This window comes from Phascolarctos cinereus, unplaced genomic scaffold (assembly GCF_003287225.1).
Source record: "Phascolarctos cinereus isolate Bilbo 61053 unplaced genomic scaffold, phaCin_HiC Scaffold_5;HRSCAF=322, whole genome shotgun sequence".
Lineage (NCBI taxonomy): Eukaryota > Metazoa > Chordata > Mammalia > Diprotodontia > Phascolarctidae > Phascolarctos > Phascolarctos cinereus.
Genome location: NW_027555958.1, coordinates 277,532,549 through 277,676,727, shown reverse-complemented (window position 1 = coordinate 277,676,727; position 144,179 = coordinate 277,532,549). Strand labels below are relative to the sequence as shown.

Below are 144,179 nucleotides of genomic sequence, written 5' to 3'. Positions count from 1 at the left end.
TCTCCACGCCTGGAATAAACTTCTTCCTTATTTCAATCTCTTTGAATCCTTAACTTTCTTCGAAGCTCAGCTCAAGCACCGGCTCCAACCACATTTGAAGCCTTTCCTGAATCCCTAGCTGTTAGTGCCTCCCACAACAAAAAGAGACCTTGTATATTTTGTATATATTTATTTGAATTTGTATATGTACATATTTTCTCCCCAATAAGATTCTAGAGGGCAGGGAATATTTCATTTTTGTCGAGCATATAGTAGGCATTTGAAAATGATTGCTGATTGAAATCATTGGGCAAAGAATCTTGAGACACAGAGTTACCGAAAAGCTATGACATTTTGGGCATTTCAATTCATTTATTTAAATATAAATATTTGCAAATCAAGTCTAAGGAATTATATAGATGTTTGATGGTAATAATAATAACTAACATTTATATTTGTTATTGTTCAGTTGTGTCTGACTCTTTGTCACCCCATTTGGGGTTTTCTTTTTTTTGGTGAGGCAATTGGGGTTAAGTGACTTGCCCAGGGTCACTCAGCTAGTAAATGTCAACTGTCTGAGGTCAAATTTGAACTCAGGGCCTCCTGACTCCAAGGCCAGAGCTCTATCCACTACACCACCTAGCTGCCCCTATTTGGGGCAAAAATACTAGAGTGTTTGCTGTTGTGTACAACTAGTTCACTTGGCTATAGAACCTACCTAGGGCCTAGGATTTCTCAATCACCTGATGAATCAAGACCAGCTTGATTTTCTATCTCGAATGCGCATTGATGAGGCGGGAGACAAGATGGAAGCAACTCCGTTTATTTTTAGCAAAGCACTTACTTATATAGTAAAATAACAAGAACTCTTTCTCAAGTTACAATGACCATAGCCCATGCTGTGCTCAAGGACAGTGCATGCATGTCCTGTGCACTTATCTGACTCCAATCCCAGAATAGACTGCTAATGACCACACAATAACTAGGGGAGTTAAAGATTGTTAAAGATCCATACGATGGAGCACCGAACCAGGCGACCTTTGCTCAAAGATCAGCACCCGAGAGGGGCCTTCACCCATCAGTGAGACCTCTTGAACAGCCTGTGGCCCTCTACATCCTTATAGATCCCTAACAGTTTGCTATTTCCTTCTCCAGCTTATTTTACAGATGAGGAAACTGAGGCAAAGAGGGTTAAGTGACTTGGCAAGGGTCATACAGATAATCCATGTCTGAAGCCAGATTTGAACTCAGGGAGATGAGTCTTCCTGACTCCAGGCCCAGCACTCTATCCACTGCACCACCTAGCTGCCCAACATTTATATAGCACTTACGTCACATCAGACATTACGCTAACTATTTTACAATTTTTATCTATTTTGATCCTTATAACAACCCTGGAAGGTAGGTACTATTATTATCCCCATTTTACAGATGAGGAAACAGAGGCAAACAAAAATTTAGTGACTCGCCCAGGGTCACATAGATAGTGTCTGAGGCTGTATTTGAACTCAGGTCTTTCTGACTCCAGACTTAGCATTCTATCCACTGTGCTACTTAGTTGCCCCTGATATTAAGTTTAAGTTTAAAATAAAGAGGAATTATTAATTTTTTTCATTTCCATGAAGTATATGTAAATTAATTTTTAAGTTTCTTCCACTGATGAAGTTCAGAACCCACCATACCTGCCTAGGTGACTCACATATGTACTCCCTCAAGTTCACCATGAGGTGCCAGCATTCTCCTGCCCAAGGATACCAGGGAAATACTGGTTGTCCACCTGCTATCCCTCATTCTTGCCAAATGACCCACCCATTTTTTCTTCCTATCATACTGTAACTAGGGAGTAGTTCTCCCCCCCTCCCCAGATTGCTGGGGTAGGGGGTTAATAACTGCAAGAATGTGAGAAAAGAGAGCCTAACTCTTCTCTTACTAGAAGCCAGGTTCCCACAGGATTGAACTCACTCCAGACTACATGCCTAATTCTAGATGAGAGGAATTTCTTAGGGAAAAGGACTGTATACAATGCATTAGTACCTTGTACCTAGAAGCTCCTTATTGTTTGAATACAATTCTTTTTTTAACATATAAATTCCTTTTTATTATTATTTTTAAAAATTTATAGTTTTCAACATTCACCTCCACAAGATTTTGAGTTCCAAATTTTCTCCCCATCTTCCCCCTCCCCCATCTGCCCTCCCTTCTATCTCTACCCCCTTCTCTTATCCCCTTCCCCTTCTATTTTCCCGTAGGGTATGATAGATTTTTATACCCCATTTCCTGTATTTCTTATTTCCCAGTTACATGTGAAAACAATTTTTTTTAATATATGTTTTAAAAACTTTGGGTCCCAAATTTTCTCCCTTCCTCCCTCCCCATCCACCCTCATTGAAAAAGCAAGCAACTCAATACAGGTTATACATGTGTAGTCATGCAAAACACTTCCATAGTAGTCATGTTGTGAAAAACTAACTATATTTCTTTTAATCCTGTCCCACCCCCCATTTATTCTATTCTCTCCTTTGACCCTGTCCCTCCTCAAAAGTGTTTGCTTCTGATTACCCCCTCTTCCAATCTGCTCTCTCGTCTATCATTCCCCCTCTCTCTTATCCCCTTTCCCCCTATTTTCTGTAGGGTAAGATAGATTTCCATACTCAGTTGAGTGTGTATGTTATTCCCTCCTTAAGCCAAATTCCATGAGAATAAGATTCACTCATTCTCTCTCACCTTCCCCCACTTCCCTTCCACTGTAGAAGTCTTTTCTTGTCTATTTTATGTGAGATAATTTACCCCATTCTACCTCTCCCTTTCTTCTCACAGTATAATTCTCTCTCACCCCTTAATTTTGTTCTCCAGATATCACCCCTTCATCTTCAACTCACCCTGTGCCATCTATCTATCTATCTATATATGCATACATACATACAATTTTTTCCCTCCAACTACCTGAATACTGACAAAGGTCTCATGAATTATAAATATTATCTTTCCATGCAGGAATGTAAATAGTTCAACCTTAATAAGTCTCTTATGATTTCTCTTTCCTGTTTACCTCTTCATGTTTCACTTGAGTCTTGTATTTGAAAGTCAAATTTCCTATTCAGCTCTGGTCTTTTCATCAAGAATGCTTGAAAGTCCTCTATTTCACTGAATGACCATTTTTTTACCCTGAAGGATTATACTCAGTTTTGCTGGGTAGGTGATTCTTGGTTGTAATCCTATCTCCTTTGCCCTCCAGAATACTATATTCCATGCCCTGTGGTCCTTTAATGTAGAAGCTGCTAAATCTTGTGTTATCCTGATTGTGTTTCCACAGTACTTGAACTGTTTCCTTCTGGCAACTTGTCATATTTTCTCCTTGACCTGGGAACTCTGGAATTTGGCTACAACATTCCTAGGAGTTTTCCTTTGGGGATCTCTTTCAGGAGGAGATCGGTAGATTCTTTCAATTTCTATTTTGCCCTCTGGTTCTAAAATATCAGAGCAGTTTTCCTTGATAATTTCTTGAAAGATGATGTCTAGGCTCTTTTTTTGATCATGGCTTTCAGACAGTCCCATAATTTTTAAGTTCTCTCTCCTGGATCTATTTTCCAGGTCAGTTGTTTTTCCAATGAGATATTTTGCATTGTTTTCTATTTTTTCATTCTTTTGGATTTCTTTTGCAGTGTCTTGATTTCTCATAAAGTCACTGTCTTCCAATTGCTCTATTCTAATTTTTAAGGAAGCATTTTCTTCAGTTAGCTTTTGCACTTCCTTTTCCATTTGGCCAATTTTGTTTTCTAAGGCATACTTCTCCTCACTGGCTTTTTGGACCTCTTTTGCCATTTGGGTTAGGCTATTTTTAAGGTGTTATTTTCTTCAGTGTTTTTTTGATTCTCCTTTAGCAAGCTGTTGACTTGTTTTTCATGATTTTCTTGCATCACTCTCATTTCTCTTCCCAGTTTTTCCTTTACTTCTCTTACTTGTTTCTTAAAATCCTTTTTGAGCTCTTCCATGGCCTGGGACTGATTCATATTCTTCTTGGAGGCTTTGGATGTAGGAGCTTTGACTTCGTTGTCTTCTTTTGGTTGTATGTTTTGATCTTCTTTGTTACCAAAGAAAGATTCTATGGTCTGAATTTTTTTGTACCTTTGTTTGCTCATGATCCCAGCCAATTACTTGAGTTTTAAATTCTTTGTTAAGGTAGGGGTTTGCTTCCAGTGTGGAGAATGTACTGTCCCAAGCTTTGGGGGTTTTGTGCAGCTGTTTTCAGAGATTCTTCTAGGGACTTGTAAATTTTCAGTTCTTCCAAGGTGGTATGATCAAGGGCAAGGTGTTTACTCCTTTCCTGGCCTGTGCTCTCGTCTATGAGTGACCTCAAGCACTCTTTTCTGCCTTGAAACTGTGAGGAGGATTTTATCTGCACAACCACTACAAGCTCGACCACGCCAGCACTCCTCCTCCCCCCAGGACTGCCACCCATAACTGTGACCCAGGTCCAAGCATGGGCAAAGCAAGAGATTCCTGCCTCAGCACTGCCAAAGAGATCCCTGCAATCCCCTCTGATCAGCCACTTGATTCCCCCTCAGTCCAGGGGCTGGAAGTTCCAGACGCAGCCACCGCCCCCGCACTTGGGATTAGGGCTGGGACTGAGCTTCTCTCTATCACCGCAGTCACAGACTTTTCCTACTGACCTTCTAAGTTGCCTTTGGCATTCTTGGGTTGAGAAGTCTGGAAACTGCCACAGCTGCCCGTGATTCAGTCCTCTGAGGCCTGCTCCAGGTTCACTGAGGCCTGTTATGCCTGCATGCCCACACCAAACTACACTCCTCTCCCTGCCCGGCATGATAGACCTTTCTGATCAACCATCCAGGATGTCTTGGGCTGGAAATTTGTTTCACTCTGTCTTTTTGTGGATTCTGCTGCTTTAGAGTCATTTTGTTTAGAGTCATTTTTTACAGGTATTTGGAGGGGTTTGGGGAGAGCTCAAGCAAGTCACTGCTTTTATTCTGCTATCTTAGCTCCTTGAATAAAATTCTTGATGATGTCTTTTACTCCCATTCTTTGGAGTTTTTTCTTGGTTGTATGTTACAGTCTACTCACACTCTTCATTACCTTGTATACGGTATTTATTTAAATTCTTTGGAGGCAGATGCATTCTGTTTTAACTCCATATAGCAACACAGGAAAAATGTTAGTATTGAAAAGATGGGCCTTTTGCTTCTTGGGAAGTTTGTGGTCAGTAAAGGAACTTTTGTAATTTCCTTAAATCAGCTTTCTTCCTTGCGTTCAACTTTGTGCCCAATTTGCTGTTCATCATACTATTCCAGACTTGTACATGTGTATATACACATACATACATATATGTATGTGTATATATATGTATGTATTCATATATGTGCTTCTATGTGTATTTGAAATTAAGGTATTCTTCATCCACTTGTTCCTTCCTGTGTAGATGGTCAGGGCAAACTCCTTTTGCTGATTACAGATCTTTACAAGAGGTTCTATAACAGACCTGCACAACTTGGCAGTGGGTAGGAACCAGGATTAAAATAGGCTGAACTTTTACAAGCCACAGATAGGTTAGACTAGAGACAGAATGACGATGGTTGGTTGCTGAGGGTCATATGACAAACAGGAGAGTGCGCAGTAGCAACCCTACATTTTTTGCCACAGCCTGAAATCCTTTGGTGGGCCAAATGTTGTGCACACCTGTTCTACAATAAATACAATGTCATTTGTAAATAGGAGCATCTGGAGAGCCTCATCATCCATAGGGAATTCCTCTCTGACCTGGGCTATGGGCTAAATCTCCTCCATCACAGTGGTAAATATCTTTTTCGTGAATGACTCTGCATTTCCTGATATTCATTACCAGTGTCAATGAATAGAGTAATTTCTGTCATTATATCTTCCATTTTTTTCCATTATTTCTTTCTTCACAAAAAACCTAATTTTTTTCTTAGCTCTGACAAATCAATGGTCTCACTATATAGAGACAATTGACTCAAATGACTCCCATACCAATAGCAAGTATTTTCCTGTCTGTTCAAATATAACCTATTTCGTTCTTTATGATGATTTTTGGGGCATGCCACATTCATCACACATTAATTTTCTTCTCAAAGAAAGTAGAGAAATACAGAAAGGCATGGGTTTCTATTTAGCTACATGACTTTGTTCTTATGCCTCCTTCATGAACATGCTTTCTCATATATTTCTCCCCATCCTCCTCTTTTCCCACATTTGCACTGAATCAAACGGAATCATTGTACAAGTATCAAAGTGTACGCTGATTTAATTTGAAGGTTCTTTGTAGAATTCCTCTAGCACTTCATCCTCAGCAAGTGACATTAATACATAAGCCATAATTATTTTCATGCTACAATATACTTACCATTAATACTATAATATTTGATAACTAAATATTTCATGAAATAATATTTCCTATTGCTTTTAGGTATACAATATGCCTATAATTAATAGACAAATTGCATGGAAACAGCATGATTCTCAGGGGAAGGCAGTATGCTATTTTGAAATACAGGTTGGAAAAAAGCTTCAAGACCAAAAAAACCCCCAAAAACCTAGCTCATTCTGTAAAATTAGGAAGATAGCCATAACTCAAGTCTCCTTGACAAAAACTCAAATGATTTCCCTTGCATTCAAGAGTTTATCTTCGTGAAATTTGTAGTAGAGTACGTAGTATTGGGAACTGACAGAATGTTTAATTGCTGCCTGATATAGCTTGCCTTACCTGGGCCTTCCCTTTTGCTCCAGGCCTCCTCTCCAGCCATCTAGAGCTTCACAAGGCTTGTCTTGCCCCTAGACACCCTCCATATCCTCCCAAAACCTTCCAAGCTTTCCAGTCACACAGCTACTGGATATCTTGAGACAATCCCACCTGGGAATAAACCTCTATGTTAACCAACTTAAATTCATTCCTCAATGATTAATATGCTTCTACCCATCATATTCGCCCCATCCCAGTGATTCTGAATCAGTTGTTGCCATTGTTAATTTAATTGTCTGCTTTTTGTCACCTTTATTTCTTTTAAAAAATTGTTTTAATGTAACACACACATGCACACACACACACACACACACACACACACACACAACAAAGAAAAAGGATTTATGATGAAAAATGCTATCCATCCCTAGAGAAAGAGCTGATGGTGTCTCAATACAGATTGCAGCATACTTTTTTTTTAACTTTATTTTTCTTGAGTTTTTTTTGTCTATGTTTTCTTGTACAACAAGACTATTATGGATATGTTTTACACGACTACACATGTATAACCTATATCGAATTGCTTGCCTTCTCAATAAGGGGGGTGGGGAGGGAGGAAGGGAAAGAATTTGGAACTCAAAGTTTTAAAAACAAATATAAAAAATTGTTTTTATATGTAACTATTTAATATACATGTTTTTACATGTATATTAAATAAAAGCTAAATAAAAGAAAAGTAGATCATTTCCTTGTACAAATTAGAATGAAAAAAAGATTACATAGGAAACCATAAATCTCTATTATAGACAGTTTGTTTTTTAAAAAAAAACAAAACAAAGCATATAATAAATTCAACATGCTATTTTCAACGTTTTCATGATTTTCTGTGCTTCCCTCTAAACTTTCTTCCTTCCAGGTGTTTTTGCGGTCTTTGTGATTATACCATCTTTTTTCCCTCTGAGATTCTATTTGTAGCTTTTGTGTAGTGGCTCTCTTCTTCTGGAGTTGGTCTGTGGATTCATAACATTTGTTTAAAACGCTTAAAGTCTTCTTCAAATCTCCAAACCTCGGTTTTTCATTTGAGACTTTGTGTTAGAACTGGGCTTGACCACAGTTACCTGGGCTCCTGTCACTAACTTCTATTTCCCATGCTGTGTCTGTGCTCAGTTTTGGATTAAGAGTGTTTCAGTCTTCCAGGAGCTCTGGAGCCTTTCAGTTCAAAATGCTGCAAATCTCCAAAGCTCCTGAGACATCAGAGTATTACTGGTTCTCAGAGTATTATTGGTTCATGCTGGTAGGCTCCTGCAGGATTTTTTTGTGTGCCTTTTCCCTGTAGCTTATGACTTTTTTTTTTAAACACAGTTCTCAGCTAGATGAAGAAACTTCTTATATTTTCTCTTTGTATTTCTTGGTCACTAATTATTCTGGAGAATTTTCTTAAATCTTTGTTGGAGCACATATGCAAGAAATAGGTTTCTCTGTAATTATTTTTGCAGACATTTTTACTGGAAACTGTTAAGCACCAAATGACAATGACTTAATCCTTTCTCAGCTGGCTTGCCACCTAAATAGCTGCCCTTTCAAAGTGAGATAGTAGAGTCTTGTTTATCAGTCAACTTGCTTTTATCTACTAAGTCCTCACAGTGTGCTAGGCCCTGGCCTAACTAGGGAGCTCACAGTCTAAAGGGAGACACATCATGCAAATAACCATGTTCAAACAAGATATAATTAGGAGTAGTCTCAGAGGGAAATCACTAAGGGGGACTACAAAAGGCTTCTTGCAGAAGATGGGTTTTCTGAGACTCGAAGAAAGTCAGAGAAGCTAGGAGGTGGAGATGAGGAACAAGAGAATTCCAGGTATGGGGAACAGCCAGTGAAAACAGAGTTGGGAGATGGAGTGTTATATGTGAGGAAAAGCAAAGAAGCCAATGTCACTGGATGGCAGAGTGCGTGGAAGGGATAAGGCGTAAAAAGAATGGAAAGGTAGGAAGAGGACAAGATATGAAAGGCTTTGAATGCCAGAGGATGCTATATTTGATCCTGAAGGTAATAGGGAATCCCTAGAGTTGACTGAATAGGAAGCCAATATGGTCAGACCTATGTTTTAGGAAAATCAATTTGACAGCTGAGCAGAGGATGGATTGGAGTAAGGAGGGATTTGAGGAGACCAAAGATCAGGCTATTGCAATAGTCCAGGCATGAGGTGATGAAGGCCTCTCCCTTCATCCCCAAAAGCACATGGAAGAAAAAGAAGATATAAAATTTTATATATATATATATATATATATATATACACATACACACACACATATATATACATATATATGTGTGTATATATACATATATATGAATTAGTTTCTAAGTGAAATAAGAAAGAAATAGAAAGAGAATAAATAGTTAAAAACAGAAGGTGGTAAACCTTACCCAAGTAACAGATTCCTTAAAATGTAGAATGGACCAAAACAACATCAATGACTCTATGAAACAATAAGAAATAGGGGGATAAAACAAAATGTTGAAAAAAATAGAAGAAAACATAAAGTATTTACTATCAATAATAATTTACTTGGAAAACAGATCAAAGAGAGAATTTAAGAATGGGATATATTTCAATAAATCATAAATCAAAACTTTCTAGATCTAGATGGAAACTCTCATATTTCAATAAATCATAAATCAAAACTCTCTAGATCTAGATGGAAACTCTCATATTTCAATAAATCATAAATCAAAACTTTCTAGATCTAGATGGAAACTCTCATATTTCAATAAATCATAAATCAAAACTCTCTAGATCTCTAGATGGAAAAAGTTGAAATAGAAAGAATCTGCCAGTTACATTTTTGAAAAAATAATAAAATAGATCATTAGTTGGTCTGATTCTTTAAAAGTCAACTCAAATAACTATAAAAAATAATTCACTTCAAATAGAGAAGAAATAAAGTAACTTATTAGAAACTCTTTTGTATAATTATATGCCAAGAGAACTGATAAATGAAATGGATGAATATTTACAAAAAAATAAAGTAGCCAAATTAACAGAAAAAGAAATATGGAATGTAAGCAAGCCAATATTAGAAAAATAAATCGAACAAGCAATAAATGAGCTACCAAAGGGGCAGAGGAAGAGGGTGGGGGATGATCAGTTGGATTTATGAGTCAATTCTATGAAACAATTATTTCCAATATTAAATAAATTGTCTTCAAAAATAAGAAAATAAGGGCTTATATTAAATTCCTTCTATAATGCCAATATGGTATTGATACCTAAACTAGAGAGAGACAGCAGAGAAATAAAACTATAGACCAATATCCCTAATACATATCAGTTGCAAAAAAGCAATAAAATTAGCAAAGATGTTACAGCAAAATATTTATTTTTAAAAAGATTATTCATTCTGGCCAGGTTGGTTGGCTTTATACCAGGAATTCAGAGTTGGTTCAATGTTAAGAAAACCATAAACATAATGGCATTTTAATTAAAAAAAAAAGATAATAAAAATCACATCAATATATGATGATAAAGCTTTTAACAAAATTCACTCCCCTTTTTCTGCTTAAAACACAAAGAAAAAAAAACCTTTCCTTTAATATGGTAAGTAGTATCTACCTAAAATCAAGAACAGTATGTACATGCGACATTATATACATATAATAAAAAAATGCTTATAGTTTTTCCAACAACATGAGGGGTAACACCAAGATGTTCATTGTTACCACTAATGCTACCTACTAAAATTTTTTAAAAATAAATAAATAAATCGAGGGAATAAGCATAGGAAAAGAGGAAACAAAACCTTGTTTTTCAAATGATATAATGAATGGTCTTCTTAGAGAATCCTAGAATTCAACTAAAAATTACATGAGACAATGCTTTCAGCCAATCAGTGAGATATAAAATAAATCTAAGTAAATCATCATCCTTTGTCTATATTACCAATAAAACCCAGCAGGACGAGATAGAAACAAAATTCCATTCAAAATAACTACAGGATGTATAAAATATTTGGGAGTCTACCTACCAAAACATATACAGGAACTATATGAATACAACCATAAAACACAAATTCCAGAGACCAACACAGACCTAAATAAATGGGGAGAGATTAGTCACTCACAGTTGGGCCATTCCAGTATAGTTTATTTCTACAGTGCCATATCAAAATATCAAAGGATTACTTTATAGAGGTAGAACAAATAATAAAATTCATTTGTAAGAACAAAAGACCAAGAATGTGAAGGGAACTAATGAAAATTTAAAAAATGGAAAAGAAAGGGATTTCACAATTTGCAAACTATACTACAAAACAGTAATCATCAAAACTATTTAGTATGGGTTAAAAATAGAAAAGTTGATCAGTTGAATATTAGGTGCACAAGATAAAAATTCAAATGAATATAGTGCCATAATGTTCAATCAACAAAGACCCCTATTACTGGGGTAAGTCCTTGCTATGTATATAAATATATATATATATATATATATATATATATATATATATATATATATATATATATATATATATTTATGTGTGTGTGTGTGTGTGTGTGTATAAATATAAAAGTTAGGCTTCCACAGCAGAACAAGGGAATTCTGAGGACTTCCAAGATCTTGTGGATAGCCCCTGAACCAATCAGAAAGTGCCCCAGACATTGTGCAAAACTAGTCCCTTAAGAAAGAGCCTTGGAGAATAAACCGGTTGCAACCTGCCGGGGTCAAGGACAGGGCAAAGGCTCCACTAAGCTTGCTTAATAAGCTTATTAAATATTAACTGACACACCCTGAGGGCAGAGATAGCCGACGTTTTTTAACATGAGACACATGAACTGGGAGGAGTTAACATGACATGGGATAGGCGGTTCAGGAAGAGTGTAACTCAGACGAGCTGGACAAATTCTAGCTCTGATAGGAGAAGCAGGATCATACTAACAGTATAAAGGCTGGCTCTCGCTTCTATACAGTGTTTCTCTCCCACCAGGTGGCACACCCGATTCTTGCAAGAACCATAATAAGGATTCTTCTTTCACTCTGGACTTAGTGTTGTTACTAAGAGCGAGACTGCACCCGGCATTGTAACTGGGAAAGCAATGGGCCGCAGCTTCTTGCTGGGGCTAACTTCCCAACCCTGCTGAGGGCGTCCAAACATATATACATACACATACACACACTGCTGGAAAAGTTTAAAAGCAGTCTTGCAGAAATTAGGTTTAGTGGGGCAGCTAGGTGGCACAGCAGATAGAGTACTGACCCTGGAGTCAGGAGGACCTGAATTCAAATTTGGCCTCGGAGGCATACATGATACTCACTAGCTGTGTGACCCCGAGACAAGCCACTTAACTCCCGATTGCCAACCCCCCCCCAAAAAAAAAGAAAGAAAAAGAAATTAGGTTTAGACAAACAACTCATACCATATACCACAAAAAAGACCTAAATGGATACATGACCTAGATATAAAAGATCTTATAAAAAAATTAGAGGAGCAAGAAAGGAGATAACCTTTCCCAACTATGTGTAGAGGAAGGATTCTTGACTAAACACTGCAGAGAAAGAATAACAGATGATAAACTGACAGTTTTGATTTAGACATAAAATTGAAACGCTTCTGCAAAAACAAAATCAGTGGAGTTAATAGAAAGGAAACACTTAAGTAGGAAAAAATCTTTGCAGCAAGGTTTTGCTTTTTTTCTAAATTTCTGATATCCAAGATCTAAGGAACGGATTTAAATACATTAGAACATGAGCCATTCCCCAATACTCTCTTGACTTTGTCACATTTCTCATCTGTCTCCTCACTTTGCTCCAATGGTCCCCTTCTCCCACTGTGGAGTTCTTCCAGGAACCCCAGTTTTAGGGAGGAGCCAGACCGGCCATCTCTCATTCTTCAGACTTAGCTAACTTGCCCTGAAATGAGTAGTATTGTGCCCCTCCCCCAACTTTCCTTTATGAGTGGTCTTTTTCCATTACAATGTAAGATCCTTGAGGGCAGGAGCTGTCTTTCTGCTTGTAGTTATACCACCAGTGCTTCATAAATGCTTACTGACTAACTCAGTAATAAATGGTGAAAGGATGTGAATAGGCAGTTCTCCAGGGAAGAAATCTAACCTATCAACAGCCATATGAAAATATGTTTCAAATCACTATTAATAAGAGAAATGCAAACTAACAGAAGTCTGAGCTTCCACCTGATTCATGTGACTGGCAAAGACAAAAAAAAAAGCAAAATGACAGGGCTGAAGGAAAACAGGCATACCAACACATGACTGGTGGAGCTGTGAACTGGTCCTCCAATATTGTAAACCATTTTAGAGCCGTACCCCAAATTTCTCTTTTGATCTAGGAATAGCGCTTTTAGGCCTTTATCTGAAAGAGATCAAGGAATAGGGAAAAGATCCACAAGGTACAAAAATACTTACAGAAGTTCTTTTTGCTGTAGCTAAAAAGTGGAAACTAAGGAGGTGTCCATAAATTAGAGAATGGTTGGACAAATTATGGCTAATAATCATAATAAACATTTATATGATACTATGTGCTAGACACTGTGCAAAATGCTTTACAATTAATATCTCATTTGAGTCTTATAACAACTCTGGGAGGCTGTTGTTGTTTAATTGTTTTTAGTCGTGTCTGACCCCTCATAACCCCTTCTGGGGTTTTCTTAGCAAAGATACTGGAATAGTTTGCCATTTCTTTCTCGAGCTTATTTTGAGATGAGCAAACTGAGGCAAACAGAGTTAAGTGACTTGCCCAGGGGCACACTGCTAGTAAGTGTCTGAGAGGATTCAAACTGAGTTCTCCCTCATTTGAGGCCTGGTATTCTATCCACAATGCCACTAGTGCAATGGTAACTAGTACAATATTATTGCATTATTATGAGGTAGAAAAGCATGTGTGGATAGAACGCAAAGAACTGAGTTCAAATCCACCTCAGACACTAGCTATGTGACCTTAGTTAGGTCAACCTTTCTTATCATCTGTGGAAACACGAAAATAATAGCACTTACCTCTCAAGGTTACAGTGACAATAAAATGAGATATTTGTAAATCTCTTTGTGAATCTTAAATTGTTACATAAATGCTAGAGCTGTTTTTAGTTGTTATGCAGATGACAAAAGAGATGGATTTAGAGAAACCCAAGAATACCTATGAAGTGAGCAGAACTAGGGGAATAATTTATGGAATGAGTAAAAAACAACCAAAAAAACCTTTAGAATTCTAATCAATGCAATGATCAATCATGACTCCAGAGAACCAATAATGAAGCATGCTACCTACCTCCTCACAGAGAGCTGATTGATTAGAGATGCCTAATGTGACATATTTTCAGATATGGCCAATATGCAGATTTATTTTGGTTTTTTGTGCTCATTTCCTACAAGAGAGGATTAAATTGGGGGCCCCAATTTTAGGGGAGAGAGGACTAGTAATGATGATTCCCCCAAAGGAAGAAAAGGGGATTGCTGAAGCGTTTTTAAAAGTATAAAAGAGAACAGTAGGAAGTTCACAAGGAAACACAAACAGAACAGCTCTTACACTAACACGCTATTTACAAAAGCAATAGAGATGTGCAGTTTCAGACTTTTCTTTCTGTTCTTTACATGTGGAAAATGGTCATGTTGGTGTTTATCAAATTCAGAATAACAAAAAGTAAAAATTATTATTATTTTTAACAAATGGCATAATATGTATACTTAAAATCAACCCATAAAATATTCATTCTCCTTTCCCTTTCTATATACTCCTTTCACGCTACCCTTAATTAGCTTTTTTTTCCCTGTCCAGGCTGCCTTGATATTCATTTGAGCTTCATTTTGCCCATATAAGAATATTTGTGGAGGATAGGAGGAACTAGAAAGGCATATAGTATGACATTAGAGATCTTAAACTGTTAGATATGGTCATAAAGTCACGCTTACCTCAATTTCCATAGGGGCCCATATTTATAAAAGACTTCTTTTTTCCTGTTACTCAAAAAATTGTTATAATCAATGAAGAAAGACTTGTAGTACACTTTATATACATACATACACATACACATATATATTTAACCATTTACCAAAGGTTTGGTCCAAAGAAACAAACAGAAACAGTTTCCCCAACACACACACACACACACACACACACACAGACAAACATACATATATACATATACATAGTCAACCATTTACCAAAGGTTTGGTCCAAAGAAACAAACAGAATGGGGTTCACCTTATCAAGGGTTTGACAATGGAACAAATACAATCAGGTTGCACATGTGCTGTAACGTGCTTATTTATTCTCATTAAGCCAGAGAATCACGCATGATGGAGCCAGAAAATGATTCTGAACTCAGAGATAAACAAGTTGAAGGAGACCCTTTATATACTTAGAGCAATCCCAACTCAGAATGCTTGTGTCGACCAAAATTATAGTCTCCAAATATGTTAACCATAATATGAGGAAGGAATTTCTTAATAGATCGTAAATTCAATAAGATAAGTATCAAAGTGTCAATTGAAATTATAGATCCAGGATGTCTGTGTTTCTTTTATCATTAACATGACAATATATATAGCATAACATAGCAAACATGTGTCCATAAAATACCAAGAAAAGAAAAGTCCTATAATTCAAGGCAGTGTCTGGTTCAAGGCATCTTGCCCCGAACAGTCATAAACAGAAGAATGCTCCTGATCAGTTTCATCCGGCCTTGCAATTGTTGACACAGGAAGGGGTATTTTGGGTTCACTCAGGGAGCAAAGCAAAGCATGTCTGTTATGCCAGAGCACGCAAGGCATTAAAGAAGGGTAACCTCAGAGTAGGTCAAAAATGTCTTTCTCCTGATTGGCCAATCTAGGTTTTAAGGCTTTCTTAGGTAATAAGGGCCTCAAAATGGCTCATAATATATATACACACACATGTATGTTGGTGTTGTTGTTTAGATTTTTCAGTCCTGTTTGACTCTTCATGATTCCTTTTGGAGTTTTCTTGGCAAAGATATTGCAGTGGTTTGTCATTTCCTTCTCCAGCTCATTTGACAGATAAGGAAACTGAGGCAAACAGGGTTAAGTGTCTTGTCCAGGGAAATGCAGCAAAACTGTCTGAGGCTGGATTTAAACTCAGGAAGATGAGTCTTCTCGATTCCAAGCCTAGTGCTCTACCCACTATACCATCTAGTGCTCACTCTCTCTCTCGCTCTCTCTCCCCCATATATGAATATGTGTATGCATATATATGTATACACATATATGTGTATGCACACACATACACACATAAAACTCATACCTACAAAGAAAAGTCATAAGAAGCAGAAAGAGGTTATTGATACATACATGTCAACATGCTATTTTAACTTTGGGAGTTTAGAAATAATATATAATATTTCACTTAAATTACCATCAGGTACACACACATCATTACTATTATCACTGAATATTTTTCAAATTGATAAAGTTTGAAGAGGTTTATTCTATTTTTCTAAGGTTTATAAATACTCTCAGCATACTTATACAATTGAGAAAGGCTCCCCTAAAACGTGGCACAGATTATATCTTCAGACAAAGGTCATCCAAAAAAAATCCAAGATTCCTTTGAGTAAAGATCTATCATTGTTATAGTCACTCTACAGGAGACATCTTTGGTCTTGTTTCCTCCTTATTAAGTACTTTCAGGAGGTCCCTTTTTGGAAACAAGGATTGTATAGAGGTTACATATAATATAAATAATCTTTTAGGCAGCTAGATGGCTCAGTGGATAAAGTGTGGGGCCTGAAGTCAGGAAGACTCATCTTCCTGAGTTCTAATCTGGCCTCAGGCCAGATTGATCCTGGGCAAGCCACTTAACCCTGTTTGCCTCAGTTTCCTTATCTGTAAAATGAGCCAGAGAAGGAAATGGCAAACCACTCTAGTATCTTTGTCAAGAAAACTGTACAAGGGGGGCAGCTAGGTGGCACAGTGGATAAAGCTCCAGACTTGGAGGCAGGAGGACCTGAGTTCAAATCCGACCTCAGACACATGACACTTACTAGCTGTGTGACCCTAAGCACATCACTTAATCCCGATTGCCTCACCAAAAAAAAAAAAAAGAATGTACAAGGGGTCATGAAGAGTTGGACATGACTGAACAACAATGTAATCTTACATATACCTTATGTGTGTGTATATATATATATATATATATATATATATATATGTATATATATAATGTGTAATATATAATCATTATACCTGACATAGATATAATTATACATATATGCATGCATATGGGCAGTATAATACAGCAGAAAGTGTTAGATTTGAAGTCAGAGGATCTTAGTTCAGATCCTGGTGCTGTCACTTATTATTGTGACTGTAAATCCATTTATCTTTCTGGGCCTCTAGTTTCTCATCTATAAAATGAGGGAGTTGGAATGGCTGGATTTCTTCACTTTTTGCCCCGAATTTTTCTTCCATTTGGACATTGCACTAAACACCCTCCACGACAATAGCAAATACTTTTGACAAGCCTATGTCTCTCTGTTTCATGACTCATTTACTATTAATAGTCAAAGACCCAGAAGAGCCAATTGTAGAACTTTCCCTGAAACAACCTCTAGGTGGAGACATAACATGAGAAAGAGCTATGAGTTTTTGGAGTAGTAGACGGGTCTCTCAAATCACAGAAATTCAGAGATTGAGGATCTCTGGCCACAGGTTAAATCACCACAACTGAGAACTAGCTTTCTTCAAACCTGACTATAATTTTCCCAAAGTTACTAGCTATATGACCATAGGGAAGTGACTTAACCCGTCCATCTCTTGCCTCTGTGTGACTGTCTCTTAATGTATAGAGGGAATGTCACCTACATTGGTCTAGGCAGCATTTACACTAATTAAATAATGAGCTATTTGAAATAATAGTATTATGCACGTACTTATTTACTCATGTATTTTGCTCAGTTCAAAAATAAATAATAAAAAGAGAGTACACTTGCAAGGAAAAAAATTTCAACAACTTCAGGTTAGACATAAAAGTGAATCCAAAGACTGTACTATATGATTTATATCATAAATACTATTGGACTGAACAAAGAAGGTTTTCCTGAATGTATCATGCTTAATTTAAATGCAGTTATGATAATATCTAGTCCCATCTTGAAATATTTTCCTACATTTAAAATCACAAATTTAAATATTTTCAAAAGCTTATTAATCCAAAATGTAAAATGTATTTCACCTTCTCCATTTTATAAACTGTGTCTCACAAAACAGCAAAGTTATAGCAAGGTACTCCCCAAAGGTTTTCCTTCAATATCTGTATAAACCTAGCTGTAGATTGTGTATACTGTCATTGATTTGAATCCTCAGGATATTTATTTTTAGATCATAACAAAATGTCTCACAGTAGCCCTCTAGCCCTTTAACATTTTTCAGGGTTAACCTTAGAATCATGCAAAGAACATACAGTATCAGAAAAAAAAATTACTAGATTTGAAGATTGTTAAAATCAACATTATACCACATTCTATGAAATACTATTATTAAAAACTGGAAACAATACTAATTATGAATTTTCAGAGTACTCTTACTAATGGTTGTTGCTTAGGAATTATACTTATGAATTTTAAAATAAAGATTAAAATATTCATTTTCAAAAGTGGATATGAAAAGACTATCATTATAATAATTCTATAAGCATGACTATATAAACCTAATTTCAATCACACAGTGAGAGTCATATCCAAACAACATTAAAAGATTTAGAAAAAAATCCCCAGAATATCAAGAGGTCTCCCTTATGATGAGTTTATGGTAGGACATGAAGAAGAGTTGCAAAAGCTGGGTATGTATGATTTGTATCACTGGAAGGAATATTCACATAATGAAATAACAAGTACATTAAAATATCAAGTACTTACTATATGAGAGCAAAAGATATGCTATGCTGAGCTACACCAAATTGAATTTCCTGCCAGTGGTGCCAAAGGATATTTATGGGAAGGTAAATTAGCTGCCATTCATGGCTTCCCTCCCACTTCACATCCCTCTTAGAGCAGCTCTGCTCCTACAGAGCTAACTTCTTTCCCTCCCTCCCCCCACCCTTGTTGTCATTTTTGTGGAACAAATTAACAATCTTAAACAAAATATGCTTATGTTAAAATAGCATTGAACTATTTCCCCAAACTGTTTCCACTTCTTCAGCAACAGGTTTCATTCGTTTCAAATAGTAGTTTTTCCCTCGGTCCCCTCTGACACAACACACATTAACTGTACCCGCTCAGCAGTGTTCAGTTAGACGCATGTGACTGCAAAACCTTTGATGCTGTCTGTGTCTGTCACAGAGAGATGTGACTGAATTCAACAGGCATCTTTACAAGGTAAAATGCATCAAAGAGAGGACCAATAAATTAATTACTCAAGAGCAAAATGCAGAAACAAGCACACACAAATGCTACTAATGGTCGTTATATAAATAATACAACTTTGTGGAGGAGCAATCTTTCTATGGGGATCATGATAAAACTGCTCCAAGTCTTGCAAGGATTCTGGAGGAAAGGATATTCAACATGAATCTGACTGCAAAACAAACAAACAAACAAAAAACCTAAAGAGAATTCTGACTGGCAGGAAGGCTTCTTGCATTAAACTCTCCCCACCCCCCACCAGGTTTTCCCTCCCCTGAGGGGAGGTACTCATAGTGATTTATAAGCTCTGGAGTCCTTGAGATGAGGGTTGTCTCTAGGCCTCTGTCAGTGCACAGTATGTTGTTTTCATCTGCCAGAAAAACACACATGGTCAAACATATAAAACATACATATGCTGGATATTTTAATCAGCCCTCCCATCCCATTCATAGTTAATTTCTTCCTCATTCAAATGGAAAGCAGAAAAAATATTTCCAGATGCCATTAGATGGTTAGATATTATGGCTATTGGTTCCTTCACTTCTAGTTAATTTCCCTGTCAGTCCACAGGCTTATAGGTTGAAGCCTTAAAGGTAGATAGCATTAAAAACTGAACTTTATTCCATAGCTCAATAATACTGTGCAACATTCTTCAACTACATTATTTCCTAGAGAAAAATTTCCATTTTAAAATCCACCTTGTCCTAGCAAAATATGACATCTAATTTTCTTCTATAATTTAGATAATGTTAATGATGCCAAGAAGTTCTTAATTTGTGCTGCAAGAAAAATCTTATTACTTCAAATTGACTCAATAGTGATCAATAACAAGTATAGTATAGACAGTTGGGGGTGTGGGCAAACTGTGGGTATTCTCCTGTAAATCCTCACCATCAGGTAATTTGGAGGATATGTTAGAAAAAAAGAAGAATCTCATGTAAGAACCAGCAAAGAATTCCAAAAGGGGAGCCACTTGGTAATGTACCACCCCCTTTACCAGGCCCTAGCTCCAGGGCTTTGGCTTCACTAGTCTAGTGGCTTTTGATTCATTTTAGGTTACTAATCTTTCTATTTATAATCCCTCCTGGAGCTGAGACTATAATCCCAAAGTTCCTACAGTATGCTGTGATTCCCTGGATTTCAGTGTCACTCTCAATTCCTGACTCTTGCCCACTACCCATATACAATTTGTTGCCAAGTACTGTCAATTCCACCTTCAAAATGTCTCTGTTATTTAGACAATGCCACCATTCCGGTGCAGGTCCCTGTCACCTAGAGTATCCCAATAGCCTACAAGTTGGTCTCCGTGCCTCAAGTCTCTTCCCACAAAAACTATCCTAGAATCCACTGCTACATTAATCCTCCTAAAGTGCAAGTGTGACCATACCACACCCCTACTCAGTAAATTCCAGTGACTCCCTATCACCTCCAGGATCAAATACAAAATCTTGTTTAGCATTCAAAGCCCTTCTGGCCCCCTTCTAGCCTTTCAGTGCTCTTATACCTTTAATTGTTGTGGTTCAGTCTTTTCAGTAGGGTCTGACTCTTTGTGACCCCATTTGGGATTTTCTTGGCAAATATACTAGAGTAGTTTGCCATTTCCTTCTCTAGCTCATTTTTACAGATGAGGAAATGGAGGCAAACAGGGTTAATCTACTTGCCAGCATCACACAACTAGTAAGTATCTGAGGCCAGATTTGGACTCTAGGCCCAGCACTCTATCCACTGTACAACCTGCCCTCTCTTATACCTTATTCCCATACCTTTTGACATTAGTTATGGCACAATAATGTTCCATTGGGCAGCTAGGTGGTACAGTGGATAGAGTGCTGGACCTGGAGTCAGGAAGACTCATCTTCATGAGTTCAAATCTGGCCTCAGACACATACTAGCTGTGTAATCCTGGGTAAGTCACTTAACCTAACCCTCTTTGCCTCCGTTTTTTCATCTTTAAAATGAGCTGGAGAAGGAAATGGCAAACTACTTCAATATCTTTGCCAAGAAAACCAAAAATGGGTCAGGAGTTGGATGCAACTGAACAACAAACAATAATAATAGATCAATAGAGATAGACAACTAAATAGATATATTAAGTAATATTAAAAATAAATAATGTTAAATTAAATAATAGCAAGCCTTTATGTAATACCTGTTGCAGTTTCATGATGTGTTGTGACAGCACCATCTCAAAGAATTCAGAGTCGGACCACCCCTAATCCAAGTATAGGCATTTATTGAGATTGACGCCTCTTATGAAGTGGGCTAAATTCCAAGAGGAACCAGCAACTTCACAGAAAGCAAGATGGATTTTTATAGGGTAAAGATGCAATTACATAACAGAAATTATGAATATTAAAAAGGCAGGAGGGGTTTGTTAAATGATTGGGTAATAGGGGAGAGGGCCCAGCCTTAGTGGAACAGCACATTCAATTACCTACAATGCATACAGAAAAACCCATTGGGGGGGTGGGTATGTATGTATGTATGTATGTATGTATGATAGTGATATTAAAATAAGCCTCTCTATATCATAAGTTCTCCTAAAGGACAGCTTTTGCTATTACTGCACAGGTACCTACTTAGGGAAAGTCCCTTCTATTGTTTTGGGGTCTACATCCTGCTCCAGCATCCTGGTGGTGCTGCTTTCTGATTGGCTGACTACTGCCGTCCTGTCTGAAACTAGATAGATGTGGTTATGGTTGAGTGCATGGACACACCTGCTGTTTCTGTGAGAAATATAAGGAACGGGTCTGGGGGCAGTGGCTAGCTAAAGGCAGTAGCTGGGATCCCATCACATGGACACACCAGCTGTTCTGTGAGAAATGTGAGTTTATGGATACACCTGTTGTTCTAGTGAGCAGTAAGGCATATATGATGAAGTTAGGACATTGAGTAGGGGGGACAGTGGCTAGGTAGAAGCAGTGGGCATGCTGTAGGGCCTATGATTGAGCCTGGGGGCCTCTGATTTGGTTAAAGCTAGATTGTGTGATTAAATCAGGACATGCCTACTGTTCAGTGGGGCCCAAAAGGAAGTTAGAATACTGGGGCTAGGGGCAGCTTTATTTGTACTCCATAAGTAAATACTATGTACCAGCCACTGTGCTAAGCATTTTAGAAATATTAGCTCATTTGATCCTTATAACACATCATAGTATTATGGGTGCTATTATTATCCTCATTTTACGGTTGAGGAAACTGAGGCAAACAGAAATTAAGTGGCTTGCCTTAAGTCACATTGCTAGTAATTGTCTGAGGTGGAATTTGAACTCAGGCCTTACTGACTCCAAGCCCACTGCTCTATTCATTCCACCACCTGGATGCCAAAAACAATGTTAGCAACGAAGTAACAGAGCAAAAGTGGATGGGTGAAGTTCATTGGATATAACAGCAGCAGTGCCAGTCTACTCTGCTAGTTGCAGCAAGAATAGGTTTTTCTTCTTTAAACTTCTTTTCCTTAGGAGGACAGTGAGGCATAAAGTCTATTAACCGACTCAGTTAATGGGAATTGCTTCCTCTCTGACTGAGAGTCTTGGGACAACGAAACTGCCTGTGAGAGGACACTTGATTAGTTCATGCACCAGCATAGCAACATATTAAATAGCTGCAGAGTAGAAATAGTATCAGCCACTGTTCTCAGTTTCTCTCTTGAGATGAAAGTTGGGAAGCAAAAGGTCAGGACACTCCACTGTGTGTCCATATGGTCTTAAGATGGAGTATGACTTTCCCATACCTAGTGACAGCACTCTTTATTTCTCTACCCCAGCATCTTTCCACAAGAAATTTTCACAAAGCCATCTCAGACATCACTAGCTAGTGGGCTCTGGGACTGCATCAATCCTCTCCATGGCAACACAGGTTATACAAGCAAAACTGAAATGATGTCACTTTGGGCTATTTATATTCTACTAGTGAACAGGGTATGTCTCAGCTACTAAAATTCACCTTCCTCCCAAATCTTGTAACAAGAGAACAACAAATCACATTAGATGACTAATCAAAAACTAGATTCATTCTGATGGAACTGCTGCAGTTTCTGATTTGGGATTTTGCTTGGGTAAAAAAGCTGCCCCCACCACCGGCCAAAAGGAGATCAAACTGAATATATTCACACTAGTTAGTCCCTTTGGCATAACTGCTAATTATCTAATTATCTAAACTTGTTATTTTATTTATACACATAATGCAGAAAAACAGACAATTATTATTCCAACTGTACCCTAAGAACTTAGCACAGTGCTTGACACTTAGTAGGCACTTAAACACTTCTTGACTGCAGGAAGCAGCAATTACTTCAGGAATATTAAGCTTTATTAGCAATGAATTTCTAAGTAGTTATAGAATTTTTTACAACCAACCTAATTCCTATATTACTAGGCATAAATACAATTCTTGCCGGAGAATAAAAAGAAGAGTAAATTGTGAGATGTTCTGCCTACCTTGAGGGAGGAATGATCCCACTGAGGTTTTTATTTTACAAGGAGTTTGGCTCTGCAGGTAGAAGCAGGCCCTGGCATTAACAGTAGTGCCTTCTGTGTAATAATATACTAGGGGGTGTGACGGTCAGGCGGTTTCATTCAATCGGCACAGCTTGATATAGGTCAAGAACTGGGAGAAACCAGTTCAGGAAACTCAAGAAGACACAGAAAGCAGGCTGGATGCTATCACCTAAAAGGGTAAAGCAATCTGCACCTTTTGTACTTTTTTAAGAGTGAGAAACTCTGCTTATCACCCTGGTGCCCATGAGGCTTTATTTGACCTGTAAGGCTCACTCTTTTGAAGAGGTTCATTCGATTTTTATTGATTTGGAGGGGAGAAGGAATGTTCTGAGAAAAGAGAGATAAGGTTCTGGATTTGTATGGGGTGGGGTAGTGTGCTGAGAAAAACAGCTTGTAATAAGGTTTTGGATTTATAAGGAGGTGTGTGCCAAGAGGACAGCAATCAGGCACTGGGTTTACGTGGAGTGGGCTGCAGTGAGATAATAGCAATGAGGCGAGTTTGTAACGGGGAGGGCCTGTTCTGAAAGTGCATGGATGGGGCTCTAGTTATACTTTTTCTTTTCTTTTTTAAAAAATTTACTTTATTTTTAATTTATGGAATAAAACAAGCATTTCCATAACATAGTACAATAAAAAATGATTTTGCGCATGAAACTGCAAATCTGTTACCCACAACTTGCTATTCCTTTTAAATATATAATAAATGTTATCACGTACATTTCCTTTTCCTCTCCTTTCCTCCCCCCCTTCCCCACGGCTACCATTAGACACAAATAAGTACTGTGCTAAAAGAAATAATGAGCTCAGTGATCTTAGAAAAACGTGTAAAGACTCGCTGTGCTTTTTTTCAGGGACGCAAGTATATTGCATGGCGGTGGGGCCAGGGACAGGGCCAGGCGGGCCCGGCCTGCACGGCCTCCCATCCCACCTCTGGTCCCCAAACTTAGCCTCGCTTCCCTGTTGCACGAGTCCTTAAAATGCCCTGTCCTTACTCTCAGCCTCTCCCCAAAATCTCACCTTCCACCCCGCCTGGTAAGCCTCCCCTCCCCACCATTCCCTCATCAGCCGCCCCTCTCTCCCTTCCTCCGCCCCCTCGCCCCTCCCGGACTGGTCCCTCCCCCACGCCCACTTCGGGCCTGCGGGAGACACGAGGCGCCCGCTAGTCACGGACGAAGCCGCAGACCGTCTGCAGACACCCTGGCTCTTCCAGAGGCCGACTTCGCACTCCCGGGCCCACAAACTGTAGACAGTCTTCCTTTTCTGTTCTGCTTTATCAGCTGCAGCAGAGCCGAAGTGGGGCGAGGAAAACCGAAAGCACAGAAGAGGAAACCCATAGCCAGATCCCGGTTTTGTTCCCTCACCCCTTTTCTTTTCTTTTCTTTTCTTTTTTTGGTGACAAAAGGGGAGGAGTTTCCAATGAAGGCTGTTCCGCTTAGTGGCTTTGTTTCGAATTCAAATCCTCCCGCCCACTCAGCTTTTTTTAGGGTCACTTGGGCTGCATTTTTTGACGCCTCATTTGCAAAGCAAAATAGACGTTCCCAAGGGGAGATTCCCCACCACTGACTGTTTTCAGTTGTAGATAATGAGCATTGCATAATAAGTAGAGGTGAATGCTTTCTCTTCGCCTACATCTACCCCTCCCCCATCACAATTTGCATCTTTGTTAAGTTTGATTTTAAGCTGGTATGTGCAGCGCTGAGTATGAGCGATCTATTAACTACCAATGTTAAAAAAAAATTCTAGTTTCACCTAATACCTTCTTTATGTATATTGGGGACAATCAGCATAACCTGGCTGTACTTTCCCTCCTTTATTTGGTTAAAACGGACAGGGGGAGGGGGAGGTTGTGGAGAAAGAGCAAGTTCAGTTGAGAACTGTAAGAGGGAGAATTTGGGCCTCAAAATCGGAACACCAATGGTAATCAAAAAGGGAGTGATCACTTTTTTCCCTCACATTCTACAAGAAGCCTTTCCCATCCCCCTTATTGCTAGTACCTTTCCTCTGTTGATTATCTCCAATTTGTCACATGTATTTATATGTGTGTATATATTATGGATATGTTTATATATGTACTTATCCTGTTTATACATAGCTGTTTGCATGTTGTTTCCCCCGAGTGCTGCTTAAGACCAAGTACCATTTTTGCCTTTCTTTGCATCCCCAGGACTGTGTGGATTGGCACATAATAAATGCTTGTTGATTGACACATTATGCTTTTCAATGGACTGATTTTTTTATTCTGAACAGGAATACTTTCTTCAGTTTCTCTTGGATGCTATGCTTAAAAAAAGCTCATAATTTGGAAAATAAAGACAACATAAGGAGTTTAATGGGAAATGCCTCTGGGAATATCCCCTCTCCCTATAGATTTTACCTTTAGAACATCTCTCATATACTCCCCCTTGTCTCCTTTAACACTGCCACCATCTCGGTGCAGTTCCTCATCACCCCCTTCCTGGACTTTTCCTAGCCTGCTGATTGGTCTCCTGGCCTCAAGTCTCTCACCACTAAAGTCCATCCTCTCTACTCATCTGTCAACTTAACTTCCTAAATCCCATATTTGACCATATCACTCCGCTATTCAATAAACTCTAACGGCTATCTATCACCTCCAGGATCAAATGTAAAATCCTCTGTTTGGCAACCTGCCCTCAATACCTACGCTTACTCTGCAATCCAGTGTCCTTGTGTTAGTCACACAAGACTCCCTCTCCCAACTCCTCCAGGCACTTTCTTTTCTTCATGATAACTTCATTATATGTAAAAGGAATAGCAAGTTGTACATAATAGATTTGCAGTTTCATGTGCAATCATTTTTTAAAATTATACTATGTGATGGAAATGCTTGTTTTATTCCATAAATTAAAATAAGCAAACAAAAAATTTTTTCTTTAAAAAGAAGGCTTCAGACATGAAGAAAAAGTTGGGTGTGGGCTGATTGCAGTAGGAATAGGGATATTCTGGAGCCAGCCCTAAAGGGAGAGTGATGGTTGAATTTTTTTTTTTTAACTCCAGGCATTTTCACTGGCTGCTGCCCATGCTTGGAGTACCCTTCTTCATCATCTCCACTTCTTGACTTCCTTCAGGTTTCAGCTAAAATTCCATCTCCTATGAAAAGCCTTTCTTGATCCTCAGTTCCAGTGCCTCACCTCTGTTTTCTCCAATTCATCCTGTATATGTTTTATTTGTAATACATAGTTGTTTGCATGTGGCCCCTTGAGAGCTGGGACTGTCTTTCTGATAAACTATCACTTAGCAAAGTGTCTAGCATATAGTAGGTGCTTAATAAAACTTGTTAACTGACTAATGCTAGCTATGAAAATTAAAGTTACTGTATAAATAGTGGCAAAGAGATGAAACTACCCCACATTTGCAAACCCTATTATGTTATTTAGAAAACTCCTGAGAATCAGCCAAGAAGCTAATTAAAATGATTAATAGCTGTATTTCTATACAGTATTAAGAAAAACCAAGACTAAGAAAAAACAGAATTAGAATAAGAATAATTGCATTAAAAATAACTACAAAATGCATAAATCTGTCATATACTGGGCCCTTCTTTCATATCATGCTCACAAAAGGTGAGTATCAACTAAGGCTCTAAGCCGGGCATTTTTCTCCTTCTATATTATCTTGTTTGGGGATCTCATCAGGTCTCATGATTTCAATTATAATCTCTAGACAGATGATTCCCAAGTCTATATATCCAGTCCAAATGTCTCTCCTGCCTTTTGGGCATCTCAAATTGGATTCATCTCAAACTCAACATGTCTATGACAAAATTATCTTTTCTCAGAAATAACCTCCCTTTTTATATCAAGGAGAAAGGAGCAAGTTCAGAAACCAACATCAGCTGTGTGGATCAGAATAAGGTCTCACTTCCAACTCCTAGCCCATTTGAAAGCCCAACCAGGGCAGCAATCCCAGACCAAAGGGAAGCCTACAGTTATTTCACTTTGAACCTGTAGAACTTTGCAGCTGGCTGATAGTGAATTAGTCCAGCCCCAGTCCACTGCTGCAGAGACCCAAACCCAGGTCAGTAACTTGCAGAGCTCAGACCGGAGGGCAGTGATCAGACTGCTCTGGATGGAGCACTGAAAGATTACAGGCCCACATGGCAGCTAGGTAGCACAGTGGATAGAGAGCTGCGGCCTTGGAGTCAGGAGGACCTGAGTTCAAATCTGGCCTCAGACACTTTATACTTACTAGCTGTGTGACCTCGGGCAAGTCACTTAGCCCCAGTTGCCTCACCAAAAAGAAAAAGAAAAAAGACTACAGGTCCTCAGCCTAAACTTTCCCTGAGATATTAGAATAACACAATACTCAGTGTCTTAAAAAAGCATCAATGTGACCTGCTCAGACCTTCCCTCCAGAAGAACAGAGTCCAGGCTAACTAACATCAAGTCTAAAGGCAGGAAGTAGACTCTCTTTCTTTTGAATAAGCAAACAAACAAAAAATGAATCCTACCATGAAAAGCTATGAGGGTGACAGGGATGGATGCTCAAGACACAACCCAGAAGAAGAGAATGGCTGCAAATTCTCAAAGAAAAACACAAATTGAAAAAAAAAAGTGTTAAGAGGTAGAATTTGAACCTACATCTATCTTCTGACTACAGAGTGAGTGTTCTTTCCACTATATCCTCCTGTAATTATTTTTTTTTACTACAACCACATTGTTTTGTTTGTTTGTTTTTGTTCTTTCCAGACGCAAAATGTAGTTTCTCAAGGCTTTCGAACAAAAATGTCTTGTCATAGTTGTGGGGTATAAGGCCAAGTCTTGAATGGAGCTAGAAGCAGTCAAATTTCTGCAAAGCCAAGGAGATGAAGGGATATTGTGAAAAACTGGTCTAGGATGGTATTTCTATTTGCTATTTCCTTTTTTGTCATCATTATTTATTATCATTACTGGCATGGCATGTGCTTGTGAACACTTGGTTCCCCAATACAGATTTTCCCAAATTCAAATTTCCCAAGTTCTGGTAAATGAAGTATGATACTCTCCCATAGCTAATACAGGCTTTCTTCCATTCTGCCTTTCAAACAAAGGAGTTAGATAAGATCCCCTTAAGTTCCACAACAAGCAAAACTGAACTGAAAGTCATTGATACAGAATAAAGAAAATGGAGATGTCCTTTCATAGTCATTTTTATGACCAGCCCCAAACTTTAAGTGCAAGCCAAGAGTTCATTCTAATGATTAATTCAAAAACCAAACTCTGCTAGTGTATTTTACCTTAAAAAAAAAAAGAAAAAAACACAAATTCAACTAGAACACCTGGAAGTGATTAAGCAAGAATTAAAAAAGAATGTTTAAAAATGTTGGGTTTTTTTTTAATAAATGAAATGAAAGCACTAGACGAAGAAGTGAGAAATGAGAAAACCGGAAGAAAGAATTAGAAAGTGTTTCAACAGCTTAGCACAAAAGGTATACAAAACCTTGTTCAAGCAACAAATCCTGGGAAAATTAGAATGAACTAAATAGAAGCCAGTGACTCTATGAGAAAATAATAAATATTAAAACAAAGTCAAAAGACTAAAAAAAAAATAGAAGAAAATGTAAGATAGCACATAGCAAAAACAACTGACCTCGAAGACAGATTGAGGGGAGGGAGATTAAGAATCTTTGTACTCTCTGAAAGCCATGACACCCCACACACACAAAAAACAATCTAGACATCACGTCTTGAGAAATAGTAAAAGAAAACAGTCCAGATTTCTTACAACCAGAGTACAAAATGGAAGTAGAATATACTGGTCATTTTCTGAAAGAAACTCCAAAATGAAAACTCTCAAATCCAGAGCTTCTAGGTTAAAGAAAATATATTGTTAAGTAGCCAGAAAAAAAAGAATTCAAGTACCAAGGAGTCACAATCAGGATCACACAATTTAGCAGCCACTACTGTAAAGGAGTGGAGAACTTGAAATATGATATTCTAGAAGGCAAAGAATATAAGCTTTCAACCAAGAATACCTTACCCAGCAATAATAATATTAACAACAAAAGCTAGAATTTACATAGCACCTCTTATGTCAGTTGCTATGCTAAGTGCTTTACAAATATGATTTCATTTGACACTCAGCAAAACAGTGTAATTATACGAGTGGGGAAAAAATGACATTTTAATAACACAGAGTACTTGTAAGCATTCCTGATAAAAACACTAGAGCTGTGTAGAAACTTTGAAGTGCAAAAACAGGAGTCAAGAAAAACATAAAAAGGTAAACATGAATGAAAATTCTAAGGGACTAACCAAGGATAAATGGCTTACATTTTAATAGCAGGAAATGATACATGTTTCCCCTCCAAACTGTATCATCATCAGGGATTCTAGAAGCAGTTGAATTAGACATAAAGGGAGTCTAATTAGAGGACCAGGAATGGTTCTATTATACTTTGATGGTCTTAAAATAAGAATGGAATGGGAAGGAAAGAGGAATACACTAAGAGGGGAAAGGAAAGAAAGGTTAGGGAAAATCATTGCACATAATCAATGTGTGCAAGTAGAAATCCACACAAATAAGAAGAAAGGGGTAGGGGAAGCAGGCAACACTTGAAACTCACTCTCATTTGAACTGGTCAAAAGAGGGAAGAATTCACATGTACAACTGGGTACAGAAACAGATTCACTCAACAAGGAAATAATAGGGAAAGGGGAGAAATAAGAATGGGGAAGTACAGGAAGGGTAGATTAAATGAGGGGCTAGTCCTAAGAGGGGAAAAAAACTCTAATTAATGTCTTACAAAAATATCTCTAGCTCTTTTTTATGTAATGAACAATTAGAAACTAAGAGACTATATCTATCATTGGGGGAACAAACTGTGGTATAGAAATGTGATGGAATATTATTGTGATGTAAGAAATGATGGAGGTGATGGTTTCAAAGAAACCTGGGAAGATTTGTATGAACTGATGCAGAGTAAAGTTAACAGAACTAGTAGTCATACAACAACATTGTAAATATACACAACTTTGAAGTCTTAGGAAATCTGATCAGTGTAATGACCAACCATAATTCCAGAGGATCAATGATGGACATACTACTCACTTCCATTTTGAATTGGGATGGGGGGATGGATTTGGAGTGGGACAGTAGAGTGGGACAATGGGACAAGTGCATTTTGCTAATTGAAAAAAAATTCTAAGTGAGTTCTTCCTCTAGTAATATAGAAGAAATAAAACACAAAAATAAGGACTATAATATCCAATATTACATGGTAAGTGTATTAGAAACTTACAGAACATGAAGTCTTCATGAGGTCTGAGGGTTAAGGTTGTTACCAACCAGAGAGGTCAGAGAAGGCTTCTAGTAGGAGGTGACATTTGAGTATGGGTTCAATAGGGGAAGATAGGGAAAGAGGGCATTAGAAATCAAAAGCATTAAAGTATGAGAGCATAGTACATATTAAGAGGTACAGAGCTGTCCAAGTTGGCTAGATCATAGAGTGAATGGAGGGATTTATTATCATATAATAGAAAGGTGGGCTTGTGTTAGGTTGTGGAAGGCAATGAATGCCAGGACCATAGTAATTAAGTATTTGATCTCTAAAACCTTGTCCTTTTAGAGGGAAAAATTGTTAGGATACTTCTCTCACTTGAAATGGGAAAACAGAGTGGATGAAGAGAAGAACGGCATAATGAAGAGAATATGATCTCTAAAACCTTGTCCTTTTAGAGGGAAAAGTTGTTAGGATATTTCTCTCACTTGAAATGGGAGAATAGTAGAGTGATATGAAGAAAAGAATGGCATAATCAAGAGAATTGGAAGGAATCTCTGTAGGGATGACATAGCCCCTAATAATTTTTTTTCATGTTACTAACAATTTTTGCACCTAGGGCAATCAAATATAAAATGCACTCTCAAGGCTGTTGGAAAGGCTGGAACTGCTAAGGCCTAGGGTTCACCTTGGGTAGCTTCTTTTCCTAACTAATTATTCTTGCTAGTTAGGTGCTAAATTCAATTATTTTTAAGTTGCTGCTTCAGTCCAATCCTCTCTTGTTCCATGATTGTTCCCTCTTCTATAATCTAAATTCTCAGAATTTTTTCCCCAGCTTCTGAGACAGTTTCTTCCTTTTATACAAAATGCCTAGAGCAGACCCAGTCCCATACAAATATAAAGGCCTTCTTCACACCCAATTCTGGTTATATGATTCAATCAGAAAAGGTATAATAATAATAACAATAATAATAATAATAGCAGCTTTTATATATCATTTTAAGGTTTGCAAAAGCACTTCACATATATTATCTTCACTGCCTAGGAGGTAGATGCTGTTATTATCCCCATTTAACAGATGAGGAAACTGAGGCTGAGAGAGCTTACGTGTCTTGCCCAGGGTCACACAGCTAGTAAATGACTGCATATCATGATTTAAACTCAAGTTTTCCTGACTCCAAGTCCAGCACTCTATCAACTATGTCTCTAATGTATTTTCTGGCTAGCTGATCAAAGGAAACACTTTAAAGGATGTTCCTGATCAATGATTTTGACCCATCTTTAACTTGGAATAATATTTTAGGGGCTCTAAGGTGACACAGAACCTTTAAATCCTGCCTCAGACGCTTACTGGCTATGTGACATTGGGCAAGTCGCTTAACTTCTCTTGGCCATGGTATTTTGTATACCTTAAAGTTTCCTCATCTGTAAAATGGAGATAAAAATAAAACCTGCCTCACAGGGTTATTGTGAGGATCAAATAGGAGAATATATAAGTTGGCTGGCAAACCATAAAGTACTATATAAGTGCTAGAAATTAGTATATAAGCAATAGTATACAATCTATTGGTATATCATTAATATATAAATAGTAAATATATAAATAGTAAATACAGTTTAAGAAGTGTTGAAGAGTTGTAAGTAGAAAAAGTTTAAGAAGCCCTGCTCTAAGGAAAAAATATTATATAGGCAGTCCCATATACACACACACACAGATACATACATACATATGTGTATGTATATATGCAAATATGAATATTTATATGTATAAGAATATGTATGTGACTATGTAAAAGTATCATTACCATCCAGCTAAGTGCTGGGCCTGGAGTCACAGAGCCGGAGTTCAAATCTGGCCTCAGGGAATTAATAGCTATAATGACTGTTAAGTCACATAACCTCTGTTTGCCTCAGTTTCTTCAACTGTAAAATGAGGATAATAATAGCACCTACCTCCCAGGATGGTTGCAAGAATCAAATGAGATAATGTTTGTAAGGAGCTTAGTATGATGCCTGATACATAGAGAGTACTCTATAAATGCTAGTTATTATTATTATTACATGGGTTGTGGAAATATAAAGGTAAACATGTGCATGTATATAGATATATAGATATATAAACATGCACAATATGTATATACATATTACGTGGCTTATATGTATATGTTTGTATATACATATAAACCTGTCTCTGACCATGAAGCAATTATGAGTAAGTTTTGGAACTTTAAAGTGGAGGAAGTTAAAAAACTGATAATAAAGAAAAGTTTAGGGGGCACTAAACCCAGGTGAATACTCCTAGGCAGGGCTTGCTCCTGTAAGGTACCCCAGCCTAGCCTATCCCCCAAATACCTTGCTTCAAGATATGGGAATATTTTTCTTCACTTGATTTTCTTGCATTGCTTGAAATTCTGCCAATTAGATTATTTATTGGGTGGCTAAGTTTCCTTTTAAAAATACAATTACCATTGAGAAGCTTAAAGGGCTATCCGCCATTCCTACATTAATGGATATCCGGTGATGTTGCACTTGGCTTAGTCATCTGAGTAGGTACGGGATGGAGGACAGGGAAGAGAAATAGGGGAGGTGGGTAATTTTGGAGCATGGGTCTATTTGTGGGAGAATGCAGACCTGGATATAGTGCAGTAGTAGGAAGTTTAGCATGGCACTAAGTATCTGGGAAGAAAAGAACCAGAAGGCAGAATAGAGTTTCAGAATGGAAGTTGAGAAGGTCAGTAAAGGCAAATAACGATACTATCTACATCACAGGGAAGATATGAGTATAATACTTTGTATACCTTGAAGTACTCCTATAAATTATTAATGTTAGTATTACTTGAAAATTTTGCCTAAGGTGGGCCCTAGACCCAGGAAGGAGAAAGGAAATTCTCTTCCTTTTTCTCTCTCTTCTATTGCATCCATTCCCCCTTAGTACCATATAGTTTAGCTACATGACAGGTTAAATAGGTTTTTATGGGCTGGTGTGGGAACCTAACTATAACGTGTAACATTATTTCTATAGGGAAGTGCATTTCTAGTTCCAAATAACTGATTTACCGGGAAACTTTTGAGCCCAGAACCTCTTAATAACTTGGCTGCCTGTAAGCAGGAAGCTTTGTTATTGCCCAATGACAGAGCAAGAAAACTTTGAAGTCCATTAGGTTTAATGTGGCTATTGTTTCTTTTATTATTTATGATTTCAGTTAGTTTCTCGGAACAAACAAAATGTTACAGTTTTACTTTAGATTTACTGGAACAAGTAGATTCTTATCACGAATCAGGCTTCAAAATGCTAACTAGTCACTGAAGCATTGAGGCTGTGGTTTCTTTTTCAATTCTTTGATGTTTTCTCAAGCAAGTTATTTTTGATGCTTCGGACAATTTCTAAAAAAGGGCTCCAACATCTACCACTTTTACAGAAAGGTGACAAAAGAATATAGGGGATTCCATGCAATGGGAAAAGGTAAACCAACTGCTTTTTCCTTTCTCCTTCCCCCAATTCTCTTCCTCTTTTCTCCCTTCTCCTCCCTACCAAGTGTAGCTTAAGACCCTGGTTCAAATCCTACTTCTGATACAATACTAGGTATGTGACCCTGGACAAGTAAATTAATCTCGGGACACTCACCCTCTGAAGCTAAATTGTATGGAAGACAGCAACCTGCATGGGTAGAGGGAGTTTCCTAACTGAGGAGTTCCTCATATCAATGAAATCACAGGTCCAATCCATGTATATGTATATGTATATGTATATGTATATGTATATGTATATGTATATGTATATGTATATGTATATGTATATGTATATGTATATGTATATGTATATGTATATGTACATGTACATGTATGTGTATGTGTGTATATGTATGTGTGTGTGTATGTGTGTGTGTATTGTGAACATGCATTATGTAGGTTTATGTGTATATATACGTGTGTGTGTGTGTATATATATATGTATATATATGTATATATATGTATATATATGTATATATATGTATATATATATGTATATATATGTATATATATACACATATATATGTATATATATGTATATATATATATGTATATATGTATATATGCATGCAATGGCCAGGGACAAATTTTATGATATGTATATGCTCTAGGTGTCTATATAAAAAGTATTTCTAAATTAAATATTTAATAACTAATAAATTTATTTCAAACTCAACATTTAACAAAGACTAGAAATTTAACAATTTGATGAAGCAAACATCCTGAACTATTATACCTACTATGTGCCAAATACTGGGCTAGATGTTATAAGGGATAGAAGACAGAAATCTGACCTTGGAGGTCACAGGTTCATAAATTTAGAACTGGTAGGGACTTGAGAGGTGATCTAATTCAATCCTCTCATTTTATAAATGAAGAAACGGGATCAGAGAGTAAGTGACTTACTAAAGGTCAAAGAGGTAGTAAGAGGCATAGCCTAGGATTTAAATCTAGGGCCTCTGACTCCAAATCCAGTAATCTTTCCACTGCACTAGCCTGCTATAGCAACAATGATAATAATTTATGATATCATCATTCATATTGTATTTTATAGGTTATAAAGTGTTTTACATACATTATCTTATTTGACACTATTTAAAAGCCCCATGAAGTCAGATACAAAGATTATGTCCATTTTACAGATGAGGCTCAGAGAGAAAGACTTCTCCAAAGATATACAGATTAGATGTGTAGAAAAATAATACAATATAGAATGAGATAAATGTCAGAAGAGATGCACAGAAAGTGATTTGGGGCAGGTAGTATTCTTGATTAGGGAAGATCATGAATGGTGGTGATATTTGAGGTAGACCTTAAAGGATGGATAAGGTACAGACTAGCAAAGAAAATAGGAGTGGAGAGAGGAAGAGGTATTCCAGAAGAAGGAAAGGTGTAAATAAAACCATGGAGAGATGGAAATGCAGAACATGTTGGGGAGAGATTTTAGAGAAAGAGTGCTGAGAATAGGAATTTTTGCATTCGGTGGGTAGAGGAAGAAGAATCTGTGAAAAAACTAAAGAGAATTAGAGGAGCAAGGTAGAGCCAGAAGCATGCAAGAAGAAAAGGAAGTAATGGTGAAGAGAAATCTCCAAAAATTCATTGAGGATGAATTTGTTGGCCTCTTAGCAATTTAGCATAATGGCAAATAAATGAATAAACTATTTCTGATTAACTTAGGATCCTAAAGCCTTTGCTTAGGGCAGAGGTTTCCAGGTTTTGTCTTGTTTTTTATCACGTATGCCTATCAGTACAAAAAAAAATTGAGCATGCAACTTAAGTATATGTATATTTGTTATGATCACAGAATTTTGTACTAATATCTGATGTACATTATGTAACACATAAATAGAAATAAAAATATAAATAAAAAATTAGCAATATTTTAAATATTTTGAATTTTATTAGTGACAAATTCTCATTTTGCTCTTAATATATGACTGAATATTTTTCATAATTTAAAAAATTATGCATTTCCTAGGTGATAAACCACACTTGTAAATAATAGTCATTTGTTAATAAGGGGTTATTCAGTTAGTTTGAACAATGTAGCTAGCCAAGAAAGTGAAATTCTTTTTTAGATTTTTCCTATTGAAAGAGATACAATATAACAATCAATAAAAAGGTTCAATAAACAATATTCAGAAAATAGTTTTTCCATAGGAATCAGGTTACTTTGTGTATATTTGCAATATATAATGAAAAATAAGCAAAGATGAATTGTTTCCAATTTTAACTCAGGAGAAGTTTGCAGTATAAACCCATTTTTCTTTCTTTACATAGTTGTGCTTAATGGATGGTATCATATCTTAATTTCCTATTCTTTTTGAAATTTTAGTTGTGTTTTTATATGTGTGAAAAAAAAAAACCAAGGTCAGTTTGGTTGCACCACAGAATGCAGGAATGGTTGTAATGATAAGGCTGGAAAGTTAAGTTGAGGCAAAATTATAAAAGGCTGTATATGACAGAGTTCATCTTTGATCCTAGAGGTAATGGGGAAGTACTGAAGTTTATTGCAAAGGAGGGTGTATCATGATCAGACCTGCACTTTAGGCAAATCACTTTGGTTAGGGGTGGAGGATGATTTTCAGTGGGGAAAGACATGAGACCAGGGAGACCCCGGCATTTGAATTATGCCATTGCAATAGTACAGGAGATGGGTGATGAGGTTATGAACTCTGGGGGTAGTTGTGTGAATAGAGATAATAGATGCAAGAGAAGTTGTGGAGATAGAAACAAGATTTGGCAATTGCTTCAATATGTGGGGTGAGTTATGAATCTGGGTCCTGGAAAGAAGGTGGTACCCTCAGAGAAACAGGAAAGTTTGAAAGAGGGGTTGGTTGGAGTGGGAGAGAAAATGTAATGAGATTTGTGATGAAAATCACAATCCATCCTTGTCTGCTGTCATGTCATGCAACTCACCGTCCCATCCAAAACAAAAATGATGGGGGAAGGACTCTTACCCACCACTACACTAGTGCATAGAGTCTTCTCTCCAATGGGTTACTTGCAAGAACTATGAAGTGATCCTGGGACCAGAGAGTGAGTATGCTGAAGAATGGGGGAAAATTTCAAAATGGCATTAGGACAGTTACTGTTGTGGGTGCCCAGGTTGCAAGGTTATATTGAAACTGCTGAGAGGCTAAATCCTGGTACAGAAGGGAAAATGATGAGGCCATACAAAAGCCTGGGAAGGCGTGAAGTTTCAGGGCATGGCTGTATTGAAGACAAGCCCATCATAGGCTCTCACAGGGAAGGTTCAATGTATCTCATCTCTCACCTTCCAACTGATTGGTCAGACATCCCTTGGGGACATGGCAGGGCTCCCACTTTGAAGACCACTGGTTTAAGAAACTGCTTTCTGGGGCAGCTAGGTGGCACAGTGGATAGAGCATTGACCCTGGAGTCAGGAGGACTTGAGTTCAAATCCGACCTTTATAAATTAGGCTAATTTATTCCTTCAAAGGCACTGAGACCATCCTCTAGTTTTTAGTTGGCTCAGGCTGTCTCGTGAGTCACAAGGTAGCCAGGGGAGCTCCAGGAACTCTCAGATGCTTGTCGATTACTAAAGGCAGCTCAAGCAAAACAGTTTGGTTTAGTGGAATCAACTTGAGGTGTCCTCAATGCCTATCCTTCTCTGTTATGGTTAAGCAAATCTTTTTGTGAATCATTGAATAACCTATGTGTATCTTGTTTTGTTTCAATGTTGACAAGAAACTACCCAAGAGAGTGACTTAAGCAGCTTCTTTGGCCCCTTTTGTAGTAAAAACTCTGATCCTACAATATTAGCCTCCAAATTTTTATCTTACTGGATCTGCCCTAGCACTGAAAATTTCCATAATGATGATGTCTCTAAGACACTGAGGGCTAGGTTAAAACCTGTACTTTATGTAGGAAGATTATTATCACTTAGCAACATCAGACTTTAAAATCATGGCTTGAAGTCTTTTTGCAGTGTTTTTAAGACAGGTTCCCCTGAAGCCCTACTGATGTGAATAGAGATTCTGTGAGAAAAATTGTAATACTAGAAATATTTTCCTCTCTAAAATTAAACAGCTTCCAGTTAAGATAGTAATGTGAAAGGTCATAGAAAGGCCCAGCTTTCCCACATACACTCCAGCAAAGATCACAAAAGGGTATCAGATTGAATAATGGTTCAGAAATCCAAACAACAGTAGGGTCCTTTATCCAACCCAAGACTGCATAAAAAGGCAGCCAGAAGTCTGCCCTGCAAAAAGGGGTCTCAGCAGGGAAGCCAGAGCAAGCTCAGGTTAACAAGCCCAGAAGCCTGCTAATACTCTGAACAGAGATGTACCGGGGGCAGGATCCGAAGCAAGTAGTGCCCTGTTTTCAGGAGGCAGGAAGCAAGGAGTTATGACAGGATGGTTTCAAAGGGGTCACAAACCTTCAGAGTCAATATCTCTCTGTCTGGGAATGCATGTTGGTCTCAAGTACTAAACTGGATCCACTACACTTAGAAAAAAAATTGTTACAAAAAACTGATTACTGAATTCAATATGTAGAACAGTAAATTGTCATGCATACAGACTAAAATAAAAGGCAAATTTCCTCACTTTACAGATTGGATGAATTATTAAAAAAAAATTGTTGCAAAATGAATTTCTGCAAATAAATTTTCCCACTGGCATTTACTATAAAAATCAGTATCACAGAATTTCAGGGTTGGAAGAGGCTTTGAGGACCATCTAATCCAATGATACCCCAAAAAGAATCCTCACTCTAAGATCCTGGCAAAGTATCAGAGATATCTTCCTTGATAATAAAATCACTCAATAAACAATTGAAAAACTATCTCATTTTATAAATAAGGAAATGGGGACTGTGCAAGATTGAGTTATTTGTCAACAAGGTCATTTTAGCATACCTAGCATACTAATCTAGTGCTCTTTAACACCACATTTCCTCTCATACATCACACTACCTCAACTAGAGACCAATGAAAACACATTTACTATATTTAGATTTATATACACATACATGACAAACATGCAGTTAGATGGGGAGCCTTTTGAGTACCTATTATTCTATTATTATGAAGGGCTTTTTTTCTTTTTTCCCCAATTTATTTTTAGTTTTAAACATTCACTTCTATGAGATTTTGAGTTCCAAATTTTCTCCCTATCCCTCCCCTCCTTTTTCTTTTTTAAAGAATGAGGGAGACATGGGCTTGTTTGTAGGCAGCCCGGAAGGAGTAAATAGAAATTAAAGATGAAAAGCTGGTAAGTATAGTGGGGACAGTTTGCTAAATAAGTTGAGAGGGGATGGGATCAAGGTAAATATAAAAGAAAATTGGCCTTGGCAAGAAAGGGCAGCTAGGTGGCACAGTGGATAAAGTGTGGGCCCTGGAGTCAAGAAGACAATCTTCCTGAGTTCCAATCTGACCTCAGACACTTATTAGCTGTGTGACTCTGGGCAAATCATTTAACCCTGTTTGCCTGTTTCCTCATCTGTAAAATGTGCTGGAGGAGGAAATGGCCAACCACTCCAATATTCTTTCCCCAAGAAAACCCCAAATGGGGGTCATGAAGAGTCAGATACAACTGCAACAAGGGCCAACTGCTTCATCCAAGACCAGAGTGAAGAGATAGATGTCTTGAATTATGTGAGATGAAGAGCTTAGAAAGGAAAAGGCTTCACTAGATTTTTGGTGAAGTTAAAATCCCTGGATAAGAAGATGGGAGTAGGAAGGGTAGGTCTTATGAGAAGTTTAAAGAGGGATGAGGATTTTTGGAATAGCTGCTGTGAAAAACAGGACATCCAATTAATTAGGAATGTTTACCGTATTGAAGTGAGGGCCCAGCTGAGATTCGTTAACAAATTTCTAATGGACCCATTGTTTGAGGATTAGAAATATGGTGGCACTTAAGACAAATACATACTACCCCAGCCAAAACATACCAGGTGTTCCATTTGTTTATTTTTTAAATGCTTAATCCCATTCAAGTCTTCCGAGGATTTTTCAATTTGCCTGAGTTATTTAAAGAAGCCTTTGGTTTAATCTCCATAGGATCAGAAAATCACAGATTTATAGATAAGTGAAAAGAGATGGCATGGGCAACTCACATAATTTCTAGGTGCCCCAGGCTATTCTCTAAGATTCAAAGTTGGAGAAAAGGTGTTAGAGGAAGCTCTTCTCTATGAGCTCTCTACACTGATGAAATCACAGGTCTGGTAAAAAAAAAATAAAGTAAGGGAGGGGTATAACAGAATGTGAGATTTTGGGGTCACATGACCAGTATGATGGCAGATTCATCACTTTCTCCAAACTACTTTAACACCCCAATCCTCCTAAAAAGGTATTATGGACCAGATGTAATGATGCCTAAATCCAAGGAGAAAAAAAGAAATGACAAGATAAAATAATTAATTAGAAATTAACAACGAGGAACTGTCATCTTTAAAGCACAAAGCATCCTTTCCAAGTAGCTTGTGCTAGGGCCCATTTTAGGCCATCCCACCCCTCAAAGAACAGTATTGACTTTGCCCAGCCATATGAAGCCAAAAGGAGGTACAAGTAGAGAGACATGAGTAACTAAAAATGTGCTGCCTTTTGACTGGGGCCCAGCCCAAAGTTAGGAACCACTGAGACTGCAGACACTGCCTGTAACACCCCATCCATACTGCAAAAAAAGCAGTCAATTCTGGTCAAACAAAGCCAAGAAAGAAAGGAAAAACCTGGAGGATCAGGGCTTGGGAGTCAGTGTGGTCAGTTGACAGGGTGTGAAGAAAAGGGGACTGAAAGCCAGGTAAGGCCAGTACTATCCCTCTAGAGGGTTCTCAGGTTAGGGATACAGGCTGTCAATCTAGCCTTAGGAGATGTACCCACCAGCAAAGGGGAAGAAGGGAGGAAGGCTAGAAAGTGATAGGGAAACCTTAAAAAAAATGGCTAAAACACCAAAATTTCAAGGAAAAAAGTCTCAATTTAGGTCTAGAAGACAAGCAGATAAATCAAGGGAGGGAGGATTCTAAAACCAAAAGTGATTATATCCTCAAAAAAAGTTCTCTTAACAAATATTGTAACAAAGGAGGTATAGTACCCAAATATCTTCCAAGAAAACACAAGAACAACAAACTCCAGAATAGTTCAAAAGAAAAAAATATGAATCCACATGGAGAAGAATCTCTTTAAAGAAGTGCATATAAATCAACATATATGGAACACTAAAACACTGAAGTAGAGCAAAATCTGGTGAAAGAGAAACAAAAAGGCAATGTTAAAAAACTTGAATTATGTTTCTGTCAACACAATTGACCTTGAGGACAGATTTCCACTTAAAAATCACAAGTCTCCCTGAAAAACATAAGTAAAAAACTCTGAATACTTTAAACAAGGAAATATATGTAAACAGCCTACAACTTTTGAAAACAGCCCAACATGGTACCAATCTAGAGAATCCAAAGATCACCTCCAGAAAAACAAAGAATGCAGCTTAACCTCAGTAGAGCCATGTTTTGCATGGTAAAGATGACTGGCTGTTAAGCTGTCTCTTTCCCATCATTCTTGTTATCAATGGTAAGCATTTGAAAGACAGTTGGCTACGGTGAGAGGTTATACACAGCTGGTCACAAAAAACGATTTTGTTTGCCTAAGGCCTGAATCTTTGGGTTGATTTGCACATTATTCTAACCAAGTTTGCCAGATCAAACATGTAGAATCAAAAAACAGGAAAAAGTTTTTTGAAGTTGTAAAAGCAGTGGATATAGCCAACTGCTTCATTTTGTTTTTGGAAAGAGATGGTAGAAGGCATTTAACAGAAAGAAAAGGAATCAAGAGAACCTCAAGAGTATGAAGGGACTTCAAAAGAGCACAGTTCAATACACACCTAGAAAAAAAATTCTATTACAACATACTGGACAAATAGTAAAAGTGGTTTACTTTAAATATGGCTGAAGTTGGAATGGGGGAGTATTAAATGAAATAGAGCTTTTAAAAGCCTGTTAAACTACAGATTTGCAAAGAGGAACATAAAAGCATAGTCATGATGACCTGAGTACATTACAATGAGTCGATTTGTAAAAAAAAAAAAAGTTCAAAAAAAGAGAAAAATTAACCTCCAATACATTCTTTGGCTGGGGGGGTGGAGGGGGAATTGGGGTTAAGTGACTTGCCCAGGGTCACATAGCTAGTAAGTGTCAAGTGTTTGGTCTGAGGCTGGATTTGAACTCAGGTCTTCCTGACTTCAGGGCCAGTGCTCTATCCATTGCGTCACCTAGCTGCCCCTACATTTTTAATAGTGTAAGAAATCCCAATGTAGTAGAGGGCTAGATGAATCAGGAAGACCTGGGTTCAAGTCCTGACTCTTGACCTACATTATCAGTGTGACCATAGAAAAATCACTTTGTCCCATGAAACTAAACTTTTAAAGTATGGAGAAGTTGCTAATCTGCATAGGTAGAGAGTTTTCACACAGCAGCTCCCCATATCGATGAAATGATTAAGAATAGCAAGGATATATATATAATGCTTTACATATATTCTCATTTGATCTTAACCCTCTATTTTACAGAAGGAAACTTAGAAGTTAAAGTGACTTATCCTGGGTCACACAGCTAGTGTCTGAGTCAGAACTGAACTTATCTTCCTCAAAGTCCAGCACTCCTTCCACTACAGCACTTCTTGGAATAGCTTATCCTCTACCTTTCCTGTTTCAAACTTAAATATTTCTTTTTTCCCAATGAAAGTACCTTCTTCCCTACCTTGTCTCCATGAAAGAATCAGACTCTATGGCCAACTTTAAGGAAGATTTTGGTAGTGGTAGTAAGACAAGATTAAAACAAATGGCTGGAAGCCTGTTATGTGGTCTGATTCTGATGTCTATCTTATAATTTTTAATGGGCTAGGGCAAAATTAAAAATGTTGACATAGTTGAGGCTTACGTCATTTAAATAGCACTTATGCTTTCTAGCCATTAAACTAAGTCTTTTGCACTTTTTAATGCCCAAGCTATTGCTTTAAATAACTTAATAGTACTGAATGGTTTGTAAATGTGTTTATTAAATGTCAGTAATTTTTACAATGCAAATATTAATAGCAAAAAGCAAAATGTCTGCGAAGTATGTACAAAAGTAAAAAGCTTTACTATACTAGCAATTCAATCACCTTATAAAATCAAATTATGCTTCCCTCCTTTAGACCTCTTCTAGAAATAATTTATTGCCAATCAAACTAAAGTACAGATGGTAAAATTTACAATGATATTTTAGTCCCTGGAAAGTTATAAAAAGTTTTATGTATAAAAAGTCCCAAGCCACAAATACTTTTATACAGAGCTAATACAAATCATGTTTTATTTGATACAGTATCTATTACGGTTGTTACAAAATATATTTTTAGATAAGGCTTCTTATGGTAACTAAGCTCTCGCCACTGTATAGTACAGAAAAGCCATTTAAAATATTTTGCTATTTAGTTACCTGTTTTCAAGTAAAAGGCAGAGAGATATGGTAAATAGCAATTTGCAGCAATGTTGCATACCTTTCCAAGAACTAAACCAATTTTTTTTTCTGGTACCATTAAAAAGGGATAGTTGCTGAGTGGTGCATGCCCATTACAACATTGCTTCAAGGACAAAAAAATTTTTTTTCACAGATTTAAAGCAGTATCTAGGCAACGATCCTGTAATGTAAAATACCAAAATCACAAACAAGATTTAACTATTTCATTATCATGTCCTCAATGGATTAAATTCTCATCACGGGTCTCATACTTTGACTTATCAGTGTACAGTGCTTGGCACATAGTAGGTGCTTAATACTTACTGACCGACAATTTTCATCAACAGAATTAAGTGGCAGAATAGGCTAAATTATGAGAATTTTCTATAACCTCAAAAAGCACTGCTTGAATTTGTAAGGTATATGAACAGTAGTGGTATTTGGAACTAAATGATTAAACTTGAACATCACAAAAGTGAAATCTCTCTTGAAAATGATAATATTACATTCAAGTACAGGTGAAGAGACTGCAAGATAGTGGTCTGCAAAATGTACCTCAAATGATGTTATTACTTACAATACTAAGTCTAATATCTACTTGATGGCACTTGGAAAATACATCTAGTTAAAGTTCAAATTGTTAAACAAAACCCTCACCTTTATTTCTATATTTCCACCTCTATTATAAGTTTATTAAGCCCTGACATCGTACCATAATGGGTCTTTACCACAAACCTTGTTATTAAATATTTACTTCTGTTTAGTCCATGGACTTATCTATTCCTTGATGTAAACCATTAATAATAATACACTCCCTTAATGGTTACTATATACCATGTAACCAACTGTATATCCAGCTACAGGGTAATAAATTTCTTTTTTAGGAATATAAAAAAATCAAGCAGCATAAAATATCTACTTCAAGGGTACATTGCATATATTGAAATAATGGGAAAAGAAAACAATGCTGACCCAGTATTTTTTTTAAAGCAAAACAATAAAATAATTTTCAACAAGAAAGGTATTAGATGCCATTTCTTTTTTAGATTCTCAAAAAAAAAGTTAAAACAAATGTGGTTTTAAAAAAATTTCAAGGGGGCTGTTTACCACCACTTTTTGTATAGGCTAAACAAGTATGATCTCACGGACTGAAGAAATTCAGAGTTAACACTGATGTTCAATCTTTTTACGCTTGTATACACAAAGAACACATGCTATAAAATCTGCAATGGAAGGAACCTGGCTTAAATTTTAAATTTCTTTATTTCTGGCTCTACCCAAATGTATTACCTTATTAAAATGGCAATTTGAGGACTTTTCCAAATGGTGACTTAAGTTTCAACATACGGAAGAACATAACTTGGTAAGTTTATTCCACAAATATGAGAGAAAAACTGGGTATGTATATTAATACTAAAATACATTTTCTCCAAAAAATATATATATAATAATTTGAGCATACATTATAAGGTTTGATTTGCCCAAATGATCTTATAAAAATTGTATGGGGGGAAGCTAGGTGGTACAGTGGACACAGCACCAGCCCTGGAGTCAAGTGGACCCGAGTTCAAATCAGGCCTCAGACACTTGACACTTACTAGCTGTGTGATTCTGGGCAAGTCACTTAACCCCACTGACTAGCAAAAAACAAACAACAAATATATGAGTCTAAACCGGTATAATGCCCACTCACTTCCAATACTGATTTTAAGGAATGTAACTTTAAATGTCTACTTCAAAATACTTGCCCAATCTAACTGGAAAAGTTTGTTTAAAAAATCCACTGTAGAGATCAAACAGTAGAAAACTTACATAAAGTTAAATCAATTAAAATTTAAAAAACAAACAAAACCTTCCAATCCCCCTAAACTTCCTTTTCCTCTTTTTTTCATTCTTTTGGTTGAAAGTATTTTCCAGGCAGCAAGACAGGAGCCATTTTCACAACAGAATCAAATACATAAAAAATTTAGAGGTCTGGCTTAATTTTGAATATGATAAATCAAATGGCATCATAAAATCATAACAAAGTATTTTGACTGGCACAAGCACAACACCTTGGATTTCTGTCTTCAGAAAACTTAAAAATATATAAGTAAAACTGAGGCCCAAATTTTTTTTTACATTGTTAGACTTAAATAGCAACACTGTGTAGAACACATTTCTTCAAAGCCATTAAAACACTTTAGTGACATTTTTTGAGACAAATTAAAAAGCATTCAGGTTTACAACCACTGAGTCAGTAAATATTATATAATATAATGTAACTAGACATGTGTTTCCAAAAAAAACACAAGAAAGGCTTACAAAACCAAATGTTCTAAGGCACAATACATTTAAATTGATTTTTTTTAAATGACTGGGCCAAAAAAAATTTATTTTGGCATATTTTAAAAAATAAATAAATCTACAAGCAACCTCATTTATCCTGTCCCCTAAGTTTCACCATTTTCTTCCCTATATAGTGGTATTTCAAAGGTAAGTTCAGTGCTCCAAATAATAAGACTTCTTCCTTTAGTTTTAAAAGATATGTAAAATATGATCTAAAGGGTGGACTTATAGGTCCATTTAAACTATTACTAAATGTTAAAATAATGTTGTCACTGAAAAAAAAAATCACACATTTCAATCTGCAGAAATAAACACTTCACTACCAAGATTATTCTATGGTAGGTATTACTAACAGTTTTTAATGGCAGTCCAAATTAAAAAAAAGCAGATTGCTTTAAATAGGTAAATTTTAGTAATCTTATCTTTTTAGTGAATATTTGCGGCTCCAATAACATGCTTTAAATATGATTAAGAAAGACTAAACATTTTTCTTTACATATAAAAACACATTAGTCTTCACTAAAGTTAATGCTTTGTTTTGACCATTTCACATGTTAGATTTACACAGCAATGTATTGTTGAAAAGCCTAATGTGAATATATTTACCAATATGCACTAGTGAAATAATTCTAACCCTGTGGATTTTAAAACAGTTTTTAAAGTTCATTTTGGCGAGAATCACTATATGTGGGAAAACTGTAGACATGCATGGAAATCTGCTACACAGTCGCATTATGATGTAAGATCACAGATCTAGAGCTGGAAGGGATGTCAGAGGCCATCCAGGAGTGTAGGTCTGAATGCTCCTGTATTACTGAATACTGAAATACTGAACGGTAATAGTTCTAGGATGACGGGAACGGGACCTGAAGTCAAAGGAAATCTACTTTAACAAGAATGTCAAGAAAAATCTCTGTTTAGATAGCTCACTGTAAAGTTTAGACTTAAGCCAGACAGTTTAGTGAACTCAGCCCCTGAAAGATTTGATGATACATAGTTTTGACCACACATTCAAGGAATTTCTAATCAATAAAATACCTGAGAAGAGTCAGCTACAGTCAAGTGATCTATGTCACAGTCTTAATCACAATTTTAAAAAAGGAGAAAGTTTGATTAAAAAAAAAAGTATCGTGCATGTTTTTCTAAAATCCAAGTTCTAAGATTACTTATAACCTAAAATACAGTATTTGTTATTGCAACCACAACCATTCTGATCATCTTAATAATGAGTGCATTTGTAATTATGAAGCTATTTAGTAGAAGTACATTTAAAATGATTTTAAAAGGAAGCAGTGGGGAGTCAAATTTAATTTAATCACACGTAGGTGTCTCGAGTTATACAAATTATAACTTCTTAAAAGCATATGGTTTAACACTTAAAATGTACTAAAAATAATGGCATTTCAAAAATAGAAATTATACAACCAATATGTGTTGTGTTTTTTGGACAGATACACCAAAAATTAATCATGATAACCCCATTTAATGATTTGCTGAATTTGAAGGGGAAATAACTGTCCATGGTAAGTTTCAAACAAACACAAAAATGCCTCAAAGACTGAAGTTATTGAAATGATCAAAACAGCAAAAGAACAGTATCTGTGATGTTGCAACTGTATTTTTTTAAACAGTAATCACCAAAATCATCTGAGACAGGATTTAAAAGTCTGAGAGTTAAACAAATAAAAGAATTCTGAAAAGGCTTTATTTTAAAAGTCGTATCACTTAAGTTGCAAGCAGCTTTGATTTACTACTATTGCCAGAATATTCAGCATATGGTATGTTATTAATATATCATCATTAAATAGGAACAAAAAGATTATAAGTTACATTTCATGATTTGCTTTTGACCAAAGTACTACTTGGGGTCTGTTTACTTATTGGCTTTCCTTGTACCATCTGTGAATACTCTTTGATTAGCATCAAATCAGAAATGCTTATGTAAACTTTAAAATATTAAGAACATTACTTTCAAAAAGCACAAATTTTTTAAAATGTACAACCAATAGTTGCATATCAATTAAAAAACAGTAAGGCCAAATCTGTGATAAGCCCATGGAATGCCATCCCTTGGATCAAATCTTTTCCAACAGCCCTTGCAGTCACTGCAAGCTAGGTAAGATACTACTGAATGTAAGGCAAAAAAGACACCTTATTTGTTTTTTAAGAACTGAATAACCTTAACCACATACCTACAAGTTAACAGCTGCTACAGAAATACAACTCAGACTGGAAAATTGGGAAGAGACTGAAGCCTGAAATAAATTTAACTGAAGTCTGCTACAGAATTACAATTTGATTTAACTTGAAGCTATAGTGGAAAAGATTCAAAGCCTGAATCTGAGCAGAAGTTGGCAATAATGTGGTATTCAGCAGCTTTCAGCCACAAACCAAAGTCCACAGAAGACAGACTACGGTTTTCAAAAAGTTTAACACAGGATTAAGGTTTTGTAGTCCTGTTGTAAACTGCTATTTATAAAAATAGACAACAACAACAACAACAACAACAACAAAATCCCAAAAAACAAACAAACACAAAAGGGTATTAAAATAAAGTCTTTTGCACATCACTGTAGCATAAGCTGTTTGAGGTTGTCATGAAGGATAGTATCCTTCACATCACGAAAAACAAGTCGAATATTTTCTGTGTTAATAGCAGTGGTGAAATGGTGATATAAAGGCTTCTGCTGCTGGTCCCGGCGTTTGTTACGGAAACATTCCACCAGGAAAGTTTGGACGTCTGTTAAGCGGTGGGGATCCCCTTCAAATTCTAGGAAATAGTCTTTGATGCTCACAATTTGCACTTTTTCCTCAAGCAGGTCTGTCTTATTTAAGAAGAGAATTATAGAGACATTACTGAAAACTCGGTTGTTGACTATCGTTTCAAAAATGTTCAGAGATTCCGTCAGGCGATTTGTCAGTCGATCTTCCATAAGCACCTGGTCAAATTCACTTGAAGAGACAAGGAAAAGTATTGATGTTACACTGTCGAAGCATTCAAACCAACGTTTCCTTTCTGATCTCTGACCACCCACGTCAACCATTTTGAAAGGAACATTTTTAATTTCAAAGTCGTACTCATGTATGCCTTTAGTGGGTCTTCGTGCAAGCAGAATATCTTGCTGTGATGGAATGTAATCCTAGGAGAAAAATTATATTTATCATTTTAAAATGCAGTACCAACCACTGTGATTCTTGACATGCTTATTAACTGGTTTATTGAACAAATGTCCAAACAAAATATTTATCAAAATTAACCCTCAATTTTCAATATTATAATTAAATTCTAATATCTTTAAAATATTTAAAAGCATCAAGGTGGATATTCTGACAAAAAAACTCACCATAAACAATAAGCAGTATTACTTATTTCACTAAGGATACTATTGTTCATAAAATCACTTCCTGTACAATAATTTCCATTTGTTTTCTTTCTACTAATCAAACCCTCATCCAAGCTTTCAAGTACTTCATCAACTGCTTTTCATTTATCTATCCAATTACCTTTATTATGCTTCTACACATGTAATATGTCCCAAGCTAATGAATAATTTTTCTCTACTTGAAACATATCCATGCTGTTCCTTCCTGCCTCTGTTGCCCTAATTTTCTTTTCTGTCTTCTCTATAGTGCCTAGTATAGGTTGGTGCACACAATACACTTCAATTAATTCTTGCTGAATGCTAGCTTCAAGTGCAGTCTAGTGCTATTATGGCGGAATGCCCAGCACACAGTTTCCACATTTTTTTTTTTGTATCACAGTGTTCCAACAATCTATAGGAGCCACCCTAATTATTTCTGATCAAATATAAGTTACTTATTGAGCATCTAATACATGCATAGCATTGTGAAGGTGATAAGAAGCTCTGTAAGACATGATTCCCGAACTCAAGAGCTGATAATCTATTTGGACAGATAAGACTAGTAGAGAAACAATGGCAGACAATGTAAGAATTATTTTACTGAGTGGTAATGGTAAATCATGTGGTTAAGACTATATAAGTATTAGGGAAATTCTATGAAATAGCAAATAAACAAGGGCTTGGAGAAACTATTTGAGGCAAAATTATCAGGAAAATTCTGTTACATCCAACTACTGAACATGTTTGAATGGGTGTAGTTACTCCAACTAAATTATTTTCCCAACCATACATGACGAACTTAAACCAATTCTTTCACTCATACAAATCTTTTAGTCACTAGGACTGTATAATTGAATTATTTTTGACTCTTCTCTCTACTTAATCCCCATATTCAATGCCATCAAATTGGCATTTTTATTCCTTTGAAATTCTTCTACATTCATTTCTCCAAATAACCCTAAATCTAGACTTTAATCTCTTCACACATGAATACTAGTCTTCTTTGTCTCTACTATTTCTATATTCATATTTATCTTGAAACCAATGCCAATTTTCCTATTACTTATTCCTTACTCAAAAATCTATAATGATTTCCTATTACTTAATGAAGACCAAATTTCTTAATTCTTTTACTCTTTATAATCTGGCTTGCATTCTAACCCCCAACTAGAGTTCTCATTTATAGTGCCTACTTTTTATCTACTTACTTATTCATGCTACCTTAAATAAAAGCACTTTTATTTTTTCCTACCTTGACCTGAGGTTGACTTCTGCTGATATTCAGAAAAAAGGTAGCAATAGCAAATGTGTAAATTATGATTTTACCCTTCCTGCTTTAAGATACTAGGAATTAATTTTTTTCCTCAACACAGGAACTACTGTATTACTTAACACAACTGTGACAGACAGGTCAGCTCCAGATACCATGAAAGTTTCCTTCTCCACATATCCTCCTTTACCTCTCTCCCTTCCTGCATCTAAGTAAATCTTACATGTCTTTCACACATGGGCTAACTATTCCAGCTTAAACTATCCTTTCTCTGAACTCTTATTATTGTACTAAATCAACATTATAGTTTAGTACTTAATACATATTAGTTTTGCTTTCCTTACTAGATTATAAACTCCTTAAAAATAAGAACCTTATCTTACCCTGAACTTTTGGATCCCCATATGGTGCTGAGCAGAAAGGAGGTGGTACACCAGAAACAACAATGAACACACTGCTTTGTCTAATACAAAACGCAAAGGCTAGTCAACCAACCAGAAAATCTGGTGCATCTTCATACTCTATTACAGGTTCCCATAAAAGATTTGTGGCGACAGGATTATGCTACCCTTGCCTAGGTCCTGGAAAAAAATATTTATAAAGCACTCTTTTCTATCGCTTGTCTGTTGTTATAGAAAGAAAACTTTAGGATAACTATTATAAGATCATTTCAGTTATTACCAGGAAAGAAAAGAAAATTCACTTGTTTGTTTATTCAACAAAAACAACAAGCACTCATTATATACAAAGAATTGTGCTATCTTACAGCTTAACCACCCATCAAGCCAGGTGATGGGGCAAGATCAACAGTATTCAATAAGAGTGAAGCTCTCTGAATGTATGAGAAATATACAAAATACTATCTAGGAAGGACAGAAAAACCAATGATCCTGAAATGAAAATATTTTCACTTAAAAAGTTTTAACATAATTCTCTTATAATTTCTTTTCCTATTTTACAAAAGTACATAGGAAAATAAAGTAAAATGAGATGTCTTTTTCTTTCTCAAATGCATTTTTTTCTTTATTCTTTCAAATTGTCATGTCTTCTTTAGGAGTTTCAGGGATCATAGCTGTGAATAGGGTATCTTTTAATATGAGGTAGGAAGAATTTGAGCTCAATAGAAAGGAATATAAGAAAAGATGCTTGGTGTGAACTTTTTTTTTTTAACTTCCAAACTGGTTGCTGCCACTGCTCATGAGAGTAAGACAGCATACACCCCTCTTGGGAAACTAAAGAATCAAGATCCAAAGGCCCTGATGAGAGATCAGGAGAACATTCTAGTCTCCTGACTTCATCTGCAGTTAACAATCTCTCACCTGTCTTAGTCTATCTATCCTTGTGATCGTGAATCACAAGGATTAAGACTACTGAAAGGCAACCTTCCTCCCCAAACCCTGCTGCCAATTTTCTAATCCCCATTGATCTCAATGATACTCTTCCAATTTCCTGTTCTTTATCTGCCTAAACCTCGTAATGTGTTCCCTGGAATTCCCAATCTGTAGTTAATGAACTTTCCTTAATTGTAAAGCTCTTCCTCTAACGCTTCTTCCATCTTCTGGCTCTCACTGAGACCTTCAACCCCTCCAGATGAGACTACATTCCAGGCCTTTTCAGTAGCAGTTACACTTTCCCTCACACATGACTCACTGGACTGTAGGGTGAGCTGGATCACTCTTTGCTCTTCACTGTCCCTCTATCTAGATATACAGAAGCTATCTCTCTATTGTCATGACTCAGTAACTTCTTTTCTTTTAAGGTTGAATCTCTCTAAATCTGTCATGCTTACCAGATTCTGGTGGCTATTATCTACCAACTTCCAGGACATTCTCCCTCCTTTTTCAATGAATTCAGTGCCTGGTTCACAGTGTTCCTCTTCATTCCAACTATTGCCCTCTTATCAGGGGACTTCCAAAATGCATGAAGTTCCCTCAAATAAATACCCTAGTTTTCCAGTTCCTCAATCTACTTGACTCCTAACCAGTCCACCTCTGCTTCACATAAAGATGGCCACGCCCTTGATTTTGCTATCATCTTCAAATGCTCCACTTCCATAATGAATTCCTTTATCTGATCATTATTTCTTATCATTCTATTTATCCTGGTGCTCCTCTCACTCCTCTCAAGCCTGCTCTTTGTCCTTACTCTGACTTGGAATAACTCTTAACTCCACAGTATTTCACCCCTATCCTGGCTAAACTCTCCTCCCCTTTTGATTTCAAACACAACTTAGCTAACTAGTTACACTACAAATTTCTGCTATGCAATCTCACTGGGCCCTTACTGCAGCAAGGTAATCCTATTCGTCCCTAACTTTCTATCCCACTCTTCACAGAGGCTATTCCAAATCTCTTCTCTCAAGCCTCCAAATCTCTGCCTCCCCACCCCCACCCTCCCATCCCTCTCACTCAGCTGAGAACTTTACTACTGGAAAAAAGGTTTTTTAGGGAGATGATATGTGGAGAACTTCCTCTCCTCCCCAATTCATCCAACAATTCCTCCTCTTCTCAGAGTCCCTTGACTTCATCCCTAAACTACATTTGAAACTACCTACTTACCAAAGTCAAACCCTACTCCTTGCATCTCTCTCCTGATCCCCACCCCCAATCTACTGGTTTCTTCCTTGTATTATAAAAAATGTGTCCAAGTCTCCCCATCCATAAAAATTCCTCACTAGGTCCTATCATCCCTGTTACTATTCTCTCTCCTTCTTTTCTCAGCTGACTTTGAGATGTTTACACTCAGTGCCTTGATTTCCCCTGCTTGTGCTCTCTTAACTTCCTTCTGAGCTTATCACTCAAAAAACTGCTCCCACCAAAATCATCCACAATCTTTTAATGTGCCAAACCCACCAGCTTCTGCTCTCCTTATCCTCTCTGGCCTTTCTACAACCTCTGACAATACTGACCACCTTTTCCTCTCCTTCTGCATAATCTCTCTTGTCTGGGTTTTCAGGAAATTGTCCTGTCCTGGTTCTCCTACCTATCTGACCACTTCTCAGTTTCCTCAGATGATTCAATATTTGTGTAAAGGCTCTGTCTTGAGTACCCTTCTTTTTTCTATATACTCTTTCATTAGGTGATCTCATCAATTCCTATGCATTCAGTTATCATCTCTATGTAGATATCTCCCAGATGCATATAGGCAGTCCTATTCTCTCCTGAGCACTACTCCAACATCACCAACTTACCCATTTGACAGTTCAAACTTGATGTCCCAGAGATATCTCAAACTCAAAATGTTCAAAATGGAATTCATTAATTTTCTCCCCCAACCCACTCTTCCAAACTTAAGGTACCACCATCCAGGTTTGTAACCCTGTTGTTATCCTCAACCCTTCATTCTCACTCACCCTTGAACACCACCATAAGACTAACTCCTGATTCTATACCTTTGCAATGACTATCACCCATGCCTAGAATGCATACCCTCCCTCACTTCTGCCTCCTGGAATCTTTGGTCTTCTGTTTAAGTACCACTTACTACATAAAGCCTTTCCTGATTCCCCTGTCTACTAGTGCCCCCTCTCCCAAAACTGTTATCCTTTATTTTGAATATAACACACATACACATACACACAGAGACACATACTTGTGTGTATATGCCTGCAAAGTAAGCTACTAATAAATACTTGTTGACTAATAAGCAAAAATATCTGGCTGCTACCTTTTAAGTGGTAAAACCCCAGAAATACACAGTGTTAAAACTTACAGGTTCTCCAAGTTTATCCAAGTTGTCCAGAAAATACTTTACAGATTCACCCTAAAAAACAAGAACAAAATAAATATACATAAATATATCTATATATCTATATATATATTAATGCCTCGTTAGGGATGGAAAACTTGGTTGTAACAATTTGTATTACATGGTCTTACTATATACAGTTCAAATATATCTGTTTAGTCACTAACAGAAACGAACAGCTAGCCCTTTCAAAGGCATTAAAATCTCACCCTCCATGAAACTTAAAAAAAAAACCCAAAAAACTTGGCTTTTAAATTCATCTATAATATGCATATAGCTTTTTTCATAGGTCTAATTATAAATTTAAAGAAAAAAAACTTTTGAGATAAGTTTATTATTAAAATTTAAGCTTACTTTTTTGCCTGAATTTTAATACCTCTGGAATAGAGAAAATAAAAATTACCTTGAGAAAGAGGATGGCTCCACATATAAAAAAAGCTGAATATTTTAAAAATAAACTTGTAGTAAAAGGCATATCTTTTTTGTTAAATTATTAATAGTGCTGCAGGATCCATTTCTCTATTTTTGGCAAAGTGACCATCCTTTTTGAAGTACAGATGTTTTTACTATATTTATATATGCCACTAACCATTGCTAAACTAAAAGGAGTATGGTGTAATGGATAGAAAGAGAACCTTCCTTTGAAACAGGAAGAACTGCATTCAAGTTTCTCGGCTAATTCATACTGGTTGTCTGACCCTGGAGCAAATTACTTAACCTCTCAGTGCTGTACACAAACTCTCTAAGCCTATAAATTGAAAAGACAAGGGGCAGCTGGGTTGCACAGTTAAGATAGAGCACCAGCCTTGGAGTCAGGAAAAAGTGAGTTCAAATCCAACCTCAGACACTTGACACTTACTAGCTGTGTGACCCTGGGCAAGCCATTTAACCCCAACTGCCTCACTGGGGGGAGGGGGGGATAATGGAAGGAAGAGAAAAAAGAAAAGATAGAACTGGCCTGCACAGGTAGGAGTTTCTTCACCGGGGAGTTCCCTATAACAACAAAATCACAGACCCAGTCTCTATCCTTTCCTAACTGAGGAAAAGGTGAGAATCTCCTTAGGACCTGGAAAATTTGGTAATGTTTCTAGAAAATATGACTAAGATGATTTTGGAAGGTGAGAAAAAAGAAAATAACATTTAATAGATGAACTATTTCCTTCTTAGTTTATAGATCCTAAAGATGATATTAGTAGAAAAGTATCTTAAAGTATTAAATTTTATCATCTGCTTTCAAAATAATAATAATAATAATAAATAATAATAATAATAATAATAATAATAATAATAAATAATGATATGAACTGATTTTTATAGTGTTAAAGGTTTCAAAAGCTATATACATATATATTTTATGTGATCCTCCCAATTATTCTGTGAACTATTTAAGGTATTAATCCTCATTTTACAGATATGGAAAATAAGGTCTCTGAAGGGAGGTGGCAATTATCTTTTGAGGTTCTTTCTATACCTCTATATCACTCTACGGCAGCTGGATGGCACAGTGGACAGAATGCCTGGCCTGGAGTCAGGAAGACTTCTTGCATTCAAATCTGGCCTCAGACTCTTACTAGCTGTGCAGCCCTCCTCAAGTCACCTAAAACCCTGTTTGCCTCAGTTCCCTCATCTATAAAATGAGCTGAAGAAGGAAATGGCAAACCATCCCAGTATCTTTGCCAAGAAAACCTTACTTGGGATCACAAAGAGTCAGACACAACTGAAAATGACTGAACAACAAGGTATCACCCTACTCAATTCCTGGCAAGTTATCCACAGGTCCCCAGATCTTTCCGTAAGAGTTCTCTACTTGGCTACCTCTCCATTCTGACTCCTGTTGTTTTACTAAGGGTTTTTAACATATATAAACCTCTACCAACCAACATGTCAACTTCTTCAGCTTATATGACCTCTACTATCACACCACCTCAGCTACACACCAGAACGGTCCCACTCTTGATTGTTCAAGTGTTCCAAGGTTCATGATAAAGAACTCCAAAATTCCTCTACCAGATCTTAACTTATCATTTCCTCTTTCTCTATACCTCATTCCCTAACCCACCTATTCTTTAATCTCACTTCAGTGCCTTTCATTTTTTCTCCATTCACAATCTTGATGCTATAATTAACCAGTTCAATTTTATACTATCTCCTACTATCAAATCACCATCTTCTCCCCCCTCCCCCATTAAGTCTTGCCAAATCCTGACCTTGGATTATTCTTACTCTTCTTCCTCTGATCCTATGGTGCTTAAGAAACTCACACATCTCACTGCCATAATGCCATCCTTTTACTCTTTCTGAACTGATTTTCTAAAATGAGTAGAATAAAGGTTGTCTATTGTATAGAGTTCTAGATTTGAAGTCATTAAGTCCTAGGTTCAAATACTTTCTGACAATTTTGGGCCAGGTATATCACAATTTTGGGCCAGGTATATCTCATGCTAATCCAGTGATTCAGGCTCAGGGTTAAAAGCCAAAGAGGTATTTGTGGACCACGATATGGAATAAAAACAAGTTTACTGGTGATAAAGGATAAAAAAGATAAGGTTTAAAAACCACTAATCCAGATAAAACTCTACCCTCTGGTTATGTTAAGTCAGAAATGCATACCTAAAGGAAGTAGGAATACCACCAAAACCTCCAACACCAGTCTCCAAAAACTGTCTTTTTATGACCCAGGTGACAAGGAAGCAAAACACTCTCCTATCCCCTCATAAAACCAGTGCCATATTCTGTCTTGGTGTCAAGGTCCCCAAAATTTTCTAGGTTACTTCTCACCATAATTATGACCTCATGATTTCTGCCATAAGGGCATAACCTGATATTTAAGTTCAACAAAGGGAACAAGATGTCTCCAAGGGATACTAACAAACTCTACAAACAACTGTACTCAGTGAGAGAAATCAGCAACTTTCCTTTATTGGTCCTGACTCCAAAGGGGACAGCTTTTAGTTTTCCAGTACTGTTCTGTCCAGGCCCCAAACCACTCAGTCAGACCCATGCTCACTAAATAGGAGTCGGTATAAATAAAAACCTTGTCTGCTATCTTCCTCAAGCCTGTTATACAACTTATAGGTGACTCCACTTAGAGGACCTGAAAAGATGCTGTCTCAAGATAATCCCAGTTACTGGATTAATGATCGCTGAATTCTAATTGTGTAGGCCTTTCTCAGTCTCAGCCATCAAGGAATCAGGCAAAATGGCATTCTTTAAAAACCAAGTGTTTGTACATGGGCCCACTGGTAGAAGAGTCAAGGCATCAGTGCTGGGACTGAAGGCCTAAGCCTCTGCAGAGCAGCAACCAGTTCATGAAGGGCACTAACACTTGAGAGATTTGGATAAGCATGATCTTGAACGTACCACATCTATTTAACAATGGAAGCTTTCTATGTTCTACGTATTATGTTACAGGGACCATCTTATATCACCCAACTCATAAGGGACAAATTGGGATAAAAGGTGTGATCCCATATAATCCATTCAATAGAAATTAGCACCCAGTAAGTAACAGGCAAACATAAATGCTTTTTCAAAAACGGTATATAACAAGTGCCTGCTTTGGGGAGTGACCACTTCTAGTTCCAGAATGACTATTTAATAACTCCTTGGTGTCTGTCAAACTCTCCACTTAGCCTGGTCCTTATGGATGAAACCTCCAAGACCTAAGACCTCACAAGATCTAAGACACTTTCTTACATCTTATGATATATACAGACCTCATTGCATTCTCACCCTGAGCCTGAATCAATGTCCATGCCCAAGTATTGTCTACTCTGTTGTTTCTTTTCTTTGTTATGGTTCATTGCTCTTCTGTTTTTAAAGGTTCACTGATGATTCCCTCCCCTCTTTTAATTAGCATACATATCACTCCCTTGCCCTCACCCAAAACTTTATAACAAATCAGCATAGTTATGGAAAACAAAAACCCTCCTAGGTGATTTCTGAAAATGTCAGTCTCATATGTCACTCCTAGTCTATTACCTTTCTGCCAAAAGGTGGGAAAGAACATTCATCCTCAGTCTTCTGGAGTCCTGGATTGCTCATTTTATTGATCACTGTTTTTTAAGTCTTTCAAAATTGTTTTCGCTTACAATACTTGAATCACTGCTTAAACTATTCTTGATGCTGTTCAATTCACTTCTCATTAAGTCACACATTAGATCAGAAGTCTTTGTATCCATTCATTCTGCTATTTCTCAAGGAGAAACAATATTCCATTACATTAATGTCTATAATTAGTTCAGCCAGTACTCTTTGTTTCTTGTTCTCTGCTAAAATATGAAGTGTAGCTACAAATAGTTTTGTATATATGAGCAGGTCCTTTCCTTCTTGATCTTTTTCGGGTACAATGCTAGTGGTGGTTTCAAGAGTCAAAATGTAGCACAGTTAGTTTAGTGACTTTTATAAGCATAGTTTCAACTTGCTTCAAGAATGACTGGACAACTGCTAGGTCTGTATCCCAAAGAGATTATTTAAAAAAAGAGAAAAGGGCCTATTTGTACAAAATTATTTACAGCAGTTCTTTCTGTAGCAGCTAAGAATTGGAAATTGAGGAGATGTGGTTTGCTGACCTGTACTTCTCCTCTGCTGATTCATCACCCATCAATTAGGAAATGGCTGAACAAGTTGTGGTATAATGATTGTAATGAAATATTATTGCACTATTACAAATGATAAACAAGATAATTTCAGAAAAAACTAGACTTACATGACCTGATACAAAGTGAAATAAGTACAACCTGGAGAACACTGTACACAGTAAAAGCAATACTGTATGATGAAGAACTGTGAATGACTTGGCTATTCTCACCAATACAATGATCCAAGACGCCAATACAAGATCCAAAGGGCTCGTGATGAAAAATGTTATTCACCTCCAGAGAAAGAACTGATTGATGTTGTCTGAATACAGACTGAAACATATTATTTTTCTTTCTTTCTCCAAGTCTTCTTGCACAAAATGACTAATATGGAAATATTTTATATAACTGAACATGTATAACCTCTATCAGATTGCTTACTGTCTCAAAGAGGGGAGGGAGGGAAGAGAGGGATAGAATTTGGAACTCAAAACTTAAACCCCCAACAAAACACAATGAATGCTAAAAATTATAACTGGGGGGAAATATCATTTAAATTAAAATAACATTATTTAAAATAAAATAAATTGTTCTCAAATTAGGAGAAAAAAAAAGAATGATTAGACAACTTCACAGATAAATGTGTCTATCTGAAAACTGGGGTAGAACTTTAGTTGTTGTCCCAAAAGCTATTAAATTGTATATGCTCTTTAACTCAGTAATTCCACCAACAGGTTTATACCCCCAAAGAAATCAAAAAAAGAGGGAAAGGATCCATATGTACAAAAGTATTTATAGCAGCTCTTTTTGTAGTGGTAAACAACTGGAAATTTAGGGGGCACTCATCACTTGGGGAATTAGCTGAAGAAGTTGTAGTATATGAATGTGATGGAACACTATTGTGCTGTAGGAAATGATGAAGGGGAGGGTTTCAGAAAAACCTGGACTTGTATGAACCAATGCAAAGTGAAGTAAGCAGAACAGCAATATTGTAAAGCTAATCAACTCTGAAAGACTTAATAACTCTGACAAACATGATGACTAACCACAGTTCCAAAGGGTTCATAGTGAAACATGCTATCTACTTCCAGAAAGAGGTAATGGACTGGCACTGCAGAATGAAACATAGTTTCTTTTTTCTTTTTTGGACATCATTTATATTCATTTTATATAACTAAACATATTTGTAATGGATTATTTTTCTTGTCTCCTCAATGGATGGGGGAAGGTAGGATAACTAAGAATTGAAAATAAAAATGAATTTTAAAAATATTAACTCTTTTTAATGTGTATTGATGTAAAACATTTGTAAATATGGTTGCTCATTATCTTTCTTCATATATATAAAATATATATACATATATACAAATGCATATACACACACACACCTACTACATATCAACTGCCTATCTGTTCTGGATCAGAAATTTATCAGAGAAATCTATTGTAAAGGTTTTTTTCTGAGTTGTTTCCCTTCCAGTTGTAACTATTGCTTTTGTTTGTGGTAATACTTTTCAACATAAGTAAATTATCCACTTTATTTCTAATTTAGTCTCCTTTGCTGGTTTAAAAATACTGACTCTATCTGGAGCTTAGCCACTCACTAAGCGTTTATTAAATGGCTACTATGTATCAGGCAACATGCTAAGCACTAGGGATCCAAAGAAATGCAAAAGACAGTTCCTGTCTGCCCTAGAGGAGCTTACAATCTAATGGAGGAGACAATAAGTAAACACAAATGCACAGATGAGTTACATGCAGGATAAATAGAAAATAATTAACAGAGGAGAAAAGGCTTCTTGTGGAAGGTAGGGACTTCAAGGAAGTTAAGAGACAGGAGGAAGGAAAGCATTCTAGGCATGGGAGACTGAGAGAAAATAATTTTAGCTGAGTCTATAGTTCTCTTAGAAAACTAATATATCAGAAAAAGATAATGTTTTTGCTTCTTCCCTGCATATGCAAAAGAAGGAATGCTAGCTAATAAGACAGGAACAAAAAATTGTGGAAATTGAGGAATTCCTTCTTGCATATGCCTCCCAATATTTTTCCATTGCAAATAATGCTAGTTCTTAGTTTTAGATAAATATTTATCATCTTAAGGAATGGTTCCTTTATCTTTTTTTTTAAAGGAGTATTATTGTTTCTTGTCAAAAGCTTTTTCTGCATCTATTAATGATTTTGTTGTTTGTTATTAATAAGGTCCATTACATTCATAATCTCTCTTAATACTTAACCAACTTTGAATTTCTGGTATAAATCTAGCCACAGCATATGAGCTTTTAAATATTTTGTTGCAGCTTCTTTGATAACATTTTATTCAATATTTTGTGTCAATATTCATTAGAAATACTGATCTACAGGAGTTCTTAACCAGGGGTCTGTAGATGCACCTGAGGGGTTTATGAATTTGGATGGAGGAGGAAAAAATTTATCTCAATATAATAATCATTCCTCTAAAAACAAAAGACTGAACAAAGAAGTCAATTTGACTAAATACAATAATACATCTAAAAATTTGGAAAGCAATCCCATCAAACTCCCAACTAAACAGAAAAACAAAACTTGAAAGTTAGAGATAAAACTGAAAATAACAAAGCTATTAAGAAGATAACTCAGGAGTGGGGTTTTGCTTTTAATAATAAATGAACCATTAGCTAATCTGATTCAAAATCAGCTACCTGCCAGAGCAACTTTAATCCTATATATTCCATTTTATGAACTTAGAACATGATTCTGAAAAACAGACCACAGGCTCTTCCAGACTGTGAGTTCTTGACATATTAAAAAAAAAAAACTAAGAATATCTAGCCTAGTTTTCTTTCTCAGCTTTAATTGTTTCAAAGGAGTTTGGAAGATCGATCCCCTGTTTCTCTGGGGGTTTTCTGGCAAACAATTTATATATTCTAAAATCAAATGTTCTTTCAACACTTAACATAATTCTTTTAAATCTATTTGGTCCTGTGGTTATATCCTTTATGGTATATTCAATTTCTTTGCCTGAGACTGAATTATATTTAAGTTCTCCATTTCTTGGTCTGATAATCTGTGTATCCTATATTTGTATATATTAATGTATTCAATTTATTAATTTTACTGGCATATAACTGAGGAAAAGCTTTAAAATAATTTCTTTTATTTCCTCTTTTTCATTTCTTTGGGACTTCTCCTTTATGATTTTTTATAATGGCAATTTGGTTTTTGCTCTCTTTTTGAATAACTACTAACATTTACATAGTGTTTTCAGGTTTGCAAAGTGCTTTACAAATATTATCTCATTTTATCTTCACAACAAACCTGAGTTAGGTGCTATTATTATTCCCATTTTGCAAAGGAGGAAAATAAGGTAGACAGGTTTAAAATGACTTGCTCAGAGTCACACAGCTACTGTCTTGAGACAGGATTTAAACTTATGTCTTCCTGACTCCTGGGCCAATGCCTTACCCACTGTGATCTAGCTGCTGTGGCAGCTGTGATTTCTAATCAATTACCTAATGGCTCATTTATTATTAAAAACAAAACCCAGCAGCCTATTTATCATTTTAATGGTTTTGTTCATTTAAAAAAATCTGTTTTTCTGCTTGGTTGGGGGTTTGATGGAGTAACTTTTTAAATTTTTATTTGTATTACTGAATTGAGTAAAATTCATTGACTTGTTTGTTCGGTCTTGTGTTAAAAAATTTTAGAGACATAAATTTTCCTCCAAGAAGGCTACATCCCAGAAGCCTTGATACATTGTCTTATTTTTGTCATTTAAAAATGACATTGCCTATTGTTTATTTTTGTTCTATGAACCATGTGTTATCGAGGATTAAAGTGCCTACAGTAAAGGATGTTTTTAAACAAAAAAAACCTTGGTTTTCTGATTTATGAAGCTTTTTTGTGCCCTAGTATACAGTCAATTTTTGCAAAGGTGCCATAAACATCTAAGATAACACATACACACACACACACACACACACACACACACACACATATTTATATTTTCAAGAATCACTAGAGCTTTATCAAATCTATTTTTTCTAAAATTATACTCAGGTCCTTAAATTCTTCATTATTTATGTTTCAGTTGGATTTACTTAGGTCTGAAGAAAGCACTTTGAGTTCCCCAATTATTTGAATTTTACTATCTGTTTCTGTAATTTAACTAACTTTTCCTTAAAATACTTAAGATGTAATGACAATGAATATTGACATGATTTCATTTTTTACAATACTTTAACTTGAAGTTACATTATATAATTACATCAATACCACATTATTGCAAATAATTATAAATATTCATATTATCATAATTATAAATATTCACATTATTCAACAAAAACACAATACAGATAGGTCTGCTATAATGTGTTTCAAAAATGAGAATTTGTTCAAATTTGTTCCAACATGACTGAAATATTAGGGAACATTCTAAGCATAACTTAAATTTGAGGCTTGTTTCTGTGCAAGTCTTTCAAAACATCAAGAAAAAACTATACTATTTCACCATAACTCACAATCTTTCCAATGGATATTAACTTCCACAAGCAAACTTCAGGTTTCTGTCAAAGTTATATATATTTATTGCATATCTTTTGGTGCACAGCAGAAGTTATGATGGGGGAAAAGATGATAAGAACCTTCCCTGCTCCCTCCTCTTCCCCCGCCCCCATCCTTCCTGCCCTTTCTTTAGGCCGAGTTTTGGAGGCTCTCAGGCCTAGATTGGCCACTATTTATTATAATATTCATGTATTTCTTAATCATTTAACATGTATAAAATTGTGCTATCTTTTTTTAATAGATTCCTATTTTTAAAAATTTATCATTGACAAATTTTTGAGTTGTGCCCTAACCGCTTTTTCCTCATAAGCTCTATTGTTTTTATTAGGTGATTTGGCATGATTCCATGCTTTCATTCACATCAAAATCGTTAATTTTTGCCTTTTTTCTCCATCGATATAAATAGTTCTCTTTTCTTCATATTCCCCCTTTTAAAGAGAATGGGGTAGAGGATGAAAAGGAATCTGATCATATTTAATCTATAATGTAAGTGGTATGTTCCTCCTCTTCTGCCTCACTTCTCTTTAACAAGCCAAAACTCCCATCACCATTTCCTACATTTTCTTATGCTTTTAAAATCCTCCCTTTCCTATCAATCCTCCAAAGATAGTTTACTTTTCTTGTAACCATTCCCTCCTGAACACTACCCTCTCTTCACTTATCTTATCCTTGAGTATTTCCTTGCTGAATTTAACCTATTTCTACCCAAAACTCTGTCTCTGTGTATATTTGATTAATCTTCCTTCATGTAATTCAGTTTTAAGACATTAGATGTCTGCTCTCCCTAACCCTTTTTCTCCATTTGTATAATCTTTTTCTAGCACAACCCCATTTATGCAAAATAAGTTCTTCTCTCTTCTTTATTTCTTCCATAGTGCATTCCTTTTCTCTCAAAAAAAACCCAAAAAAAACAACAAAACACAACAAACTCTCACCCAAGCTTTAAATTTATCTTAAGCAACTCTTTCTGTGACTCCTGAAAACAGTAGGATTCTGAAGAGACACTTGTCTATTATCTCTAATCAGAATCTAAATACTTCATCATTGTTTAAATCTTTCCAGTTCAAATATATTTATTTACTTTCCTTAGTTTGTCTTGACTCCTTTGTTTGCATTTCAAAGTTTCTATATTCAGCTGAGCTCAAACTGCCTTCCTTGGTGCAACCTTTCCACTACCTACTGTCTATTTGTGCAGTTCTGGACTGGATGGAGCTTATTTGTCCCTCCCTCCTCAACCACCTCCTCCTCCTCTTCTTTAACACTGGCCTTGGGTACTTTTCAGAAATTTGCTGGATTTTATGTGGGAGAGATAGAAATCAGCTTCTATCAACCTATCATGTTACTAACTTAACTGAAGATGAGTTCCCTTTCTAGATATTTTTAAACCATAACTTTTGCAGTTTACAGGCTCTTTTGTCTTCATTTCTAAAATAAAAGCAACAATACCCTTTGACCCAAAAAGATCATAAAAATGGCAAAAGGACCCACATGTACAAAAATATTCATAGGAGCTCTTTTTGTGGTGGCCACAAATTGGAAATTGAGGGGATGCCCATCAACTGGGGAATGGCTGAACAAGCTGTGGTATATGAATGTAATGGAATACCATTGTGCTATAAGAAATGATGAGCAGGTGGACTTTAGAAAAACCTGGAAAGACTTACATGAACTGACGCTAATTGAAATTAACAGAACCAGGAAAACGTTGTACATGGTAACAGCCAAATTGTGTGATGACTGACGGATAGACTTGGCTCTTCTCAGAAATGCAAGGATCTAAGACAACTCCAAAAGACTCATGATGGAAAACGCTATCCACACCCAGAGAAAGAACATCTATGGAGTCTAAATGCAGATGGACGCATACTATTTGCTCTCCTCTTCCTTTGTTGTTTTGTTCTACTACTTTATTCTTTTGGTTCCTCCCATTAGTTCTAATTCTTCTTTATATCATGACTAATGGGAAAACATGCTTAATATGAATGTATAAGTAAAGCCTATACCAGATTGCATGCCGTCTTGGAGAGGGGAGAAGAAAGGGAGGGGGACTCTGCTTGAGTCAAAACTGATCATCATATTGATCTAAGTTCTGATATCTTTTTGGCTGTTTTCCTTTACATTAATGTCATCATAAACACTTGTTTCTGGGCCAGTACTTGAAGCTTTTCCAGCTTGGTGTAAGCCTACTTAAAACTAAAAGGGAAATAGGAAGGAGAAAGAAGTAGAGAGATTCATACTTCAGAAACCATGAATTTCTTTGGTGTAATTCAGGTTTCAATACTACCACACTTCAATAAACAATATTAGGAGTTGTTATGGTTAATAATAATAGTAATAGCTAGCTTAAAGTCTGCAAAACACTTTACAAACATTAATCTCATTTTATTCTCACAGCAACCCTGAGTATTATTGTCCCTATTTTATAGATGTGGAGACTGAGCCAGACAGAAGTTAAAAGTCTAAAACACTTGCCTAGGATCACATAGCTAGTACGTGCTGAATTTGAATTCAGGTCCCACACTCTCATCCACTGCACCATATTGCTGCTTTATCATCTGATGCCCCATAATCTGGGGATGTTTCCAGATTTATCCATAAAGCCATTTTAGGTTGGTTCAGGACATATCAGAGTTTGTACTCCACACGTGTTTTTTTTTTTTAATTTTTAGGCAATTGGGGTTAAGTGACTTGCCCAGGGTCACACAGCTAGTAAGTTTCAAGTGTTTGGTCTGAGGCCAGATTTGAACTCAGGTCCTCCTAACTTCAAGGCTGGTGTTCTATCCACTGCGCCACCTAGCTGCCCCTCATAGACCTAGTTCTTGAGAATCCTGCAGCCGCTTTCATGCCTTGAAACATCAGAGTAGAATTTTGATGTTAGGTATCATAGCACAGTGGAAAAAAACCACTAGATTTGGTATTAGAGAAACTTGGTTCAGGTCCCACCTCTAGCACTACTACCTATGTGAGCTTGAACAATTCATTTAGCATCTCTGGGCCTTAGTTTCCTCATCTATAAAATGAGAATGTTAGACTACATGGCTTCTTAATCTTTGACCCTATAATCCTCTAACTATCCCCACAATTCTTTAATACCATGTAGGTATTCAAATATAGATACTGAGCACATAAAGATATTACTAAAAGCTTAACAACTTATATAAAGAGTTTGCTACATGGACGGTGGTTTATGAATACATCTATTACACAGGATTTCTCCAAGAAAATTTACTGCTTGAACTTCATAAAACAACATTCCTGATGATAACAGTAACAATGCCTTCTTTTTTATAGTACTGGCTCCCCCCTTCTCCCTTCTGTCTCTTTTGATCTTGAGAACAACCTTTTGAGGGAGGTAGGATAGTTGGAAACATTCACAGAGAGGTTAATATAGTAATATCTGTATTTGGTTAGGTCCATTTTCAGGAATTAAATGTGATTGTGCCTTAATTTTTATGGTAAATTGCCTAGTTTTAAAAGTTGAATATTTTCTCCAGTGAAGTAGATATTTCAATATCAATCACATTCTCTCCATTCACTCACAACATGACCACTCTAGTTAAGACCCTGAATCATTTCCCACTTGAATTACTACAACAGCCTCTTTATTGATTTCCCTGCCTCAAGTCTCTCCTGTGTCAAACTGATAAAGCACAAGTTTGACCGCCACTCCCCTGCTCAAAAAATTCCAGGATAGGGGCAGCTAGGTATCACAGTAGATAGAGCACCAGCCCTGAAGTCAGGAGGACCTGAGTTCAAATCCAGCCTCAGACCAAACACTTGACACTTACTAGCTGTGTGACCCTGGGCAAGTCACTTAACCCCAATTGTCTTTAAAAAAATTCCAGGATAAAATATAAACTCTTTTTTGACATTTAAAACTCTTCACAATCTGGCTTCAGCAGCCCCACCTTTCCAGTTTATTGTATATTACTTTCCTTCACACACTCCTATCCATCCAAACTGGTCTACTTAACGGTCCTTGTATCCGATATTTATCTCATGTCTCCCTTTACCAATGCTCCAAACCCACTCCTCTCTCATTCCTAACTCTTAAAATTCCTAGCTTTCTTCAAGGTTCAATTGAGGTACCAATCAGGAAACATTTATTAAGCACTAAAATATAATTTTATAAATACAAATACTCCAAGTACACACTCAAAAAAAGCTATGAAGTCCTCTACTGAATTTCTTCTTCTTCAGGCTAAACATGACTAGTTCCTTCAATCTATCCTCACATGACAAAGTGTCCAGGCCCCTCACCATCCTGTTTCCCTTCCTCAGGAAGCTCTCTACTTTATCAATGACATTCCTAATCTTCAGTGCCCAGAACTGAATACAATACTCCTGATATGGTCTGACAAGGTCACGGTACAGTGGAACCATCCCCATCTTACTTTTGGAAACTACTTTTTCTTTTAATGCAGTTCAAGAGCACATTTGTGTTTTTGTTTTTGTCAATACATCACACTGCTATTACTGAATTTGTAATCCACAGGGCAGCTAGGTGCCACAGTAGACAGAGCTCCAGCCTTGGAGTCAGGAGGACCTGAGTTCAAACCCAGCCTCAGACACATAACACTCACTAGCTGTATGACCGTGTGCAAGTCACTTAATACCACTGCCTCGTCAAAAAAAAAAATTTGTAATCCACTAAAGTCTTTAAGGTGGTTAAGTGGATAGAGTGGCAGGCCTGGAGTTAGGAACTGATCTTCTCGAGTTCAAATTTGGCCTCAAACACTTAATACTTATGTGGCCCTGGGCAAGTCACTTAACCCTTTTTGCCTCTGTTTCCTCATCTGTAAAAAGAGCTGGAGAAAGAAAAGGCAAACCGCTCTAGCATCTTTGCCAACAAAACCCCAAATGGGGTCACAAAGAATCAGATGCAATTGGAAAAAGTCCTCACATCTTTAATATATCAATTGTCTTATGCTTCCCTCACCCTGCAACTGTGAAGTTGATTCTCTGAACTCATGTGTAAGACTTTACATTTATTTTTATTATATTCAGTCTACTGCTCTAACTGGTTAAGATCTTTTGGAATTCTGTTATTTAAGTGTGTTAGCTATCCCTTCTAGTTTTGTGTCATCTCCAAGTTTGATGGGCACACCATCTAGGCCTTTAACCTTTTTGTCAGCACAAGGTCAAGCCTAAGACACTCCAATGGAAACATGTAAACCTACCATGGAACCATTAATAATTACTCTGAGTCTGACCATTTAACCAGTTATGAATCCATACAACTGTTACCATCTAGTCCGGTAAGAAAAATTTTAGGCAAATGTCCCTTTCACATATGTATATTTATTTATAAATTTATATAATACAATATCATATTGATAATTATATGTTATAAAACTTACACAAAAATACATTTTAAAGGATGAGATAAAGATGTAGTATGTTATCCCCACCACAATAGGGAAAAATGAGAGTTTATTGGGTAGAGGAATGACTTAATCAAACCTGTGCTTTAGAAATATTACTTTGGTAGCTACGTAGAAGATGACTTAGAATAAGGAGAGATTTTAAATCAGGAAGACCAATTAGGAGGTTAAAGAGTCCAGGTAAGAGGTGATGAAGGACTGAACTATAACGGTGGCTGGTGGCTGTTTGAGTGGACAAAAGGATGGATGCGAGAGATCTTGTAGACAAAGAAACAATGATGTTTGTCAACTAATATATGCATTGAAGAACAATGACGTGTCAAGAATGACCCTGTCTTAGGGGCAGTTAGGTGGCGCAGTGGATAGAGCACTGGCCCTGAAGTCAGGAGGACCTGAGTTCAAATCTGGCCTCAGACCAAACACTTGACACTTACTAGCTGTGTGACCCTGGGCAAGTCACTTAACTCCAATTCCCCTCCCCCCTCCCAAGAAAAGAATGATCTTGTTTTGAAGTTGAACGAGGCTGAGAACCCAGGAGACCAAAAGGATTGGTGGTGTCCTCTGCAGAAATAGGGAAGTTCTAAAAAAGTGTGGATATGAGGGAAAAGATCATGCAATGAGATTTGTGATATCATAACACATTCATGCCTGTTTATCCTGTGAAACTTATTCTGTCCCACCAAAAATAAAGGCGAATAGCTGAGGAGGAACACAGGGTTCTCAGTCACCAGTTACTACCCGGGAGTATACAGCCAGGCTGCAGAGTGGTGTGAGCCAGAGATTATCTGGGAAGCAAGGTATTTGGGAGGAGGGGAGTTATTCTTGGGTAGATGCTGGGAGTACCAGGGCTGAGACCGGATTATAACTACCCTGAGGAATCAATTCCCAGAGTTGCCAGGGAAGGCCAGTAATGGGAAAGTGAGAAATAAGGGAATGCTGAACAATAATAGGTGAAGGGGGTGGGTATAGTTGTGTTGGAGACAACTCCATATTTAACTGTTAGAGGAAAATGTGGAATGAGACTCATCTTCTCAACTTCCTGGTTAGCTGATCACATACTTTTCAGTCACGCCACATCCAGCTAGGAGTACAAAGTTGCTACTTTGGAGATCATTGTCTTTGTTGTTATTGTTTAGTTGTGCCCCACTCTTTGTGACCCCATATGAGATTTTTTGGGCAAAGATATTGTAGAGGTTTGCTATTTCCCTATCCAGGGAATTAAGGCAAACAGGGGTTAGTAACTTGCCCAGGGTCACACAGCTAGTGAGTTTGAGGTCGTATTTGAACTCAGGTCTTCCTGACCACAGGCCCTGAGCTCTGTCCACTGAGACACCCAGCATCAACTAATCAGTAAGATGGTCAAATCAGCATTTATGAAGTACCAGCCCTGGAGATACAAAGAAAGACAAAATAGCCCCTGTCCTCAAGGAGCTTATACTGTACTGAGAGACACGTAAACAGGACATGCATAAACAGAAGACGAGCTTAATTAGGGACTAGGAAAGGCTTCCTGCGAAAAGTTGCCTCTGGGCTGAGTCAGAAAGGAAGTCAGAGATCCTGAGAAAGAGAGCAGAAGAGGAAAACTACTTAAGGCATGAGGGACCATGACTAGAAAGTCACAGGAGAAGGAAAAGCTGAGGGTGAGGAATATCAAGTAGGCCAGTATAGCTGGATGATAGTATGTGAAGATGGAATAAAGTGCAACAAGTCTGGAATGGCTGGAAGGGGTACAAGTTGCGAAGACTTTTAAATGACAAAGAACTTTATATGTTTGGTCCCGGAGTTAATAGAGAACCAAACACTGGAGACAATGTCAGACCCGATCTTTAGAAAAATGACTTTGGTACCTGCATAGTAAAAGGGTTGGAGAGGGTAGAGATTTGAAGGAGAACAATTAGAAGTCTATTTCAATAGTCCATGTTCCTCCATTTTTTCCACAAGAATAGCAAAATATACTTTATCAAATCCTTTGCTTAAATCTACGTAAAATGTTTCTACAGAATTCTTCTGTTCCATTAATTTGTTAACCCTTTCATAAAAAAGGAATAAGGTTAAGTCTCAAATGGCCTATTTATTTAAAGGCCATGTTGGCTCTCTGCAACCATCACCTCTCTTTCCTGGTGTTCACTAACCATTTCTAATGATATGTTTTATAATTTTCCCAGGAAATGCAATCAAGCTCACTGATCAATAGCCTGCAGACTGTTTTCATCCCATTTTTGAAAACTGGGACACTGCCCTTCTCTAGTCCAAAACACCTCTCTCATTTTTAGTGATCTTTCAAGTATCACAGGCAGTACCTTGGTCTTTATACATTAATTCCTTCGTTGCCCAAGGATGTATCTCATTTGAGGCAAGTGATCTGACTTATCAAGGATGACCAGAAAAATCTCTATATCCTTACTTATTTTTGGGTATCAACAATATGGAAGTCCTCTGTTATTTCCAGTGCAAAGGACATTCTCCTTGGCAAAAAAAAAACAAACAAAAAACAAACAAAAAAAAAACCACAAGGGGCAGTTAGATGGTGCAGTGAATACAGCACCAGCCCTGAAGTCAGGAGGACCTGAGTTCAAATCCGGCCTCAGACCAAGCATTTGACACTTATTAGCTGTGTGACCCCAGGCAAGTCAACAATGCCTAAATGCCAACTTCCTAAAAAAACACCCCCAAAAACAAACAAAAAAACCCTAAGAAGCTCTGCCTTTTCTCTGTTGTCAGTTAACAGCATCCTATCTACCCAAAAATGTGGTCCTAAGACTTCTTTGATACTCTTCTTTGCCCATACAGGCTTTTTTTTGGGTGGGTGGGGGGATTTTATTAATTTTCTTTATCTAAATTTTAGGGTTTTTTCCCCAATTATCAAGAATTTCTCCTCCTCCCACTCCCCCCAAACTCAAACAAAAACAAACCCTTATAACAAGTATAGTCAAGCAAAACAAATTCCCATGTTAGCCAAATCCAAAAATGTGTGCCTCAATCTGCATATTAGTTTATCACCTGTCAGGAGGTAGGTAGCATTTTTCATCATCAGTCCTGTGGAATCATGACTAATCAATAAGTTGATCAGAGTTCTTCAATCTTCCCAAACTGCTTGTTTTTCACAATGCTGACGTAATAGTATAAATTGCCTTCCTGGTTCTGTTCTTTTCACTCAACATCATACAATTCTTCTGAAGTTTATCAGAAACTATACCTTCCCTTTCCTACTACACAATAATATTCCATTACCCTACACATACCAATCAAATGACGGGCACTCCCTTACTTTCCAGGTCCTTGACAGCAAAAGGTGCTGCTATAAATATTTCTGCACATACAAGACCTTTCTCTTTTTCTTTGATCTCCTTGACGTATAAGACCTAGTTGTAAGTATTGCTGGGTCAAAACTATGCATAATTAAGTAACTTTCTGAGCATAGCTCCAAATTGCTTTTCTGAATGGCAAGCCCAATTCACAACTCCAACAATGCATCAATGGTGCCTGTTTTCCCAGCTCCTCCACACTTTGTCATTTTTCATTTTTTTTTCCCAAGCAACTTTGCCAATCTGATGGATGTGAAAAGGAACTGCAGATTTGCTTCAATTTGCATTTCCCTAATTATTAGTTATTTGGGAGCGGTTTTGCCCAATTGGCAAAAGATAGCCTGGAATTTCCTCCCTCGAGAATGGCCTGTTTGTATCCTTTGACCATTTACCAATTGAGAAATCCCAAACAGCTTTACCAAAACAAAACAAAACAAACAAAAACCCAAAAACAAACAAACAAAAAAAAAACCAAAACTTTGTGGCCAGAACATCAATCACCAGACAAAGCTCATTCTGAGCTTTAGTAATATTGATCCTACTTTAATGGAACATACCATGCTCATCTGTTAATCACCTGCACCCTTGCTTCTATCTTCTGTACAAATATTTTTAAAACTTGGTTGCTAAGTTCCCTGTGCATCTATACTGCTCTTGTCAAACAAATCCACTTTCATCTTCAGAATTTTACCCAAGTTTCCCAATCCCTTCTGACCTGATTTCCCTTATAAATTTTTAGTCCACAGCATCTTACTTATTCTTACTCTGAACCTGCTGAAATCTCCTCTTCTAAAATCTAGGTTGCATTTTCCCAGGCTTCCCATTCCTTCTCTGTCACAAACTCTAGAAAAAGTACTCAATTACCCACAAGATTTCCATCATCATCATAGTATACAACGCTACCTCCTCCCTCCTTTTACCTATTCTGTTTCTTCAGAATAAAGTATCCAGAGCCACATTCCAGTCATGGGTTTCATTCTACCAATTTGACTCTTTGCATGAGGACCTTTAATTCCTCTTGCTTTGGGCACCTGAGGCCATGGATTTTTCTCTTCTATAAACTTCTTGCTGTCTCAATGCTCCTTCTTACACTGTAGCTACTCTCTCTGTTATCTAGATTTATGGATATATGCAGAGTTTTCTTTCTCCCCATCCTTTTCACTTACAGCCTTTTACTTCCAGTGGGCCATGGCCTCCACATTTGCGGCCTTCTGCTATATGCTGGCTGGCACTGCTGCTCACTACCAAGCTCTTTGCCATCTGACACATTATAGCATTTAATGAAATGAAGACTGATTATAAGAATCCTATAAACCATTGTCATATACTCAATCCTCTTGTGCTTCCAAATATCTCATCCACACTTTCTTCTGTGTCATGTTTCTCTGTGCAGCTGAGTGGCTTACACTGGGTCTCAATATGTCATTCTTGGCATATCATATTTGGAGGTATATTGGTAGACCAGTGATGAATGGACCAGGACTCCATGATCCTATAATCATCATGAATGCAGACATTGTCATACTGTCAGAAAGCAGGATGACGCAAATCAATTAGGCTTTTACCTACTACGATTTTTTTTTTACTACCTATATGGCATGATTTATGTTTTGGTGAGCTCTTAAGATGATATACAACAGACTCAGTCCAGTTAAGTGCGTGCAAATGCCACAAAGCGAAAGGACTCTATCAAACAATAACCCATTTCCAAGATTAGCTTATGGAACATGATCAGTTACTTATAAAAAAAGACTACTTATTTTTAAAATATTTCCATGTTTTTGATTTGTAGAAAGATTGTTTTCATATGTTATGTTTAGACCAAGAAATTAAATGGAATTACATATAAACAAGTTTAAAATTATTACCTCTGGTATTGACAGGCTTGAACTTGTTCTCTCTAGGAACAGCCATAATTTTCTGAATAACTGTATTAATTACTGACTGTCCTTAGTCCACTAGAAGTTTTTGTTTACAAGCGCTTGTAGTAGCTTATTTTGGTTTTACTGAAATACTGATTATAAACTAGTTGTAGAGATCAAGTGCTTTTAAAGGACAGAAAACTTTGCAAATGTGACCTTGTGGGAGGCCTCATAGGTTTCTTCATATATCATGCGGAAAATTACATGGATATATTTGCAGACATAAGGATGGTGGGATTTTTTTCTTAACATTTGAATATTAGCTCTATATATTGCATTCCCATAATAGCTCCATAAAATTCATATATTTTAATTCTTAAGCATAAGTGAATCTATTAAGATAAACTAAATTATCTTGGAATGCATTTAAAGTTATTTTAAATGTTTTCATTTGTAGCAGTCACTTAGTAAGAAATTAGGTATTCTAATTATTGTTATAACCTAGTGATAAAAGATATTCTTAAAGACTTCTAAGTTATACCTTAAATGTTCAGAACAGAAAATGAGAGAGAACATTGTGTTACTACCCTACTATTCCTTAGTGCAATACAATAAAAGCCTAAAATTTTAAAAAAAATTTTGAAGCCTTTTTATTTAGACCTTATTTCAAACACGGTTATCTTTCTAAATTGAATATTCTGAAGAGGGAGCAACTCTTTGACTCCCAAAGAATGATGTCTATAGATGAGTAGCTGTTGTTAAATAAAAGCTCACTGAATTATAAGACTTATAAGAAAAGTTATGTTAGTTTGTGACTCCCAGCTAAGGGGAACTGAGGCATTATTTGTCAAATCGACAACAAAAATAGACAATCTTTCTAAAGCACCTAGAACATGAGAGATACTCTCCTAAGATCTGTTAAACTAGATGATAATTGTTCACTTTTATTAATTCATGTAGAAATAAATGAAATGGCTGGGGAAAAAAAAGAACTCAGAATTGTTAAAGATTATGAAGTCTTGATCAAGAAACAAGAGCTTAAAGGATCTAAGACAACTCCAAAAGACTAATGATGGAAAATGCTATCCATATGCAGAAAAAGAACCATGGAGTTTGAATACAGATCGAAGCATACTATCTGTTCTCTCTTTTTTTGTTGTTTCTTCTTTCCTGTGGTTTCCCCCATTGGTTCTAATCCTTCTTTACAACATGATTAATGTAAAAATATGTTTAATATGAATGTACATGTAGAGCCTATCAGATTGCACGGCATCTTGCGGAGACGGAGAAAATTTAGAACCCAAAATCTTATGAAAGTGAATGTTGAAAATTAAATATAAATAAATTTAAAATTATTTTAAATGAATATTTTTAAAGTTTATTATAGTTTTAATTTCTAATATGGTAAATATTGATAGATGTAACCTACACAAATAAACTCTCTTTGGGACCCTCAATAATATTTAAGAGTATAAAGAAGTCTAAGATCAAAAAGTTTAAGAAATGCTTCCATTGAGAGTAGCTAAAATGTGGGAATCATTAATGTATACAATGACTATGTAGTGTAAATCAGTGGTGTCAAACTAAAATGAAAATGGCCCTCTGGGCTCCATGTTGACTTGGGCTTCTGGGTAAGATGGCTGCGTGAAAGGAGCAGAGGAGCCCAACTCTTCCACTTTTACTGACCCAGAGAACAGTTAATTCAGTAATTATGGTAATGTTTAAGATAACTGACTAATAAAAACAAAAAAATTCACCTTTTCCAAGTATTCCTCAAACAGATGTTCCAGGCTGTTGTGGCTGCTTTTCCCATTTATACATCTTAACAAATTGTAGTTAACAGTAGTCTCCTTAAAGGAAAAGAAGCTGCTTTTGCTTCTAAAGCTAGTAAAAACTATGTAAAATCCAGGGGAACTCTTGCTAACAAAACACTTTCTATCAATGCAAATCAGCAAATCCTCTGCAACTTCACAAAGTTTAAGAGCTGCTGGGGCACCAAGAAGTTCTTTCCTCACAAAGAAATAAGACAGTGTCAGAGGTGGCTCATGAACCCAGGTTGCTAACACTCAGGGCAAGCTTTCTATTCACTCTGCCATGTTATCTGTGTCGTCCATACTAGAACACAAATTATTTTTAAAAGGCTAAAGTCCACAAGCCTTTAAAAAATTATACACATACACAAGCAGGTAAGTTAGTCAACCAGCATCTAGTAAGCACCTACCTCTGCTTGACACTGTGTTAAGTGTGTGGTGGTTCATTCTATCACCTTTTAACAAATACTCAGGAGTGATATAGCAAGGCACTAAACAGGAAAGTTGATACATCATGGTTTGAATAATTTAAAAAATACACATATCCAAATTTAATGAGGATCCAGCACACGCCAAGTACTATGTTTGATGCTATGAGAAATACAGTAGTCAATTGTTTTCATTGAAGTTAGGCTAGAGCACTAAGTGCACGACATACAGATGCTCATAGTTCAAAATTATACATAAGTACACAAGAACAGGACAATGACTTCTCATGTGCAGATAGTCTCATCAGGGAAAATGACTTGGATAAAGGCATAGATGACATGCTTACCAAATTTCTGATGCAACATATCTGAAAAGCAATCATCTAATTTAAGACGTCCAGTGAAGGGCAACCCATTACCTTCTGAGGCATAAATCTTCCAATTGTTTTTCCTTGCCTCTAACCTAAATTTGCCCCTTTTCAGCATTTACCTGTTACTCCTAGTTCTGAAGGCCCTTCACACTACCTCTATCTAATCTTATCTCACACTTCTTAAAACACCCCAAACCAAGGCATTTCTACTTATCTCTCAAGGCCCAAATAAAATGTCATCCAACTGGGATAAAATTTTCTCTTACATGATCTAATAGTAATTTTATAATTTTCTCACATTTTAATTTATATTTATCTGGCTACAATCTTATTTCCAACTCACAAGATCCCTGAGGGGAAGAAGCGTCTCTTATTTATCTATTTTCATTCTCTTGTGCCCAGAACTATATATTCCATACCACAGCATTTAATTATATTTAAAAATTTTGACATTTCCCATTTTGTAGGCAAAATATTATTTCTACGTAAATTACAAAGGTGGCAATGGATGCCCCAAGAGTACTTCATTTTAGGAATTACAATCTCACACCCATCAGACTGGCTAAAATGACAGAAAAGAAAAATGACAAAATTTTTGAGGAGATGTAGGAAAATTGGAATACTAATGCACTGTTGGTAGAGCTATGAACCATTCTGGAAAGCAATCAGGAACTATGCCCAAAGGGCTATAAAACTGTGCACTCCCTCTGACCCAGCAACACTACTACCAGGTCTACACCCCAAAGAGATCAAAGAAAAGGAAAAGGACTTATACATACAAAAATACTCTAGAGTGGTGTGTGTGTGTGTGTGTGTGTGTGTGTGTGTGTATGTGTGCGCTGGGAAAGAATTGGAAACTGAGGAGGTATTCATCAAATGGGGAATGGCTGAACAAGTTATAATAGATGAATGTAGTGGAATACTATTAGGTTGTAAGAAACAATGATGGGGATGGTTTCAGAAAAAAAAAACAGGGAAGATTATATGAACTGACACAAAGTGAAGTGGGCAGAACCAGGAAAACAATTTACACAGTAACAGCAATATCATAAAGATAATCAACTGTGAAAGACTTGGTAACTCTGTCAACACAATGACCCTTCACAGTTCCAAAGGACTTGTGCTAAAAAAAAATGCTATCCATCTCCAGATAGAGAACTTATCGGCTCAGAGTACAGATTGAAGCATTTTTTTCTTTTTTCTTTTGTTTCTTTTCCAGAACATGGGTAATGCCATGAATTCTCCAGAAAAAAAAAATCTGGAACTGAAGAAGGAAAAAAGGAAGGAAGGAAGGAGGAAAGGAAGGATGGTATAAATCATTGGTAACTTTGGAGACAGTAGTTTCAACTGAACGATTAGGTCACAAGAGAGTGAGAGGAAACAAAGTGGATGTAACTTTGCAACTGTAAACTGTAAACAGCTTTCTTAAAAAATTTAACCAAGTGGCAAAGAGTAAATTGAGAGGAGGTCCATCAACTGGGGAATGGCTGAGCAAGTTGTGGAATGTGAATGTAATGGAATACTATTGTGCTATAAGAAATGATGAACAGGCTGACTTCAGAAAAACCTAGAAAGACTTATATGGTTGATGCTGAGCGAAGTGAGCAGAACCAAGAGGACTTGTACACAATAACAGCCATGTTATACGATGACTAATATTGTTAAACTGAACCCTTCTCAGCATTACAAGGATCTAAGACATCTCCAGAGGCCTCGGATGGAAAATGCTGTCCACATCCAAAGAAAGAACTATGGAAGTCGAATCGCTATCACTTATTTTTACCTTCTGTTGAGTTTTGTTTCATCTTTCTGATGGTTCCTCCTATTGGTTTTAATTTTTACTTACAACTTCACTAATGTGAAAATATGCTTCATGGGTATGTAAATGTAAAGCCTATATCAGATTGTGCGCCGTCTTGGGGAGGGTGGGGGGGAGGAAGGGGGAGAAAAATTTTCAACTCAAAAGCATATGGAAACCAAGAAAGGGAGGAGGCACATAAGATGATAGCTAGTGGGGATGGATAGAGCAAGTGAGGGCTTTTTTTTTAAGGACGGATAGACAGGGGCATGTTTGAAGCAATTAGTAGACAGGCAAAGATTAAAGATAAGTTAGAGAGAAATCTGCAGGAGAAAATGGGATGGAATGGGATTATGTGTGCAGGTAGAAGAGTCTGCCTTAGCAAGGAGAAAGACCATTTCTTCATGGGAGATGGGAATGGGGAAGATATCAGAGTGTTAATGAAAAGGAAAGAAGAGGGAGCTCTAGGTGAATGGCTTCATTTTTTTTTTCAGTGAAATATGAGGCAAGGTTCTCTGCTCTGCTGAGAGAATGAGTAAGGAGGGCCATGGGTGAGGGTCTAAGAAGGGAAGAAAAGGTTTGGAAAAGGCATTGGTGAATAAAATATTGAATACATTAAGGAGACAAGAAACGATCTGCCTTGCTGTAGTGAGGATGTGGTTGAGATTATATACCATTAATTTGTAGTAAACCCCGTGAGCAGGGTGTTTCAGATTTTCTCCAGCTTTGTTCAACAGTAGTGAATAGGAATGAATAGAGGACAGTGGTAATAATCCTAGGCTGAGGCTTAGAAGGACAAGACTTACAAGCCTTTTTATATATTTTATATATTTTTAAATATATTTTCTATATATTTTTTTATTTTTTTTACATATTTTCTATAAATGCCTCAAGGCTGAATGCTTAATTAAAAGTTAAGATGACCCATTCTTTTAACTGCAATTTAAACATTAATACCATACCATTTTTTTACACTTGGCTCCTTTCACCCAAACCTCAAGACCTTTAAACCAAAAGAATGAAATAAACTATTTTCAACAAGCCAAGGCAGACAATACCAAATATAATTTACGCAGGTTATTGGAGACATGTCATCTTGATGGCTCAAATCGCTCTCTACAAGGAGAATCAAATAACAGAAACAGAACTGGCATAATAAATTCAAGAAGTGAAATTTGAATAGTCAAAGGTGTTGTTTTTAATTCTGTAATTTTCATAGCCATTTTATTTTAATTTTATTTTTACTGATAGCCTCATTTCTAAATATATCCCTTCGGCCCTCTCTTCCACCTCCAGGAAACCATCCCTTCGTATAACAAAGAATTTTTTTTTAAAGGAAGGTTGAGGGGAAAAGCAGTTTGGCAAAAACAATAGATCAACCAAGATTGACAGTATATACAATATTCCACACTCTCAGTCTCTCACCTCTGCTTTAATTCAACTGTTCCACGGGTTCTAACCAAGAAGTTATTTGCATTCATTTCCCTTTTTTTTTTCTGGCTGCTCTTCTTTCCACTTACATTTTTGTAGTCACTGTACATATTGTTTTCTTGGTTGTGCTTATTTGACTTTGCAACCCATCACTCTAAGTCCTCTCATGCTTGTCTGAATTTTCCATATTTATAATTTCTTACACACAATTCCATTTGTATACAATAATTTGGCTGTTCCCTAGCTAATTGACAGCTATCTACTTTGTTTCTGGTTCTTTCTGACCACAAAAAGTGCTGATATGGCTATTGTGGCCTTCTACCATTATCTCTTCCTCCTGTCTCCACACAATGAAGTGACCTTACTCTTTACCAGAGTTCTACCTACTAAAGCAATTTTATCCTATCTCTTCCAACAGACTGTACCCCTTGTCATCCCCCTTCTTTCACTATTTTCAATCTCTCCCTGTCTACTTACCGGCTTATTTCCTACTCCCTACAAATGTGCTCATGGCTCCCCTAATAGCCTGAAAAAATTCTCACTTGATCCTTCCATCCCTGGACTACCTTCCTAAATCTCTTCTGCTCTTTGTGGAGAAATTCCTCAAAAAGGCCATCTATAATAGGTGCTTCCACTTTCTCCTTTTTTTAACCTAATACAATCTGCTTCCAACCTTATCATTCCACCAAAATTGCTCTCTCCAAAGTTACTAGGAATCTCATAGTTGCCAAATCCAATGGCCTTTTTCCAATACTCATTCTCCTTGACCCCTCTGCAGCCTTTGACTGTGGATCATTCTCTGCCTTAATACTATCCTTTCTCTTAGACAACTCTCTCCTAACCTACATTTTCAAGAGTTTGAATAACCTATGTATTCCTGAAGACCTCACCTACTAATAGGACATTAATTTTATTAAAAGTGACAATTCAAGAAATATTCAAAGTCTGAGCACATGGTTTAAATCAATAAGGCAAGCAACAACACGTATGTGTGTGTACACACACACACACACACACACACACACACACACTCTATATGTCTTTTCTTCTGAAAATTACTGTATAACTCAAAAGTTAATGTATTCAGACACCATGCAGATATTACAAAATATATACTTGTGGGCTAAGGCAAGGCCCCTATGATAGAAATCAGGGAATAGGGAGTGTGACCAGAGGAGACTGAGGGGCCAGAACTGAGCCTCCATTGAATCAAAAGAAAAGTACAAATAATGAAGAGAGGCAAAAAGAACCATCAGGTAGTCAGCAGCTGTGGTTGGTGAGAGGAGCCTATAGTGTCTCTATACCCGTTCAACTCACCCACCCTTCCTATTTGAACTTACTATTCATTGTTTAATGTATGTAGATGTCTTCAAGCTATTTGATTCTACTATTCCAGGATACATATGATCATTAATTCTGATTTCTGTAGGCTGACAAGTACAGTTTGGGACTGAGAAGGAAAGCCAAACTCAAGGGAGAGATTTCTTAGTCATGCTGAGTAGTAAAGAGAGATTTTTGTGTGTTACCAGGTACTGAGCTAAGCACTGAGGATACAGAGAAAAATAATAAAATACTCCCTGCCCTCAAAGAATTTATAACTGAATGGGCAAAACAAAAAAATATGAATAAATATATTAAAAACATATACAACACAGTTTTAGGACAGGTACACTAGTATCTGAGAGGACCATGAAAGGCTTCATAATGAAAGCAGAACTTGAGTTAAGTCTTGAAGAAAATCCAGAATTATAGAAGGAGTCAGTAACCAGGAAGTACATTCCAGGAAGTCATGAAAGACAGGGAGACAGAAGATGGAGGAACCTGTGTGAAGAACAGCATTATGGTTAGATTGCACAGTGCAAGGAAGGGGAATGAAATGTCAGAAAACCGTCTAAAGGTAGAAAGGGATGAGTTTCTGAGGTGCTTTAAACATCTAACAGAAGAGTTTTTATTTGATCCTCAAAGCAACAGAGAGTTGATGATGTTTACTGGGGGGTAGAAGGAAGGAGAAAGGGGTAGATTAATAATGTGACCAGGCCTTCACTTTTAAGAAAAGCATTGAGGTGGCTGGCTCTGTTGGAGATAGACTGGATGAAGAGAAACTTGAGGCAGGATAACCAAACAAGAGGCTATTGTAATAGATGAGAACCTGAACTAGGGTAGTGACTATGTGAGTGTAGAGGAAGAGACATTGTTGTTCATCCTTAGTTCTCAAAGAGGACCAGTGACATCAGAATGCCTTGACTTGCAAGTGAACTGGACTTAAGTGAGACAGAACTGTGTGCAAAGTCATCAGCCTCACTCTCTCCTCCAAAGTCATCAGAGTCCAGCAGCAAGACATAGGTCAAGATGACTAGTGATGGAAGAGACAGAAGACATTGTGGGGACAGAAAGGACAAGATCTGGCAAAAGTGGTCTGGATTTGTGGGGTGACTGAGAGGGAGAAGTGGAAGATGACACTGAGGTTTTAAACCTGGGTGAACAGAAGGTAAATGGAAGCAGGAGAGGTTTGGAAGAAGAGTGAGGTTTTTGGTGAGTTTAGTTAAGGTAGCTAGTGTAAGATAGGAGTCCAAATAAGAGAACAGGTCTTAATATAAAGATATGAGTCATCCACATAGAGATGATAGCTGAAATCATGGGAGCTGATGAAGTCATCAAGTGAGAGTATAGATTGAAAAGAGAAGGGACCAGGACAGAGCCTTGCAGTATACTCACAGTTTATAGGCATGACATGGATGATGAATCAACAAAGAAGAAGTACAGATTGGCAAACCAGGAGAGAACACTGTGCTGAAAACCCAGAGACTGGTCAACAGTTTCAAACAAAGAAAAGAGGTTCTCCAAGGGCTGCTTCTACTGAGCGTGGTAGTTGCAGGCTAGTTCAGGGGAAAGGAAGTATTAACATTAATATATACAGGAGTAGATGTAGTACACTGGCCCCCCAGTAATATAGCTAGTTAAAAGCTCAGCTGGGAGTTTAAATTTAAGTATTCTGACTCCTAAGCCAGAGTTTACAAGTGATATGATATTCCTTCTAGTATCACAGACCTTAAAGAGACCACCTAGTCCAATTCCCTCATCTTACAGAAGGGAAAACTAAGGGTCAAAGAGGTACCATAGGCCTATTTGTGTTTTCTACACCCCCGTCCCCCCAAAATTAACTATATCCAGAATGAGAGGCAGCATAAGGTAAAATATTCCTGGAATTGGAGTGAAGATTTAGTTTTGACACCAACAATTAATTACTAGCTACGAGACCTCAGGCAAATTACGTAACCACTCTGAATTTCAATGTCCTCTTCTGTAAAATGGGGATAATACTTTCAAGAAAGCACCTGGGCTTTAAGTGCTATATAAATGTGCTATCATAGTTTCAAATGGATATTTTTGCAGATTTTTCATTGTAATAAAATGAAACCTCTTCAAAAAGAAACATGAAATTAGAATTCTACATCCTTGGTTCTTTTTTTGTTTGCATTTTGAGATGGTTTTGCCGAGCTCAAGTGATCCACCTGCCTCAGCCTCCTCAGCAGCAGGAATTACAGGTACAACAAGTCTACTTAGATTGTTGGTCTTTTATCAAATTGTTAACACGGTCTTGTGATACCTTACAGGTGGCTACAAGGGTGACTAAAAAAAATTCAGATTAATTAAGCCAAGAAGCATTTATTAAGTGCCTATATGTGCTAAGAACTGTGCTAAGCACCAAAAATACAAAAAAAGGTAAAAAAAAAAAAGGTCCTTGATCTCAAAAATCTCAGTCTAATGGGAGAGACGACATGCAAATAATTGTACAAACAATATATAGACAAAATAAACTGAAGTTAACCTTAGAGGGCAGGCACTAGCATTGAAGTGGATCTCTGTGAAAGGCTTCTTGCAGAAGATGGTATTTTAGCTGGAAACTGGAAGAACTCAGGGACACCAGAGATAGAGATGAGGAGGGAGAGCACACCAGGCATGGAGGAGAGGCAGTAAAAATTCAGTCTGGAGATGGAGGTGTTGTGTTCAAGGGAGAGCAAGAAGGTCAGTGTCCCTGGTTTCCATAGTATATGGGGGGAAGGGAGGGACAGATAGGAAGGGGCCAGGTTATGAAGGGCTTTAAAATAACATTTGATCCTGAAAGTAACAGGGGAACCATAATTAATCTGGTTTTTGAAAGGCACATTTATCTTTAAAAAGTTAATAAACTCATTATTTTTGACATTTAAATTAGCAAAGATAGCTTTACAGGAAAACAAACATTACAATTAACGTTATAGGTACACAGCTAAAAATAACAAAAATCTGCAGTTTTTCCCCCAAACCATACAATTACCAGTCATATTTAAATTTTTCTTCAGATTTCAGGTGGGACAAATAATATAGGTCTAGCAATTGCTCAGTTTTTTCAATCAGTAAAAATGAGACAATTTAAAAAAATTTAAGTTCTGTAATTATCAAGTCAACTAACAAAAGCACCTTATATCTTTTAGCACTTATGGAAGCATACTTTGGCCTTCCTGAGGCCTCTTTAGAAATATGTTAAGAATAATGTTGAGTATATTAAGAATAACATTAAAAGAGTACATTAGTGTGAAACCTTTTGACTAATATGAATGAGGAACTGTAGCAGCTTTTCTTTAATCATCAATTTTGGGGAAACAATGCCCGGAGCTGATCTTCTTGATTGATTTTTATCAAGACCTAACTAACTAGTTTCTAAATGGAGACTTGATTACTACAGGAAATAATCTTCCCTGAAATTAAGGTAACAGTCTAAGGCTGGGGGGGGGGGGGAGGCCCACGCTGCACAAGGACATACCTGTGGCCTCAAGGCCACATGTGGTCTTCTAGGTCTTTGGGTGTGGCCTTTTGACTGAGTCCAAGTTTTTTTATTAAGGCATTTGTTCTGTGAAGTTTAGATTCAGTCAAAGGGCTGCACTTGAGGGCCACAAGTGGCATTGAGGCCACAGGTTCCCCATCCCCCAAGTCTAAGGGTAAGAAGATTCTTTGATTAATCCAATTATGGGCAGTACTCTTTTCTGTGCACCCTTGACTAAACTCTAAACTGAATGGGTTTGGGAAAGTTAAGATCTATTTTTAATAGAAATAGGAATTTGAAATTCAGAGTGGTTAAGCAATGTGCCTGAGGTCTCATAGCTAGTAATTAACTGTTGGTGTCAAAACTAAATCCTCACTGCAATTCCAGGGATATTTTACCTTATGCTGCCTCTCATTCTGGATACAGTTAAATTTTTTTTGGGGGGGGGTGTAGAAAACAGAAATAGGCCTCTTTGACCCTTAGTTTTCCCTTCTGTAAGATGAGGGAACTGGACTAGGTAGTCTCTTTAAGGTCTGTGATACTAGAAAGAATATCAAAAACTATTGCCAAAACTTTGTACCTATATTTAATCTTGACTATGGGAATTTTGCCTCTGCATTTGAATACTATAAACTGAAACTAGAAAATGGTTTGCATCAGAAAAATTTTCAAAAGCAAGATGGATCTCTGTGCTTTTGGATTTCTTATACACTAAATAAATGTGCTTAGAATACAATTAATATTTATGACAGATTTGTGCCAAAAGTGAAAAGTATTGAAATTTTCTTCCACAAACCATACTTTCCAAAACGTTTTTGTGTATATTACATAGTGCCACAAAGCACAGAAGTAACCAGGTAGTGATCTAATAGCAACTTAAGTAGTCTGGTGCAGTTCTTCATTACTTGCAATATTCACTGGATATATGTTTTGCAATTACAGAATAGATTTTAAAAGAAGTGGAGACAATCATTCTTTACACAGGAAAGTGTGGAAGTCAAACCTACTATAGAGTTTAATAACTTCTATAGCAAAATGTCCATTTCCAATAGCCTTATTATATTTAGTCAGTAAACAAAAGTTTTAATCAACTAATATAGGGGTTCTTCACCTGGAAGTCTATGAACTTTTTAAAAAATTTATTAACTGTATTTTAATATAATTGATTTTTCCTTTGTAATTCTATGTTTTATCTTATGCATTTAAAAGCACTGTTCTAAGAAGGGGTCAGTAGACTTCACCAGATTGCCAAAAGTGCAAACAGATAAAAAAAAGTTAAGAAGCCCTGCTTCAGAGAAGGGGAAAAGTGACCAGCAAAGGAACAAATACCAAAGGAATAAGAAAAATTATCTTTCCCTCATCCCAATAGTCTACCTTTCATCATCTCATTAAATGTGCTTTGGTTGCTGACTCAAGGAAGCTAACAATACATTTATGCTTGTTAAGTACTGACTAAACTTTGTTGTTTATTGGCTGCTGAATGACAAAATAAATAAATCACATTTTTATGGTGGGATCTCTGTTCTACTCCACAGGAATTACTCTAGACCAGGGGTTCTTAACTTTGGGGGGGGGGGTCTGTGAAATTGTTTTAAAAAATGTTTTTTAACTGTATTATCAATATAATTAGTTTTTTATGTGACCCATGCATTTTATTTTATACATTTAAAAACATTCTGAGACAGAATAAGAACTCTCTTAATGACAGTACTTTCCCTCTAAGAGTATCTGCAATTTATTTTGTCTGTATCTTGTTTGTACATAGTTGTTTGCATGTTGTCTCTCCAATTAGACTTGTAAGCTCCTTGAGAACAGGACTGTTTTTATCCCTTTTTGTATCTTAAGTGCTTAGCTGATTTCACTTCTTGTTGGCTTGACTCCTGATTCTAGACTGAGGGAAAAAAACATCAAAGTCCTTAATGTATAAGTTCTTGTAGATATACAGAAAATGACTTTGGGGGAATAATTTTATTTTTAAATATTTTATTTATATTCTTGTTTTGACAAGGCTGCCAAAGTGATCTTGGCTAAAAGAGTGACACAGATAATCTATGTCACTCTGAATCAACTCTAGTTACTCCCCTTAGGATTAAATATAAACTTCTTTGTTTAGCTTTTAAAGCCTTTCAGAACCTGGCCCCAGTTTATCTTTTCAAGCTTCATTATACAATACTATCCTTCCCTCACTCCATAGTTCAATGCCTCTATGCCTGGAAGGCAATCTCTACTAGTTGGCCTAAGATCCCACACTCGATTCAACATGCAGCTTAAGTACTACATCCACCATCATGAAACCTTTCCTTATCCCACTCAATGTATTAGTGCTTTCCCTCCCAAAATACCTAATATTTACTCTGCATATACTTATATGTCCATGTTGTCTCCTCCCAATGGAGTGTAAGTTCCTTGAGAACAGTTATTGTTTCAGTATGTTTGGCTTTATATCCCAAGTGCCTAGCATAGTGTGTGGCATAAATGACTGCCCATCATAGGGAATTGTCCTTGAAAGGGATTATAGTACCTTTGGGAGAGCTGCTTTAGAGAGGAAGTGGGATGAGAGCCTGCCTCAAAAATGAAACAAAATTAAAACTTGCTGAGTTAAGTGTTTTTTCTCACATGTAAGGGTCCAGTCTCAAACTCACTCTCAAAAGCTACTGCTGATCAACTAAGCAAGCTCGATAAAGCACCAACAACAGCCTAAACCAGGGTTATGAAAGTGAAATACAGAAGAGTGACAAATGAAACAAAATGTATTTATTAAGCACTATCTGCAAAGCACTAGAGATACAAAAAGAAAAGCCAAGACAATCCCAGCTCTCAAGGAGCTCAAATTCTAATAGGGAGGAGCAACATGTATCGAATATGGACTTCAGTTGTTAATCATAGCACAGAGTTTTTTCTCTGTCAATGTTATGAACATACACTGCATAGGATGTCTTGTTCAACTAAATTCAACATACTCATCAGTAAACCATTGGTGATTTGACTTCAGGAGGTTGAAGAAACACCTATACTATATCAAATTAGACATAATGGTTTCTGTTAAAGCTAAATTCTATCTGTAATTAGAATGATTTTCGCTTGTTGCAGTATTGTGAGATAGTAGAATGCGCACTCAATTTGAAGTAAGAGGATCTAGTTTGAATCCTGGTTCTGCTACTTACTACTTATGTGACCTTGAACAAGTTACTAAACCTCTGGGACTCAGTTTCCTCATTTGTACAATGAAGGACTTGGATAAATTCTCCCTTTTTAAAATCTTTTTTTAAATTTTATTAATTTATTTTGATTTATCAACAATCACTTCCATATGCTTTTGAGTTGAAAATTTTTCTCCCCCTTCCTCCCCCCCACCCTCCCCAAGACGGCGCACAATCTGATATAGGCTTTACATTTACATACCCATGAAACATATTTTCACATTAGTGAAGTTGTAAGTAAAAATTAAAACCAATAGGAGGAACCAAGAAAGATGAAACAAAACTCAACAGAAGGTAAAAATAAGAGATAGCGATTCAACTTCCATAGTTCTTTCTTTGGATGTGGACAGCATTTTCCATCCCGAGGCCTCTGGAGATGTCTTAGATCCTTGTAATGCTGAGAAGGGTTCAGTTTAACAACGTTAGTCACTGCATAACATGGCTGTGATTGTGTACAGAGTCCTCTTGGTTCTGCTCGCTTTACTTAGCATCAGACTATATAAGTCTTTCCAGATTTTTCTGAAGTCAGCCTGTTCATCATTTCTTATAGCACAATAGTATTTCATTACATTCATATCCCACAACTTGCTTAGCCATTCCCCAATTGATGGGCATGCTCTCAATTTCCAATTCTTTGCCACCACGAAAAGAGCTGCTATGAATATTTTTGTACCTGTGGGTCCTTTTCCCATTTGTCTGTTCTCTTTGGGATATAGCCCTAGAAGTGCTATTGCTGGATCAAAGGGTATGAACATTTTTGTAGCCCTTTGGGCATAGTTTGGATAAATTCTCTTAAGGTGTCTAAGACATACCTCTAATGCCTTGCACAAAACTGAGTTGCTTTTTCCTTTCTGAGTATGAATTTTAACAAAGGTATTAACAATATTAATTCTGTCATTTCCCCCCAAGGATTCCTTTATGGCCTTTTGTTTAACCATCTGTTGCACGTAGCACATAACGATACTCCAACAGCAGACTGATTTTTGTGTAAGTATGTAAAGGTAGTAACTGGAGAAGGAAATGGCAAACCACTTTAGTACCTTTGCCAAGAAAACCTCAAAGGCGGTCACAAAAAGTCACATACGACTGAAAAATGACTGAACAACAACAACAACAACAACATAAGTAGTATGGCTTGTTTAGTTGTGTTGAATGGCATTTTTCTTTACCTTTTATCTTAAAAAGTGGAAATTGATCTTGGAATGTAGTTTATTTTTTCCACATTATTTTAAAAGTTGTTATAATTCCTCGTGATAATCACCTTTTTAGAGAACATAGTTTGCCTGTTGCTTGCTTCAGTGCCCAATATATCACAGATGAACACATAGATGAATACTTAAAAACCTTTCTGTAAAGGGTTTCATATCATTTCACTTTCTGAGACTTAACAAATGGTTTCCAAAAAATTTCAGTTTCTCTAGTGCAGTCCCTTCTCTGCCCATATTCTTACTCTGCAATTAACATCATTTTCTGTAGTTTTCTATCTCCTATATGTACACATTCTCTAAGACTCAATTCTCTTTTGACACTTACTAGCTTTGTGACCCTGGGCAAGTCACTTAACCCCTAACTGCCTAATAAATAAATAAATGAATGAATGAATGAATGAATGAATGAATGAATGCATAAATAAATAAATAAATAATAGAAAAGACTCAGTTCTCTTCTTTCTCTACTAAAATTATCAACTGATCACGGATGATTTATTTTTTGATGATATCTTAACTTGTATCTCTATCCCAATCTTCCCCTCAAGCTGAACACATAAAAAACAGAACTCCTATTTGACTCTATTATCAGCTCCACTTCCTAATTTCTGTGAATGGCAAAATCATTTCCCCAAATAACCAGACTTGAAAATTGAAAGTTATCATTTCCACCTTACTTTGTCTCATTACTCATAACCAATCAGTTTCTGAGTTCTGTTCATTGTACTCTTCTTGCAATACCTTGCTCCATCCATCCCCTCACACCACTTGCCACCCCTTTCTTACCTCTTTGCTTCAACATTTGCTAACCTTGGCTGGTCTACTAACCAATCTCCCTGCCTCTAAGACTTCAACTTTTTGCCCACTCCATCTGGCACATCCCTGACAGATTAATTTTCTTAATAAAGAGATGATTCCATTTCAAAAATCTTAAATAGACTTGCCTATTGAATAAAGGCCAAACTCCTTAGTCTCGCATTCATGGACCTAACACAATCTGGTTCCAGTCTTATCGCATATTACTTTTTTTCATGGATTTTATATTCCAATAAAACTGGACTACTCCTTACTTACTTACTACTACTACTTACCTCCACTCTATTTCTTGTTCTGGAATAGCCTTCCCCCATATAGAAATATATACCTGTCAAAATTTTACTTGTCCTTTAAGAAAATCCTACCTATTGCTCTAGGCTTCTTTGATTTCTTTAGTCAGAAACTCGGAACACTTCTTATCTTTCTTACAAACTTGACCAGATTTCTATTTTGTATTGTACTTATCTGAGTATCTTTCCTATCCTAGATTTTAAGTTCCTTGCCAATATCTTCCTTACATTAAGCAAATGTTTAGAAATGCCTGACAAGTATATGTATGTATGTATGTATGTATATTAAATATAAAAATAGTGGGGCAGCTAGGTGGCACAGTGGATAGAGCACTGGCCCCTGGAGTCAGGACCCAAGTACAAACCTAGCCTCAAGACACTTACTAGCTGCATGAACTTGGGGGTGTCACTTAACCCCAAATGCCTCCAAAAAAAAGAAAAAAGGGAAAAAATAGTGTTTTATGGTTGAAAATATAGTTTGCTTTTATATTTTAAACTATCTAAATTTTTAAAATTATTAAAGGAATCTTAGTGAACATAAAAAAAGAATCTTTTTTAAAGACTAGAATTAAAATATTTCTGATAATCACTACCATGATAAATTCAATTAATGTAAAAATTCTTTAGAGAACTTCAGGGAGATGTTTAACACTTATATGCAAATGAATCTGTGATGGAATCCATGTTTGCCCATTTGTTGCGACTCTTGTTCATATCCTTCTAATAAGTTCATCATAAGAGTCCACCCAATATGCTAGAGACCTTCTTTGATCATTCCTAACATTGTAGGGGTACCAGTGGAGTAGTAGGCCTTTATGTATAACTAGTCATTTTCTCTCCATAAATTTCTCTGATGACTGTCTCTCATTCCTGTTTTTCCTCATTGGTCATATGTTGTGGCATGAATACATCTACCATGGCTCTTTATTTAATTAGTCAAATATTTATTAAATGTCTATTATGTGACAGGTACTGTGCTAAGTGCTGGAAATATAAAAAGAGGCAAAAGAGAATCCCTGCCCTCAAGTAGTTCACAATCTATGAGGAAAACAACATCTCTCAAATAAACTCTTTTCTCTCTTCTGAGTCAAGGAATTCCCTTTTTGTGATCTTCATCTCTTCCACTTGCATTAACATTCCCACCCCCAGCACAACGGTTTGTTCAAATACATGTCAAAATCTGGGAAGGTCAGACCAAATTCTTTAGTTGTTATAGATCTCTACCAGGAGGTTTTACCATGTTCTAAGATTTGATATTCTGAGCACAATTTCATCTGCAAAAAGGAGTATTTGGAGGACCTTATCATCCAGAGAATCCATCTTGAACCCTAGATCTCCTCTAATACAGTGATAAATACCTTTGATAAGCATCTCTCTGTCCTATGCTTTGCCTGATGTTTACCAAAGATGTTGGAAACAACCATTTCTATTGTTTCATTTTTCAAGGAACCTTGAATAATGTTAATATACGGATGGGAGACACCATTTTGGAAAAGAATCTTTAATGCAGCATTTTGCTTTACCAAGTCAAATGTTTTTCAATAATCAACAAGTAGTAAGGAAAATGAAATCTTTTATTTATTACATCTTCCAATCAATTTCAAACTGGTAAAGTTGTGGTACATTTTTAAAATATAGTTTGAGAAAGCCACTTGTTCCCTAAAAGCATTATAGATTTAGAGCTGGAAGGTGCTTTAGAGGGAGTTCTAAATCTAACCCTCTTTTTCAGAAACAAGGAAACTAAAGTTAAGAGATGTTATGCCCAGGATTACACAACTACTACAGGACCTTTTCTTGTCAAGCTTTCTTTAAACAGGCTTTGCTCTCCACTTTGTCTATGCTTAAGAATGATACAGTAATTTAAAATATAAACTAATTTTAAACATTTTACAGATGACAGACAATTATAAGCAATATCATTTTATAAAGATGTTCCTAATCTTTTTTACAATCCATTCTAGAATTTTCCTAGGAACCTAAATCAACTTCACTGGCTTGCAGTTTATAGACTGCTCATTTCCCTTTTTTGAAAGTCAGGACATTTCCAATCCTGAGGTACCTGTTCTACTTTCCATAATCTTTCCCATATTATTGATACTGCCTTAGCAATCAACATCTACTGGTTCTTTCAGTATCCTAGCATGCAGTTATCTAGGCTAGTGACATAAATTCATCAAGGATATTTGTACTTACTACTTATCATTTCCAATGCAAAAGTCATTCTCCTCAGAAGAGAAAACAGAAAATGAAAATGTGAGCTGAAAAGCACTTCTTTTTCTGTCCTTAGTTATCTTTGTCCTATCCACTCCAAGTGTTGGTTCTAGTTCTGCTTTGATCATCTTTTCACTCAACATATGTAAAATCAAAACAGAACTCTCTTCTTATTCTTAGTTTCCCTTAACAGCCTCAACTTATTCTGAGATTTAGCATTCCTGACTCTCTTTTAATATGAACTTAACCATCAACACAAACTTAACATGCAGAGAACAGAAGATACACAAATGAATTTCTAAAGTGTAAACTGAATAAGGTGACTAAACTATCCTGTTCATCACTTTAACTTTTTTTTGTTTCTTTCCATGTATTTTTAATGTTTTACTGATGCTTTTTTTTTGTATTTATTATTCACTACTAACTCCTCCTTACCCCCACAGAAAAGCTTGTCTTTTAACAAAAAGCATAGTGGAGAAGACATCAACACAACGACCATATCTGAATATGTGTGTGTGTGTGTGTGTGTGTGTGTGTGTGTGTGTGTGTGTGTGTGTGTGTGTGTGTGTGTGTGTGAGATCCTCTTTTCACAGAACACAACAGGCTACTGTGCTCATCCTCAGTTACCCTACCCTTGCTTCTATCTTCCCCCATATATACATATATATACACACACATATGTATTATATATAGATACACACATATACACACACACATATGTGTATATATATGTATGTATATACATTTTAAGAATCTGAATCTGTTCCTTGTCCATCCACACTGTTCTTTTCAGAGAATTCCTATTTTTCTTCCTCATCAGAATCATGTACATTTGTTCCTAGTCCACAGAATTCTGTCTATCCTTTCTCTGAAATCTGCTTTCTCAAAATGTATTTTGTATGTCATGTTTTGAAAAGCTTTCCTCTCTTCTATCACAAACTCTAAGAGGAAGAATCAGTTTCCGTCAAGATTTCCATCATTTTCCACCCCAGCAACCAATTCATCCCCGTTAATGAGAATCAGATCTAGAATTCCCCTATCGGCTCTTCTACCTTTTGAAGGATGAAATCATTAGAGTAAGCCAAAAACTTTTTAGAACTTATCAAATGGTTTGTTTTTGGCAAAGAACTCAAGCCGATGCCTGGGTAATTCAAATTCCTCATTATGCCTCTTTAGCAGGGCTTGTGATCTTATCTCCCAAACTCTTCAATCTATTTCCCCTTTCTATTCAGTTCAAAGGACAAGTAACCCTGTTACTCTGATGGCAAAAATTCCTTCTGTTTCTCCCTCAATTGACTTTCACCCAAATTTTCTTGGCTCCTTCCCCCCACCCCTCTGTTTCCTACATTTCCTCACATAAGCATGCCTTAACACAGAATTTGAATTATTCCACAACCCTTCCCCTCCCCTTCGTTACCCCCTGCCCCATCTCTCCTATTTCTTTTAAATAAGGAACCTATGAGATAAAATTGCTTCCTTATATTAGAACCTTCAGTTCCTCTTGATTCCTACTCAAACTTTGGACATTTGATACTGTGAGTTTCACTACTGACCCCTCTCTATTCTTTTTGATTCAGTGGATGTATACATTTCTCCCACTCCCTTTTTAATTTCTCATGTCTATATAGGCAAAAAAAATTAAGTATACTTGCAGATTAAAATACACCACTATACAAGAAAATGCACCCAATGTAGCAAAAAAAAAAACCAAACCTACTTCCCAGTATGATAGAATTCCTTTGTCCTTAGTTATTGTTGGACAATGTTTTAGCAGAAAAGTAGAATTTTGAAAGGAATATCTCTTTACATATCCTATAATTAGATCTCACTCTGATAATATAGTGGAATCCATAATATTTTGAGACATATAATAATAGTTCTAATTTATATGGTGCTTTCAAGTTTATAAGGTGATACCTATCATATTGGCTACCATGACAAAGCAAGAAAATGATAAATGTTGGAGAAAATGTGGGAAAACTGGAACACTAATGCATTATGGGGGGGGGTTTGTGAACTGATCCAACCATTCTGGAGAGCAATTTGGAACTATGTCCAAAGGGCTATAAAACTGTGCATATCCTTTGACCTAGCAATACCACTTCTAGGGCTGTATCCCAAAAAGATCATACAAATGGGAAAAGGACCCACATGTACAAAAATATTTATAGCAACTCTTTTTGTGGTGGCAAAGAACTGGAAATTGAGGGGATGCCCATCAATTGGGGAATGGCTGAACAATTTGTGATATATGAATGTAACAAAATACTATTGTGCTATAAGAAATGATGAGCAGGATGACTTCAGAAAAACCTGGAAAGACTTATATGAACTGATGCTGAGTGAAGTGAACACTGTACAAAGTAACAGCAACACTGTGCACACTAACAGCAACACTGTGAGATGACTAACGCTGCTAGACTTAGCTCTTCTCAGCAATGCAAGGAGCTAAGACAACTCCAAAAAACTCATGATGAAAAATGCTATCCACATTCAGAAAAAGAACTATGAAATCCGAAGGCAGGTCGAAGCATACTATTTGCTCTCCCTCTCTTTTTGTTTTGTTTTGTTCCTTCCTTCTCATGGTTCCTCCCATTGGTTCTAATTCTTTACAACATGACTAATGTGAAAATGTTTAATATGAATGTATATGTAGAGCCTATATCAGATTACATGTTGTCTTGGGGAGGGGGAGAAAATTTAGAACTCAGAATCTTATGGAAGTGAATGTTGAAAACTAAAACTAGATTAATTTTTTAAAAGTTTATAAAGTGATTTGTATATTAACAGTTCCTCATAACCCTGTGAATTTGGCAGTGTGCTACAATTCCCATCTTACAGACGAGGAAAATAAGGTTAATGCAAGTGAATTGATTCCCCCAACACCTATAGCTACTAATTCATAAAGCCAAAACTCAAACCCAGGTCTTCTGACTAAAAGTGTTGTATTTTTTCTGCAACACTACAGAGGTTTTCCAAAGATAAGTTTCCTGTAAATCTTTCTTATTTCATACTACAAACTTTCTCACAGAACTATTACATTTTCAACCTTCAGTAACAAATATATAACCCAAATAAAATCTCATTCTTATATAAATCTTATGAAGTTCTAAAGTTTAACAAATTCAACTAAAAAAGTAATTCCCCATTATTTCAATCATTTTAGATAAACTCTTTGTTTATGCTCTACTTAATAGTGATAACATTGTGTTGAAAGGTAGACAGCATGAATATTAGGGGAAATTTGGGGAGAGGTCAGCAGATAGAATGATTAAAATTAATCTTTTTCAAATATAATAATCAGTAATGGGAACCATCAGAAAGATGAAACAAAACTCAACTGGAGGTAAAAATAAGTGAGAGCAGTTCGACTTCCATAGTTCTTTCTTTGGATGTGGACAGCATTTTCCATCCTGAGGCCTCTGGAGATGTCTTAGATCCTTGTAATGCTGAGAAGGGTTCAGTTTAACATTCTTAGTCATTGCATAACATGGCTGCTATTGTATACAAAGTCCTCTTGGTTCTGCACACTTCACTCAGCATCAGACCATATAAGTCTTCCCAGGTTTTTCTGAAGTCAGCCTGTTCATCATTTCTTATAGCACAATAGTATTCCATTACATTCATATACCACAACTTGCTCAGCCATTCCCCAATTGATGGGCATCCTCTCACTTTCCAATTCTTTGCCACCACAAAAAGAGCTGCTATGAATATTTTTGTACATGTGGGTCCTTTTCCCATTTGTTTGATCTCTTTGGGATATAGCCCTAGACGTGCTATGGCTGGATCAAAGGGTATGCACATTTTTGTAGCCCTTTGGGCATAGTTCCAAATTGTTCTCCAAAATGGTTGGATCATTTCACAACTCCACCAACAATGTATTAGCGTACCAATTTTCCCACATCCTCTCCAACATTTATCATTTTCCTGTTTTGTCATGTTGGCCAATCTGATAGGTGTGATGTGGTACCTCAGAGTTGTTTTGATTGGTTTTAATTTTTACTTACAACTTCACTAATGTGAAAATATGTTTAATGGGTATGTAAATGTAAAGCCTATGTCAGATTGTGCGCCGTCTTGGGGAGGGTGGGAGGGGAGAAAAAGGGAGAAAAAATTTTCAACTCAAAAGCATATGCAAAAAAAAAATTTAAAAATTTTAAAAAAGAGTAAAACAAACAAACAAACAAAAATAATCAGTAATGGGTTTAAGCCTGCATCCAATTTCCATTCTGTTTTGACAGGTTTTCTTGTCAACTCCCCCATACTTTCAAATGTGGAAGAGATCCTTTAACAGGTTATTTTTCAGTTGTTCAGTTGTCAGAACTAACTTCCTGTGCTTTTCTTTTTTTCCTGTCTATTTCCTACCCATTAGTTATCAAGACAAATTTATCCCCCACTTTTAAAAAATCTTTTTCTACTCAGTTTTTCTCAGTTATTAGTAAGATCCGGTGTTTTAGAAAATACTTAGAATAAACAAATTTATGATCTAGTAGGCTCTTACTGGGAAAAAGAAAAAAAACCTAAGATTCGCGTTCCTTTTGCCATAGTTAAAGGTATTTTCTTGGATTACTTGAAATACTAGTAGTAGTTTGAGTTATATAAGCAGATTTTTAAAGAGGTATCAGAGAATAGAGAGTTGGCCTTGAAGTCAGGAAGATCTGGGTTCAAGTACTACTTGAGACACTCACACATACTGGCTAGGTGACTTTGGGTAAGTCACTTAAGCTCTCAATAGCCTTGGTAATTCCCTAGGACTAAACTTCACAATGGTATCTGCATTGGGATACTGATAAATCAAAGTTCAGAATTAAAATGGCAGGTGAGAATTAAAGTTTCTTTCTTTGAAAAATATTTTTTTCCCTTAACTGAATTTACAGAACTCTAATCTAGCTGTATGTAACCTATGACTATATCAGATTATATCAGGTCTTCTTCAATAACTTTCATTTACACAGTGCTTTATGTTTGCAAAACACTTTGCTCACATAGTCCCATGAAGGAGGGTAGTACAGTTATTATTCCAACCTTACAGAGAGTGAAAAGTATAGCAAAGAGATTTAAGAGATTTGCATAAATCCTTTATGCAAAAAAAATCCCATTAGCACGGATAGGAAAGAGCAGAGAAATATAAAGGAAATTCCTATCTCTTTGGACATAAAAAGGTGAAAAATGATCATTTATATTTCATAAAAACAGATTTTTATGTATTTCAAACATATATACTAGAAAAATGATCAAACCTTTATACAATATGCTTCATAAGGTATACATTTCCTTTGTTATTCTGCTTTTCGGTTATTCAACTACTCTGGAACTACAGTTCCAGAGATTGCATGTTCCCAAATGTAACCAGGATATGAGAATATTAATTACAGCTGGATTCAAGAGTAAGGAGGACCTAGGTTTGAATCTCAGCTCTGATAATACCTGTATGGCCATGAGCTAGTCACTTATCTATTCTAAGCCTCAATTATTATTGATTATTGTTAATATTAAAAGTAATATCATGACACCTGTAATAGCTACCTCACAGGATTTGCTGTGAGGATCAAATGAGATAATATGTGGAGAGCTCTTTGAAAACTTTACAGCATTATATTAGTGAGCTACAGAAAAGCATGGAATGGAATGCACTTTTTATTTTGTGATAGTTAAAAAAAAATAAAGGAATCTGAGAAAAATCACGTATCGTCAACTGAAACTAATGCCAAAATTATACCATGCAAAATTCAATTTTCTTGTATAAAAGGTTGGCATATCTAAGACATAATTACTTTGCTAGTTCCATTAACTACAAAAGAATAAAACCAGAAATCCTGTCATTATTAAAAAGTATCAGAGAAAATTATAATCTCTAAGTCAAAGGGCAATACTGAATTACGAAGGTATCCTTTCTTTTCAAATTAAGTGTTCTTATTTGCATTTAAATTAATTTTAAATACAAATTTATGGTTTCTCAGTCATTCCTCTTCTAAAATTCCTCCTCTTTAATTTTCCTCTTATATGGTAGTAATTTTAAGTGTGCACTCCATTATTCCGATTCAGGTTTTTGCTTTGCATTATTTTTAAAAGTTTCTCCCAGATTTCTTTGTAGTTCTCATACCAGTCTTTAATTGTATTGTAGTATTAGTCTATTCAATTAATGTGCCATAAAATTCTGATTTTACCCAGTCCCTATTGTTAAGATATTTAGATTTTTCCCCAGCTTTTTGCTTATAATGATGTGAAAAATCTTTTAAGAAATAGTTCTTTCTTGTTTTCTAACAATGTAATTATTAGGTTAAAGGAAAAGTTACCTCTTTCCAATTGAATTATAGATTTATTATTTTCAAGTAGGTGCATGTATATACCTGTAAGTATAGCTGTGTATACATGTGTGAATGTGTGTATATACATATACATATGTATATGTATACGTGTGTGTATAAATGTGCACACTGAGGTGAAGTACAGGAGGAACCTGTACATGTTATCTAGAAAATGGGTTGGCCAGATGTAAAACAATTTTTAACTTGCTCTCTGTAACAATATTATAAGGTGACACGTAAACTTCTCCAGGGTACAGATTTTCATTTCTGTCTTCTTTCACATGGTAGGCACTATTAAGTACCTTGTTAAATTATTATCAAATTCTTATTTTAAAATTCTGACTAATATCAATAATCTTAAACTTAACATCCAAAACTGAACTCATAATATTTCTCCCCAAGCCCATCCTTCTTATAGACTTCCTTATATCTATTTATGGCACTACCACCACACAGGTTTGCAGCCCTAAGCATCCTTCACAGCTCGATCTCCCCTTCAACTCCTATATCCCACAGTTGCCATGTGTCCTCAATTCCACTTCCACATGTCTGAACATCAGTCCCCTTTTCTCTACACTTAGATGGCCTCTACCCTAGTTCAGGTCCTTATCTATACTACTGTAAAAGCCAATGCATCTGCTTGCCTTCTATTTTCCTCCTCTCCAATTCATCCCCATAGGTGGCAGAGGGCACCTGGAGAGAATAGCTTTAGCTGAATGAGATCTGAAATCAGACCATAGAAAGTTAAGATAGTGAGAGTAAAGAAAGTAGAATTAGTAGATGGCTTTCTCAAGAAGTTTAATCATAAAAGGGAAGACAAGGATGGGACGATAGGAGGGGAGGACGGATAGCTGAAATGAGGCACGGACATGTCTACTGGCAACAGGGAAGTAGTCAGTAAACAGGGAGAGATTAAAGATAAATGAGAGTACAGAAGATAGAGGGGAAATCTGCTAGAGAAGATGGGATAGAATGTGTTCACTTGTGTATGCAGAATGGCAGGAGTGTGCCTTGGTAAGTAGAAGGGCCACCTCATTATGTGAGACAGCTGTACAACCCACCTTATAAGTCACTTAACCTCTCTGTACTCTTGCATTAATAGAGGGAATTTCGTCACCTGGGAGTCCCCTATGCCAATGAGATAACAGTCCAGCTGCTATTCCTATGTAATCTTTCTTATGGTCATTCAAGAAATCATGTTCTTTCAAGCTAATAATTTTCTTCCTAAACTATAGCACAATTTTTAAAACTGAAAGTCTCTAACAACCAAAAGTGATAACATAAAATTAGAAAAATAAATTCTCCCTCTGCCCCATTCAGCAAGGTACAAAACCTTTACTATTCTTTCCTATGAAACATTCTAAACAACCTTTTATCTCTCAATCTAACAGCTTAAGTTCTTGTCTAGTCAATATGCTGATTGGCTACAATGCATTTTTTTTCTTTTTAAAATTTTGTTAAAGGCTCCCCAGACAAGGAGGTGAGTTGGTGTATAAGGGGTATATATGATATAAATGTGATATAAAAAATAAAGGGCATCAATTTAAAAAGTGAAATATAACTCTTGCTCAGTTATCCAACTTTATTAATCTTAAGCAAAAATAATTTAAAAAATCATTCAAAGGCAAATGGAAAAAATTATCCTTTCCCCTTCCCTCACATAGCTGACACAGTCTTTGGCTAGCTACAGAACACTTATCCCTTTGTCAACAGCAATAATTTTTTGTCACAAAATCTGCCTTTCTACGTGCCTCACACAAAGTGAGTTCTTATAATACATATTTGTTGAACTGAAAAATATTCTGCATAATAATGTCCCTGTCTAATGCCTCAACAAATTTTAAAAATATTATTTACAGGTTATCATACCTATAATCTAGGTTATTAAAGTATGGAGACAGGGATTGGATCTGTGATTTCCATTAGCATAAGAAACTCCTAGAGAAAGATACTCCAGCTACCAATGCTGTGTTGCACCTTATCTGTAACTTACAGTCTTCAAAGAGTTACCTAGAGCAGTGAGAAATTAAGTGACTTGCCCAGGGTGACAGTATGTGTCAAGAGGCAAGACTTGAATCTAAGTCTTTTGGCCTTCAAGGCCAGCTTTCTATCCATTACACCACGATGGTTCTCATATAAGGTCATCCTATAAACAAATTAGAGGAGACTGGAAAGGGATGTAAAATTTTTTACTCCTAGTCTCTATTGAGAACTTATGAATATAGTTGAAAAGAAAAAACTTTTACAAACTGAAATAACAGAAGAAAATGACACAAGGCTATAGAACTAAACCTAGATTGTATGGATGAAGTAAATATTATAGAGTGCAGGAAAAAAAACCACCTCTTACCCCTCCCTCTGTCATCAATACTCTGAAAGAACTTTTAATAGTCAAGACCGCTTAGAAATGACTGTGGTTTTGCATTATCATTTTGCAGTCACACATAATACAGCATGTCCCAAAAGTCTCAGTGCAGTTTTAAGCTTTTAAAGTCTTAATAAATTAAAGTCTTGAAGACTTTTCCCAAAAATCTCTATTAAGACTTTAATAGTTCAAAACTGCACTGAGACTTTTGGGACTATTTGTAATGGATAATAATAGTCAATAGCATTATTAAATATGTTTCAACTATCAAACAGTTTATTTCAGAGTAACACTTTTCACACCGGAATCACCTCTACATTAAAAAAGAGTCTAGGTTGTTATGGCTTGAAATTTTTTCACTTTTTGGAAAATACAATTAAAGCATTCACAACTAAATTACAAAGGATTTCTTTCTCCATCTTCCCACTCCTGGCATTTTCCCTGGCTGTCCTCCTTGCCTGGAACTCTCAACCTCCTCATCTTCCCCTCTTGGTTTCCTCTGAATCTTATTTAAGTCTCACCTTCTTCAAGAAACCTTTCCTGGTCCTGCTTAAATGTTAGTGCCTTTCTTGAGATTGTCTCCAATTTGTCCATAATTGTTTGCTAATATTAGACTGTGTGCTCCTTGAGAAAGACTGGATTTTTTGGGCCATTTCTTGCATCTTCAGTGCTCAGGTAAATTATAAATACTTGTTGACTTGACTAGAGGGACTTTTTGCCTTTGAAAACTTAGGAACAATATTTAAGGGAATAAATAATTTCTACTGCAATGTCTCATTGTGACATGAAAGTAACCTTGGGTCCTCAAAAACTATGCCATGGAATCCAAGCTCTTACAGGTCTTATCCCAATCAAGAAGGGCTTAAAATAAAGGTACAATGCCAAGACTACATTTCTGACTACGGAAGACCAATCTAGCTGAATTCATCAAGGATCATCACCAAATTGGCCATAGAATGAGGAAATTTTTTTGTCATGGCCTCTCATAAAAAACTGCCTAAAAATCACAGAACAGCAAGTCAACCTTTTTATGTCTCATGGACCCCTCTGGAAGTCTGGTGAAGCTTGATAGATGAGAATAATATTTTTAAATGCAAAAAATAAAATGCATATAATAACAAAAGAAGACAATTACATTGAAACAGTTGTAAAAATATTTTTAAAAACAAGTTCATGGACTTCCGAGTTAATAATCTCTTTCACAGAGGGATTTCATTTTGGCCCAAGGAAGGAAGGGTCACAAATGGTACCATGAATTCTTACCTGTGATACATGGCACACATATTCTAATTTGTTATCACTATCTATAGTACACGTGATTTATCAATAAAAGTACATATCAGTATTGATTAAAAATCTTAAAAAATAAGGTCCTTAACTATAAAAAGCTCCTATTAAAAAAAACCTATAACATGAAGCAAAAGGGCTAACTGAAGCATTAAAGTAGGGTTTCTGAATTTGACAATATTTAAGCACCTACTATACAGAGAGCCAGAGGCAGCTACGTAGCTCAGTAGATAAGGGTGCAGAGCCTGAAGTTAGGAACACTCTTCTTCCCGAGTTCAAATGTGGCCTCAGAAACTTATTAGCTGTGTGACTGTGGGCAAGTCACTTATCCTGTTTACCTCAGCTTCCTCATCTGTAAAATGAACTGGAGAAGGAAATGGCAAACCACTCTAACATCTTTGCCAAGAAAACCCCAAATGGGGTCATGAAGAGTCAGACACAACTGAAAAACAAACATATATGGGGAGGATGGGAAGGGCACAGGGAAATGACAGGGAACAGGACTAAAGCAATTACGTTAATTGTTATCTACTATAAGAATAAAAGATGGATTTTTTTTAAGGAGTTCTCCCTTAAGAGACATTACAGCCTCCCTTAAAAAAAAAAAGAAATTTTTTTAAACACTCCAATTTCATTAGTCCTGTGGTTTATTTTCTTTGCTTAGTAAAACAGCAACAACAATAACAAAAGTATCAACAGAGGTCATCAATTTCATTGATCAGGATTTTAGATTCTTAAGCTATACCTCAGTTAAATAAAAGGGGGGGGCTGCTAAATAGGAGACACTAATCATTTCACTTAAATGTTTTTTACAAGAAACATTTTAAAAGAGTATTTCTTACCAGTTGAAATTCTCGACGTCGGTCATAAGCATGTTGGATACCACTATCTGCCCATAAGGCTCTTATTGCAGGAAGGTATTGCAAAAAAACCCGTGTTTCCACCATTCCCTGTGCTGCCATAGCTGATCGAGTGTCAAAAGCCATCATTTTGTCTCCATTGACTTGATTTGAATTATCTCCCCAAGGAATATGAAGTTTCTCCCGAGCATCTACAAGGACCCTCACACCTTAAAAAATAAATAAGGTGAAGGAAATTATTAAAATTTTAAAATGTCTGTGTATTCCTTTAAAATTGCTATTGATTAAATCTCCTCTACAAATGCCCAGAGTAACTAAGTTAGTCAGACTCCTACAGATAAAATTTGGTCTTCACAATATCATTAACATTACCTTTTACTAAGAATTTTGAATAAAATCAAATCACTTCATAAAATAACCTCTGGAATGGATAACAATTGTTGAGAAAAACATTTTTATCAAACACTCTTTTTCTGTTAATGGACACTTTAATGACACCTTGGCAGAGCAAGGCAGTAATTTCAATTCAACAAACATTTCTGTTTTTACTTTGTATCTGAAGTCTAATCTAAAAGATACTTATTCAGAGAACTAGAATCAGGATCTGAAGCTATTGGAGGCTTCCCAAACACTGGTCAATAACAAGATGAAGTCAACTTAGAGCTTCCTGCTTGTGTCAGATCAATTCAAAATAACAGAACAGCAAAGTCTTCCCTGAAAAGGAGAGCGAGAGAGAAAGAGAAAAAGAGAAAGAGAGAAAGAGAGAGAGAGAGAGAGACAGAGACAGAGAGAGAGAGACAGAGTGTGTTTAATGAGGGCTGCTTAAGGGTAACTGACAAATTTCAATTCATAGAACCTAGGCCTACATATTTAAAAATCAATATTTTAATCAAGCCTAAGCCTCTGATCCATCTTACTAGCTATGAACCCAGATTCCAGGGACTCATCTGTAGAATACACAGAAAATGGACTCATTTAGATAGATAAGACCAAAAATAGCAGGTCAAAGATACTACTAGCCTCCTCAGCATTTTTAAAAATTTCAGATATGAATGTTAAACTCTTTTCTTCAAAGAACAGACTTTAATTAAAAAAAAAAAGGGGGAGGAATTCTCAGGGACAGAAAGGCAGTGTCTTTATTTTGATTTCATTCAAACAAGGAAGGTTAAGTATATATACAAGGAAGCTAAAAGGCTGAAGTATACTAAGGTTTTAACTTAACTTCTTAACGCATTCTCCTGAGATGAACTTTGGAAGAAAAAAAAAACAAATTGTTTTACTACTTTCTTAAGTAATTCCACTAAGAAATTACTGCCTTAAAAAACTTGAAATCTGAGACTACTTGAAGTAGCTACTGAGAAATTACATAAATTAAAGGAAATCTCAAAACACTAGTAGACTGTAGGCAACAAATGCACTTGATCTCAATTTCATCGAACTTCCTTCAAACTAAAAACATCCTTTTTTCAAAAAGTCAGTCAAAAAAAAGTATTATAGGCTGTTTATTCCGAAGAGAGGACTGACAAACAGGCACAAAAAGTATTTTTGAACATAAGTAAATAAATCAACACAAAGACAGCAGAATTTGAAACCAGAGGATCCCATCTCTCCCACTTATTATCTGTAAGACCTTAGGGTCAGCCACTTAATCTCCCTGGGCCTCAGTTTTCTTATCTGCAAAGTGGGGTTGGTAAAGGGAGGTTACCCAGTGATTTCTAAGGTCACTTCGCTCTAGATCCTAGTGCTTATGCTACAAAACCCTGCCAGATCGTTTTATTCAACCTGAAAATGTGGCTACATAAAAGAGGGGCAACGGACCTTAACATTCTTTTTTCCTAATTCAATTAGAGAAAGCATTTATTAAGAGATTCCTACGTACGTGCCAATCACTGTGCAATAATTAAACTGTGGCCACCCTGTCCACACCAAGGCACTACAGAAAGCAAACAAGCTTTTTTTGGGACTGTGCAAACAGCTGAGATGAAATGGAAGAACCACTATCAGGACTTTTTGGGGGGGACGAAACACCCTCTGCCTACAGAAACTGGTTGCCATCGTCACAGCCTAAGTCTGACAACCTTAAAAAAAAAAAAAAAAAAAAGAAAAAAAGAGCCCAAGACAACCTACAAGGGGCCCCCACAGGCAGACACCTAAGGTTCTGGAAGAGACTCCAATGCAAACAAACAACAAAGTTTTCCTTTTGTCAGGGCTCTTTACTATACCTCTAGCACCCAGACTTCGGAAAGGGAGGAGGACGTCGCAAACGAGAACTTCAAGGACAGCGGTAAGAGCGAGGAAGGGGAACGGTACCGGGTGGGGAGAGTCCGGCGGCCAACGTGGGGCCGAGAGGAGTGTCCCGCGCGGTGCCTTCCACTGACAACGAGGGTGGCTCCCCGCCGAATCACCCCACCCCGCCACACTTCCCTTCGAAGGCTAGGCCGGGGCGGGCGGCCTCCACTCGGGAACATGGGGGTGGGGTGGGGGTGGGAGACCGGGCCTGGGGAAACTCCCCTTCCCCTCGGGGGCGCCAGGCTCGGGGCAAGGTCTGCGGCCGCGGGAGCCGCTGGGAGCCCCCTCCCGGGCCTAGCCGCCGCGGGCTCCATCCCCCGTGGCCGTGGCCCCGGCCCCGCCCCGGGTCAGTGGGCCCCGGGGCTGACAAGGTCCCCCCTGGGCCCTCACCTTTGATCACGTTGCTGTAGATGGTGGCGCGGAACTCCTCCCGGGCCCGCTGGTCGAAGTCCTGCCCGTGGATGATCCTCATCTGCTTGAGGAAGGTGGACTTGCCGCTCTCGCCGGCGCCCAGCAGCAGGATCTTCACCAGCCGCTTCACGTACGTCTTCTCCCGCGACAGGCATTTGTCGATCTCCTTCGACTTGCGCTGCTGCTCGGCCTCGCTGCTGGTCAGCAGGCAGCCCGGGAAGCACACGGACAGCACGGAGCGGGACGGCAGGAAGTCCGCCATCTTACCGCCGTCGCCGCCTCCGCGGCCTCCTCCGCCTCCTCCTCAGCCGCCGCCGCCGTCCGCACCTCCGGCGCCCTCCACCTCCTCCTCTGGCGGCGGCCGCCGGCCGGGCACCGCAGCTCGAGAGCAAGGAGCGCGGCCCGAACGCCGGGGAGGGAGGGAACGAAGGCGGGAGGAATCGAGCTGGGCGGGCAGGGCAGGGCAGGGCGGGACGAGGGGGGAGGGGGGAGGGGAGGAGACGGAGGGGGGAGGGAAGGACGCGAGCGCGCACTCCCACTTCTCGAGCCTCGTTTCCTCCTGGGCGGGCGACGGCGCGCGCGTAATGAGTTCCTCCTTCGGCGAGCGCGCGCACCCTCGAGCCTGGGTTCCGCCTCCTCTGCGAAGGATAGGACGCGCACAGCTTCTCCATTCGTTTCCCTCCGTCCCCTCCTCACCTGCCTGTACGGGTCGCGAGCGAGCTTGAACTAGTGGGAGAGGCCCGAGGAGAGGAGCTCGTCACGTGACCTTCACGGGGCTACAGATTCTTTTGCTATTCTCCGGTTCCCCTAAAGTGAGGAAGTTGTTTGAAGTGGGGTGCTGCCTTAGCTCGCTCTGCACCCCTAGCGGGTATCTCAGCGCCCTAGGTAGTTGTTTGCTTGGGCCACTCCTTGTGCGTTGGGTTAAATGATAGGTCACCGTCCTCATTTTCCTGATTCCCACGAAAATTGGCTGTAGGTTTTCGGAAGTGTTGCAAACCCGCAAGGGGAGGATAATTTTTTTGTTTTTGGCGGGTGGGTTGGGAAAAGATTGACTTAGAGGGGAAACGTGCAAAAAGCTGTCAGGTTCCACAATTTGCATTATTGTGGATATCCTTGCAGTACGTGGAGCACTTGGATCTTAGTACTTACCAATCCCACCCCCGCCTATTTTCCCCCTCAAAAAGCACAGAATTATTCTCTGAGATTATGTTGGCAGCTGTGTGTGGCATTCTTCGATGTATGGAAAGACAACTACCAAGCACTGATAAAGCGCCTACTATGTGCCGGGCACTACCAGGCAGTGGAAGATGCAAAGAAAGGCAAAAACGCAGTCCCTGCTGTCCAGAAGCTGCATTATAAAAAGTACAAAAAAAAAAAAGACGATACAAAACTACATACGAGATATCTACCATGTAAATGAGAGGTCATCACATAGGGAATAGGGGGAGGATCTTGCTGAAGGAGGGATTTGAGCAGTCTCTTCTTTGAGGAATTCTCTCAAATTTAGGGTTTCCTCAAATTTCTTTGAGAAAATATACAGTAGTTCAGTTGTGACCCCATTTGGGGTTTTCTTGGCAAAGATACTGGAATGGTTTGCCATTTCCTTGCCCAGTTTATTTTACAGATGAGAAAACGGAGAGAAACAGGGTTGAATGACTTGCCTAGGGTCACACATGTAGTAAGTGTCCCAGGGTGGATTTGAATTTAGGTCTTCCCTACTTCAGGCCTGGTGCTCTATCCACTGCACCAATGGGACTTTAACTCTGGCCATTTACATCCCTAAAAAAGTTTTACATACAGTGCACAAAGATTACTGAACTAGGAGAAGCCTTGATAATGCTAAAATTATTGACTGGCAGCAACAGGAGGGGTGAGGTCATGGTAAAAATCCCCATAGACCGGACATTATATAATGCAGACCCTTCCCTACAAGGAAATAGATAAGCAAACAAGCTGAGGATGGAAGCAGAGAGAAGCTGGTTTTCCTGCCAGGTTATAGAGGATGTGACCTGCCAAGGGACTTTTTTTTCCTAACCTAAAAGTCCAGACAGGACACCTGAAAGTACTTCTGGGAATGGAAACTTGAAGATCACAGCTGTTGGTAGTGAGGCTTGAGTGGTGCCAAGGAAACACAATTTTTTCATTTGTTCTTTTCAACTGTAAATGGAAAAACCATTTTCGCTTCTGCTTTGCTTCTGGCCTGGCAACCTAATTCTCATTCATTTGTATAAGAACAGGATGCTTTTCAGCTGCTTCTGTATAAAAACCTGCTATGCTGTAGACATTGTGGAAAGAGTTTTTGCCTTAAAGCCCCAAATTCAAAATTAACCAGTAGATAGTAAATTTGCAGACCTGGATGAGCTCTAATTCTAACCTTGAAGTTAGAGATGCAAGAGTATGAATTGGGATATTCACTTTATTCCTTTTGAGAATTCAGCAAGCATTTATTAAACATCTACTGTATGCAAGATGCTGGGAATATAAAGAAAAATGGAACAGGCCTTGAGGAGCTTATATATTCAGCTAGACAATACAACATCAATATACATATAAATAATAAAAGGAAAATTGAGAAGGGTATAGAAACAGAACTATGGGGAAATCAAGGTAGGATTTACAGGTAAGGTGACACCTGAATTGAGCCTTGAAGGAAGACAAGGATTATGAGAGGTAGAAATGAATAGGACTAACCAAAAGAGAAAGTAATTACAGCCAGTGAACCCAATCCATTCTACAAATGCTAATCTAAAAGTGCTTTCGGCAAAAAGGAAGGAGAAAAGCCTTTAAGTCAGGGAGTTCACTTCTTCCCTTTCCCTCCCCAACAAAGTGCAGTGTGAATTCAAGAATCAAGAGTAGCTAGGGGGCAGGTAGGAGTTCCTGCTGAACCGGTTCATGTTGTTACTAGCCAAGTGTCAGAGGAAGGTGTTCAAAGTCCTCTGCCTAACCTTCCCTCTGAATAAGTTTGACAACCCTGATGATTATTTCTGGAAGGCAGAACTTTGGAGCCAAAATCTAGAATTGGGCTGCCATCTGTATGACTACTCCCAACTGTTGTCTACATCAAATCCTTGAAAAACATCATTTAAATTGGGAATGAGAGTGAAGCAGTACAATACTTGGCGAAGAGGTAAAATAAAAGCATTAGTATTTAACAATTGTGTGCCTACAATGTGATGGTCCAACAAAAGAGATTAACTAGTCAGGTAGAAAGAGAATTAAGAGAGCATTGTCACGAAAATCCAGAGAGAAGAGAATATCCTGGAGGAGAGGGAAATCAAAATTTCCTAATGCTAAGCAGAGATCAAGAAGGATGAGCATTGAGAAAAGGCCATCGAATTTGGCGACTAAGATATCCCTAATGACTTTAGAGAGAGCGGTTTCAGTTGCATGATGAAGTTGGAAGACAGACTGCAGGGATTGATAGAATATTGAGAAGAGAGAAAGTGGAGGCAAGGAGTGTAGACAGCTTTTTCAAGGAATTTGGCTACTAAAGGAAAGAGAGCTACAGATCTGCTTGACCTATGGTAGAGTTAAGTGAGGGTTTTTTAAGGATAGGAGAGACCTGGGCTTATTTATAGGCACAAGGGAATGATGGAGTAGAGAGGGAGAGATTGAATTATTCTTGCTTTTTATTTATTTTTAGTGTTTTCTTTATAATAAGTCAGTAACTGGTTTGGACTAAATCCAGGTATACTCTGGTAAATGGGCAGTGGCTTTGGTATGGCAGTCTATCTGCTACATTCTTCATGGCAAACAGCTTTATTATAGGATTGGATTATTTCTTCCTGACAGGATGTTACCAAATGGAGTTAGACATTACCTGGGGTCACCTAGGTTATTAATTAACATATATCTGTATTCTTTAGTAACCAATAAATAGATAAATGATTTATTGCCATGTATAGTATATATGATAACTGACATGTTCTTTGTGTAATTTGATTAGTATAGCTATAATCTACAACAATGCCCTTTCTTTCCTAAAATCTCAGAATTCATTACAATGTAGTCTGCCTTATGCCACCTTTGCAAGGTAGATATATACATAACATGACCTATGAACTTGAGCCCTGACCCTGCCACTGTTTTTGTGATCTTGAAGAGAAGGGGAAGGGAATAAGCATTTTTATACACTTACTAAGTGCCCAGTACTGTGCTAAGCACTTTACAAATATGGTCTCATTTGATACTCATAATAACCCTGCCATGTAGGTTTTGTTATTATCACCCTTTTACAGTTGAGGAAACTGAGGCAGGGAGATATTTAGTCAGTTGCCCCAGGGTTATACAGCTAGTTAAGTGTCCAAGGCCAGATTGAAATTTAGGTCTTGACTCCACTTCAGTGCTCTATCCACTTCACCAGTTGACTGCCAGAAAATGGGGGGTGGAGGTGGTGATGGGAGTGGGAAGAGTTTAAATGGGACTGATATCACTTAAAAGAATTTGACCTGACTCTCCACATTAAAATAACAACACCACCGCTTGCTCCCTTCCCCCCCAACCCAGAAAACCAGTGGCTGAAGACATATAATTGGCTGGACAAACTATAGAAGTTGTCCTTTCTGATGGTTAGCATGAAGTTATAGGCTTAGAAATAAACATTGACGTTTTTGATAGCTGCATCTAATAGGAAAATAAGGAAATTCTAGAGTCTTCACCTGTCAAATGCCTAATACCCAAAGTTGAAGCTTAGGGGACAGTAGCTGACTTTATTCATCAAGAGATGGCACAGAGATCCATGTGACAGTTGTGGATGTGAGATCATGTGTGTGAAAACACTGTAAACTGTAGTCTGATGCACATATCAATCAATAAGCATTTTTCCCCGTCACGTGTCAGGTAGTGTTATTATTTCTGTGTGAGGCAGGGCTTTAATTATCACCTTTATGCACATAATTCCCAGATCTATATATATATCCAGTCCTAGTCTCACCTGAGCTTCAGGCTCATATCACTAGCTGCCTGTTGGACATTTGAAAAGAATGTCCTATAGGCAATTCAAACAAAAAAAAAATATCTAAAACTCCATCCACTGGGATGCTGGGGTAAGATAGCCAGTATTTCAGATCTTAACTGTGATGAGTTATTTTTCTTTAATACTTGCAGTATTCCCCTGGTCTTGTTGCTCAGTTGTTTCAGTCAAGTTTGACTCTTCTTAACCCCTGTTGGGGTTTTGTTGGCAAGGATACTGTAGTCGTTTGTCATTTCCTTCTCCAGCTTGTTTTGTAGGTGAGGAAACTGAGGCAAACAGGGTTAAGTGACTTGCCCAGGTCACAGAGCTAGTTCAGTGTGTGAGGTTGGCTTTGAACTCAGGTCTTCCTAACTCCAGGCCTGGTGCATTGTCCGCATTACCACCTTGCTGCCTGTCTACCAGTCTAGTAATCATCTCAGAGGATAATAGGATTTCAAGCTGGGAGGGAACTTAAAGATCAAGGCCAACCCCCTGATTTTACAGATGAGAAAACTGAGGCCTTCAGAATTAAATCACGTAATAGTGGTAATAATATTTATACAGCTCTCCAAGGTAAGCTCTTTATATGTTGTTATTTGACTCTCACAACAACTCTGTGAGGTAGGTACTATTATTATCCCTATTTTATAGATCAGAAAAGTGAGGCCCTCAGAGTTAAATGAAGTCACATAATACTAGTAATAGTTAGCATTTATATAGCACTTTAAGGTTTGCAAAGCACTTTACATAGATTATGCATTCAACTCTCACAGCAACCCTGTGAAGAAAGTGTTATTATTGTCCCCATTTTACAGATAAGAAAACTGAGGCCAAAAACTGTTAAGTGACTTGCCCAGGGTCACATAGCTAGTTATTGTCTGAGGCAGGATTGGAATTCATGTCTTCCCTGTCCAGCACTCTCATGCACCATGCCATCTAGCTCATTACTTATTACAAAGGTAATAAGTAACAGGGTCAGGATTTTCATCCAGGCTCTTTGGTTGGGCAATCCAATGTTCTTTTCCACCACAAATTAGTTTGTATTAAGGTATTTATACCACAACTTGAGTTAATTAGATTTGTAGCTAGAAGGGACTTTAGAGGTTATAGCCAACCTTCCCATTTCACAGATGATAAAACTAATACTTGGAATGGTCAAGTGACTTAATTGTCCAAGGTCCCACAGGTATTAGCAGAGCTAGTTTTTAAACCCAGTCTCCTTAAGTCTAAACCTAGTGCTCTTTTTAGTACCAAAGTCAGGTTGGCAATGTGGATTGGAATACAGTAATGTTATTATAACAAATCCTGATGGTGTCATGTCTGGAGTAAGCTGTTTGTACTAAAGATTTCATTAAGAATCTAGGCAGAGTCATAAGGGATTGATTTTAACCAGTGGAAAACATGAATTTAATTATTGGTTGCTTTTATTTCTGCTTTAGAAAAAGGGCCATGAACTACTTACTGTACAGCAGCTGTGGCCTCAGCTCATTCACAGCCTTTATTGTTTTAAAGATAACCAGAATAATTCATCAGAAACAGCACTTGTGTAATGTACCGTGACTCTGAGAGTAGTCTTAGAACACCAAGTTAAAGTTCAGCTCATGGTGCTGTATACATTGTGAATGGTTTTCTTCCAGACAGCTCAAAGCACTTCTTGAAAACATCTCATTTGTTCTCACGATAGTTGGGTGGTGTGGGGTTTTGGGTTTGGACAGTTGTATAACATTTTTAATTACAGTTAATCAAAAATGTAAACTAGGTATGATCAAGTCCTATAAAATTTGGGAGGAGTAGAGTCAGTCAGTTTCCCCAGGTACCCTGTGTGTGCAAGAGGAGAGCATACCTCTAATTTGGGCAGATGTTTTTGTGACAAACTGTTCTTGCTGCACCTACTTAGTAAGTATCCTTTCTAAAAGCTAATTAATTCTGGCTAATCAGTAGGGAGCTTTGAATCGGACTCAAGAGCAGAATACTAGAAACCTTTGCTCCTTGGAGTTACCCCTAGAACCCTGAATAGATATCCCCTTTGGGGACCTGGGACTGCCAATTCAAGTAGGATTGAGGAACTATTGCTGTAGGAGGAACTACATATAATATTTAAATTTTATTACTGGCCCCTTAGAGCTTTGCCACTCCATTGCCTCCCAATTACCTCTTGAATCAGATATAAATGCCTCTGTTTGGTCTTTCAAGCCCTTCACAATTTGACCTCAACTTTCCTTTCTAGGCTTATTATGTAATATTTCTCTTGGTGTTCTCTACAGGCCATCCAAAATGGCCTTGCCATTCCTCTTACACAGTACTCTATTTCCCATCTATAGGCCTTTTCACTGACTCTCCCCTACACTTGAATCCCTGCACTCTGACTTCCATCTTTTAGAATCCTTACTTGCCTTCAAGGATCAGCCCGAGTTATACCTTCTACATGAAGCCTTTCCTAATGTGTAGCTTAATGTGCCTCCCTTCACCAATTTTCCTTGTTATTTATTTTGTATACACACACACACACACACACAGATACATATGTGCTTATGTGTTTTCTTGGCTTTATTGTTTGCTCCTTTATTTGGTTTTGTATTTCTTGCTATTTGCACAGTACTTTGCACACAGTAGGTGCCTAATACATTCTTGTTGATTGATGAATGAAAGCCAAATCAGAAACAATAAGGTCCCTAACTTTACTCAAGATGCTTTTTCTCTTATGGCATAATTTCAAACTATGGAATCTGAATTCATCTTGTGTTTTAAAGCCCTCTGCTGTTCCCCACATGCCCAAGAGAATCTTCCAAAAGTTTTTTTAATACATATAGCTCCCTTTCCCTGAGAGCCCTGATTAACATGCTTGGGCCTGCAGCTTCCTTAAACCACTCCCCTGGCTGTTTGGCTCAAAATGAAGCATTGCATGCCATAACCTGCAGCAGTACTCTCTACTTTGGTGTTAAATAACAATCAACTCTGTTGGGTTGTGACTACCATCAAGGAATTGTGGCTATCACAAAAGCACTGAGGAATTTTCATTATGGTCCTTTGGCTAACCCTGGGTAGTCTGGATCCCAGAGTAAGTAGAGAAAGTCACCAACTAATTTATTTTAATATTGGTGCATATGTTATAGAGGAAAAGAATGCATCCAAGATGAAATTTAAGGAAATGCAATAACTAAATGAGTCAGAATGCATAGATTTTCAGAAGGAAAAAAAAATCCAACATAGCAAAAGGTCACTTTCTTTTAGTTATATTTTTCCTTAGTGACCTTAGACCTCATCTAGTCTAATCACTTATTTGACAGATGAGAAAATTTAGCCTCAGAGAGATAAAGTGATTTGCCCCAAATTATGTAGACAAAGCTGGGAGATGAGGCCTAAAAAGAGATGATACAGAGAGAAAGGAATAATAGCAAATAGATGGAGATCTTGTGTGTGTGTGTGTGTGTGGTTTGTGTCACTTTCTTCCTTTTTTGTGTTTTTTGTTTTTTGAGGCAGTTGGGGTTAAGTGACTTGCCCAGGGTCACATAGCTAGTAAGTGTCTACAGCCACATTTGAACTCAGGACCTCCTGAATCTAGCGCCAGTACTCTATCTGCTGTTCCATCTCACGCCCCCACCCCTTTTTTAATGAATAAATAGAACCCTAAGCTTGGTATCTTGGGACTGTGAATCATCACCTCTTGTCTATTTTCTCATGTCTTGTTGTGGCATAAAAGAGACACTGGCTCTGCCAACAAAGCCCAAATTCTATGAAATGTACCAAGCTGTGAAGGCTTTGGATCTGGGCCCAGCATTTAACTGTGTGTCTGTTCTGTGAAGACAAGTATGGCTAAGTTCAGAAGTTCCTCTTTAAAAAATTGTACATCAAGTGATTATTTGTTTTGGTCACAGCAGTTGAAAGCCCTATATACTAACGTATAAAAGGGTTGGAAATGCCCCCTTTAGTGAAATTAGGGCTCTTTTGCAGAAGTATTATAATTATTACCTATAAATCCTATCTTCCCTGCGAGATGGAAAGGTCTTTGACAATCTTATATTCATCTTAATATACTCAGTACCTAGCATAGCACCTTTCACACGGTAGTTAAGGAAGCAATAAATATTAAATTGAACCTAACCAAATAAAATAGATGATGGCATGTAATCCAACTATAGAGTTCTCTAGAGAAGCACAAACCAATATTTCTTGGCAGCCTTTTGAATATTTAGTTATTTACTATTATATTAGTAAGGTTTTCTTTATGTCTTGCCTAAACTTCTTGTACTAGAGTTTAAACACATTACTTCTTCCCGCCTTAGTGAAGAACAGCTGTTCATCCATATGTACCAAGTACCAACTGGTAAATCATTTTCTGCTAGTCAGGCTCTGTCTGATTTCAATTGTGCCAAAGGACACATCTCTTAAATTTAAAATCTATTTAAATCAAAAGAGAAAGAACAAGAATGAAACCCAAAGAAAACAATGTTAATGTTACACACTTTAATCACTCACTAAACAAGGTCAATTCCAAAGAAAAATGAGCTGTATTAAGGTTCATCTTATAAACAGAGAAGCTAGACCTGACCTCACAGACTTCACAAGCCACAAACTGGCCCAGCCTATGAAGTCTAGCACAATGGGGAAACATAGAAGAAGCAGGCTAAAACATTACTTATTAAATAATTCATTAGAGAACAAATAGAATTTGAAAAGTGGAAAGGGCCTCAACAACCGTCTAGTCCAACCCATACGTGAAAGGGATTCTCATAATATACCTGATCATCATCTAGTCACTTCTTGAAATCCTTCAAAGTAGGCCTTTCTAAGCCGGCATTTCTATTTGGGGGGCATTTTTTGATCATCTGGAAGTTTTTCTTGACACCAAGTTTGAGTTGGCCCCTTTTCAACTCCCACTCATTGCTCTAGGTTCTCACCTCTGGGGCCAGACAGATTAGATTTCTAATTCATTCTTCATATGACAGCCTTTCTAATACTTAAAGACACAGATCATATCTTTCTTGTCCCCGTCCCTTCATGGCCCTTCTTTTCCTCACCGTCTCTTAGTCTTCTCTGTAGGCTAATCATTCCCAATTCCTTCAACCAGTTCTCATAAGTCATGCCCTTGACCATCCTGGTTGTCCTCTGGATATTTTCCAGTTTATCATTATCCTTAAACCATGATGCTACAGAGCTGAATATAATAGATAAAAGATGAGATCTGATAAGAGCAGAGTATAGTGGTACTATTGCCTCCCTTTTCCTGGAAGCTATGCCCCCTCCTAATGCCGCAGAAGATTGAATTCACTTTTTAGGCTGCTATATAACAATGCTGACTTCTATTGAGCTTCTTGTTGTCCAGTCATTTTTCAGCCATGTAGGACTCTTTGTGACCCCATTTGGGGTTTTCTTGACAGAGATACTAGAGTAGTTTGCCATTTTCTTCTCCAGCTCATTTTACAGATGAGGAAACAGAGGCAAATAGGGTTAAGTGACTTGTCTAGGATCACACTGCTAGGAAGTGGCCAAGACCACATTCCCAGATCTGTCTCAGAACAACTGCTGCTCTAACCATGTTTCCTGCGTCCTGTATTTGGGAAGGTGATTTTTTTATATTCAAGCACATTCATTCTTACTGGACTTCATTTGATTAGATTCAGCTCAATGCTGTAGCCCATCGGATTCCTTTTGTATCCTGATTCTCCTTCGAGTACCACACAGGAAACCTTTTGACATGGTGACATTAAACCATTAACAACTACTCTTCGAGACTGGCCATCCAACCCGTTCTGTATCTGTATACTTTGTATTATTGTCTATTCCACATCTCTCCATCTTTCCTATAAAAATGTGTGAGAAAAACTTCACTAAAATCTAAGTAAACTCTGTCCATATAATTTGCCTTATCTATTAGTGTAGTTATCCTGTCCCAAAAAAAAGGAGATAAAGTTAGTCTGGCATGACTTGTTCTTGATGAAGTCATGCTTGCTCTTTTTAATCACCTCTTCCATTTGTATTTGTTTGCCAACCATCTTTTTAATGACTCATAGTAGAATTTTCTAAGGAATTGAAGTCAAGGTCACCAGCCTATAGTTTTTGGACTGTTCTCTTTTTTGAAAATTGGGACATTTACACTTTTTCAATTTTGTAATGCCTCTCTAGTTTTCCATGGTCTTTAAATTATCATTGGCTCAGCAATCACATCTGGCAGTTATTTCAGGACTTAGTATTGCACTCATACTTTCATAGTATTGATCTTTAATGCCAGTATTTAACCAGTATCTAAAGAACTATTCACTAAGTAAGCAAACAATTTAGCTGAAGTCCAGCAACGATAGCAGCTGTAACAGCAATATAGCAAGTATCAGCAAAGCAAACTTGCAAAGAAACAACTGTAATGGCATTCTGCTTACATCTTAGCAGGCAGTATGTAACATTTGGTGTTCACTTTGGTATCATTAAATAATCAACATTTATATTCAAATGCAATATACTAAGAAGTACGTGGTATCAGTACAGCGGAAGCTAATACTGAGGTAAGAAAAATGAAAAAGTAAGTAATTTACAAAAATATAAATAAATCTAAAAATAAAAAAGTTCATGAAAATAGTATTCAGAACAGGAAATCTGGATAACTTCAGCGTGAGAGAAAATAAAATCAACATAACAGGAATTAAAAGTGTACTAAAAGGGAAATTACATTATCAAAATTGAGGGAAAAATTCTTACAAAATTGAAAAGAAAATTTAATGTCTAGTAATCACCCTTAAAAGTAGCAAACGGCTAATATTCAGCTTTAAACCCAAGCTATAAAAGCAAAAATCAATTAACATAAAATATAAAAGTGGAAATTCTGTAACAATGTTAAAATTATTATAGTGCAGGTATATTTAAAGTGTGCTGCAATAATGCAGGAAATTCTGCTTAAGCCAAGGAGAAAAAAAATGGAATTTAAAGTCTTAAAAACAAAGAAGGAGCTTAAAATGGAAAAAAAAAACCCTCAGGCTCAGCTTCCCACTTGTAAGGAGCAGAGGCTCTGTGGCTTACTGTTGTCACTAATGGGGCAAAGATGGCTACTCGGCCACTGGCTCTTCTTTTGCTCCCACCTCAGTGAAAGGGGCAGAGTTATTCCTTCCGCTAGGCTGACTCAGGCCCACGGGTGTGACTGGAACTAGCTAGAACTGGTTCCTGAAAGCTGGTTGTTAAATTTTGAGTATGTGAGCATTTATGTCCCAGAAACTGGCAAACACTACAAATCAGGGCTTGATTTATTTTTTGTTAAATGTCTAGATTTAAGAAAGTGATAGAGAAAGTGTTAATAATGTGGATTAAATTTTAAAAGTTCTTCATGTATATATTTTTTTTTCCAGAGAGCCAGTTGTTAAATATTCACCATCACACTACTGGGCATTGCCTTTCCTTTAGTCACCATCTCTCCTCCTTTCCTCCTCCTTCTTTTGCTTCAGAGGCTGGGCTCTTGCTCAAGGACCCCACTCTGATCTGTTATACCTTGTTATAACAATGAGTTTACTTTAGCCTAGTGAGCAGTGGTCCTCAGTCCACCTGGATGTCTTTCTCTGCTGTTTTAGGAAACTTAGTAATGCAGTTTATTAATGAAGTAATCATAGCGTAGAGCCCCCAAATCAGAATCTAAGCCTGGTCGCTAAGGCAAGGCAACAACAAGCATTTATTCAACTCTTGTTGTGTGTCAGAATGGGTGCTGGGAATACAAATACAAGCAAAGAGAAAGATGGTCCCTGCCCTCAAGGAGTTTAACCTTCTAATGAGGAAGACAATACACAAAAGGGATATGGGAGGGGAGAGGGAAAAGATACTCAGGGAAGGGGATGGTGTCAAAGTCCTGAAAGTCTGAAGCAAAATGGAAAGGGAATAAAAGATAGCCTACGCCTCTCTCCACAATGAAGGCCTGAAGAGGAACTCACTAGTAGAAGGAGAGATATGGCTTGGCAGAAGGATGTTACAGGGTAAGAAGGCCTATTTGTCTCCAGACCTATTTAAGTTCTCGTGTATTCAGTTTCACTACTAGTGCTTTCCTCACTGTTTCTACTCAGTTAAAGACATTCAACTCAAAAGCAGTTAAGATCAAATCTTATCTTCATCTAGAGACAGCCGGCTTTAAGGTACCGTTGAAAACAACAAATAAACAATTTTAAAAGGATTGTAAGCTCTGGATTTAAATATCTGTCCTTTTGAATTGAAAGGGAGGAGGGAGAAAGGAAAGAAGGCACTTTACTAACCACTTTTTTTCTTGGCCAGATAAAAGTTCACCAGTGACAGGCCATGGCCTATGCTCTGGCCACCCCTGTCTTGTCTGTCTGTGGTGAAACAAAGACGTTGGTCACTTTGGTCAAGCTTGAGTATGCTCAATAACAGTCTCCTCCATCTGTGCAACTGTCCACCGTTCTGTATGTCTGCAGCCTCATGAATGTGCTGAAATCAATTTTAACCAACTCGTGAGCTCTGATTGTTAAATTTTCAGTGTGAGCACTTATACTCAGAAATCAGCAAATTAAGAATCAAGGCTTAATTTGTTGTTTTGTTGATTGTCTAGACTCAAGAAAATGATGGAGAAAATATTAATAATGTAAATTAGAGTTAATAATATGTCATGTAGACATTTTTCTCCCAGAAAGCCAGTTGTTAAAAATTCCCAGCACACCCCCACCTAAGTTATACATAAATTTAAAAGAAACAAAAACCAGAAAACAAAAAAAGTTAGCATATGCCAAATTCCAACATAGATGGTACTGACCATAGAGGCCTTAGAACTTCAGGAAGTTCTAAGTCCAGGGAAGATTCACTGAAGGTGAGGCTTAAACTGGGTCTTGGACAACTGATAAGATTTAGGTAAATAGAAAGGAAAGGAAGGGCATTCCAGGCATGGAAATACCCAAGTTTCAGAGTGAGCACTCCTTGGGAGCAATGAGTAGAATGTTTTAATTGGAATAGAGGCTTTAAATACAAGTGGTAGTGAGAGATAAACTTGGAGCCAGATTGTGGATTTTTACTGCCAGGTTTAGAAGTTAGGATTTTATTTAAAGGCAGTGGAAAGCCATTGAAAGGTCTTGTCCAGTGGATTAATGTATGCAGAATTTAGGGGCAGCTAAGTGGTGCAGTGGATAGAGTTCTGGACCTGAAGTCAGAAAGACCTGAGTTTAGTTCAGGCCTCAGCTGTGTGACCCTGGGCAAGTCACTTAACCCTGTTTGCCTCAGTTCCTCATCTGCCCAATGAGGTGGAGGAGGAAATGGCAAACCACTCTAGTATCTTTGCCAAAGAAAACCCCAGATGGGATCACGAAGAGTTGGACATGACTGAAAAATGACTGAATATCAACAGTAAATGCAGAATTGTGTTTCAGGCAGATTTTCAGTGTGCAGGACGAATTTGAAAGGAAAGACTCCATAGTCAGAAAAAGTAGTATCCTCTTAGGATCTGAACTACTTACAGGCAGCTAAGTGGCACAGTGCTAAGAGTGAAAAACTCGGAGTCATCTGAGTTCAAATTCTACTTCAGACATGTATTAGTTATGTGAACTTGGGCAAGTTACTTACCTTCCCTGTGTCTGTTTCTTTATCTGTAAAGTAGCACCCTCTTTACAAGGTTGTTGTGAGAATCAAATGAAATGATCTATGTAAAGCACTTGGCAAACCTTGAATGCTAGCTATGATCCAGTGTGGGTGATAGTGAGAATAATAGGAGGATAAGTTCAAGAGACATTAATTGCTAGGGAGAAACTGACAGGACATCGTGACTGATGGGATATGAGGAATGATGATGAGACAATAGGAGGAATAAGTTAATGACTCAGAGTTGACACTGTTGGAGTGTCTGGAAAAATGATGTTTCCATTGATAGAAATAGAGAATTTCAGAGAGCCTTTGGAAGCAGATTCACTAAAAAGAGTCAGCTGATCTCAGGGTATAACATATTCCTCCCTGTGTTTATTTATGTGCTTAGGGATATTTTGCCTCCAAAATTTATAATTTATAATATCCACCCCACCCTCTGATTCACACTGGGACCCTGGACTTTACTCATAGTTTCTGTGTTTGTTTAAAAAAAAAAAGCTGAGTTCCAATCAGCTTTTTAAAGGCACTGCATTCAGACATAGAAAACAACCTCTGCCCTGCTTCCTTCTATCTAGATAAAGAGCACTCTGCATTCTTAGAAGCCAGGAAAAAAAGAAAGAAAGAAAGAAAGAAAGAAAGAAAGAAAGAAAGAAAGAAAGAAAGAAGAAAGAAAGAAAGAAAGAAAGAAAGAAAGAAAGAAAGAAAGAAAGAAAGAAAGGAAGGAAGGAAGGAAGGAAGGAAGGAAGGAAGAAAGAAAGAAAGAAAGAAAGAAAGAAAGAAAGAAAGAAAGAAAGAAAGAAAGAAAGAAAGAAAGGAAGGAAGGAAGGAAGGAAGGAAGGAAGGAAGGAAGAAAGAAAGAAAGAAAGAAAGAAAGAAAGAAAGAAAGAAAGAAAGAAAGAAACAACCCTGGACCCAGACCATTATGCTATGTCTAAGCAGCTTTAAATTGGCATCACCTTTCCCAGAAAGTATTAGGAGGTTCAGAGATCTGTCATATCGATGAATATTTGCTTTTCTGGAAGGGCTTTTCTGTCATGATAAAGGGGAAAAAGCAAGAGGGCTGTTTCTTTGCCTCTCAGGCATCCTGAGTCATTGGGAATCATGAATCACTGGGTGCAGGTGGCCAAGGTCAAGAGGAAGCCTTGTGACCAGTGCTAGTGGCACACCCAGATATGACCAAAGAACACGGGCAATAAGTGGAGGCTAAGCTGAGTAGTTGCTGCTTATTTTGCTAGGCAAACATGAGAAACTATGTGTAAACACTTTAAGAAGTATAAAGTGATATACAAATGTAAGATGGTGTATTTTGAATACACCATTTTTGTCATCAAAAGCATTTAATATGCACTCTGCTACATGAAATGGGCTGTTCAGATGTAACTCTGTCCTCCAAAAGCCTAGAATCTAGGACCCTTCACTTTTTGATCAGGGCTGTATTGGCAGCTTGGGTCTGTGTAGCAAAAGGGTCAGCATTAGAACTCATGGTTCTACAGTAACTGCCAAAATGCTCTTAGTTTTTCTGCAGCATAAATCCTCTAGGGTTTGGCAGACCTACAAGCAGAGGCCTGAGCAGGCATTTCCTTCCAACATCAGCCCAGCACAAGTAGGCTATTCTGGGTCAAGCTTGATCTATCTTCAGACTACACCAAGGGATATAGTTTGTGTAAACACACAGACATTGCTAGTATATTGTGTAAACAGAGATTATCACTCACTACAACATTTCCTTTTGGGAGTCTTCTCCTCTGACTTGATCTTTGATTTCTTTTTTTCTTATCTACTTGAGCTTCCTACTGCCTTATAAGGAAGTAAGTAAAATCAGTTTTCTGGAATTGTCCTCTTGTTTGTGGTCTAAGCAATCATCCCTGGCAGTAGAATTGCCATCAGAGTAGAATAGTCCATTTCACATATATATTTGAGGAAATTTTGAAATTCTTTTTAGTGAAGGCCTTCCTTAAGATTTATTTCCTGAAGAAGCTAGCATGTGTTAAGTATAGTGGGGGGATAGAGAAATTGGTAAGCATGGTCTATGTCAAAATCACGGAAGGAGTAGATACGGAGACCAGATATCAATGTGTTAAAGAAAGTAAAAAAAAAAACTTTTACTTTATTTCCCCTTTATGAGGTATAAAGTTTTCTTCAGTGGAATTAGAGGAGCAGCTTGCCATTGGCTGGTAGCCTATTAAAAAGCAAAAAACAAAAAAGCAAGTCTACCAGCTCTGAAATAGTCAAGGCAAAAAAACAGTTCCAAGGAGTGTGGCCCTTTGGCAGAAGAGAAAAGACAAACCCAGTTTTCATGAAGGGACCACTCTTTGCCTTTCCCTTTACGTTCTATCAAAGGGCAGTGAAAGCAAGGGGGGAATAAATTCTCTCTTCCTTTCCTTTTCCCTAACTGGTCAGAGCACTTTGCACAGAAGGTACCTATCAATTAGGAGGCACCACACCTAAAGAGACAGTCAATGAAGGAAGCTCCAGAGATTGTAATTCTGCACAGCAGAGAAGAGAGCCATCTATGGATTCAAGAAAAGTCTAAACTTAGCAGTTTGGAGTCAAACCTCAGAGAGGAGTAGCACCAGGGAGCCCGGCAAAGAGATTTACCCAAGACAGACTCTTCATTCCAGAGGAAAATAGGGTAAGGATACAATGGGAAGAAAAAGGAAATTGTAGTCCAATAGTACTTGCCTTGGCCATGTGTGTTCCTTATCTTTGCACCTTACTACAAGTGCTCTAATTATGCCTTCTTAGCAAATGCTTTTGCTCTGAGATAATTGTTTCTACAAGTTGATTAGTAGTGGTAAGTTTACTGATGGGGGCTCATTAGGAATGTAGCCCAATACAGTACTTTTGAACCTAAGGTGGTAACTACCCTCATGGGGACCTCACTCAATAATGTAAGTGCCAGTTGAATGGTAGGCCTAGAATGAATGATTCATAAAGAAATAACAAAGCTGTTTCTAAACCATCTGTATCTTCAAGCCTCTCATACCTCTCTTCTCTCCATAGATGATCACTCCCTATTTCAAGGGAGAAGATTGAGCACATTTATCCTAGCTGCCAATTTACCCTCTTTTTCATTTCAGTACATTTCTCATGTATACTTCCCCAACTTTCCCTCCAGTTGCATAAGAAGGGATTGCCTTTCTCCTTTCTAAAGATAACCTGTCCCTGATCCCACTTCCAGATCTGAAGGAGCCTTGCTCCTACATATTATCTTTTTATCTGCCACATTTAATCTTTCTGCTTCACTGGTTCCTCACCCTCTGCTTTCGTTGTTTGTCCTTCATTCTCGAAGACATTAGGGAGGTAATGCCATGATATGCAAGTGAATTGGATTTAAGTGAGGGAGGATTGTTCAAAGTCACCAGCCTCACTTCCTCCTCTGGAGCCATTTGGGTCCAGTGGCAAGATATAGAACAGAATGACTGGAGATGGCCGGGGATGCAGTGGGAGACTTTTGCCTTTTTAAGTCAAGGTCTTTACCAGGTCTCAGTTTGACTGAGACAATGCCCATTTGATGATTAAGGCTAAGTAAGAAATGAGGCAGAGAATGGCCTCTTTACCTAGTCAAAAACAACCGCCACCACCACAATCTGGGAGAAGACCCTCGGGATTTCTGGCCAAAACAGAAACAATTGCTGTTTACATAAGAGCTAAACTCTTTGAAAAGGCTGTCTACAATAGGCGCTTCCACTTTCTCTCCTTCCACTTTATTCTTTTCTTAATCTTTTATAATTTGGCTTCTGACTATCATTCAAGTCAAACTGCTGTCTCCAAATTACCAGTGGTCTCTTAGTTCCCAAATCAAATGGACTTTTCTCAATCCTCATTTTCCTTGACCTCGCTATAGCATTTGACATTGTTTATCACTCTTCCCTCCTTCAGCCTCTCTTCTCTCTAGGTTTTTTGGGACACTACTCTCTCCTGGTTCTCCTCCTACCTATCTGACTGCTCCTTTGCTGGATCCTTCTCCAAATCATGCCCTCTAACCATAGGTATGCTTCAGGGTTCTGTCTGGGACCCTCTTCTCTTCTCCCTTTATACTACTTCACTTGGTGATCTCATCAGCTTTTATGGATTGCCCCAATCTCTCCACTGACCTCCAATCTTGTAATTCTACATATGACTATACACTTTTAAGTATATAGTAATTCCTATTAAGTATTAAGTAATCCATCTTCTTTGCTTAGATTCTTGGTATACTTACCTTTCCAAGTTTTGGTAACTTCAAGTTCTATGTAAGTGACTAGCTGCCCTGGTTCTGCCCTTTATCTCGAAACCCCTGCTCTACGGTTGCCCACAGTCTGGACATCCATTAACATGCTACTTAAGCTTATCCTTAAAGTATCTGCTGAACAATTTAGAAAACAGTAATAGCAGTAATCCAGTACCTACTCTGTTTTGAGTTCCTAAAAGGTATTAGCAATAAAACAAATGTGTTGGCGAGTTAGAAACAGAAAGAACATGTTGCCATGGATATGGAATCTTATCTCTATGACCTACATTCTTTCTTAACAATTCTAGATTTAAGAAGTAACCAATAAGAAAGTAAGATGCAACTTATAATTGTATCAAATTACCAATTGTAAAGTAAAGACTACATATTATTTTTCTAGTAGTATTTGTTTAAATTATTTTACTTGTATAAATGTATTTTCTTTTTTTTAGAGTAAGTTAATTTGAAGAGGTTATATACACTATATATCAATTTCATGATTAATAAAGAAAAAAAAACTGGATCCAGGGTTGACAAGAATGGCTATGATTAAAGTAGCAATGCTCACCTAATTTTAACTAATTAATTAGTGTAGAAGCCTTATGATTTTTAAAACCTTACATTTGAGTAGAACGTGATAGTTTTTTAAAATGCTTTAAACATTCATTACTCTACTTAATAGAAGTAACCCTAATGGAGCAGTTGGGTTAGGTGTAATTCCCATTTTTATATCTAAGGAAACTGAAGCTCAAAGAATTTGACTTGCTTAAGGTCACACAGAGCTATTAAATGGCAGAGTTGGTTAGAACCCCACTCATTTCACTGCTAGTCCAGTTTTCTTTCCAACTGACTTCATTGATAAATGAAACCTCATATTTTAATACTTGCAAGAACTTCGAGCTGAGGTTTATATAACCATTAACCCTTTTAATTACAAATTTCAATTTAAAAAGTAAATTCAGTTTTAATCAAGGAGATGCCAATTGAGAGGTGGAGCCAAGATGGTGGTGTAAAGGCAGGGGACTTGCTTCAGCTCTCCCCAAAACCCCTCCAAATACATTTTAAAAAACTTTAAAACCTCTAAATAAATTCTAGAGCAGCAGAACCCGCAAAAAGACAGAGTGAAACAAATTTCCAACCTAAGGCAACCTGTAAGGTGGGCAGGAGAGGTGTGTTGCACCAGGGTGAGAGAGGAGAGCAGTCCAGCACAGCCCGCACCAATGCAGACTGAACCCCAGCAAACTCGGAGCAGGTCTCTGGGTGGCTGAATCACTGGCAACTGTGGTAGTTTCCAGACTTCTCAGCTCACAGACCCCAAAGACAACTTAGTAGGTCAGAAGGAAAGGTCTGTCACACCTGGGTGAGAGTGGAACACAGTCTAGTGCAGGCTGTGCCAACACAGCCCTGGCCCCAGCAACAGCAGCATCAATTGTTTCCAGAGCTCTCAGTCCACAGACAATAAAGGGGTTGAACAACTGGTCAGAAGGAGATTACAGGGGTCTTTTTGCTAGCACTGAGGCAAGACTGTTGCTTTGCCCATACTTGGATCCAGGTAGCAATCCTGGGAGGCAGTCCCAGGGTGAGAAGCACTAGCATAGTAGAGCTTGTGGCCACAGTGGAGGGGGGACCCTCCTCACAGTTCCAGGGTAGAAAGCGGTGCTTGTGATGGCTCACAGACCAGAGCACAGATCTGGAGAAGAGTAAATACCTCTCCTTAGATCATACCATTTTGGAAGAATTGAAAATTTACAGGTCCCTAGAAGTATTTCTGAAAACAGCTGCAGAAAACCCCTGAAGCTTGGGACAGTACACCCTGGAAGCAGAGCCCTACCTTAACAAAGAGTTAAAAAGTCAAGTAACAGGCTGGGAAAATGAGCAAACAACAGGAAAAAACTCTGACTATAGAAACTTACTTTGGTGACAAGGAAGATCAAAACACACACTCAGAAGAAGACAACAAGTCAAAGCTCATCCAAAGTCTCCAAGAAAAATAAGAATTGGGGGGCAGCTAGGTGGTGCAGTGGATAGAGCATTGGCCCTGAAGTCAGGACGACCTGAGTTCAAATCCGGCCTCAGACCAAACACTTGACACGTACTAGCTGTGTGACCTTGGGCAAGTCACTTAACCCCAACTTGCCTTACTAAAAAAAAAAAGAAAGAAAGAAAAATATTAATTGGTCTCAGGCCATGGTAGAGCTCAAAAAGGATTATGACAATCATGTAAGAAAAGTAGAGGAAAAATGGGGAAGAAAAATGAGAGTGATGCAAGAAAATCATGAAAAATGAGTCAATCATGTGGTAAAGGAGATACACACACATACACACACACACACACACACACACACACACACACACACACAAAATACTAGCGAAAATAACACCTTAAAAAACAGATTAGGCCAAATGGTAAAGGAAGTACAAAAAACCAATGAGAAGAATGCCTAAAAAACCAGAACTGACCAAATGGAAAAGAAGGTCCAAAAACTCACTGAAGAAAATAATTCCTTAAAAATTAGAATAGAACAAATGGAAGCTAATGACCTTATGAGAAATCAAGAAACCATAAAACAAAACCAAAAGAATGAAAAAAAAAAGAAGACAATGTGAAATATCTCATTGGAAAAGCAACTTTTAAAATTATTAGACTACCTGAAAACTAGAATCAAAAAAAGAGCCATCAAAAAAAAAAAGAACCTAGACATCATCTTTAAGAAATTATTGGGGAAAACTGCCCTGATATCCTAGAACCAGAAGGTAAAATAAAAATTGAAAGAATCCACTGATCATCTCCTGAAAGAGATCCCAAAATGAAAACTACCAGGAATATTATAGCAAAATTCCAGAGTTCCCAGGTCAAGGAGAAAATATTGCAAGCTGCCAAAAAGAAACAATACAAGTATCGTGGATAACACAAGATTTAGCAGCTTCTACATTAAAGGATTGGAGGGCTTGGAAGATGATATTCCGGAGGGCAAAGGAGCTAAGATTACAACCAATTATCACCTACCCAGCAAAACTGAGTATAATCCATGAGGGGAAAAATTTGATATTCAATGAGATAGAAAAATTTCAAGCATTCTTGAGAAAAAACCAGAGCTGAATAGAAAATTTGACTTTCAAATACAAGATCAAGAGAAGCATAAAAAGGTAAACAGGAAAGAGAAATCATAAGGGACTTATTGAAGTTAAACTGTTTACATTCCTACATGAGATTGTGATATTTGTAACTCATAAGATCTTTCCCATTATTAGGGCAGCTAGAAGGAGTATATATAAACAGAGGGCACAAGTGTTAGTTGAATATGAAAGGATGGTATCTAAAAAAAAAATTAAAGGATGAGAGAGGAATGTACTGAGAGAAGGAGAAAGGGAGAGGTAGAATGGAGTAAATTATCTCACATAAAAGAGGCAAGAAAAAGCTTTTACAATAGAGGAGAAGAGGGGGGAGATGAGCGGGAGTGAGTGAACCTTTCATCAGAATTGGCTTAAAGAAGGAATAGCATACACAATTGAATATAAAAATCTATCTTACGCTACAGTAAAGCAGGGAGGAAGGGGATGGAAGGGAGGGCAAATTGGGGGAAAGGGAAGCAAAACACTTTTGAGGAGGGACAGAGTGAAAGGAGAAAGAATAGAATAAATAGGGGCAGAATAGGATGCAGTGAAATATAGTTAGTCTTTCACAATATGACTGTGGCGGGGAGGAAGGGAGAGAATTTGGAACACAAAATTTTAAAAATGAATGTTAAAAATTGTTTTTACATGTAACTGGGGAAAAATAAAATACTAAATAAATTATTTTTTAAAAAAGATGTCAATTGGATCAATAGTGTCCAAACTAACAATAAGGCTCTGATTAAGAAATCCAAATAAAGCTACAACAAAGCAACTAATTTTTTTCGGATGCAGATGTTTCTTATTCATGAAAATATTACCTACATGAGAGTATTTTTATTATATTTTATTATATGTGCTATTACATTACAGTATATATTTTATTACAATTCTGTAACCTTACTTCTCTCTCAGTAGCACATCAAAACCAAGCCACATTTCAACAGAAAGAAATTTAGGTTTGGCTAATGATGTCTATATATAACACTTAAAAATATATGCTTATTAAGAATAATTTTAATGAACTTGTAAACTTGTAAAATTGTGGTTCTTTTAGTTCTTTTCTTCCATTTTCCATTTTTATTTCTCCATGCATTCTTTTTGATTTGTTTAGATTATGCAAATTACACAGAAGTATATCAGAAGTGCAAGTGAGAGAAGAGAATGTGGACCTGACAGAACTCTGGAGCTGTATCCTGTTCTTTATCAAAAATCTTTATCATGGATTTAGTTGGTCACAGTCTGTTGCTAGCACTAAAGGGACTTCATGAAAGAATCAGAGGAGCTAGTCAATGCTGAAAGCAAAACAGCATCTGTTGTGTTTAAGGGAAATCATCCCACCAACTCTTTTATACTGGGATGGAGACTGATACCACCAAAGCCAGATAGGGAAAAGAAAGAGGAAGGAAAGTGATAACCAGGCATATCACTATAGACCTGAGACACAATATTCTTCACTATATGGTTGGAAGAGAAAGTATGGTGAGAGGATGCTCCTAGGAATTGGAGCATGGTTACTTATAACTAGAACTTAGCTTGGAGATCATGGCAGATCTAGGATCCATGTTTTATAGGAGGGGCAGGGTTCCTGCTTAGGTGGATCTCATCTCTGAGGTCACAAGCTAGAAAACTGGAAGTTTCTAACCTAGAGTAAAAGATTACAGATATGCAAGGTTCCAGGGAAGGGGGGCAATGTGGTTAGGAAACAGACAACCTATTGATCAAAAACAGACCTCCCCCCCAAAAAAATAAATCAGAGGTTTTTCTAGAATATAACAGTGGAAGAATAAGCCCAATCCCTTGTGCTAGTAAGCCATTTTGCAAGTATCTGTCCAAAGAATCAGCCTCTGTGAGGGAGCTACATTCCAGTGAGGAGAGATTAAAAGGGAGCAAAAGCATGTAAAAGTGAGTCCCAGTCAACTGAGCTGTGATACAGTATTTGGGAAAGAGCCACTGAAATCCTAGGATTGAAATCCTGTAATTTCCAGCTTGTTACTCTTACAGTGACATGGAGTTACACCAAGCAATTATAAGAGCGCAAGAGATGCCAATTCAGCTAGATCTTGGAAAGATGGGATTTTCAGTAGATGAAGTTGGAAGGCGAGGAGGAGGGAGAAAATTTTAGGCAAAGAGAATGACCTTACTATGGCATCGAGGCAAAAAAACCCTATGTATATTCAAGGGAATAGCAAATGGTCTAGATTGGCTAAAGCATCAGACTGCTTTTCATTTATCCAATCAACAGCCATTTATTAAGAATCTACTATATATAAATCATTAGTAGGCTTGGGGACAAAACAAAGACAATTAAAATGATCCTTGCCTTCCTGGAATTGACAGCATAGCAAAAGGGTATACAATGTAATAATGAATGAAGGATAGAATTATCAGACCATTAAAGCTGTACAAAGTTCCATGTGAGGTCCAAGGAAGGGTGATCAGAGTAAATTTCATAGAAGAGGTGTCATCTGAGATAGAGCTTTATGGATGGGTAGAATTTTAAAAGGAAGGAAGCAAACATTTATTAAGCACCTACTATGGGCCAAACACTATGCTAAGCATTTGATACAACAACCCTGGGAAATAGTTGCTATCATACCCATTTTACAATTGAGCAAACTAAGGCAAACAGGTAAGTGATTTGCCCAGAGTCATGTAGCTATTAAAAATCTAATGTCAGGGCAGCGTGGTAGAAGCAGCTAGGTGGCTCAGTGACTAGAATGCCAAGCCTGGAGTCAGGAAGACTTATTTTCTTGAATTCAAATCTGGCCTCAGACATTTACTAGCTGTGTGACTCTGGGCAAGTCACTTTAACCCCATTGTCCTACCCAACCCACCCCCCATACTCCCGGAAAAGAAAAAAAAAAGAATCTGAGGTCATATTTGAGGTCATGTCTTCCTGATTCCAGCTCTGGTATTCTAGCCACTGTGTTACTTAGCTGCAGAAATGGGGGTAAGTAGACATTCTAGGAATAGACAAAGCACTGGACAGGGGGGACCGTACAGTCTAATTTTTCTGAAGTGTAGTATGAGGTAAGGTTGGAAAGACAGGAAGGTATTAGCTTATAGAGTAGACCAGCACAACTTAGTAAGTAGAGGCCAAAATTAAAATAGGCTAACCTTCTTCAGGCCACTGATAGGTTAGACTAGAGACAGACTGACAATGGTTGGTTATTGTGGGTCATGTGAAAACAGGAGAGTGCGCAGTGGCAACCGTACGTTTTTTGAGGCCCACCTGAAATTCTTTGGCAGGTGCAAGTGGCCTGTGGCCTGTATGTTCTGCAGGCCTATTATGGAGGGTCCTAATTGCTTGTAAGTGGAAGTGGGTGAGAGAAGAGTCAAACATAGCTCCAAGGTTTTAAGCATGGTAATCTCAATCTTTGACTGAAATGGAGAAGTTAGAAGGAAAATAAGAATGGAGAGAGAGAACGATAATTCTTTTTGGATACACTGAGTTTGATCTTTGAGATCATATATCATGCTAGGTCATACAGGTGGAAATTTCCATACCAGCACAAGATAATATAGAAAAGTAAGACTGCAGAAGGCTTTGCAAAAGTCTGACCTTATTCTGCAGCACTGAGGAACTCTCTAAGGGTTTTAAGCAGGGGTGTGGTGTAGTTATCATTGAGCTGTGGAAGTCTAGGGCTGGAAGAACCTTAGAAACCACCTTCCTTCCCCTCTCTTTATTTTACAGAGAAGAAATGGGCCCCAGAGGTGGAATTACTTCCCAAGATAACACAGCTAGTTAGTTGCAAAACCAAGGTTGGCATCCAAATTTCCAATCTCTTCAGTCTGATGTTCCTTTCACCACACTATACTACACAGCAGTCCTTTGGGAAGAGTTATTCTCTTTGTTTGAATTTTCTAGGTCTGGGAGTATTATGAATTGTTTGTTTTGTTTTTGTTTTTTACAATGCTCAGTATTTGGTGGCTTCAGGGCAGCTTGTGTTTTGAATAAAGAAGGACTCTCCAGCAAAGAACAAAGAGGCAAAGAGCTGAACTAAAATTTCCAAGGCAAAGTAACATCTGATGTTACTGAAAAGAAAAAGAAAATAAAAGCAATATTAGACTCATATGGGAACTAACAGAAACAAGACTGTAACAGTTGGATATCAAAACCCTGTCTTAATGAAGATAGCAAGCACTTGTGGGTATAAAGCAAAACAAATAAACCCTTGGAGGTGTTAATATTTCTATTTCCTTTGTACTTACCGGCACAGTTACCTCCATAACCAGCCCCAGACTTGTCCTTTCCCCCAGAACTCATCTGTATGATTCTTCACCTTTGATAGGCTAACGCAATCCCCCTCTTTGGGTTTATCATAGGGTGTGGCATCTCAACTGCCTGGGATAATCCACTAATGAACTTGGTCAAGTAGGTCACTCAAGTGCTGAGTTGGCTCCTCAGGAGATCAGTCACTGAAGGACTGCGCTGAGTAGTATCTACACCAGCACTCAGTCCATAGGTATTACTTCCAGGCTGGGCTGGACAAACTGCTTGGCTATTGTACTGATGTAAAACTGGGTCAGGCTGACCACAAAGTCGTTGATCTGTAGATCCCTGGGCTAGGCTGAGAAGATTGCCCCATTATTAGATTCTTCATAGAGTATGGATCAGTCTTCCAGAATTCCTGGGCTTACTTTTCCACGCGCAGCTGCAGACTTTGACCGCTGTCAGTTCGTGGCCCAGTTAGGTGGTACTGCTCTGCCTTTGGCTGGAGTTTTACAATGCTCTTTTCAACTGGACTGTCACTGTGATCTTTCATGCACTACAAATTAGGGCTTGATTGATTAAGGGAAGATGTGAATTATGCAGATTAAACTTAAAAGTGTGTCCTGCAACATTTACTGATGCACCACTGGGCAGAAGCTTCTTCTCTTCAAAGAAGAAGTAGGAGAAGTTCTGCTTTTCCTGTTCAGTTGCTCAATAATCCTCTTGGTTCTGAGGTGGCTTCTCTCAGTTTGGGACTCCATCGTTACTTATATTGTTGTTCAGTTGTGTCCAGCTCTTCGTGACCCCATTTGGGATTTTCTTGGCAAAGAGACTGGAGTGATTTGCCATTTCCTTCTCCAGCTCATTTCATAAATGAGGAAACTGAGGTAAACAGGGTAAAGTGACTTGCCCAGGACTTGTACCTGGTAAGTGTCTGAGGTCAAATTTGAACTCAGTTCTTCCTATCCAGTGCACACCTAGAGGCCCATCTTTACTTATGAATTATGAACATCAGTTAAATTTGCAGACTTTAATTGAATATTACACAGATGAGTGGGTGGGAACAAAAGTATTGAAGTAGTTTGTGCCCTGGGCCAAGTTCATGGTATTACTGGCTTCTTAATTTACAGTTGAACTAGCTAGAACTCAGACCCTTTTTCTAATGGGTAGAATGTTTTCTTTGTATCTGAAGGCCTTCCCTTAATATTGTAATGAGTGCCCTTTGCCTCCTCCTGCCTTCATATTTGTTGAAGTACAAATAGGGCATAATATCCTCTTGCACTAACATGAAAACTGCCTGCTTCAGGAAGAGATAGAAATTCCATGTAAAATAAGTACAGACAGTATACCTGCCAAGATATAGTAATTATATGAACACAGTTACAAAACACTCTACACACACACACACACACACACACACACACAAATCTAAATAATTGGAGAAATATTACTTACTCAGGGTTAGGCCAAGCCAATATAATACAAATTATAATACTCAATGTAATTTATGTATTTAGTGCCATACTAGTCAAATTACCAAAGGATGGCTTTTCAGACCCAGAAAAAAAAGTAATAAATTCATCTGGAGGAACAAAATGTCAAGATTATTAAGGGAATTAGTGGGGAGAAAAAATGGGAAGGAAGGGGATCTAGCAGTACCTGATCTCAAAGTATACTACAAAGCCATAATCATCAAAACAATTTGGTATAGGTTAGAAATAGAGAGGTTGATCAGTGAAACAACCTAGAGCATGGTTTAGCAAATTTGGCCCATTGCATGCTTTGTATGATGGCTCCCAAGCTACAAATGGTTTTTAAAAATATGATATAGGGGACATAGTTTGCTGACCCCTAGCCTAGTGTTTGATAGACCCAAATATCCCATCTAAATAGGGCAAGAACTAACTATTTAACAAGAACTGTTGGGAAATTTGTAGAACAGTGTAGCAGAAAATAGGCATACAGACCAATATCTCACCATATATTAAGACAGGATCCAAATGGTATATGATTTAGGCATACAGGATGATACCATTTAGAGGAGTGTGGAAGAAATTACCTCTCAGGCCTACTTATAGGGGAAAAATTTGACCAAACAAAAGATAAAGAGGTTCACAGGAAGTAAAATGGACAATTTTGACTGCATAAATTAAAAAGGTTTTGCACAAATGAAATCAACACATCTAAAATTAGAAGAGAACTGGGAAATTGGGTAAAAAAAATCTTTGTAGCAAGTTTCTCTGTTTCTAAGCTATATATTGAATTGAGTAAAATATATGAGAATAAGAGTCATTCACCAGTTGATAAATAATTAAAGGAAATAAACAGGCAGTTTTCAGAAGAGATCTAGGGGCAGCTAAGTGACACAGTGGGATAGAGCTCTGGCCTTGGAGTCAGAAGCAGCTGAGTTCAAATCCAGTCTCAGATACTTGACACTTACTAGCTGTGTGACCCTGGGCAAGTCACTTAACCCCAATTGCCTCACCAAAAACAAACAAACAAAAAACACCAAAAAAAAAACTGAAGAAGAGATCCAAACAATCAAATAGTGATAAGAAAAAAATGCTCTAAATCACTAATAATTAGAGAAAAGCAAATTAAAATAACTCTGAGGTACCACCATTCATCAAATTGGCAAAGTTATCCAAAAAGGAAAATTACAAATGCTAAAGAGACTGTTGTAAAGCACGTACTTAAATGCTGTTGGTGGAGCTGTGAACTGGTCTAGCCATTCTGGAAAGCAATTTGGAACAATTCCTAAAAAGCTATTAAACTCTATTTTCTTTGATACAATGATACTGTTAGTAAGTCTATACCCTAAAGAGATCAAAGAAAGAGAAAAAGGATTCATGCGTACCAAAAAAATATAGCATCTCTTTTCATGGTGACAAAGAATTGGAAACTGAAGGGATGCCATCAGTTGGAGAATGCCTAAACAAGTGATAGAATGATATTGTTCTGTAAGAAATGATGAAGGGGATGATTTCAGAGTGTAAGTAAGGTGGATTTTAGCGTGTGCAAGGTGGATTTTTGTTGTTCTTTGTTAGGGTCTAGTTTCTCGGGTCCATGGCCATAACAATCTCTAGTTTCCACGTGGTAGATAATATTTCCCAGGCTCATGACTTGTAAATATCTCCACCATACTTGCGCAGTGAGATATAATGATGAGGTAAGGTAAAATTGTGAGGCTATTGTTGACGATATGCCTTCTTTGTGGCCCTACAAAGCAAGTGGGCACTGATCAGTAAGTGGGGAACCCATTTTGGGATTTTGGGTAAAGCATAAAAAATGCATGTACCTGCTTCAACTGGCACTCACTGAGGCTTGAGGGGATTTAGGAGAGTGCTGTAGCTAGAATGCTGTGCCTATCTTGACTGACCCAATTGAGAGGAAGGGGTTGCCTCCTCTTCTCACCTGCCCCTTCCAGAAGGGTGATTAGGGGATCCTGTAGGAGTTGGTGCTCCCATTATCAGGAACCCATTGAGAAGACTAGACTAGAATAAAATAAACTTATTTAACCCCCCTGAAGCTATCTTCTTATCCTTCTGGCTGCCCAGATCAAGAGTAAACCTGTTAGAGGATTGAGTCTAAAAAACTCCAGTGCCTCCTGTGTTGCTATTTGTGTTACACAGAGAAATCTAGGAAGACTTAAATGAACTCAGTCAATCAATAAACATTTATAAGCACCTGCTATGTGCCAGGTGCTGTGCTAAGGACTGGAACTGAACTGATGCAAAGTGCAGTAAGCAGAACCAGGAGAGCAATTTATATAATAACAACAATATTGTCAAGATATAAAGAGAATTTGGAATTGTAAATAAAATAAAATTGAATTTTTTTAAAAAAGAAAAATCTCTGCTTCCTGTATCACTTCTGAGTTCCTAGTGGGGCAAGATGTTGTTGGAACCAAGGGATCAAAGGATGTGAAGAGAGTCAGTTGCAAATATTGTTATCTCTTGGTACTCAGGGCAACAGAAATACAAAGCTTATATTCTGATGTAAAGTGTTACCAATGTAAGATATGTATATTGTCAATCCCTAATAAATTATAGAGTCTGTTCTAAGAAAGAGACAAATGAAATTAGGGTGCATGTTTCCATGCTTTAATTTCTCTCAAGCTGGTTTGACATTCATTGCATGGGAGTTCAGTCCAAAACTGCCCCCCCCAAGGGGTCCAGTTCAGAACCAGCTCGATTTTGAATTTGGGGGTACAGGGTTATATGCCCTTCGAAGAGTAGGTGTTCCCAAGGGGTGCCAGTCAACCCTGATTGGTTGACACACTGGGAGATGGGCTATATTAAAATGAGTACGTGGCTTAGGTCACTTAATTTTGGTCAACAGGGGCTGATATCATCCCCCCACATCCGGACAGAGGAAATACCACCCCCAGTCTTGGGATATGTAGGCAGAAGAATCTGTCTCCACCCAACCCTGAGCAGGTTAAATCAATTCAGGCCTGGGTTGGAGTTTGATCAGGATATTATTAAACTTATTATCAGTAATGTTCTTGTAAAGAACTTTTCAGAAAGGGGCTGGCTGGGGGGAAGCTCTGAGAATCATTTTTCACAATATACACTGGATGTCTAAATATATAGACAAGTGGCTTAAGGGGAGGCATAGATAGATATCTCTGGGAACTTACTCATGCCTCTGGGAGTAAGAATGTGATTTTTGTCTTGAGGGAAACAGGAGAAGATACCACAAGGCTGGCTGCTCTCATCTCCTCTGAGAGAGGAGTATTGGACTAGGAATATATCTTTCTGCTTCCCTAAATACTACTGGTCTAAGGGCATGGATTTTTTTTTTCAGTTTTAAAAAGTTTTTTTTTAAAAAGCTATTCATTTTCTTAATCCTTATCCTTTAAAATGGGAGTGTAATCTGTGCTTATATCTGCACACTATACTCATTCCTACCAAATCTTACTTGTTCTGGGCTGGGCCTGACTCAGGCTAGTCCTCTGATAGTTTAGGTTCAATACTGGAACAAAATGAGGCACTTATAAGGCAGTCAATAGTTAACAAATAAGAGATTTACTTAGCCATAGCAGGAAAAGCACATGAATAGGCATTGAGGATACCCTCAAGTTGATATGGCTGAGCAAAAATCCCTTACATGAGTTACCTATCTTGATCCACCAGCTAAGCATCACGGCTTCCCTGGCATTCCCCATGGCTGTTTTGTCCTCAGGCAAGAGGAAATAATATCCCCTGAGCCAAAGCAAATCTAGAGGAATGTCTCAATACCTTTTAAGGAAAAACTAGTCTAACTTGCATGAAGGAGAGGGTTAGGGTATTACACCTCCCACACTAGCTGCACAGATCATTTCCAAAAGTCTGTAGAGATTTACCTAAGCAGAGAGCAAACAACAATCAGAAAGTTTTAGAAATCAGAAATCTAATTTGGGTTAGAATATTCAAAAAAATGCATAAAGGTGAATGAGTTCTTTAGAGGGAAGCAAGATATCTTCACTTAACTAAGACAGAGGCCCTGATTTCACCCAAGGGAAATCCCCTGGTTTCTAGGGAGGTAAGATGGAAATCAGAGATATGTTGAGGCACTAGCTTTTCTTTCATGTTTACTACTTCCTAATTATCTTTTTCTTTCTCCTTCTTGGAGTTGTTCCCAAAAAAGAATTTGGAACCATGGGTGTACTGTCTCAAAGCAGGAATGAAGAATGCCTCTCCTCTTCAAAGCTTTCATATCAACTCTTCCCCTCAGGAAGGAATACAGTTATCATTTTCTCCACCAATTAAAAGAGTCTTCTGCAAAATTCTCCAGGTTGGATTAGAAACTACGTTACACTAATACACAAAAACCAGGAAGGCTTGGTGGCTATATCTACAGGCATTATAACTCCAGCACCTAAGAAAAGAAAGGACTTCCTCTAAGACCAGTGTGACAAGCTGAGCTAGCTACATGAAGTGGCAGACATACAGGAAGTGATATGCACCCAGAAGTCACTGCCCACAATTTCTAAACTATTACCTTATAAGTGTTGACTACCAGCTTCTCTTGATTCTGAATACCGGTCACTGGGATAGGTATTTCAGGAGAGGCTTGGTAGCTTAGTAGGGGGTGGAGGCAACACACTTTGAACAAATACCATATTGTTTTCAATTGATTGTCTTGGTTTTTTTTGTTTTTTGTTTTTGTTTTTGCAAGGCAATTGGGGTTAAGTGACTTGCCCAGGGTCACACAGCTAGTACATCAAGTGTTTGGTCTGAGGCCGGATTTGAACTCAGGTCCTCCTGACCTTAGGACCAGTTCTTTATCCACTGCACCATCTAGCTGCCCCAATTAATTGTCTTGTTCATTGAATGAATATTTAAGTACCTGCTAGGTGCATTGTACAGTTCTTGGTACTGGTGGAGATACTTGGTTTGGAGCTACAAGGAACCTTAGGAGTTATTTAATTCACCCCTGTCATTTTATAGGTTAGGAAACAGAGGCCCAGAGAGGTTGACAATTTATAGTTATATGAAAAAAAATGCTCTAAATCATTATTGATTAGAGAAATGCAAATTAAAACAACCTTGAGATATCATTCTACACCTACCAGATTCTCTAAAATGATAGAAGGGAAGAGTGACAAATGTTGGAGGGGATATGAAAAAATTGGGACACTAATTCATTGTTAGTGGAATTGTGAACTAATCCAACCACTTTGGAGAGCAATCTGGTATTATGCCAAAAGAGTTATTAAACTACCTATACCCTTTGGTCTGGCAATACCACTACTTGGTCTATTTACAAAGATAATTAAGAAAAGAGGAAAAGAACTGTATACTCCAAATGTTTGTATCAGCTCTCTTTGTGGTGGCAAAGAACTGGAAATTATAGGAATGCCCATCAACTGGGGAATGGCTGAACAAGTTGTGGTATATAATTGTGATGGAATACTACTATGCTTTAAGAAATGATAAGCTCAATGATTTTAGAAAAACATGGAAAGATTGCATGAAATAATGAAGAGCAAAATGAGCAGAACCAAGAGAACATTGTATATAGTAACAGCAATATCGTTTTAAGAACAATTTTGAGTGACTAGTTTTGACTATTATAAATACCCAAATTTACTACAAAGGACATGTGAAGAAAGACACTATCTGCATCCAGAGAAAGAATTGATCAATAGAAATATATGTAGAATAATTTTACATATGTATATATAGATATACACATATCTATATATACCTCTCTTTGTCTCTCTCTGTCTCTGTCTCTCTCTCTCTCTATGTGTATACATACACACACACACACATATGCACACACACACACACACATATGCACACACACACACACATCCCTCTAGTTGTATCTAATGGTAGCCACACAAGGACAGTCTCAAGTTCTCCTTAGGAACTTTGGAATTGATTGTGTGACATGGGAGACTGGCACAAGACCTCCCAGCATGGTGTGCCCTCATCAGAGAAGGTGCTATGTTCTATAAGCAAAGCAGAATTGAAGTAGCTCAACAGAAATGTGATATGCACGGATTTAGAGAACTCACCCCAAATGTTCACATGGTCTATTTGTGCCTGACCTGTGGTAGAGCATTCCGAGCTCATATTGGTCTCATCAGCCACAGTAAGACACACTATAACTTGACTCTAACGTAGTAATGTCATTTTGGTTCTTTTTGAGAACGAAGGACAACAATCAATTAGCCAATGGTAACCGTCTCTAGGGTAGGGGAGCAGAGGTGGGGGGGGAAGGGAGGGAGAGAAGAAAAAAAAGAAATGTATGTGATAATTTTGTTGAATATTTGAAAGGAATAGCAAGTTGTACTTAGTAGATTTGCAGTTTCATATGCAATTATCTTTTTTTAAAATTGTGCTGTGTTATGGAAATGCTTATTTTATTCCATAAATTTAAAATAAAATTTAATAATGATTCCTAAAATGGGTACAAACCACCTCTCCCCTTTCCTTCCTGCCACCTGCCCCATATAGTTTATCTTTCATTAAGTTCATCTTCAGGATACTTATTAGCATACAAGCTATGGATATTAATATCTCAGGACTGTCTATCTTGAGATAACTGCTACCTCTTCATTTCACTTGATTTAGATTATTTATGTGAACTATCTCATCACAGCATTTCCTCCCCCAGGCAACAGGTGCCTACTGAAACTGCTGAAGGTCTTGAACATATACCAAGTTCAAGATGTCTTAAAGACCAATCATAACTGCAGAAAAGACTATCTGTAGACTCAAAATGAGAGTAACTGTGGCCAATTAGTGCATTTAAATTGTGTGTGTGTGTGTGTGGGGGTAATTTGAGGTTTTATTTAACACAACTAAAAATATGTGAATATGTGAAGTTTACTCATTTTTTTCTCTCCTCAGTCCCAAATTTGGAACAATGATCTTGGTGGGCACGTGAACCGCTCTCTTTCCACAATGACTGTACGATTTTTGGGGGAAACATTGTGAACCATCACCAAGCCCCAAGATTTGTGGCCTATCAGGGAGCATTTCTAGCTCTGACAATGTGCACACCAAATTTCCTGAATCCCCTGGGTAGTTGATGTTTTGTATTCTTAACATTTCTGTAATCAATATCGGGAATCAAATTTTGGCCCTTGAATTGCCTTTGTACCTTGTTGTCAGTGCCTCTTGATTTATTCCAGTTTCATTTGAATTGGACATATCAGTCAGCCTGGTGACCTGGTGGCCTGGCGGCCTGGTGTTGGATGATCTCTAAGATTCTCATCTTGACCATTTTAAGCTTCATGATGGGCAGACATGTTTCCTGTGAGTTGTTGGCAGCCTTATTGTGGGCAGCACTGAGGGAGAGAAAAAGAAAGTGGTATTCTTAAATTTTCAAAGATACTTGCAGAGTGGGGACCTTATTGATAAAGAGTGATAACTACATCAGAAACTTTTCTCTATATAAGCAAGTACCATCATCCGGCCTCAAATTACAGTGTTGCTGAAGACTTGTCTTGTGGCTCTCACATGGATATTGATGCTTCTATCAATGTAGGAAAGGTTAGTGGAAGAGCAGAACAATTTTGATTATCTAAAATTAAAAAGATTTTGCAGAAACAAATCTTATATGGTAAAAAAAAATAATGGAAATAGGAAGATGGTAACTGGGAAAAATTTTTTTGCAATACATTTTTCTGATAGAGGTCTCATTTCCAACATATAAGGAACTGATTCAAATGTACCAACTTAAGAGCCATTCCCCAATTGATAAGTAGTTTAATGATATCAACAGGTAGTTTTCAAATGAAGAATTCCAAGCTATCAACAATCACCTGAAAAAAATGCACTAAATAATAATGAGGGATAACTATCCATTTAGAGATATCTGCTCCTAAATGTTGGGGAAAGGGCAGAGGATATTTGTTGCCTCTTCAAACCTTGCAAGTAGCCTCATGAACTTAAGACATTAAGGGTTGGTACATAACATCTTCTGTCATCCTTTCCTAAATGGGTCTGCCCTCTTCACAAACATGTGAAGATTTCATAAGATTTTTGAGTTTTAAATTTTCTTCCCCTCCCACTCCTTCCCCTCTCCCCCCAAGATGGCATGCAATCTGATATAGGCTCTACTTATACATTCATATTATGGCTTGGGCTTTTCATGGATGAAAAGGAAAGGGAAATAGTAGGAAGGACTTTTCTGACCCAATTTAAGCATATCTCCCTGATAGTGGTATTCTTGTATGAGATGCTTTCACTAAAAGCAGCTTTCCCAGCAACCTGCCATGGTGGTCAAAAGTCACTGTAAATCCAAAAGCATCCTAGGTGCTGGCTTGGCTGATACTTTGTGGGATACCATAAAACAACTGCTAGTTTACAAAAAAATTGCTGCTATCTCTTGTTTTTATTTCACTTACATTTTCCAATTTGGGTCACCAGGAGTCAAGAAGACTCATCTTCTTCAGTTCAAATCTAGCTTCAGACACTAGCTATGTGACCCTGGGCAAGTCACTTAACCCTGTTTGCCTCAGTTTCCTCATCTGTAAAATGAGCTGGAGAAGGAAATGGCAAAATTTCCCTTATCTTTGGCAAGAAAACCCCAAATGGGATCACGAAGAGTTGGACATGACTAAAATGACTGAACAACAACAAACATTTTCCAAGTGTCCCTTAGCCTGCCCTGTCTCAGAGTTGTCCCTTATGAGAAATAAAAAAAAGAAGAAAAAGCAGTTTATTTTCATTTCACATCAGTTCCTATATATCTTCCTAGTTTTTCTGTATGTATCCATGTTCATTATTTTATACTGTACAGTAATATTCCATTCCATTCATGTAACACATTTATTTAACCATTCCTCCTTCTATAGGTATCTACTTTGTTTCCAGATCTTTGCTACTACCAAAAATACCAATATTAATATTTTGGTGTGTATGGGACTTTTCTTTGACATCCTTAGAGTATATTTCTCAATTTCTGTCTTTTATCTTAATAGGTCTTAAGAGGATAGTGCTGCACCAAGATCCCCAACCATCACTGTTCATTGGATTGTAGACCACGGTTGAGAACAAGAGATTGGATGGGGTCCATATGAGGCTGTGTTCTTGACAGATGGGATTCTTTCTGCCCAAGTTGGACTGTAAAATAAGATTGTAAACAAGGGCATGCTCCATTCTCATAGCCACTTGAATATGCTTTTGTGACCAATAAACCACTTGCATTAGAAAATATCCAAATGTAATGATTTAGTTGTTAGAATGTGAGCTCCTCATAAGTAGAGATTCATAGTATTTGTATCATCATCACTTTGTACAGTACTTAGAACACCATAGGTGCTTAATAAATTCCTGTTTTGATTGGTTAGAAAAAGACATTACTGGTGCAAGATCTGTCATAGGAGAGATTCACTTAGGAATCCAAAAACACTCAGGGAGATCAATAACTTTGGCTAACCCAAAATAGTTGAATATTATGCCAATGATTTGGATGAACATGGAGGATTTAATGAAATATGTATGTAGTGATCACAGATTCTAGGAAGAGAGCATGGAAAGGACCAGAAAGATTAGTTTCCTGGACCCATTTCAACTTCATACGTACAGCATAGGTTGTTGATTAACGAGGAGGTGCCATGATAATCAAGGTGGGAATGCACAAGTTCACAGCAAAATATGTGTATGCATGTGTCAGGGGGAGAGGAGTGAGGAGTAAGGGAAATAAGAGAAGGGGAGGAGAGAAGAGAATAAGCATTTATATATTGCCCACTGTGTGTCAGGCACTATGTTAAGTGCTTTTTATTAATATTATTTCATTTTACAAATATTATTTCATCCTCACAACAACCCTGCAAGGTAGGTGTTGTTATTATGCCCATTTTACAGTTGAGGAAACTAAGGCAAATAGAGTAGAAACTTACAGGCATCCAGCATGCAATGGGAAAACTGATGTACACAATTTCTCCAAAGGCCTCTATGACAAATTAGGAACTCCATAGGAGGTTTAGAATGGCATACATATTGAAGGCAGTCTGTTAGAATAAAAAGACATGGCCTATACCTTAGTAGGACAGACTAGTAGGAATAATAGGATCTCATAGGAATATAAGCAGCTATTTGGAAGGCAGAGGACTTGATGAGATGAGCAAGTGTGGGAAGTGATTGCTCTTTAGTGGATTTGTACTCACAGGAACGGTTGGGCACCTACTATAGAGGAACCACAGCTCTATTCTTCCTTCCAAAGCTAACAGGCTTCAGAACAAAAATAGACTATCCCAAGGCAATTGGGCATTTGCCCAGTGGCCTATATGTTAACTGTATGTCACTTCTTGTACTTTTCCAGGAGAAGAATGAAATTGCACGATCTAGAAAATAGGTAAACTTAGAAACTTCCTTGTGGAATTGTGATAAAAATGTCCCCAGTCTACTTAGTGGATGTCATGATGCCTCCCACTTTACTGAAAAACTTAACTGAAAAGCTTGAGGACATTTTCTTGTCAACTCCCTCACTGCCTTTCCTTCAATCTACCTAAGCTTCTCTATATACTTACTCATTCTCTCCTCCATGTAACTAGTCTTTTTTTAAAAAATATTTTTATTCCCCCCCAATCACATGCAAGAACAATCTTTAAACACTCGTTTGTTTGTTTTTTAAACTTTGGTTCCAAATTCTCTCCCTACTTCTCCCCCCCCTTCATTGAGAAGGCAAGTGAT

At 37.4% G+C, this 144,179-nt stretch overlaps 1 protein-coding gene, 1 long non-coding RNA gene and 1 pseudogene across 2 annotated transcripts; 2 read left to right on the top strand and 1 right to left on the bottom strand.

Annotated features, from left to right (window-relative positions):
• Positions 1-43,265: 43,265 nt before the first annotated feature.
• GNA13 (G protein subunit alpha 13) lies at positions 43,266-106,368 on the bottom strand. Its single transcript, XM_021000760.2, has 4 exons — positions 105,973-106,368; positions 103,276-103,502; positions 54,397-54,447; positions 43,266-49,193 (listed from the first exon to the last, which is right to left on the bottom strand). The coding sequence occupies exons 1-4, from the start codon at positions 106,253-106,255 to the stop codon at positions 48,621-48,623; spliced, it is 1,134 nt and encodes a 377-aa protein (XP_020856419.1). The 5' UTR covers positions 106,256-106,368; the 3' UTR covers positions 43,266-48,620.
• On the top strand, positions 73,429-73,924 carry LOC110218196 (protein cornichon homolog 1 pseudogene; annotated as a pseudogene).
• On the top strand, positions 105,281-142,700 carry LOC144457728 (uncharacterized). Its single transcript, XR_013487177.1, has 2 exons — positions 105,281-105,577; positions 142,466-142,700. It is a non-coding gene; the product is annotated as an uncharacterized LOC144457728 (long non-coding RNA).
• Positions 142,701-144,179: the final 1,479 nt, after the last annotated feature.

Excerpts from the sequence above, each read along its gene's own strand:
- GNA13 (XM_021000760.2), bottom strand. The coding sequence starts at position 106,255 with ATGGCGGACTTCCTGCCGTCCCGCTCCGTGCTGTCCGTGTGCTTCCCG. Across the intron at positions 54,448-103,275 it reads GACGTCGAGAATTTCAACTG|GGTGAATCTGTAAAGTATTT; the intron begins GTAAGAAATACT and ends CTTGTTTTTTAG. Across the intron at positions 49,194-54,396 it reads TGGATAAACTTGGAGAACCT|GATTACATTCCATCACAGCA; the intron begins GTAAGTTTTAAC and ends TTTTTCTCCTAG.